The sequence below is a fragment of the Ovis canadensis genome, chromosome X (assembly GCF_042477335.2).
Source record: "Ovis canadensis isolate MfBH-ARS-UI-01 breed Bighorn chromosome X, ARS-UI_OviCan_v2, whole genome shotgun sequence".
Taxonomy (NCBI): domain Eukaryota; kingdom Metazoa; phylum Chordata; class Mammalia; order Artiodactyla; family Bovidae; genus Ovis; species Ovis canadensis.
The window spans coordinates 63255225-63399066 of record NC_091727.1 but is presented as its reverse complement, the minus strand read 5'-3'; the positions used below and the strand labels follow the sequence as shown (position 1 = coordinate 63399066).

General features: G+C 47.8%; 1 protein-coding gene and 1 long non-coding RNA gene across 6 annotated transcripts; both read left to right on the top strand.

Moving 5' to 3' along the window:
• Positions 1-7881: 7881 nt before the first annotated feature.
• On the top strand, positions 7882-12638 carry PJA1 (praja ring finger ubiquitin ligase 1). Of its 5 annotated transcripts, none has more exons than XM_070290284.1 (3): positions 7882-8019; positions 10407-10601; positions 11166-12638. In XM_070290284.1, exons 2-3 carry the CDS (start codon positions 10474-10476, stop codon positions 12193-12195), a joined length of 1158 nt encoding a protein of 385 aa, XP_070146385.1. In that variant the 5' UTR covers positions 7882-8019; positions 10407-10473; the 3' UTR covers positions 12196-12638. The 5 variants fall into 5 exon arrangements, with proteins under 5 accessions (XP_070146385.1, XP_070146382.1, XP_070146383.1 ...); XM_070290285.1 differs by having other exon boundaries at positions 7907-8019; positions 10413-10601; XM_070290281.1 differs by having other exon boundaries at positions 10407-12638.
• An 11732-nt stretch (positions 12639-24370) lies between these two features.
• LOC138930304 (uncharacterized) lies at positions 24371-94927 on the top strand. The gene is made up of 4 exons (XR_011446150.1): positions 24371-24511; positions 60437-60778; positions 93508-93577; positions 94095-94927. It is a non-coding gene; the product is annotated as an uncharacterized lncRNA (long non-coding RNA).
• Positions 94928-143842: the final 48915 nt, after the last annotated feature.

Genomic DNA, 143842 nt, shown 5'->3' with positions numbered 1-143842 from the left:
CAAAGTGATCAGCATATTTGTTACCACAGAGAAGCCTTAACTTTTGGGTTCCAGGCTCTAGATGAAATGTACCCACTAGCTCACCTGCCCCCTTGCAGTGAGGAGCACCCCTCAGAGAGATGCCAAGCAGAGTCAGTGAAGTCTGGGGCCAGGAATGGCCCTCTGTTTCTGACTGGGGTAAGAACTGAGTCTGTGGCCTGGGTCAGAACTGAATCTGTATCGGAGATCAAGGCTGAGTTTTGGACCAGATTTAGGAGTTTATAAGTTTCTGTTGGTTGTAAGCAACAGAACTCAACTGTGGCTAACTTGGACCGTATTTGAAAGATACTGGGGTGGTTTTCAGAGTTGATTGATGTGAACATGATTCCACTTCGATCTTCCCAGTCTCTGTGTGTCTCTTTTGAGTTTCATATCCATAGGAAGAAAGTTCAGTTGGCTCAGCATGGGTCAGGAATCTCTGGTTCACGATCAGTCAAGTTAGCCATGCTGCAGGTCACATTTTGCTGGTGGAAACAGGGAGGGCTACAGTCTTTGGGGAAAACAATCCAGTGCCATCTACTAAAATTTAAATATATATATATTTATATATTTATACTATATATATTATATTATATATATATATATATATATATATAAATATATATATAAAATTTGACCTAGCAATTCTACTTCTGGGACATCATTCTGTAGAAATAAAAACCCTGGCACATAAGGACTTATACGTCCATAGACGTTTGTTGCAGCATTAATCCAGCCTTGTTGCAGCATTAAAAAACCTTGGAAATAAAAATGACCTATTGATAGGTTGATGGCTGAATAGATTATAGTACATCCATATCATGAAATACCAGGCAGCCATTGAAGGTTAGTAATTAGAGTTATACCAATTGATTCAGGGAGTGTTATTGAGTGAGCGCAGCAAGAGGTGATGATATATATATATATATATATAATCTCATTTTAATAAAAAAGGACAAATAAAAACCCACACATGTATTGCACATGTATAAATATATATATCTGTATATGATTATACAGGTATGAAAAAGTGAAATAATGAATTATTGATATAGGTTATTGATATAGGTTGTGGGGAGTGGTGATATAGACAGAGAAGGGAAAGAAGTAAAATTAGAAAGAAGGCCATAATTTTACAAAACGTGCATATAGGATTTCCTTTATGAGTATATCTAAAATTGCATATATATTTATATAGAGTTATAAAGATATTACCTTAAAATATTTTAAAGAAAGGACGAGTAAAAATATACTGAAAAGTTATTATCAAAAGAAAACTGGGTAGCAGGATCATTGACAAGATTGACTGTAATACTGAAAATATTAGAATCAAGGAGGATCATTTCTTAGTGATAAAATAAACAGTTCTCTGAAAGAGCAATTCTTAACCTATGTGTCTCTATGTGTTTTAAAAACATATAAACGCTATTATATATGCTTCCCAGGTGGTGCTTGTGGTAAAGAACCCGCCTGACAATGCAGGAGACTCAAGAGATGCAGGTTCACTCCCTGGGTCAGGAAGATCCCCTGGAGTAGGAAATGGCAACCCACTCCAGTATTCTTGCCTGGAAAATTCCATAGACAGAGGAGCCTGGTGGGTTACAGGCCATGGGATCACAAGGAGTTGGACACAACTTAGCACACACAGTGCATTATACTGCGAATATCTTCTGACATCTTTTTTTTTCATTCAATATTGTTTATCAGATGTATCCATTGTGACACATGTAGATTCAGATTCTGCATCTTAGTTGCTCTACAGTAAGTATTCCATCAGAATAATTATTCATTTCTCTTTTGATAAAGATTTAGGTTCTTTCTGTTCTTTTCCTATTAAAAGCAATGGTGCAATGAATAGAATTGTACATATTTCATTTCAATCATGTGCAAGTATATTTGTAACTGAATTCCTAGAAGTAGACTTTCTGGGTTGAAAACTATACACATTAGTGATTTTGATAGATATTGCCAACTTGCCAACAAGGGCCCTACCAGTATACCTACCCCCACCCCAGCAATATTTGAAGGTGCCCGGGGCTCCACACCCTCCATCACACAGTGTTTTCAAGCTTTCTTATATTGGTCAGTCTCACAGGTGAAATGGTATCTCATTTTATTTTAATGAATGAACATCCTCTTAACTGTTGCAATGGCATTTGTATTTCCTTTCCAATAACATTTCTATTTGTTCATTTTGTTCATCTTAACAATGGTTTGTTGGTCATCTTATTGATTTATAGGAGCTCTTCACGTATTTGGGCACAATCAGCAGAATATATTTCTCCCATGTTTTCATTTATTTTTAAATTTCCTTAGAATTGTTTATATACTCTTTTTGCCTGTCAGAACATTTTGTTTTTGTGAAGTTGAAACTTTCCCTTTCTTGCTCTTATACATTTTGTCAACTTATAGAGCTCTTCTCTACTTCAGGCTTATAAAAAACATTCTCCTGTGGTTTAAGTACTTTTATAATTTCATATTTACATTTAAAGAAAACACCAGCTAGAAGAAGATATTTGCAACTGTACAAATATAACTGACATCTGGTATCCAGAACATATAAATTCCTAGAAATCAATAACAAGAAAAACAACCCCAGTAGAAAAATGGACAAAATATATGAACAAACAACTCTGAGAGGAAGAAATCTAAGTGGCTAACAAATGTGAAAAGATATTTAACCTCTCTGCTATTTCAGGGAAAAGCAATGTCAAACAACAATATTCTATACTCATAAGATTGACAACAATTTTAAATTGTGAAGATATCAAGAATGGTAGGATGTGGGAAAACACTGATGTGAATAAACTGCAGGTGGGACAAAAATTGGTAAAAACCACTTTGGAAGACAGACTGGCAACATCTATTGAAGCTGAAATGCTCCTTCACCCTTCTGCCCCAATGACCTCCACCTCCTATAACTCCTGCCCTTATATAATCCCCTCCCCTTGAGTGTGGGCTAGACTTAGTAATTCACTTTTAATCAATACAATATGGTGAAAGTGTTGGATATCACTTCTGAGATCTGCCTTGAAGAAATGTTCAAAGTTCTTAAGAGAGAAGAAAAATGATATGGGTCAGAAACTTGTATTTGCATTTTTAAAAAAAAGAAAGAAATTTTGAGAAGGAATAAATTAAGGTATAAATAAAAATCTTTTCCTTGTTCTAACTGATCCAATGAACAGCAGTTTCATTAAAAAATAATAACAACAAGGTATTAGATGATTATAGCTTATAGATAAGGGAAATAAATGATAGCAATGAAGGATAGGAGAAAGGAACTGGAAATATTCTGTCGCAAGGTGCCTGCACTACCTATGAAGAGGTACAGTGTCATTTGAAAGTGGGTTTGGATCAGTTGTAAATGTATACTACTAACTCTAGGCTAACCACTAAAAATGCAAATACAAGAATTATGGTTGAAATTCTAAGAGAAGAGAGAAAATAGAATCATATAGAATTCTCAATTAAAATCAGAAAAGGCATGAAAAGAATGGGAGACTGGATTTCCCTGGTGGCACAGTGGATAAGAATCCGCCTGCCAATGCAGGGGACACAGGTTTGATCCCTGGTCCGGAAAGATCCCACAAGCCGTGGACCAACAAAGCCTATGTGCCACAACTACTGAGCCTGTGCTCTAGAGCCCAGGAGCTGCAACTACTGAAACCTGTGTGCCTAGAGCCTGTGCTCCACAACGAGAGAAGCCACTGCAATAAGCAGCCCACACACCGCTACTAGAGAGTAGCCCCCACTAGCTGCAACTAGAGAAAGCCTTGGTGCAGCAATGAAGACCCAGAACAACCAAAAGTTAAAAAAGAATGAAAGACCCACACACACACAAAAGAGAGAAAAAACAGTGGCAATAAATAGGAAAGAGTCACAAATATGGTACATATTAATCCAACTACACCAACAATTACTTTAAATGTGAGTGGTCTAACTATACCAATTAAAAGGCAGAGACTACAGAATAGATATTTTTTTTAAGGTCAGAAAGCAATTTGAAATATAAAGACACAAATTAGAAGTAAATGAAAGAGAGATTTACATGCTTACATTAATAAGAAGACTGGAGTAGCTATGTTAATTCCAGACAGAGCAGATTTCTGGACAAGAAAAATTATCAGGGATAAATACGGACATTATATAATGATAAAGGGGGTCAATTCACCAAAGAGATGTTACGATCCTTAATGTGTATGCACCTGACAACAGCATCAAAATATGTGAGGCAAAAACTAGTAGGACCACTGCAAAAAATAGATGAATCCACTATTACAGTTGAAGACTTCAACACCCCTCTATCAGTAATTGACAGAACCAGCAGGCAGAAAATCAGTAAGGACATAGTTGAACTGAATTGCATCATCAATCACCTGGATCTAATTGACATTTATAGACTACTTCATTCAACAACAGCAGAATACACATTCTTCTCAAGCTCACATGGAACATTCACCAAGATAGACCACATCCTGGGTGATAAAACACATCTTAACAAATTTAAAACATTAGACATCATACACAATGTGTTCTCAGACCACAGCAGAATTAAATTACAAATCAAAAACAGAACGATAGCTGGAAAATCTCAAAATATTTGAAGATTAAACAACACACTTCTAAATAACACATGGGTTCAGAAGAAGTATCCACGGAAATTTTTTTAAGTTTGAAATAAAAATTAAACTAGAATTTACCAAAATTTGTGGGATACAGTAAAAGCAGTGCTTAGAGAGAAACTTATAATATTGAAAGCATACATTAGAAATGGAGAAAGATCTAAAATTGATAATGTAAGTTTCCACTGTTAAGAAACTACAAAAAGAGAGCATATTATACCCGAAGTAAGCAGAAGAAAAGAAATAATACAGTAGCAGAAATAAATGAAATTGGAAAAAAATAGAGCAATATAGAATATCAATTAAACCAAAAGCTGATTTTTTGAAAAGATCAACAATATTGGTAAGTCTCTAGCCAGGATGACCAAGAAAAAGGGAGAGAAGACAAAATTACTAATATTAGAAATGAAAGAGGAGCCATCACTACTGATCCTGTGGACACTAAAAGGATAATAAAGGCATTAATTATGAATAATTCCATGCCTACAAATTTGATATCTTAAGTGGACAAATTCTCTGACTTACTTTGAATAAATAGGATATGGCAAAAGTGTTGGGATGTCACTTTTGACTTTAAGTCATAAAAGAACTGTATCTTCCATCTTTAGTTGCTCTCTGGCTCTCTCTCACCAACTGCCAGGTTGTGAGGAGACTCAGGAAGCCTATGGCTAGGAATTGAAGCCAGACAGCAACCACATGAGTGAGCTTGGCAGTGGATCTTCTGAGGCCTTCCAACAGCCACGTAAAGAGCTTGGATGCGGACCTCCTACAACAATTTTGCCTGTGAATGCGACTGCAGCGCAGATGACAGCTTGAGTGCAACTTCATGAGAGACTTAGAGCCAGAGGCACCCAGCTAAGCCATGTATAGGTTTGTGACCTGTGAAACTATAATAACTGTCTATTGTCTTAAACTTCTAAGTTTTGAGGCAATTTGTTACACAGCATTAGTTAACTACTACATATCTTTTGACCCAGAAATTCTGCTTCAAAATACGTGCACTAGAGTAGCTTTTTCCAATCCTTTCCACATCAGAACATGTTAAAAATGCTACTATGTCTACCAGCTCACTGGAATGAAGAGACAGCCTACTCTTAGCCAGAGGGAACAGCCCCAGGGTAAAGCCAGGCCCATCTTTCTAGAGGGAATCAATATATCAGAACCCCCATTACCCCATTACCCAGTTGCGAAGCACTGCCTCAGAGAAACTCTTCAATAAGGACATGAGGAGACATAGCCAAGATGTTCATTAAATCTTCACTTATAATTGCACAAAACAGGAACAATCCAAGTCCATCAGCAGGCAAAAAGATAAAGAAATTAGATAATCCATGTAACAGAAGTCCATACAATGATATAGTAATAGCATATTGGAAAATTGATACAATCGTATTCATTAGTTAAAATGTATGACCTAGATCTAAATGAATCAAACTGCTAACTTCCAAAAAATATTAAATGAAAATAGTAATATTAAATTTGTTTCCAGAGGATGTATTTATATGCTATTCACATAATGTAAAATACATGAAATAACAATGTATATTGGTAAGAAATAAATACATACATATAAAAAAAGAAAAAGCATGCACAAGAAAGAGACTTCCAAATGGTTCTTTTTTGGGAAAAAGAGGTAAGATGAATAGGATAAAGTGAGAGATTCAACTGTAATATTTTGTTTAAAAAACAGAAGAATCTGAGGATCCAAACAAAATAAAATGTGTTTGGTCTGTGTAACAGGTACATGTGGGCAAATGTATATTTTATTCTCTGTACTTTATATTTGAAATATTTTAACAAAAATACATAATTTTTTGAGTACAAAAGTACATATACATTAGATGAGGCGTATTAATTGGGTTGTGGAATCCCTCTATATTCCTGTTTATTTTGCAGTCTATTCACTCTATCTATACCAAAACAAGTGTGGTTAAGTCTTCCACTATAATTGCAGACTTTCTGATTTCTATATTTCTAACAATATTAATGCATGTATTTTAAAATTACAATTACATTATTTGGTGTATAAATTTTACTGGCTATATCTTCTTGGTGAATGAAACAACATGATTTTTTTTTAATGCTTTTTACTTTGAGTTCTTAATTTTTCTGATATTAACATTGCTACATATCTCTTTCCTTCCTTCTTTCCTTTCTAAAATTTCTTCTTTCCCCTCCCTCCATCTTTCCTTCTCTACCTTTTTCTTTCCTTTCTTTCTGCTGGTATTTCACTGGAAAATATATTTTTCCATTCTTATTGCTGCCTTAGGTGAAACATATAAACAGCATATAATTGGATTTCTAAAAACTAAATGCTTAAATTGAGAGTCTGCTTTTACATTTTTTATGGGAGACGTTAATCCTTAGTACACACTGATATACCTGAATTTATTTCTGCCCCCCCTCCCTTTTTAACATACTTTCTTGTTGCCTCTCATCCCATTTCTGCGTTTTGCAAGAATGAATTTTTTCCTTTGTTCTACATGCTATTTCTTCAATGGTTTGAAAGTTATACATCCTATTTCTATTCTGTTATTACCCCTAAAACTCCTTGTTCTTCTATTATGTATTTTATTCCCAGTAAAGAACAAAGCTTTGCTATTGTCGTGAACAAAGGTAAGTCTTACATTTGATGCAAGTATTAGAGATACATGTAAAGCGCAATATATAAAAAAGACTTTGGAGTTCAGTAAAATTGTGTAAATCCAAAAGGCATAGCTATAATATTTTAAAGGGCAATTTAATTATAAGGATGTGAAGCTATGTTGTGCTGCAATGACTGATCATTTCTTCTGGATAGAGAAGCTCGATTAACAGCAATAAATTGTATGATAAACAGTTCAGTTTGCTTCAACCACCAGGTTAAAAATTTTTCTGCTGACCACAACCCTAAATACAGTGATACTTCCACTACAAGTCATAACATAGAACATAGGATAGGGTATATTAATATGATTCCTTTCATATCGGAATGAATCAGAAGGAATTTGCAGCTTTCACTTTATACCAGACAGCACGGACAGCAACCATGCAAACCCCAGAACAGAAGGGTATATGACTAAATGTTTAACATTTGTTACAGCTGGCTGTTGGTTACATTTTTCGCTGTCCTTTTCTGTATCCTTGACGATTTCATCATTTCAAACGAAATAATCCTTTCGGGCCCACCCTGATTTGTTGAGAGCAGCTGCCGCCCCCGCCACATCAAGGGGGCGGGCCGCCGCGACGCCACAATCACTTCCGCCGCCGCAGTCGCGCCTGCCTCACTGCTGTCTGGAGGGGGAGGAGCTGGAGCCCCAGGAGCAGCGGCTCTGGCGGTCGTGGAGGTTGGAGGTCCGAGAGATCTGTTCTTCCTGAGAGCGTGCGGGGTCGCGACTGGGTGAGTGAAAGACTTTATTTCCTCGATCTCTTCAGACGTGACGGTGGGGCCAGTGGCCGAGCATGAGGGCGAGTGGCCGGGCACCAGGGTAAGGATGTGGGGGTGGGGGGCTCTAGCGAGCAGATTTTCGGGCTCACCCCTTGGGAAGGGGTGGGGCGGACGCGGGACCTGACCAAAGAGGGAGGCCTGTGTCCTCCATTGGCCCGATTTAGGACTCATCCTCCATCCCTGGCTCCTTACGTATGGCCGGGCCCCCGCTCTGGTGGCTTGAGTCGCTGTTCAAGAGGGGAGTGGTGGTCGCGGCCCTCTATGCCTGTCCTCCCCTCTCCTCCTGCCTCCCTTCTTGGCTCCTCTGTGGAGCGACCCGCGGCCTTTCCCCATTTTGCAGTTGTTTTAATGAATGGTAAAGGATGAAGATTTTTAGGCAAATATATTGTGCCAGGAAAAGAAATGCTGTCAGAAAAACAAATCATTCCCAGGGAAAACTGTATCCCCACACTCCCTTTCCTTTCTCCCCCTTCTCTGCCACATTTTTTGGATCTACCATTTGAGCTGATACACGTTTCCCTCTCTCTCATTATGACATTGCGGACCCCCTCCCATCCTACTGTCTTGCGTGCAGGCACAGGGACACACACACGCACATGCCCACACATACACGGGTGTGTGTACCCGGGCGCACATGCACGTGTGCGTGCATGCGCACACACACACACACACACACACACACACACAAGCACTCACGCATGCCCAAAACCTTCCAATGCAGCTGTCTTACCGCTGCCCCCCATACTCAAGGTTCCTGAGTGTCCCCTCTCCCCTACATGCTTGGACACACATGTACAGACACCCTCTCAGACATTGTCACACTCCCCAGTGCCTTCCCCTGAGAGAGACACAGAATGACTGACAGACACACAGCCTCCCACCCTCCGGTGCCTTTCCTGCCTCTCACCACCTTCCACAAACATACCTCCCCTCCTCCCTGTGCCTCTGCATGCTCTGGTGAGCATACAACACACCACACACACACACACACACACACACACACACACACACTCACACCCTCTGTGAGGCCTTACCCCTTGCCTGCCACTGACACACATAAGGATATCCTTGGATTGTTGGCTCCTTTTCCCTGCACCACTTAACATGCATACTCACCCACACGCTCTTTCCATACCCCTCTCAGGTGCTCCCTGTCTGCTACATATGTCTAGACAGCCTCCTTCACTGGTCCCTGCCATGCACATACTCACACTCACATAAATCCCTATCTTGGAACATCCCCTCTTCCTGTCGCCACATCCATGAATACAGATGCTCTTTGATTGCTGGTGCCCACCCACCTGCCACATGCATGTCCCTCTCCAGTGATGTCTCCCCATTGATGCATTTGTTCACACTGACACTTCTCGATTGTTGCCTCCCATTTTGATGAACACACACACAAACCCGAGGACACTCCATTCAATGCCGCTATACTCCTCCTGGCCTGCCACAGACACATAAACGTAGGCATCCCTCCCTAGAGCTCCAGCCATCACACATCAGAACCACATGCGCATTCTCTTTCTGCCATATGTTCACATGCCCCTCTCCTCTGAAGCCACACCATGCCTGTCATTTTCATAGCCACATCCACAATGGGTCTCATTCTGCCCAACAGTCTTGCCTTTTCCCATGCTGCTGTCACCAGCTCTTTCCCTTTACAAACACAGGAGTCTTTCCTCTTCATGATTGCTGGTCCCCTTCCACCTGTCCCACTGCTCCTGACAGACACTAGGCACTCTCACATACATAGTGATGGTGATCTATATTTTCCACTCTATTCCAATTTGCATTTCTCCTGTATGTCTACAGGGCTCAGAAAAATGCAGGCACCCCATAAAAAAACCACAGCCATCTTTCCTCTTCCCATGTTGGCACAATTCCAGTGTTTTGCCCACCTTCTGAACGTCCAGTCACCCTCCATCTTCCATCAGATTCTCCCATAAGTCTGGCTTTCCTACAAACCCAGTTTTGTAATCATTTTGCCAACATTGCAAATGTGTTCCAGGTCTACACCTGATAGTCACTTGAATGCTATTCCAGGCCTTAGAAGAAAGTGAAACTAATTTTAAAGGCCCCTTATTCTTTTTTTTTTCTTTACCTGCCGAAGTGAAAATAAATCTCCCTGCTCCTTTATTTTGAACTGATTTGACCTTTCCATCTCCAAAGTGTGTGCAGGGAGCAGGAGCCTTCCCACTCAATCCCCAGCCATGTTGGAAACCCTCCTAAATAGAGCAAATGGGTCAGGAATCTAGCAAGCCTATCTGGCCCAAGCCAGCAGGAAGGTATCAGTCCAATACAGGCAGGAGGTATGGAAGAAGGCATGCTTATGTCAGTTTCAGGCCATCCACAAGCCAGCAAGAAAGGATTTCCAGGCAGAGAAAGACGCCATCTGAAGTCCCAATGCACAGATCAGCCCCCAGTCAAACCACCAAGAGGAGCCGATCACCGTTTTCCACCACTCGTCGTAGTTGGGATGACAGCGAGAGCTCAGGAACCAGCCTGAATGCTGATAATGAGGACTACTCCAGGTACCCGCCCAGAGAGTACAGGGCTTCGGGGAGCAGAAGAGGAATGGCTTATGGACATGTTGACTGTTTCGGGGCAGATGATAGTGAGGAGGAGGGGGCTGGGCCTGTTGAGCGAGTGTCAGTGAGAGGGAAAACTGGCAAGTTTAAAGATGAGAAGCTGTATGACCCGGAGAAGGGGGCAAGGTCTCTGGCTGGGGTGGCCTCACAGTTCTCTAGTTTTAACCATGACGTGAGAGAGGAGCTTGACAAGTTAGACCCAGCCCCTGCAGCACGGTCCTCTGCTAGCAGAGCTGAGTTCCTGCAGCCAAATAGCATGGCCTCTCAGCCGTCTTCTGCTGAAGGCAAGGTGGTCACAAACAGCAACAACCTGGAGAGGGAGAGACAGGAGCCGAATTTACCTGCATGTCCCAGCAGGGCTCCTGTGAGTATTTGTGGTGGGGAAAACACTCCAAAGAGCGCAGAGGAACCGGTGGTGAGGCCCAAAATCAGAAATCTGGCAAGTCCTAACTGCGTGAAACCAAAAATCTTTTTTGATACCGATGATGATGATGATATGCCACATAGCACTTCCAGGTGGAGGGAGACTGCCAGCGCTGATGAAGGCCGCTTGGATGGCCTGGCAAGAAGGAGCAGAGGTGAGGGTTCAAGTGGCTACCCTGAGCCGAAGTACCCTGAAGACAAGAGGGAAGCCAGGAGTGACCAAGTGAAGCCCGAAAAGGTGCCTAGACGGCGACGAACCATGGCCGACCCCGACTTCTGGACATACAGTGATGACTACTACAAATACTTTGAAGAAGACTCTGACAGTGACAAAGAGTGGACTGCGGCTCTGCGTCGCAAGTATCGTGGTCGGGAGCAAAATCTGTCATCCAGCGGCGAGAGCTGGGAGACTCTGCCAGGAAAAGAAGAGCTTGAAGCCGAGCAAGCCAGAGTGAATGCCAGTGCTGGCGCCAGTGCTGGCAGCAGTGGCAACAATGAACTTGAAGAGGTTCGAGGGCCCTCTCTCCAGGAAGAGGAAAGGGCGTCCCCCGAAGAAGGGGAAGTTCCTTGGCTCCAGTACAATGAAAACGAGAGCGGCAGCGAGGGGGATAACGATTCTGGCCAGGAGTTTCTGCAGCCTGGTGTCTTCATGCTGGATGGCAACAACAACCTTGAAGATGACTCCAGTGTCAGTGAAGACCTCGAAGTGGATTGGAGCCTCTTCGATGGGTTCGCGGATGGGTTGGGGGTAGCCGAAGCCATTTCATACGTGGATCCTCAGTTCCTCACATACATGGCACTTGAAGAACGCCTGGCCCAGGCAATGGAAACTGCCTTGGCACACTTGGAGTCTCTGGCGGTGGATGTGGAGGTGGCCAATCCACCAGCCAGCAAGGAGAGCATCGACACTCTTCCTGAGATCCTGATCACAGAAGATCACAGTGCGGTGGGGCAGGAGATGTGTTGCCCCATCTGTTGCAGTGAATATGCGAAGGGGGAGGTGGCGACGGAGCTGCCATGCCACCACTATTTCCACAAGCCTTGTGTGTCCATCTGGCTTCAGAAGTCAGGCACCTGCCCTGTGTGCCGCTGCATGTTCCCTCCCCCACTTTAAGACCAAGGTTCTTTATTCCTGGTCTGATGAGTTTCCCCATCTGAAATCCACAATACTGCAGGAGCCCTCTCCAAATTAACCATTGCAATGAAATCAGTCAGTCGATTAATCTCCACCTGTTGATTCCTTGTGATTATTTCCAGTGTGAAAATGATTGTGTATGATTGCATTACAAAAATCATACTGTGTTTTAGAGGTTAGAAAGGGAAAACCAAATTTTCTAACTGCTACTTGAGATTGCAGCAAGAAGATGCATTTTCTAACCTGAGCAGTGAAATGTTGCATTTTTTTTTTTCAGTAGAACATGTTGATGTTGATTGTAATGTCAAGTTTATCTGTTAACTTTGTCCAAGAGGCATCATCATTTCTGTTGCATGTTATGGGTTAATGTTCCTGTAATTGCAGTGCCGTAAAAGCTTATTAAAGTTCTCCTTTTGGTTTTACATGGTATAGTGGAATTGTTTGGTTTCGTCTAAAACCGTGGTACTAAGTGACTTTATAATTGATTTCTTGCATTTGCCTTCAAAATAGGGTTTTTGGTGTTCCCACTAGGAAAAAAAAAATTAGTTTCATTGGAAATACTGACTCCAACAACAACAAAAGTAAGGGTAATTATTTCTAAAAGTAGGAGTAAAGTGTGTGGCTGTTGAACTACTAAAGGGGCAAAGTTTGAGTAAAGAATGTTCTGTCAGTCTATGAGAAGGAAAGAAACAGTGAAAAAGCATAGTAAAAATAATGGTGGTAGGAACACATCCAAACAGACTGTAGAGGTGAAGGACTTAAAATTCTCTTTTAGAAAATAGCAAGTCTCAGAAAGTAAAGCAAGTCTCAGAGGGAATGGGTAAAAACTAAACCTGCATGCTGACTGTATACATTAACACAGTGACACAAAAGGAACAGAGACATGTGTGCCAGACAAATACTATGAAAAACCGAGGTGCCCGCCCACACAAAGTGAACAGGGTTGAACCTTTGGCCATATTGGCTTCAGATCTCTCTCTCCAATGACTATACATTTTCAGGTGCAGGTGAAGAACTTCACCTGTTCTTTTTACCTGCTTCCACAGACGTAAGCACTATCCAGGAAATGGTGTGATTACTTCTTGTCTGCCTTTTTTGAAGTGTGTGTGTGCATGTGTATTTGTGTACATATATATGTAGATGCCTGTATGTATCTCTATAACCAATATAGAGTTTTTTAAATGGACATAATTGCTAAAATGTATCATTTTGCAGCTTTATTTTTTTCACTCAACATTGTTTCTGAGATTTCCTCATTTTGATACATGCCTTTTAACTGCTGTATACTAAATATTCCATTGTACACTGACCACAAGTTATTTATCTATTCTCTCATTGGTGGACGTTTAGTTTCTTCCCAGTGTTTTGCAACAGTGAACATAATTAAAAGATGTTCCTCTGTACACATGTGTGAATTTCTTTAGGGGTTAAGTACATGGAGGTAAAATTTGGGCATCTTAGGGTTAGAACATCTTCATTCTAACTAGATATTGCCAAACTGCTCTCCTAAGTGACTGTACTAATTCAAACTCCTCCCAACAGTTGGAGAGCTGTTTTCAGCATCAACAGCTTGGCTACTGCTAACGATCAACCTCACTGGCAATCAGTGCTGTGTAAATTAACGCGACAATGAAACTGATTGTGTCCATCAGAAAGTGATAGTTTTTCTTCATGAGAATATCTAGTTTGGACTACAAAGAGAAGAAATGGCAGCACTCGTGCTGTGGGTGTGAATGTAACAATAGCAGCCTTTTCAGGGCAGTTTGGGGAGTAGCTTCGTTTCAAAATGTAAAGTGATGCATGTCCCTGAGAGCAAGTTAGATTTTTTAGTTGTATGGAGTTAATACTATGCAGCAGTTAAAAATGGTATGCACTGATATGGAAAGATCTCCAAGACATAATGTTAAGTCAAAAAAGCATATTGTGGAGCAATATGTATAATCTTGATGTATTGATAAAATAAAACCTTACAAAACCAAACTATATATGAAAATGCATAAAAGTGTCTGGAAGGCTGCAAACCTAACTGATGGCAGTGGTTGCCTCTGGGGAGGAAAAGGGGCTTGGAAGAAAGTAGTAAGGAATGGGGCTTTTTTAAGAAAAGTTAATCTGCTTGATAGTTTTTTCTGTGTCAGTGTTTTTCCATGACTGTTAACAAAATAAGTCAAATCAAGAAAGTTTCCAATTGATAAAAAATAAAGAATTTTTCTCTCACTGCAAGCACGGAAACCTGTGGTGGAAGCCACAGTCCTTTTTTCCTGCAGCTGGTCAAGCTGCTATTTATAACTTTGTCTCCCAGTCATTCTGTGTCCCCCCTGGCCTTCAGCCAGCACCTCAGCTGTCATGCTGTCTCAGAAGTCTGTGACCTTGGGGGCCCCCATTGGGTGGGGTTGTGGTAGTTGGCCTAACATTAACCTTCGTGGTGCCCTGACTGGCACCACACAAGGAGATGTTTTAAGAACCCCCTTAGGTCCTGATTGCCTTCCTCCCTGCTTGTGGAGCGGTAGCCCCAGTTTTCCTTAGTCAGCCTTGGTACATCCATGGAAAGGGACCTCTCCCCAGGGCCTGTCTGAGGAGCCTATCACTGTGGAGGGTCACGCCAGAGGTGAGGCTCTCCCAACTGGAAACACCAACAAGGCTCAAGACACACGCCCAGGGCCCACACAGTGTGAGCTGACACCTCAGTCTCAGCACAAAAGACCCTTATGCCTGTTTGCAGGGACGAAAGCAGAGGAGCCCAGGTCTTGGAGCATTTGCTCGTGTGTTGCTGTGGTGCTGAGGGTGGTGGTAGCCCAGGGGGCAGGATTCGCCCTGCCCTTGGCTGCCCATTTCCCTTGTTCCTGCCAATTTCTAACCCTCTACCCTCTCTGACAATTCCCTAAGCTTCCCCATAGCTTTCCAATAAAACCGTTCTGCTTAAGTTAACTAAAGTTGGTTTCTGTTGTTTGTAACTAAGAACCTCAAATGGCACATTTACCAACACCATAGCCCACTTTGGGGCCTGTTTTCCTAGTCATACAAGATATCCCAAATGACCAAGGGTCAGGTGATTTCAATTTACGGTGCTGCTGCTGCTGTTCTTGAGTCACTAATCATGTCTGAATCTTTGTGACCCCATGCACTGTAGCCCTCCAGGCTCCTCTGTCCTTGGGGTTCTCCAGGCAAGAATATTGGAGTGGGTTGTCATTTCCTTCTCCAGGAGATCTTCCCAACCCAGAGTCTGAATGCTCATCTCCTGCTTGGCAGGTGGATTCTTTACCACTGAGCCACCTGGGAAGCCCTTGTTTACAGGTCAGTGAACCCCTTATTGGCACTTCCTGCTGTGGTCCTAGAACAGTAGGCTTTGGGGACTACTACACACAAAGCGGTTATTTTTGAGGGTAAATTATTTGATGTATTCATCAAAGGTGCCACCCATCACACCGGACATCTTGATTTCCTGGATGTGAAATAAATAGCCTCCCATTTTGGTCACTGATTTGGAGCAGAAACCACTTCATCTTGCAAGAGAGCACCTCAGCTTCCTGAGGTGGTCCCCACAACTGGCGCTACTGCCGAGCCATCATAAGGCTTTTCCTTGCTCTAAGGCACAGCCTTCTCTCACCCTCTGTTCCAGCTAGATCCTTCTATTAATTCATTTGTGTCTGGATCTCTGACCTGAAATGTCCTTCCCAGCCCTATCCATCCCATCCACTCTCTAACAAGCCCTGTTCATGTGCCAGTTCCTGAAAAGATTATTTTTTGATAGCTCTAGCTCCTTTCCTCTCTGCATTCTATCCCTGTGAGTCCTTGTGGTCAGGAGCTCTCTGTGTCTGACTCATTTCCATAGTCCTGGCACTCAGTACCAAAAACCTTTGCTGACAGGATGAATGAGTCCCCCCACCAAGGTAGGCTCAGAGCAGGGGCTATGTTCAGAGAACCGGCGGGGTGTTTCAGGGAGCTGACCCCCAAATGCATGTGACCTGGCTTCAGCCCCATCCCCACCCACAGCCTCTTTAGGCCCTGCCCCCTCCTTCTCCCCTTCATCCCCATTGGCCACTCCTCCTTACACCCTGTGTCCCATTTTCTGTTTGTCCTAGTATGGAGCAAGCCAGCTTCTGGGACCATTGAGCAATACTTTCAGCCTGCCTTGGCATTGACATCTGCAGAATGAGACTTTGCTGCAGGTTTCTGCTGACCCCTGCATGCCTCTTATACTATTTCTGCCCTCTGGACCTCACTATCCCAAAGAGGGATGGAGAATGTTAGTGAGGCTTTATAATCCCTGCCATTTGGATACGATTTCTCCAGACCTCTTTACACTCAGTCATGTCCCTGGACCCTCCTGTCAACCCCAGGAGGTGAACCGTCAGGAGACCGAGGTTCAGAAAGGAGAGCAGGAGTACGTGTGCATGGCAGGGATGTCTTTTCTGTGCCTGGCCCAGTCTCAATGTGGTGAGGAGCAGGTAGGGGTCTTGTCCTCAGCATAAAAGTCCAGCCTGGTTCCAGTTTGGCCCCATTCAGGGATGCTGGCCACAGGCAATCCAGGCTGTCAGCCTCCCAACAGCTCAGTGAGGGATCAGGCAAGAGAAACCTGGGGGTGCCCAGACAGGAGGACACTAGGCTTTTTGGTGGGAGGAAGAGGAGAAACAAGACCCAGATTGTAGGGGAGTTCTTCCACAGCAGCTAAGGACTAGGAGACAGGAACCGCTTACAGAGATTTGGAGGAATATGGCCCAAGCAGGGTCTGGGAGCCAGCCTGGAGGAAGGTAGGGACTGAGCACCAAACACATGAAGACAAATGTCCAGGGACCTAGAGGAAGCAAGACCAAGGCTAAAGCCTAGCCTTTCCCTCAAAAAGCTCATAGTCTAGGCTGGGAAGCAGATATGTAAAGAGAGGCTTACAGTCTACCGTGCAAAGCACTGTGTGGAGGCAAACATGGGGTGACCGGCAAGAGTCATCCCATGGAGGCTAAGAGCTATGCTGGCTGTCCTGGGCAGGGGGCGCTGGTCCTTGTAGGCATCCTGGCTGAAACCACTCTGAAAGCATGAATAGGCATTAAGCAGGTGAAGAAAGGAGGGAAGGAGGGTAGGATAGACCCCTTCCAGTGTCGTCTGTTGGTGGGAGTGTCAATTGGTTTGTTTGAAAGCCCCTTTAGTGAAATATGGACTTCCTGGTGGCTCAGATGGTAAAGAATCTGCCTGCAATGCAGGAGACCTGAGTTTGATCCCTGGGTTGGGAAAATCTCCTGGAAAAGGGAATGGCAATCCACTCCAGTGTTCTTGCCTGGAGAATCCCATGGACAGAGGAGCCAGGGGGGCTACAGTCCATGGGGCCACAAAGAGTAGGACACGACTGAACACTTTCACCTTAGTGAAATATATTAACATTTAAAATGCTCATGCTTTCTGATCCAGCAGCTCTACTAGTAGAATTTCTCCTCCATGAGCAAAAGCACAAGGTTGTTTGTACAAGGATATTTATTGTTGCATTGCTTGTAGCAGCAAAAAACCAGAAAGCATGTCAATGTCCATCACTAGGGGCCTGCTTAAATAAATTATGGCACAGCTATCGGATGCTTTGCTAGACAGCAGGATGCAGACCTACAGCTGTTGCAGAGTGAGTATCCCCAAACCAAGAAGTTGAAAGTGAGTCATAGAAGTGGGCACAGTTACCAGGCATGTTTCACAGAGAATACATGCACGTCATGCTTTCCTGTACATAGACTGTCTCTGGAAAGATACACAAGAAACAGGCACTGAGGTCAGGGGGGAGGAGCCCCATCCTTTACTGTATGCCCTTTGTCCCTTTGGAGTTTTTGTTAATTTGATATTTTTAAACCCTTGTATATATGAACAATAGAAAAGAGGGAGGGAGGGAGGAGGGCAGAGACCTCTGGTGAAAGCAACTGAATGAACAAAGTCAGGGGCATGACATAGCAAGGTGTGTGTGCATGGCCCCCTCAGGAACCAGAAACTTCAACGTAAGCAAGCCTTATCAAGAGAAGAACCGCAAGTTCGGCTGAGGACACAGGGTGGGGCTGGAGGGTGGCCCAACTCTTAAACCATGTCCACTAACATCTCAGATATGTAAAAGAGATGTCCAGATTGTATATGTGCGTAACAGAGGAACTATCAGGAAATCTACCTCAGCCATCATGTTAGCTAACAGTGGTAAGATTACAGGTAATTTTAATTGTCTTTCCCTTTTGAGGGCATTTCTCAAATTCTCTTCAGCAAGCAGGTGATCAGAACAAAAAAGGGAAAAACGAAACTGGAATGTTCCTAGAACACTGACTCAAGCCTCTCAAAGCTGGCTCTTCCTGATGGAGGCCAGGCAGGCTTCGGGCAGTTCAGGCTAGCGAGAGACCAGGGCATTTGGAGTCAGGCTTTCGTCAGAAACAATTTTCATGCTAATTCACTGTGAGTGGTGAGCAGGGCACACACCCTTTCTCAGACTTGGTTTGCTTATTTATAAAATGGGACAAAAGAATCCCTATCTCATAGGGTGGCTGGAATGAGCAGAGGAAATAACAGATGGACAGAATACACTACACTATACAAGCATAAGGGGGTGGCTGTTATTGGTTGTTATCATTTCTCCTGGCTCTTTTTTTTTTTTTTGCTGGAGCTGCAGGAGCCTGGGGCTCAGAAGAAAAGCCACTACTCCCTGGGTAGAAAGAATGCCCCCACATACATCATTCTCTCTTCAGCAACTGAGCAAGGCTGACTCCGGATGCCTGGCCCTGGTCTGGAGAAAAATACTTAGCAGGAGTCCAACATTCCCTTTGGAAGCAGAGTGCGGCGAGATGGGGGAGGAGGAGGAAGCAAAATGTTTGCTATTTTTTTTCTGTGCAATTGACTCTGCTGGCCAAGGCCCTTTGCTAACCACTGTCTGTATGCACAGATGGCGGCTGAGCCCCTCTAGTGAAGGGCTTGGCTTCCTGTTGAGCGTGCCCACCCCATCCAGGCCCGCTGAGGAATGTGGGCTGGTCCCAGCTGGATGGGCTCTGTGTCTGCCCTGGCCCCTCCCTGAGCCCTGGCCTGACCCCTCCTCAGGCCTGGATGAAGGAGCTTCTGTGTCCTGGGGCCCTGCCTGATTAGGCACGGTTGCTGCACTGACTCCTCCCTCACAGGCTGGGCACCGGGAAAGAAAAGCCGGAGGCTTGCACAGAGTCCTCCTGGCTAAGAGTGAAGCTCTTCTGGGTCTGTGGGAGTCGGAAGTTCCCACTGGTCTCTTTGTCCCTAAGTGAAGGAGCCCCAGAGTGACAGGTTCAGGCTGGTGAGGGTGGGAGCTTCTTTGTTTGGGCTCTTAGTGAAAGCCTAGACCATATACCTGCATATCTGATGGACCCCTAATCCTGATCCTGTGTGGGTTCTGCAGAAGTAAAGCTTCTTTCATTGGCTGCAGGCAGGCAGAGGGGTAAGGCCGGTGGTCACCAAAGTGTATCATTAGAGTGTTAAAAAGTACCTTCGTTCACGGCCATGGGTGGGGGGCTGGGGCTTTGTCTTTTCTGTTTTTATTTTTTCTCTTCTCTCCATTTAAAACTACTTGTTAGGTCTGGTCCTTGAGTGAGTCACTTCACCACTCTGGGCCTCAGTTTTTTTCACTAGTAAAATGGGACAATAACCTCATGGGACCACTGTGAAGAGGACATGAGGGACTAGTGTGGTGGCCATATATAGGAGACCCTCTAGAAGTGACATTTCCTTCCTATATTTACTAAGCACTTAGAGACCAAGACCATCTCTGCCCTCAACAGTTTCAGTGGTTTGAGTCCCCTTGGCCTCTAGTCCAGGTTTAACCTTGAGCCCTGATTCTGCAGGGGATTCTAGCCCATCCACTAGACTCAGGTATTGCTCTGGTCCTATTAGATTTCAAAGCTCAGGCTTCCTCCTGCCTCAGCCCAGCAGCTGGAGCCCACAGCTTAGAGACAGTCCTCCCTGGGCAGCCTGCCAACCTGCTACCAAATACTTCCAGAAGTATTCAATATATTGCACACTTTTCACAACAGCTCTGCAAAGGAGGTGCACCGATCACTAGTCTCAAAGATACCTGCTTTCAGGTCCCAGGTGTGCATTTCACTTACTCTGTGATCTTGGGTAAGTACCTTAACCTGTCCATGCCTCAGTTTCCTCATCAGTGAAATGAGAGTTTCATAATAGTAGCTCCCTTTGAGGGGCAGTTGAAAGTGCTGAAAACAGTTTCTGATGCATATTAAGCTTTCAAAGCCTGTTAACTGCTATCCTTAGGAAACTAAGGCTCGATCAGGAAAATGACCTGCTCAAGGTCACGCAGCTAAGAAATGGCAGAGCTGGGGCTGGTGCCCAAACCTTACTGATAGTAACAAATCTCCCACCCTTTGCCTCCTACATTTTGGATTTCTGGATTCTTCACCTGGATTTATTATGCCAGGCCTCTGCTAGCTAATCAGGACTGTGTTAGATTTCTTATGCAGACTTCTTGGCAGGGTCTTTGCAAGCACCCACTGCCTCCCAGGCAGGCCTCCCTCTGGGCTCCGATAATTTGGTTTATCATCAGGCCCTGCTTCACTCCATACTTTAAATAATAAAATTAACCATGCTAATAGAACACTGTGCTTGCACTTTAAATATATATATAAATATTAAAATGCACAAAAAATGGGTATCAGTCCTCATAGTAGCCTTACGAGGTAGGTGCTATCATTACTCCCATTTTCCATGTGAGAAAACCAAAGCACAGACAGATTAAGTGATTTGCCTGAGGTCTCACAGCTATGAGTGGTAGAGCCAGAAATCAAACCCAGGCACTGCTCTTAACTGTTCTGCTCGGTGGAAAGAGTTTTGGAAACTGGTCCATCCAGGGAGCCCCATCCCACTGCAGTGAACTTAGACATGTCAGACACGAAACTCCATGGGAGCACGAGTCAGTCAGATTTGTTCACAGCTGCATAGTCAATGGATATAGCACAGCGCATGGCACATGGTAGACGCTTACGAAATCCTTGTTCAATGAATGAATGAGAGAGTGGTGGCTATGGGGAGTGAGAGTAGAGACAGATTCAAGAGATAAGAGGGAAAACTGACCAGATTAGGAAACTGATCCAATTGGGGGGTATGAGGAAGTCTTGGATGACTCCCAAGATTTAGGCTTTTGGGTGACTGGATGATGAGGTCATTGACTAAGATAAGAACCCTATAGGAGGGACAGAACGCAGGGGTGGGGAGAATGGCATTGATGAATTCAGTTTTAGGATGTCGAGTTTGAGGTGCCTTTGAGACATGCCAGGGGTGTCCAGGAGGCTGTTGGGTGCAAGGCTCCAAACTTAGAAGAGGGATTTGGGCCTTTGCCCAGCCCCCTCCCATTGCCCCACCCCCTTCAATCACACTCTAAACCTCTGGCCCAGCGGCCTTTACTCTTCCTACTGGGAAGGAAAGGAAGGAATCTTTGATGGTGGGAATGGCGTGTGTGGGGGGGTGCTTTTCTAAGCCAAACAAACGCATACACAGTGCCTGCTTGTTGAGGATCAGCTTGCCTGGCTCTGGGCACATGTCGGCCGGCTTCCAGGGTGGACCCCCCTCCCACCACCCGCCAGCCTCTGCCGCCTGTTCCCTGCCAAGGTGAGCTCTGACAGGGCGACTTGTCATCTTTTCAACACCTCATTTTTCCCTCCTTACTCACTGCCCGGGGAGAAGTCCTTCCTGTTTGCACACCTCGGGGGGCTAGGCCAGGAGGAGGAACAAAAACAGCCTTCATGGTGCAGGGGGAGGGGAGGGCAAAGGGAGAGGGGGAGGGGAGAGGAAGAGAGGGAAGACATGGAGGGGAGGAGGAGGGGAAGAACGAGAAGGCTACAGACTCAGCTCCTGCCTCCGCTCAGCCAGCCCATCACACACACACACACACACACACACACACACACACACTTCCCTCATAGAGTCCTGGCACTAGGGAGGCTCATCCCCAAGTCACCCAAGGAGGTCAGGATCCAAGCTGGCTGTAGAAACTAGCTATCCCATCTTCCCTACCTCCAGCCCAGGTTTGGGCCTGGAGTTGCACAACTCAGAGTCTCCTGGCTCCATCTCCACTCCCAGCCCCCTGCTCCCTCACCCTGTATCTCTGGGGGTCCAGCTCAGTGGGTCTGCACACCCAGCCCCGGCCCTGGGCTCCTATACCCCCATCCCCTCCCCTCTCCTGAGCGCCCCACCCCCATGGGCCGCCGACCTGCAGGTAATCCCCTTCCTTTTCCTCCCGTGGCAGCTCCAGCCCCTTCCAATTAGCCCAGTCTCCGATCTCCTCCGCTGGGAACAGCCGCCCCTCCACCCCTTCCCTCACTCTGCTCCCACGTGGGGAGCCCCACTCCCAGGCTGGGCCGCCCCATTCAAGGCGCCCTCCTCTATTGTCTCCGCCTGCTAGTAATGTGGGCCATTAGCATTTCTAAAGCCCACTTCTGGTCGCCGCTTTGGCTCAGCTTGGGCAGAGGAACTTAGCCCTACAGAACAACTAACAATTCCAACTAACCTTCAAGAGCACTTTGGAGTATATAATTCACGTTTCTATATAGCCATTTCATTGCTTCTCACAACAGCCCTTAGCGGTGGGACACTGACATCCCAAGAAGTTCGGTGATTTGCCCAAGGTCACAAATTAAGTTCTAAAGCCAAGATTTCAACTCAGGTTTGTCTCATGCCAGAGGCCACATTCTTTCCACTACACCTCCTTGCCTCTCTGTCAGAATGAACTTGTTTCTGCTCAGCTGGGCTTTCTTAAAAGGTGGGTATGGAGGCTAGATGCTCCTGGGTGATGGTTGCTGGATTCAGTCTGCAGGGGAGGTCCTGGGTGGTTTTTCTGTTGCCGCTAACTCAAGGATTCCTAGGTGGTGACACAGCCTGGCTTAAAACGCAGCATAGAGAAGTGGTTAAATGCTCTGGAGCCAGATGCTAGGTTCAGATACTGGCTCTGCAGGGTGGTTTTAGATAAGTGACTTTGTGCCTCAGTGTTCTCTTCTATACAATGAGGAGAATAATAAGGGTGCATACCTCATAAAGTCATAGTGAATATTAGTGAGTTAATATGAGTAAAAATTCTATTAGTTTTGCCCTGCTTCATTCTGTATTCCAAGGCCAAATTTGCCTGTTACTCCAGGTGTTCCTTGACTTCCTACTTTTGCATTCCAGTCCCCTATAATGAAAAGGACATATTTTTTGGGTGTTCATTCTAAAAGGTCTTTTAGGTCCTCATAGAACCATTCAACTTCAGCTTCTTCAGCGTTACTGGTTGGGGCATAGACCACCATCCGTCTAGTCAAGGCTATGATTTTCCCAGTGGTCATGTATGGATGCAAGAGTTGGACTGTGAAGAAAGCTGAGCACCAAAGAATTGATGCTTTTGAACTGTGGTGTTGGAGAAGACTCTTGAGAGTCCCTTGGACTGCAAGGAGATCCAACCAGTCCATTCTAAAGGGGATCAGCCCCGGGTGTTCCTTGGAAGGAACGATGCTAAAGCTGAAACTCCAGTACTTTGGCCACCTCATGCGAAGAGTTGACTCATTGGAAAAGACTCTGATGCTGGGAGGGATTGGGGGCAGGAGGAGAAGGGGACGACAGAGGATGAGATGGCTGGATGGCATCACTGACTTGATGGACGTGAGTTTGAGTGAACTCCGGGAAATGGTGATGGACAGGGAGGCCTGGCGTGCTGCAATTCATGGGGTCGCAAAGAGTCGGACACGACTGAGCGACTGAACTGAACTGTACTGACTGAATATGGGTAAAGTACACAGAATAGTACCTGGACATCACTATAGGAGCCTGGTAGCATTACGATGTGCTCATCTACAATTCTTCTGAAATCTGGAGCAACATGGTGTGAAGAGAGAATAGTGAGAATTGTTTTATTATCAGATAGCTTAGGATTCAAATCCTGGCTCTGCCATTTACTAGCTGTGTGACTTTGGCTAAATGACTTACCCTCTCTGGGCCTCAGCAATAGAATGGAGATAACCATGGTTCTCACTTTCCAGAGTTGTTATTGAGACAGATTTGCCAAGTGTTTTCCCCAAAGGAATAATGTCGTATACATTTTGTGTTTTAAAACTATGATTAATAATTCTGTTCAAGACCCTGTTTAAGATCTTTAAATCCTTTGCCTCTTCTTGCCTCACCTCTGACTCAGAATGCCTGTTATCCCTCCTAGGCTCCAGTTGTTTCCTAGTGTCTGGTCTACTCCACAACCATGGTAGACAAAGCATTTTCTGAGCTTCCACTCGGACGCTGAATGTGCTGAAGATAGCCAGAGGCCGCCAGGAATTTGCACATTTGCACTTCCGTTTTCTAGGTAAGCCCAACACTTGCAAGTTTATAGACTCTGTTTGCAGCTGTTGGTTATGGCATCAGGGCCTCCCTTACAACCATTCTGGGTCACAGTAGCACAGGGCAGGCTCCACTAAGTCCCACCTTGCAGATGGGGGAAGAAACTTGCCTATACCTCCAGTGGCCAAGAGCTGAGACCAAGTCCTGAAACAATGCTCTCAGGGGTAATGCAGAAACTAAACACCCTTTTCTTGTATTCTGGTACCCACTGCAAAATGTTACTCCTCTAAAAAACATATCCTGGCCTATTTCACCCCTATAAACAAAATCTTTAATCATCACTGAAAAATCATTTCTTGAACTGGAAGTAGAATACCTATTTTAATTCTACAGACATTTGACCTTGGTGATAAGAAGGTCTGATCACATGGACCATTGCCTTTTCTAACTCAATTAAACTATGAGCCATGCCATGTAGGGCCACCCAAAGATGGACAGGTCATGGTGGAAAGTTCTGACAGAATGTGGTCCACTGGAGAAGGGAATGGCAAGCCACTTCAGTATTCTTGCCTTGAGAACCCCATGAACAGTATGAAAAGGCAAAAAGATAGGACACTGAAAGAGGAACTCCCCAGGTCGGTAGATGCCCAATATGCTACTGGAGAAGAGTGGAGAAATAACTCCAGAAAGAATGAAGAGTTGGAGCCGAAGCAAAAACAACACCCAGTTGTGGATGTGACTGGTTATGAAAGTAAAGTCCAGTGCTGTAAAGAACAATATTGCATAGGAACCTGGAATGTTAGGTCTGTGAATCAAGGTAAGAGAAAAGAAGAGAAGCTAACAGCAAAGGAGGAAAGGAAAGGAAAAGATAAGCATCTGAATGCAGAGTTCCAAAGAATAGCAAGGAGAGATAAGAAAGACTTCCTCAGTGATCAATGCAAAGAAATAGAGGAAAACAATAGAATGGGAAAGACTAGAGATCCCTTTAAGAAAATTAGAGATACTAAGGGAACATTTCATGCAAAGATGGGCACAATAAAGGACAGAAATGGTAGGGACCTAACAGAAGCAGAAGATATTAAGAAGAGGTGGCAAGAATACACAGAAGAACTATACAAAAAAGATCTTCATGACCCAGATAACCATGATGGTGTGATCACTCACCTAGAGCCAAACATCCTAGAATGCGAAGTCAAGTGGGTCTTAGGAAGCATTGCTACAAACAAAGCTAGTGGAGGTGATGAAATTCCAGCTGAGCTATTTCAAATCCTAAAAGATGAAGCTATGAAAGTGCTGTGCTCAACATGCCAGCAAATTGGGAAAACTCAGCAGTGGCCACAGGACTGGAAAGGTCAGTTTTCATTCCAATCCCAAAGAAAGGCAATGCCAAAGAATGTTCAAACTACTGCACAATTGCACTCATCTCATATGCTAGCAAAGTAATGCTCAAAATTCTCCAAGTCAGGCTTTAGCAGTATGTGAACCGTGAACATGCAAATGTTCGAGCTGGATTTAGAAAAGCCAGAGGAACCAGAGATCAAATTGCCAACATTCGCTGATCATGGAAAAAGCAAGAGAGTTCCAGAAAAACATCTATTTCTGCTTTATTGACTATGCCAAAGCCTTTGACTGTGCAGATCACAACAAACTATGGAAAATTCTTCAAGAGATGGGAATACCAGACCACCTTACCGGCCTTCTGAGAAATCTATATGCAGGTCAAGAAGCAGCAGTTAGAACTGGTCATGGAACAATAGGCTGGTTCCAAATCAGGCAAGGAGTACGTCAAAGCTGTATATTGTCACCCTGCTTGTTTAACTTATATGCAGAGTACATCTTGAGAAATGCCGGGCTGGATAAAGCACAAGCTGGAATCAAGATTGCTGGGAGAAATATCAATAACTTCAGATACGCAGATGACACTACCCTTATGGCAGAAAGCAAAGAAGAACTAAAGAGCCTCTTGGTGAAAGTGAGAGAGGAGCGTGAAAAAGTTGGCTTAAAACTCAACATTCAGAAAACTAAGATCATGGCATCCGGTCCCATCACTTCATGGCAGATGGATGGGGAAACAATGGAAATGGTGAGAGACTTTATTTTCTTGGGCTCCAAAATGAATGCAGATGGTGACTGCAGCCATGAAATTAAAAGACGCTTGCTCTTTGGAAGAAAAGCCATGACCAACCTAGACAGCATATTAAAAAGCAGAGACATTGCTTTGCTGACAAGGGTCCATCTATTCAAAGCTATGGTTTTTCCAGGAGTCATGTATGGATGTGAGAGCTGGACTATAAAGAAAGCTGAGCACTGAAGAATTGATGTTTTTGACCTGTGGTGTTGGAGAAGACTCTTGAGAGTCCCTTGGACTGCAAGGAGATCAAACCAGTCAATCCTGAAAGAAATCAGTCCTGAATATTCACTGGAAGGACTGATGCTGAAGCTGAAACCCCAATACTTTGGCCATCTGATGTGAAGAACTGACTCATTGGAAAAGATCCTTATACTGGGAACGATTGAAGGCAGGAAGAGAAGGGGATTACAGAGGATGAGATGGTTGGATGGTATCACCGATTCAATGGACACTAGTTTGAGCAAGCTCTGGGAGTTGGTGATGAACAGGCAAGCCTGGAGTGCTGCAGTCCATGGGGTCACAGAGTCGGACACGACTGAGTGACTTAACTGAACTGAACTGAAAAGAAGGTCACTTTACTCCAATACTAATTTTAGACAGGTTGCATTTTCTTTAGAAGAATCTTTTTTTAATGCGCCAACACTGTTCCAGTCGGGTTGTTACCAGTCCAAACCATTTGGAAACGTCCTTGTCTGCTCAACTCTCAGGATCAGAACCATGCCTAAAAAACTTCTCTGGAGGCTCTACGGTTTCAGTTTCAGCCAGTGAGTCTAAATGGGGTGGGAAGGCAGGGGCATGGGGGCTGTGGATTACAGAATTCCCAAGAGTGTGTGTAGTTGGTAAAAGTACATTTCATATGCCTACTTTTCTCCCATGGTCTAAGATCCATACAGTAAAGCTTCTATCAAAGCCCTTTTGGTTGGTGTGGGATCATGGAAGGGGATGAATGCAAAAAAAAAAAAAAAAAAAAATGGAGCTGGCCAGGTTTTCTAGAAAGGCAAAGCCTGATTGCTCACTACATCACTGAGCTTGCCTCTGCTCAAACTGCTCTTGTGATTGGAAAGGTGACCAGTCTAGACCAATAGACCAATCTATTTGCACAGATTTAGGAGTTTGTCAGTGATAGTCCAAGGCCAAGTCCACTGTTTATGAGGAATAAAGGGCCAAGCTCCAGGTAACCAGGGATATTTCTAGAAAAGGCAGACGAAGCCACAGTTGTATATTCTTGAGAAAGGGGACTCATCACTCACTGGCTTTTGTTTTTACTGATAACTAGATACTATGGGTGGCGGGGGGGGACAGGAAGGGTGTGGGAATAGAATGTTCCAACTCGAAGTGTCTTTAGGAAACCTTCTCACTGAAGTCTCCAGAGAAGGTGAGGGGGTTTACTCAAGCTTACCAGTGACTTGGCATCAGCACCAAGAGGAGAGCCAGGGTCTCTGAACCCCCAAGTCGGCATCTTTTCTGCCCCCGCCCCTCACAGTGCACCATCTCCCCCCACCCTAGGTTACTTCAGTTACCTCCATCCCAGGGGTTCCTCAGATCCGCAGTCTGCCTCTAGATATATGCTGTTCAGTTTGGTGGTGCCCAGGTTGGATGTGCTGGAAATGTAAAAGACACACTGGATTTGGAAGACTGACTGTGAAAAGAGAAAGTAAAAGATCTCATTAATAATTCTTATATTGATTACTTGTTGAAATGATAATATTTTATATATAGTGAGTGAAATAGGACATTATTAAAATTCATTTAACTTTCTTGTTTTACTTTTTAAACCTAACTACTAGAACATTTCATACATGGCTTGCATTATATTTCTATTGGACATCAATGTGCTAAATCTCCAGCAGCAGTAACCATCCTGTCAGTTCTGAAGAAATCCTTGGATAGGGCAAGATAGGTAATGGAGGAATGTCCCAACAGATGCAAGGAGCCAGGGTCCAGACCAGCAGGCAGGAAGGTCAGCAAGTCCCGAGTCAGAATCTCGGCTAGAGTCAGGCAGGTGGGTGGTATCTGGGAAGGAGACTCTGATAGGTAGCTCGAGGAGGCAGAGTCACAGGGCATGAGGTTGGGAGGTCTGACTGCAATCCTGGGAAGACTGGGAGGATGGGCTGACAGTAGCAGTCCTGGAGGGCAGTGATTATATTCTTATGGATCTGATCTCTACACTGGGCTGAATCCCGGTTCTGCCAATTACGAGTTATGTTACCTTAGCCAAGTAACTTAACCTCTCTGTGCATCAGGTTTCTCTCCTGTAAAATGAGAGTAATGCTTAGAGTTCCTATGTCACAGGATCCATGTAAAGCCCTTGGAACAGTGCCTGGCACATAGCAGCTATACATTATGATCATTACTCATTGGGAAAGTAGGGCTTTCCCAAGTGGTGCTGTGGTAAAGAATCCACCTGCTAATGCTGGAGACACAAGAGATGTGGATTCAATCTTCCTGGGTCAGGAAGATTCCCTGCAGTAGGAAATGGCAACTCACTCCAATATTCTTGCCTGGAAAATTCCATGGACAGAGGAGCCTGGTGTGCCACAGTTCATGGGGTGTTGCCAAGAGCTGGACACAACTGAGCAACTGAGCACACACTCATTAGGGAAGCAAGCCAGGATTGTATTCTTCTGGTGTCCTTCTGCAGTCCTAGGATGGGCCCAGTCTGATGGGTTAAGGGGCTAGCTGTTAGATATGGGGTACAAGACAGGCACACACTGGTGTGAGACGGGCTGTGGATGATGCTGACCCCCCAAACCAGGAGTCCAGCTGAGGAAGTGTCAGCTGAAGTTTCAGCTGAGACTGGGGTCATGGCCACAGCTGTGTGTATAAGAGGCAGCAGGCCAGAAAGCAAGGCGGCTCAGCCCAACTCAGGTCCCCACTGCTTTTTCTGGGACCATCGCTAGATGTGAGAAGCTTTGTCCCATCTCTGCCATGCATAGGGATTCTGGGCCTTGGCTCTCTAAAGGAAAAATCACACAGAGACATATAAATCCATCTGTAGCTCAAATAACAAGACCCAGCTCTTGCTGCAAAGCAAGAAGCGGCACTTGACTGCTCCAAAAGCTGCCGTTTCTGTCTGTGCTCGTCTCTGGGCTTAGAGAGCACGTCCAGGCAGACACAACACTCCATTGATATTCTCGGTCATGCCCAGGAGTTGAGCTCTTCTTTCCCCTGATAATGGGGCTGCAGCCTGGGTCTGGCCCTACAGATAGCCGAATCCTTGAAAGTGGGTCCTGCTCCCCTCCCTTCTCCTCTCATTCCCCCCCCACCGTCCTGTTTGAGGCCCTGCTGAGAGGGAAGCACAAGTGTCAATAGTAGACTCGGAACAAAAAGGATTTAAGAAATACTTTTTAATATCTGGTCTAATCCGGCGAGGCATGAGGCACTGGAATAGGAGACCCGGTGAGGCTGGGATGATCCAGGCTGAGGAAGGGAGTGATTTCTTGCTCCCCCATGGCTGATGTTCCCCCTCAACTTCAGAAGTGGGAAAGAAGGCTTGCCCATCTGGTTGGAATTTACTGTAAGAAAAAAGAGAGATGGAGAGGGAGGGAGGAAAGGAGAGAGAGAGAGAGAGGGAGGAGGTGTGGGTACAAGAGCATGGAAAAAGAATCTAATCTCCGTAGCCATTATCTCCCCAAACCTGTTACTTAGTATTGATCTTTGACAACACCGGCCTGGACACCAACACAGTCAGGAGTTTTCAAAAGGCCCTTGGGGCCAGGGCTTTGAGTGGACAGTGGATTGTGGGTGATGGCTGGGCTGCTAGTTTTAATGGTAGGTAAGGCTAAACCAGCTCCAGAGGCCCAAATAGTGGAACAGCCATCACCAGAAACTTACGGAAACAGGGTATGTATATGTACATCAAGCGCACGTGCACACGAGTGGGCACATATGTGTGGTTGGGGGGATTTATGGCCAAGCCCTGCCAGCAACACAGAGGGCATCCAGTAACAGCCTGACCTCAGGTGGGCATGGATGGAGATAAGGGCTAGGGTGGACCGGGCCAGGAGGCAGGCGGGTCTTAGAGGAGGGGGAGCTAGACAGACACAGTAACAGGGCTGGACACGAGACTCTCCTGCTCAGGGGAAGGCCTAGCCAGTGGCAGGCTGGAAGCTATGTTGCCAAAGACAAGGTCACTGGCCCTGTCGCCTGAGCTGGGTGCTCACCATTGGATCACACTGCCCACAGCCAACTCTGGATGTTTGAGGCTGGCCTGGGCAATGGGTGGAGGGCAGGTACTAGTAAAAACTTTCCTCATGGAGGAATCTGGCTACCAAGCAAATCCAGAGAGAACTTTCAGACTTCACAGAGAGCCTACGAGAGTCAGCCCAGACCCTCGGTTGGAGTTGGGGCCAGACAGACTGAGAGGGCTGGAGTGTCTGCCTAGAAAATCAGAGAACATCAAGCAAGGGGAGCAGCGTGAAATGAAGGGAGAACTGGACGGGGAGTCAGGAGGCCTCCAATCTAGACATTCCAGAGTCTGGTCTGCTGCGCCACTGAACAATGTCTTCCCCACTCTGGGCCGCACAGCCTCTATCTCTGAGAGGGCCAGACTCCATGATGGCAAATGCCAGCCCTGATTAAGTCAGGACTCAGCGAATCAAGATATAGAGATTCTATTCATGTCTGCAGACATCTTTGAATCCTTTCCATCTGAAACTCAGTGGGACCTCCCAGAGCAATCATCCTTCCAGGCACACCCCCTCCCCCCAAACAACTGCCCAACCCGGGATAGGAATCTTCACAAACCTGTCTTTAGGAGAGGGTTGAGCTGCTTCCACCTCTCCCATCTTACCTGCATCTCTGGAAATCCTTCCTGTATCTCCCTTTCATCCCTATTTTATACTAGGGTACTCCCGAAAGTAGTGTCTCTAGGGTCCCATTTTTAATTTCTTTTGTTTCCCCCAACCAAGGAGAGGAAGAATCTGACTGCACATCTGTTTGGAATTTGGGGGTGGGGGTAGGGAAACGAGGCAGTGGCAGCTTGCTTCTCCTGCACTCCATGAGTTCCAGGGTGGGGAGAATGGTGAGAGCCAGGGCCTCCCCCTTCCACCCCCCATGGTCCTTGTCAGCTGCCTTCTTGGTCTTTCTCATCACTGAGACAAACAAACAATCAGGAGGCAGACCTGAAACCTGTGTGGAGACGGCAAACAGCGTGGCCGGGCTCCGGCCTTAATGGGCCCCAGCCCCGGCCTGTCTGCTCCCGCCCTGCCTGCCTCCAATGTGTTTCTGATTTGTACTGAGCTAGCGGCTCTGCCACGCTGAATGTGGCAGCTGCCTCAGCCCCTCCTCTAAGGGATCCAGGGCTGGGAAGGTTGGGAGAAGCCAGCTTGGTATAGAGGCCATGGCAGGAACTTCTGAGACATATACACAGACATGGCTGGGGGAAGGGGTGGGAGGAGGGATGGATTTCATCTGGCTATAAACAAACATGCTTCTCATTTAGGGACCCAGGGGTGCCAGTCACCAGATTCCATTTACCCATTTTCCGGGGGCAGGCAGAGCTAGGATTGGAGTGGGGATGCTTAGTGACTAGAGTGGACTGTTTTCAAGGAGTCCCACCCCCAAAAGGTGGTAGGGATTTTCTGAGGCTAGGAAAGGCAGAGGTGAGTGTGAAGAAAATGAAATTCTAGGAAGTCTTGAATCCAGAAAAGACACAGGGTCTGGAGACAGGAACTTTGGTGTCTTCAAAATAAGTGAGCAGAAGGAGCCAGAGAAGGCAATGTTTCTGATGCTTCCCCACTCCAAATCACCGATGCAATGGACATGAACTTGGGCAAACTCTGGGAGATGTTGAGGGACAAAGAAGCCTGGTGTGCTGCAGTCCATGAGGTAGCAAAGAGTCGGACATGACTTGGCAACTGAACAACACCCCAAATCCTAGAACAGTGGAATTTTGGATGTCATGGGGTCATTTACTGTATACCCTACTTGCTCTGGAACAAGTATTTATCAAAATGTGGTCCTTGACCTGGATGGTTTGGCCTGGGCCACCAAGGGGAGCAGGTATCCTGTCAGTTTGCTTGCTTGCTTTGCACACCTACCCTTACATTGAGATGGGTGACTTCTTGAGCACCTGGGTAAAGCATCCTGGCACATTTTCCTTTGAGTTTTCATCCTAGCTCTCTGCTTTAAGATAACACCTATACATTCTTCAATGCCAGGGGACTAGCTAAGGAGATAAAGAAGTTGGCCACTTTCGGGGCAAAGTAGTTCTCTTAAATCTGCTAAAATCAGCTTCCTTTTTCACCACACCCCCCCACATCTTTCCCAGGCCTTGAAGCCATTGCTTCCCATCTCAGGGCTGGCGTTATCACTGAAATTCAGGCTAAGATTGGGGCAAGGTCAGAGCTGAATTGAAACAACTGGCTTCATTCTGTATATGGAACCAGGGTGTGTAAAGATATCCCTTTGGCCCCAGCCCTGACAGCTGTTCAACCAGTGTTCTCCAGCCTGGACATAGCCTAGAGACAGAACTGATGAGGTGTTAGGCCTGGAGGGCAGTGGAGTGCTTAGCCAGCTGGGCAAGAAGATGAGAGGCTACAGAGAACCTCAGGTTCTGCCCACAGAGGAGAGCCCTGTGGGCTGACAGGGCCAGTCTGGGCCACTGAGATGAGGGCTTGTCCCATCTTTGCAGCCTCCCTTCCATTCATGTGAGTGTGGGAGGGTGGGGGAGCAGAATGTCCTTAGGAAAGCAGCCCATGGGACCCTGCGGCTTTGTGGCTATTTATTCCTCCTGCTTTTTCTCAAGCCCTAAACATTTCTCACACTGTCTAGCCAGTTCCAGTTATGCAAGCAGTATTGTGTGTTAACAAGAAAAATATCCACCAGGCGTGTGGACTCCGAGGGCCTTTGTCCCCCAAGCCACCCAATACTTCCTTCTAGCTGTAATGCCAGGCCCTGCTGTGAGGTGGGGGGATGGAGACTGTCTCCATAACCATCGCCTCTGTCACACGGTGGGACACGTACCCTGGGCTTGTGTGTGTCCATGCCTGTGTATCATGTGGCGTGTGGGGAACACACGCCTTGGCCCGTGGACCTTTGGGAGTGAGGGGCACCTGGCTTAGCCTCACCAGTGTCAGGATGGGCAGAAGGGGCTGCAGCAGATTTCTCTCTCCAAGGGGCATGGTCTCTATTCACAGCCAGGGGGCCCCACCTCTGCTGCCCCAGTTCATCTCTCATCTTTCTTATTTTTCCTCCACCCTTCCTGGTTTCCCCATGGGTCTCCCAGGTCCAGAAACCATTAAGTCTGAGGCTGAGGGCACTGCTGTAGAGGCAACAGAGACAGGTGGCAGCCAGGAGAAACAGCAGATGCTGACACCTGGTAAAAAAAAAAAAAAAAAAAGCAAGTTCCAGGCTGAGCTATGCCACTAGTGGGCTATGGGATCTTGGCAACTTCATGCTCCAATCTGAATCTAGGTTTCTCCATCTGAAACAGAAGGGAAGGTAGGTAAGGTGACACGGCCATGAGAGCCTCTGCTGCCCATGCAGATGAGGAACCAGGGCCCCATCTACTGCACATATAAGGAAGAGGCTCAGGTTCTTTCCTGAGGCACCACTTTCTTTAATCTCTCTGCATGTAGCCAGCCCTGTCTGTGAGGTGGGCTTGGGCTGGGCTCCTTCATGGTGATAAAGGGAGACAGAGCCCATTCATTCCTTCATGTACTCATTCATTCATCCATCTAGTAATCATGGATTGGCACCCATGGTGTATCAGGCACAGTCCAACAGCATCCAGCCCAAGAGACTTATCATCCTCATATCTCTGTAGTTAGAGGCCTCTGCCTGGCCCCTCCACAGCTCAGCACTTCTCCTCCAGGCTCTAGAGAGGCTGCCCCCACTTCCACCACACCCCACCCCAGCCCAGGCTAATGTCTAGTGGCCCGTGAGCTCACACTTTCTGGAAAGCTGCCTGGCTGCTTCCCCAGGACGCTCCCGGTCTCTGCCAGAATAGGCCTCCACTCCTGGGCTTATCTTTTGCAGGCTTTTTAACCCTGTCTCTTTTCCCCTCCTGTTCTTTTTCTAAACAATAAAGATTCCTCCTCTTGCTCTGCTTTATCTAAGGTATGGCTGGGCCCCAAGCCTCCCAGGGGAGACTTCTGAATCCAGCCTATAGTCATACAAATACCACACACACACACACACACACACACACGCACACACACACACACGCACGCACACACACAAACACATGTACACACACACATGCGCGCATACACACATCCCAGCTCTGTTGCACTGCGCTCCCCTGTGCTGCCCCCCTCCCCCGTCTCCCCGCCCCAGGTGCACCTCTGAGCCCAGCTCTTCTCTGCGTAGCCGTGGACAGTCATATTGACAAAGAGAGACAGACCCAGGGCCACTGGCAGGGAGGAGCATGTGATTCAATGTGGGACTGGCTGCGTGCTTGGGCAGGGGTGGTGGAGGGGATGCAGGGTAGAGGGGATGGGAGGTGGGTAGGTGGTGGTGAATGGAGACGGAGGAATATGTATCAGGGGACAGCCAGCTGGGGTATGTGTCAGAGTGAATGGGCCGGTGTGTGGCTCCATGTGTGACCCTCCCAGAAGCCATCAGCCTGCATTAGCGCACACATGGTTGAGCCTGCACGTGGGCGCAAGAAGCAGCAGGGTATGGGCTAGGGTAGAAAAAAAGCACTGGCTGCAGGGGCAGAAGAGGTTTCTGGTCCTGGCTCTACTGCAGGGTTTCTAAGTCCCTTCTTCATCTTTGGGCCTCAGTTTCTCCATCTGTAACTTGAGAGGGTAGAATCAGAAGTTCTCTAAGGGCTATTGCACCTCTAACCTAGAGGTGTGAGTTCCTCAACTTTCTGTGCACTAGGACAGGCTCAGAAATTCTTACCTTGATGCAGAAGGAGGACACCAGGGGACAACATGCACAGTCACCTCTGAAATATGAATGCGGCTCTCTTTACTGTCTTGTAAATCTCAGACTCCCCTTGCACTTGTGTGTTCCTAGAGCCAATGTCAGGGCAGAAGTGGAGGAGAGTGGGGCTGTGTCTAAGAAACCTCTCCTAGTTAAAGAGAACTGTGGGTGAGAGACCCAGGGCCCTTAGCCCTGGGCTGAAGGGAGGGATCCAGGGATGCTATGTGTTCACAGACGCATAGAGGAGACTTCTGGGGGAGAGTGCAAGGAGCCCATGGCTGCTGTGTCCCCACCAGGAGGGCTTTCAGGAAGGCAGCCATCCAGTGGAAGGCAGGGCATTTCTGGAGGCCAGCAAACACTGTGATTCTTTAGAGGATGGGTGTTACAGATAAAGAAAAATTGCAAAGCTTTCTGAAAATGCTTTTACTCACACTACATAGGACTCGAAATGTGCATTTAGTAGTGGTAGCATTTTATTGGGAATGGCTTAGTGGGGCTGGGGGGAGATGAAAATCTCCCATAACCTTAGCACTAGCATCCCTGGATGACCTTGGGCAAGTCACTCCCCTTTCCTGCACCTCAGTTTGCTCATCTGTACAGTTCTGGAGTGGCAGGGGGCAACTTTCATTGGCCTCAAGGGCCTACATAGCCAGCTGTCGCATGCAATAATTCCAGGTTTTCCCAAGACCTTGAGATGTGGAGGAGCTATGGGAGGGGAGGTCAGTTCCATTCATATTCCAATGAAAGCAAGAGGCCAGGCTTTGGAACTCAGGCAGGGAAGCATACTTTCTAAGTCTTGACTGGAGGTTAGAGAGGTGAAGGGACTTGCCCAAGACCACAGAGCAAGTGGGTAGGGCCAGGTCTTCTGGGTCCCAATTCATTGCTACTCCATACATTGTCCCCCACCCATACATGGCTGATTTGCCGCAGGGGGGGTGTCTAAGAAAATGGGTGAGAACTTAGAGGGCTTGCAAGAGCCACAGCTGGGTCTGAGAAGGTTAAATTCCCAGCTGGAAGCATTCATCGAGGCCTCCAGAAACCGGGCAGTCCTTACAGCTTGCAAATAAGTACTTCAGGCCACAGGAAATGATCCCAGACCACAAGGCCCAGGGATTGCACCAGAGCAGTCCTGCCTGCGTGTCAGCCAGCTTGTGGAGGAGGCAGCCTGGGGTGGGGAGAGGAAGAAGGCACCCTCCAGACCCTGGCTTTAGACTCAGCTCTATTATTCTGCTAACTAAAAAACCTTAGGCAAGTCATGACCCCAGCCCCATTCTGTGAACCAGTAACATTAGACAGTATCTACTCAAGGTGTTGCTATGAGGTATAATTGGATCTCAGGAGTGCCAAGGCATGGCAAACTGTAAAATGCTGTTTAGGTGGGAGGGAATGTTCTGTTCTTGTACACATGACCTCTGGGTAACTTCAGAGGAGGTTACCCTGGAGGTACCATGTTCCAGGGCCACTGCTTTGCCTTTGGGGAGAGTGGGGAAAGCAGGTGATTATCTTTTCTGTGTGGGGGAGGTGAACGGATGTGCCCTTGGGGTAGGGGGGAGTAGGAGCTGGGGGCCTGTGGAGCAGCCTTTCATGTGGAAGCTGAACCGAGGTGTCCTGAGGCAGAGCTGGGGCCTGTGGGCAGGAAAGCCTTTCCACAAAGCCGCCCCACATCGCTGAGTCCCGCCTTCCTTGACCACAGCAGCGTATGGGGACCTGGGGGAGGAGGGGCGGGGATTCTGGCCTTTTCTCTGAGAAGAGTCTCCTTCTAAGAGGGTCTGGGCCAGAACACAGGATTTCCATTTCAATGCTCCCTGGCAAACTGCCCTCCCCTGAAATCTGCTAAAGGCTCACGGAAAAGCCTTTAAAAACACACTAATTACAAACAATTCCTTGGCTTCTCCTGATTTCCCTCCACGCGGCACTGGGGGTGGGGCCAGGCAGGGCTGGGATGGGGAGGGGGCCGAGGCGGGGAGGGGTCACTTACTCGCGACTGCAGCTTTGTACCGTTAGAGGCTTGCGGAGCCCAGCCCCAGCCAGATCAGTGACGCAAGGGGGCCAGGACTGGGTCTCCCGCTTCCTTTTGGGTATCCAAAGGCCTAGCTGGGCCTGGCCTGGGCTCAGAGAAGCTATGAAAGCCTAGAGCAGTGGAGGGGAAAATGCAGTGGGTCTCCGGGAAGCCTGTTGTAAATGGAGTCAGAACTGGAGTTTCAGGGGGGACTGCCTGCTCTCGGCCAGCTAGGCCTGGATCCCAGGCACCAGCAGTCAGTCCTGCCCTGCCCCCTGCTGCCTCTGGGCCCATTAAACCCAAACCCCTGTAGCCAGTGTAGCCATAAGCTCCAGAGTCAGGTGTGAGAATGATGGCATCATTCCTGAATTCCCACCTCTGGTCCCCCAGGGAGGGAGTTGGGATGTCAGGTAACAGGTTTCTGAGCTCTCCAAGCCCAACAAAGCCTTTGCAATGGTTCTCAACAGCTCTGGCCTAATCTGGGAGAGAGCCTGGGGCATCTTGGCTAAACTTTGGTTTGCTCACAGCAACCCCTACAAGCAGGGCCCCAGCCCCTGAGGGATCGTTCTGCGCCTTTAGGAAGCTGAATGAAAGGAACCCCATTAATCTGTTCTGACTGGCTTCAACTAATGTCTTTGTTCATGAAGAGGTGGGGGGGTGGTGGTGGTTATTTCATTCCTCTCAGGCCTTTGTCTGATAATAACAATAATCACCAACACATACTCTATGCCAGAAGCAGTTTGAAACATTTACATGTATTCCCTCATTTAATCTTTGCAACTATCTCTGTGAGGAAGAAACCAAGGCACAGAGAAGTTTAGTGACATGTCGAGGGTCACACAGCTGGTAGATAACGCAGCTGGGCTTGAAATCCAGGCAGCATGACTCCAGAGTCTTAATCACTGTGTCTACCATTATGAATGCCTGCCCCCTGTGCCAGGATTCCACATGTATACTCTCTATACAGCAATTTCTTAAGACAGATGTGAATGAGGCAAGAAAGACTCCTGGGGTTACATGCCTTCCTCAAGGCCGTACCATTGGTAAGGGTCAGAGGTGGTATTTCAAAACCCGGCCTTGCCTGGCTCTTGACACACTAACTTTCCTGCAACACCTTTGTCACTGTTTCAAATATTGTAAGAATTCAGATGCAATGTTGTATCTGTTAAGTGCCTACAGACGCATAGGCATTTGTCTGATTGTTTTATATACATCTCCTTGTTTTAGACTTACATCTACCAGATGAGGTTGGGGATATCATTTCCATTTACAGATGAGAATACTGAGTCTCAAAGACCTTCTCTTTTGTCTTTCAATCCTCTGGGCGGGCCATCCCCAAACCACTGCAGCATTGACATGTCCATTTCTTAAGGGAAGAACCCACCCCAGCCAAGGTCTCATTCTCCTCAGACTCCAACTGGAACAAAATGGAGCTTGTTGAAACTGTTACGTATTGATTAGATGTTGGAGTCCTGGCTCTGCCACTTTGGAGCTGGGTGACTTGGGGTAAGTCACTGCCCTGTGTGAGACATGACTACCTCATTCCAGGTGTGTGAGGCTGATCAAAGGACAAAATGGGATGGGCAAGCATTTTGTAAACTCTTGAGGACTTTACAAAAGTAAGTGGGGTCTCTGAGATGGAGGTCTTCATCTCTTGGTTTCTTTCCCTAGCATTCTGGCATGACCTCATTGCACACATGTCCAACACATGCGTTGGCACCACTATTGAAACACACATGCAAGCACCGGTAAGCTTCAAACAGATGGGTGGGAGATGATTGCCCTTGCCCTTGAGTTATCTCTCCTCCAGGCATCCACTAGTTCCTTTAATCCTTCCTTCCAGGACAAGATTTTAAGGCTCCCTCCTGCAAGGCAGTTAGATAAAGTATAATGATCAGGGAGTTCGGCATAATACAGACCTAGGTTTAAATCCATGTTCTGTCAATTTCAGGCTGTGTGATCTTGGGAAATTTCCTTTTTCCACCCTGAGCCTCAGTTGCTTCATCTGCAAAATGGAGATAATATTAGTACTATCAGGCTGGTCTGAGGCTCAAATGCAAACTCCTCAGCTAGGCGCTAGAGACACAAAGATAAACAGACCTCAGTGCTTGATATCATGTTGCAGAGAAGGAAGGTCAAGCAGTAGGCAGATGATCTCAAGTGCCACAGTGGAATTTAGCAAGGGCTCTAGGGACCCAGAAGAGGGCCACTTATCTTAGTCTCAGAGGAGGAGGTAGCTTCGCAAGGATGGTAATGTGTGAGCTGGTCCTTGAAGGGGGAATAATAGCTAATAACAACTAACACTTATACAGCACTTAATATGTGCCAGTCAGTGTTCTAAGTGCTTTACAAGCATGATCTAATTTACTTCCTTATGAGAGGAATACAACCTTATGAGAAAAACTTTTGTTATCCCCATTTTACAGATTAGGGAAACTAAGGCACCGAGAAAGTAAGTGACTCGCCTGGTCAGGCGGTCAGGCTCCCTAACCCACAGTCTTATCCAGTCCACCAAGCTGCCCATGTGAGTTGGAGTTTGTCACCTGAAGAGGAGGCTGACAGTACCAGTGTGACATGCAAAGGCACAGTACATGCCAAGGCTCAGAGGTGAGATAGGTGAGTAGGGCCAGATCCGACAGGGCATTGTGTGCCAGGCTGAGGAACTTAGAATCTACTCTGGACATGATGGGGGAATCACTGGTGGATTTTAATTGGGGAACTACATGCTCAGATATGTCTGCAGAAAAGGGCTCTCTGGCTGCAGTGTGGAGGCTGGTCAGAGGAGGTCGCACTCTGGTGGCAGAGAAATGATAAAGGCCTGAATTAGGGCAGTGTTTGTAGGGATGGAATGCTTGGGATGGATTCCAGAGCTATTAAGGAGGTAAAATTGGCAGGTCGTGGTAATTAATTAGATGTGAGGGGTTAGGGAGAGGGAGTAGAGAAGGTTTCCAGCTTGAGAGCCTGAATGGATTGATATATGAGACTAGCAGGAGTGTGGCCTGGGAGCATGATGAGTTCGATCTGGGGCAAGGGGACTCTGCAGTGTCTTCAGAGATGACCACTGGGTAAATGTCTATACCAGCTGTAGCTTGGGGGAGTGGTCCAGGTTGAGGTGATTTTTGGAATTCACTTGCCCAGAGGAGGTACTGGAAACCACAGGAGGGCCTGAGCGTGCCTAGGGAGCATCTATGGGGGAGATGAGCTTGCAAGCAGCACTTTGGGGAACACAACATTTAAAGAGGGGGCTGCTGAAGAAGAGGGGCCTGGGAAAGGGACTGAGGAAAAAAAAAAAAAAACAACAGGTAAGAGAAGCAGGAGGATGAACCAGGGAAGATGCATCTAAATAGAGAGGATAGAATTAGGACATAGAGATTTTCAGAAAGCAGGAGGGGGTCACAGATATCAGATTTGGCTGAGAGGTACACTGGAGTTAAGGAGAGAAAAGCATCCACTGACTTTTGTAATTCAATCTCTTGGGACAGGGTAAGAGCTGAAGTGGGGATGGGAGCCTGACAGCAGTGGTCTGAGGTGACAGGGGCAGGTAGGGAGGTGGGAAAGGTGAGTGAGGATCCTGGGAAAAGGAGACACAGGGTCAAGGGGCAACCAAGAGGACAGGATGGGAAAGTGAGGCCTTCCCTTGGGTTTCGTTGCTCCCCGTCCACCTCCTGCCCCAATCCTGGCAACTTGGGTTTCTGCCCTGGGCATGCTGGGGTTTGTCAGGGCCTTTCAACTTGCAGGGCCCTCCACCTCTCCTCAGGCTCCCTCAAGTCTCCCGGCAGAAACCTCCCTTTGCTTGGCTCTGGAATCAGCCCCTGGGAGAGCAGATGAGACAGCAATTAGACCAGTTGCAACGGCTATCTGCTCACATCTCTGTGCCAGGGCACGCCCACTGGCATCCTGCCAAACTCTTCTGGGCCAGCCTAACTGCCCAGTCTCCCTCCCATGTGTCCCCCATGACTGCCCTCCATGGAGGGGCCTCTGAGGGACTGGAGGCCTGGAGATGGCCTTGCCAATCTCTCCTCTGCCTGAGCTAGATGTCTGTGCATTTGGGAGCCAGGGGCAACTCTGGTAATCCCCAGACTGTGTCAGGGCCCATCAGCTGAAGGGCGAGGAAGGTGGAGTGAAAGGCAGAATGTGGTAGCAGGACTCTCTTCCACACCTCTGCTCTTCACTTCTCTTGCAACTCAAGATTCCTATGTCTCCTTGCCACAAAGCTTCTGAGGATTCCAGTTCCTAGAAGGGGATCTGCCTTTGTGTCTGGGGTTGGCCCTTGGGAGCCTGCAGCATCTGCCTACTGTGCTCCATTGCTGCCAGGACCTGATTTTCCCAGAGGCTTTTCAGCATTGGTAGGAAGACTTCATCCACCTGGGAGTTATCCATTTCCTATCACCAGCCCCAGCCATAGCACACTCTTCTCTCTTCCTATTTCAAGCTTTCCCTTGATGGCAGCCCCCTGCCTTTGACTTCACCCTTTCAAAGCTGATACATCATAGAACTATCATAAAATCTTCATCTATTTCAACATTTTTTTGGGGGAAATGGAAGGCTATGAACACCTCAGTCTACTCTGCCTTGAAAAGACTCTCCCTCCTCCCCATTCTTTCCTCAAGCATCTCAGTGTCTGGCTCTGTGTTGGGTCCTGGAGAAATAGCAATACTTCAGAGATCACCCCTGCCTTTATGGACCTTACCACCTGGTGGGAGACCGAGACATGACATGTCCACCCGTCGTCAAATGTCTTGTTGAGGTGTCGTGCTGAGAGTCCAGGGAATGAGTGTAAGGCGGGTGGTGATGGAGTTCTCACTAGACACCCAGGAGACTTACAGGGTCAGTAGGGATGTGGGAGGCCCACAAGGAAGCAAAGGAAGCAGTGTGGGAAGAGACCCAAAGACACACAATGGCCTGGTGGTTTTCAGGGTTGTGGCTTGTGTTCTGAGTACCTCTCATGGTACAGATAGGGACACTGAACTACAGAAAGGATGTCCTTGTGAGGTGGTGGCGAAGGAGCAGAAGAAGGCTGCATGAGGACCAGCTTAAGGACTGTGGGCATCATGTTGGCTGTGGATGCCAAGGGCCACTGGGCCTGGCAGAGAAGTACTGTGGAGAGTGGGCTGGGGCCAGTCCATGGTTATCGAGTTGATTGGTACTTGTTGTTCAGTCACTCAGTCATGTCTGACTCTTTGTGACCCCATCGACTACAGAATGCCAGACCTCTCTGTCCTTCACCATCTCCTGGAACTTGCTCAAACTCATGTCCATTGAGTCCGTGATGCCATCCAACCAACCCGTCCCTTCTTCTGCCTTCTATTTTTCCCAGCATCAGCATCTTGACTCATACTAGAGGCTCGAAATCCTCAGTGTTTTCATCTCTAAAATGGGGATAATAGCACATACTTTTTAGGATGTGTGGGAGAAATGACATAATACCTTTAAAAGGGCATTGGAAATACAAAGCTCTGTGTCCATGGGGAAGATTGTTTGTTGTTGGGGCCCCACTTTCTAGTCCCCAGGCTAAAAGTTACCACCTTCAAGCAGCCTTCCCCAGTTCTTGATAGCTGGGAGTCATAGCCCCTCTTCTAAGTGGTCCTTGCCCAGCATCTAGGAGTGCCCAAAGGCAGAGCTCCTCTGATTTCTCTCTGCATGCACAGGGCTTAGCCCCGGGTGGGTTCCCCACAGATCAAGACTCCTATGCACCTGTGTTCCACTAGGCACACACACAGCTACATAGGAGCCCACACTTGGAGATGCCTTTTGGTGTAGGCGCTCACATCTACTCCTCTCCTGGGTGCCACAGCCCCCCCCACCACCACACACACATGTGTGCCCCCTTCCACTTTCCCTTTATTAGCCTCCTGGACTCAGTACCACTCACTGCAGTTTACAGATGAGGAAAGTGAAGCTTGAGGAGGTATCCTGAAGCTGGAAAATCCTCACACAGGAACCCTGGCAGGCACATGTTTTCCCAGGCCATGCCCTCTGCTCTGTTTGTGCACAGGGACCCCCCTGGGCTGACCAATTCCTGCTTCACATCAGACCACAGGAGCCATCAGTTTAACCTTGGGAAGGGCTTTACAGAACTGGTCACTTGCAGGGAAGGCAGTGCTGTTGGTGAGAATGGGGAGGGCTGAGTGGAAAGGGTGCTGGGTTGTGTTGGAGTTGAGGAGGGAGGAGAAAACCTGATCAAAACCATGTCAGAAAGGAGGGGGAGGAAGGGAGAGAGAGAGAGAGAGAGAGAGAGAGAGAGAGAGAGAGAGAGAGAGAGAGAGAGAGGGAGAGGGGTTTTCATTCACAAAGAAATCATTATGGTTAATTTAATTCATTGTAGCGTTTAATACAGAAAAGCTTTTCTACAGAGACTGGGCATCAAGCCAACATTTATATATAAATGGGTTTTATTTTAAAAGCGAATGCAGTGAGGGGGATAGACTGGGGTTAGCCCTCTCACTCCCTCTCTGCTTCCTCCCCTCTTTCTTTAGCTACCTTTCTGAGCTTGTGTGGATGAGGAACTGGGTATTCTACAAAGCAGGAACTCTCTGCTCCCTACTCCTGTGGCCCACAATTTGTCTTCCTAAGGCTCTGCTTCCTCCCCTTCTTCAGGACCACAGGGAATCCTTAGGCAGGACCCAGCTCAGAGTTGCTGGGTCTGAGAAATTGAAAGAAATTCAGATCCTTGAATGCTCTTCTTAAGATACCACTTAGAAATCATTCCACCTGCCTTGTCCCCATCCAGGGCAGTCTCTACCTAGTACATAGATGGGAACTCGAAGCTCAGGAAAAGGCGCATGACCGACCATGGTCACACAATTTGATCAGTGGCAATATCAAAACTCAAACCTAGGTCTTCTGTTTCCCAGTCCAGTGCCTCAGGAAGTGCAGTCTCCCTATCCTATCAGCTCTTCAACCTGTGCCCAGCATTTTGGGGGCTTGGCACTACTTTCCCCTGTACCTGAGTCAGGCCCAGATGTACCCTTCCAGGCAGGTCTGCAAGCCTCTGACAGGATCTCTCCAACGCCCCCCTCCTCCACATCCATCCCAGCTCTCCAGTCAGCTAATCAACTAATTCACACTGTGGTGTCAATGACAAATAATAACTTACTGTAAAGTGCTCATGGTGCAATTTCAGGCTCTCTGGGATCATTGAAGGCTGGAAAAGAGCCGTGGGGATAGGGAGAGCTTTTAAGAGCCCATCACATTCTATTACAAACCGTTTATCCAGCACTCTGTGTTGCCACATATTCATGGAGTCTGGGATCAAAGCAGACTGATGAACGCACTGCCTTGGGTTGAGTGGCAGCAGCTCTTAAAGGAATAAGTCTGAGAAGGCCCCTAGACTTACCTGTACTCATTTTCTTCCCCACCCTCTAGCTCCAGCAGCAGGGTCCCAGGCACCTTTTCCATTCGCTTAGCGCGGTCTGGCCTTGAGGGTGAAAGAAGCATGTAAAAGGGCCATGGCACCTACCAGAGCTCTCTGGGGAGTTGTATTCCTTTCCCTCTGTGCCCCTAGTTGCCAGATTCAGCTTTCAGGGCCAGGGTCTGTGTTTCCTTACATGGTAGAACTGCCTGCACATGGTCCTATTGTAGGGATAGGATAAATGACCTCAGAAAATTGACATGCCTGAGGCCATGATACTAGGATACAGTGGAGTTGGAGTTGGCATTCAGGTCTTGTGCCCGCTGAGCCTGATGGCTGACCAAAATCCCTTTTCCCCCCCCTCCCCCCCCCCCCCCCGACAAAGAGGACCAGCTCAGGGGTGGCTATTCAGCTGGCTGGTATGAGAGAATGGGGCTTCTGATTGGAAGAGGAGCACAGGACCTTGCAAATGCCTTCTTGAGCTACCCACTGGGCTCTCCAACTCCCATGGGTGGGGGTGGGACTGAGGGTCAAGATGAAGCACAAAATGAAAGGAAGGAGCAGAGGTCCCAGTCTAGGTTCCGGGCCCAACCCCTACACCCCTAGAGAATGACTCGAGGGGATGGAGGCTGGGTAGGCCCTCTGGGAGGCCAGGAGTTCCCAGCAGCCTTCCTGTGTGTCCCCAGGTCTCCCAGCTGCTGGGATGGTATTTGGGGTTCAAGCCCAATGCAGTCCCACATCTGGATCCTGTTAGCTTGCTGCATTCCTTCTTGGCCAGGAAGAATGTATGCAATGCCCGAGGAGCTGCCTGGCCAGGGACTTGCTACTTGGACCTGGCTATCAAAGCTGAGTGGCGGGCAATTGCCCATCGGGGAGGGGCTTCTCGGGCCCTCCATCAGCGTCCTGCTGCCACCAGTAGCTCTGGTTGGAGCAGCGCCTTTTCATCAGGTGCTGGCTGCTGCTGAGGCGTGAGCCAAGGGGTCGGGCTGCGCCCAGCAGGCCCCCTGCTTCTGATTAGCAGCTCACCCACTGCTCCGGCCCCGCCACTCTTCCCCCAGATGGGAGCTGCCCAGATGCTCCTCCAAGTCCAAGACTGTGGCCAAGGAAGGGATCTTTGCCAATAGTCAGGGCAAGGGGCGGAGCCAACCTCTGCAGCCTTCAGTAAGGCCTCCACCAGCTTTGAGAAAGCAGGTACATTGTTTCTCCCTTCTGAACCTACCTTCCAGTCCCCTCGCTGAAGAGCTCCAGCTGCAACCTGCCCGAGTTAGAGGCAGCTATTAAAAAATAATAGTGAGGCCAGGGCAGTCTTTTATAGTCTATGACACAGTGATATAGACTTCCCAGGTGGCACAGTGGTAAAGAACTCCCCCACCAATGCAGGAGACGCCAGAGACATGGGTTTGATCCCTGGGTCGGAAAGATCCCCTGAAATAAGAAATGGCAACCCACTCCAGTATTCTTTCTTGGAAAATCCCACAGGTGAAGGAGCCTGGCAGACTATAGTCCATGGGGTTGCCAAGAGTCAGACATGACTGAGCACACACACACACAGTGATATAGAGTGAAGGTTCTGGAGCTAGGCCACCTGGGTTTAACTCCTGGCTTAGCTGGCTCAGCTGGTAAAATATCCGCCTGCAATGCAGGAGACCTGGGTTTGATCCCTGGGTTGGGAAGATCCCCTGGAGAATGGAAAGGCTACCCACTCCAGTATTCTGGCCTGGAGAATTCCATGGACTGTATAGTCCATGGGGTCCCAAAGAGTCAGACACGACTAAGCAACTTTTCTCTTTCTTTCTTTAGTTCCTTCTTAGCCCTGTGACCTGGGGCAAGTTACTTAGTCTCTCTGTCCCTTATATCTCCCTCAAAATCTCTATAAATTTGCAAGAACAATAGGTCCCCAGGTCATAGTGTGGCTGTGGAACTTCAATGAGTTAATATCCAAAATGGGCTTAGAATAGTGCCTGGCACGTAGTGAGCATCCAGTAAATTATTATTGTTACACAGTTTATTTACATCCATTGACTCACTGGAACCTCCATCAACCGTGTGACCTGTGGGGTTGCAATGGAAAGCCAGGGAGGGGAGGGCCTTATTCCAAGTCACAGCCAGTAGGGGCAGGGTTGGGATGCATCAGTCTCTCTGTCCTATTCCCTGCCACCAGCATGCCAGCCACCGTGTAGCTCCTAGAAGCTCAGTGAAGCAACAGTGGGAGGGGACTTTCACCCAGGCTGAAATTCTCACTTTTGCCACATGGCTGATGGGCCAAGGGGAACAGGTCAAGGATTTCTAAGCCTTGAGTCCAGAGAAAGGTTAATCCCTCAGGCCATGGCCACAGAGAGATAGTGTAGACCTATCAGGTGTCCTACACCTGTCTAGGGCCCCCAAAAGACCCACTAAGAGTCCCCCAAGACCCATCTCCATAAGGGGGCAATTGAGCTAACTGGTGTGAGAAGCCAGGAGTTGGTGATGAAACCAAGTAACTGGCAGGGACTCCTGTCCTGATCTTGGTTGCTGTGGTCTGGAAGTTGTGGTGGGAGTGGGGATGAAGGGTGGGAATAGGCATGCTACTTTCGATAGTCAGTTCAGAGGAGGGGTGAGGTAACAAGAGAACCTGGGAGTTCTCTTTCTAGCCAAAATAATACTCTTTTGCAGCCATCTTCTACTCTCCTTGCTTTCCAGGCAGCCCTTGGCCTGCTTTGGTACTGCCTAATGGGGTAGGATGCAGGGAAGAAATGGAAATCAGAGGAGCTCCTGGCTTTCTCCCCTCAACCCCCACCCCACAACACCCCAGGGCTGAGGCTCCTTCCCAGTCCTTCCCACAGCCAAGGGATCCCAGCCAGCCCTTCAGGGACCACAGTTCATCAAAGGCCTCAAGCACCCTTTCTAAACTGAGCTCAGAGATTTGCTGGGGATTGAGTTCTGGAGGTGAGAGAGGGAAAGGAGGGAGAGGGGAGCTCGAGAGGATGCTGCTGATACATGGTTCTTGAGGCAGATCCCGAGGGACTGCTCAAACAGCAGGGGACTGCTCCCCCGAACACCATGGGATGGCGAGGGAGGAGAGTAGGACCTGAATCTTGGGTTTAAGTCCACAGCCAGCCAGCTGGTGGTAGATGACCCTGCCTCCGAGCCTGCAGATCTTCATCTGTATACAGAGGTAATACTGCTGGAGTCTCGGGGCTTGGATAAGCACGGAGGGGGTCTGCTTCTGCAGCTCCTATGAGTTCTGAGAGCGTCCCTCCAGAAGTCTCTACAAATTTCCTTTCTGTTCAGCGTGACCCAGTTCAGTGTCTGGGTGCCATCTGAACCCTCCCTTCTTCAATTGCCACCAGATTGTGGGGGCCGATTCCTTACCTCTGGCCTCCCAGATTCCCTCTCGGGGGCCTGATGCACTCCCTTGTAGACTCCTGGCCCTTGACTGGGGAAGGGAGCTATGTTTACCAGAGGCTGGGTAGATGCTGTCAGCTCTGGGAAGATCCTGCTTGACAGGCGCTGGAGGAAGCCATCTGCCATGGAGGCGGGGGTCTGGACGGATGGCTTCCGGAGGTACTAGGCAGCCTCAGCTGGGGAGAACTTAGCCACATGTGTTTGGTCCTTGTAAAGCGCTGGCTCAGGGCACTAGCTTTCTTCTTGTTCTTGCCTTGTACTTCTGCTACTGTTGGGCTAAGACAAAAGTTAATGAAGAAGCATCAAGCCTACCTTCAGGCCAGGAGCAATACCCCAGAGGCAGGGGGAGCTGGAAATTTGCTCTATGCCATATGCACACAGACATAAGTAAATACGGAGGTGTAGAACTGGTTTCATTTTTCACAAAGAGGGTCTTACTCTACATGCACACATGTTTTACAACTTACTTTTTAACCTTAACAGTAGGTGTGGGGCATCTTTCCATTCTGCCTGTGTTGGTCTATCTTATTTTTTTTTACAACAGCCTCATTGGATTCCATAGTATGGAATAGTTTATTAAACCAGCCCCCTAATCATGGCCACTTAGATTGTATACAATTTGCCCCTCTTAAACTACACTACAGTTTTGTGTATTAGTGTATCATTGTGCTTGTGTGAGAACTTCTGTAAGATAATTGCTATGAAGAGGAATGCTGGATTAAATACTTATATTTTATCTTATTACAACTCTGCCCCTCCCCCAGCTAGACTATAAGTTTGAGGACAGAGTCAGGGGTCGTGGAGTACTGGGAGAGAGGAACGGAGGTAAGGAAGAGAGCAAGGAGGTGATGATGGAAACCTTCTGACTTGCAGGTGAGAGGATGCCTATTTATACCTGGCTTTCTGGGGAAAAACACCTCCAACACTAGTTCTGGTCTTCTGAGGACACAGGGCACTGAATCAAGAGCCGTCTTTCTGGACCTGTGGATCTGGTCCGCATAAGGGCAGACTGTAGAGGAATCCTGGCTTGGGGGAGCCAAGGTAGGAACCCACAGCCCCCTTGCTTACATCGAGCTGGGACAGGCTCACAGGCTGGATGTTTAGGTAGTGCCTCCATCCTCCCCTCTGCATGGCCCCTGGGACCTGCATTGCCTCTAGTCTGGGGTCCCTCCTCTCCCTCCCCTACTTGTCTGCCAGAGACCAGGGTCCTGCCCCCTCCTCCACCAGGGCTTCACACCTCCAGAGAGCACGCCCAGGCATGGTAGGGCATGGAATCTGGAGAGCTTGCTAAGCGAGGAGCCCACTGGCAGCACCTGGAAGCGGGTGGAGTGGAGGCCAGAAGCTGGGGATTTTTCCTTAATAACAACTTGGCGGCCCAATTCATTGGTGGCTCTGCAAGCCTGTTCAACTCTGCTCTGCCCCGCCAAGAGGAGCCTTCATCTTCAAAGCGTTTTGGGAAACAGTTAATTAACCCCCACAGCCCTCCTGCCTACCCAGGAGGCTGCTTGTTCCCTGATCTCCTTGAGGTGGTGCAAGGGGAGGGCAGTGAAACTAAAGCTTAGAGAAAGGGTGTGGGGCTGGATCCAAGTGCTCCCAGCATCCTGGGCGTGGAAGCTGCCTTTCCTTCCAGGCCTTCCCAGGCCTGCCCCTCAGGTAGCTAGTGGGACCTCCAGAGGCCAAGCCATATAGTGAGGGGGCTATGGGTTGAAGAGTTATCTTGCAACACAGTTTATTTTAGTTTAGTCCTACCATCTCCCTGTGCCTTAGTTTCCACCTCCTTAAAACAAGGGACATTAACAGTACCTAGTTGTCAGCACCATGGTGGCGATCTAATGGGATGTGGGAGGAACAAAAGCTCTGGGAACTGTGTCCAAATAAAGATCAGAAGAAATCAGGAGTAACTGGAAGCTGTGTCATGGATGGAGAGGGGCGACTGAGTGGATGGAAAGGGGACCCTTAAGCAGGAGAGGGTGAGGAGGTAGGCCCCTTGTGCTCTGTGAGCAGGGACTGCTGCCCAACACTGGGCAGAGGGAGAGAATTGCTGGCAGAGAAGAGGGAGCAGGAACCTTACTCCCTGGCAGCATCTTCTCTTTCCTTGTCTTCATCCACTTTTTTTTATCCTCCTTCAAGTTTTACACAGACACACACACACACACACACACACACACACACACACAGGCACTCAAATAAGAAAGAGCAGCCCCCAGGGGATATCTCATACCAGCATCTAGCCACATGAAGATGCTCCACCCAGGTGTCCAGGTGTCCTAAATGAAGCCAGGGAGGGGTGAAGGTTGTGAGCTGAGTGCCAAATGAAACAGCTGCCTTAAAGAAGCATTCCTTTTCTGTTCTCATTTTTCTGACCACCCTCAATATTTTATGTGTCCCTGGTGGCTCAAATGGTAAAGAATCTGCCTGCAGTGCAGGAGACCTGGGTTCGATCCCTGGGTTGGGAAGAATCCCTGGAGAAGGAAAAGGCTACCCACTCCAGTATTCTGATCTGGAGAATCCTATGGACTGTATAGTCCATGGGGTCACAAAGAGTCAGACACGACTGAGTGACTTTCACTTCTTAGGGCAAGTACCATACTTCTCCTTCTGTTCTGGTTATTTCTCCCTATATCCTATGAGACTGGAAGCTCCTCGAAGGGAGCAATAGGGTCTTGTTTCTCAGTGGCCACTGCCCCTGGCATATGGGGAGTTAGCACGTCCTGGGTGGCCCCCAGCGTCATAGCAAGGATTTAGTCTCTGCACCCAAGTGTGAGGGTCAGCCTCAGCTTCCACATTTTACACCAAAGGACACTGAGGCTTTGAGTGGGAAAGTGACTTGCTCATGGTCATACTGCCAAGGTGAAGCAGAACCAGTACAGCAACTAACACCAGTGCTCAGCCTCCTCTTACAGCACACTGTTTTCTCCCTGGGAGTTTCCAGGGGGCTCTCTCTCCCTGGAATCTGGAGGGGGGCAGAGTGCCTCATCTGGGGGTTCAGAGAAACTGGCAGCAGCCTGACTTGAAGATTGGCTTGGCCCTCAGATACCTGCACCCACAGTACCCTTTCCATGCAATAAACTGAGAGGCAGCAGCCGCCTGCCCCGCCTACCACGTGCCTGGGGAGGAGGCAGCCTATTGGCAGCAGAGCCCAGGACAAGACCAGAACTGAGCCAGGCTTCTGGGGGTGGCTAAGCTGGGGCCTGCTGCTGCTTTAGCCTCCTCCTCAGACATGGGCCCTCGGGTCAGGACAAAGTGTTTGGGGCACCACTGAGAAACTGTGCACCACCCCCCTCATGAAGCCAAGCCTGGGCTTGGGCTACTGTGGCCAGGCCCTGTGGGCAGATGAGGGGGCAACCTGGTGCCTGGTAGGAGGAGTGGCCAGGTGAGCTGCCCTAACTCCAGAGGAGGAGGGGCCTGGGTCCAGAACAGGAGACTTGTTTCTCTGGAAGGGAAACCTTCAAACACTAATTGGTAGTTGCAAGTAATTAAAGTAATTTACTCAGATTATAAAGAAATTTCTTAAGAGTGATTAAGCAACTCCAGCTGTGTATGGTTGTTGGTAATGACTTCCCCAGGGGGATTAGTGCACTTGGCAGGGTGTAAGAGGGATGCTCACACCCGATGCGTCCTGATTCCTGGGCATGGAGGCAGGGCACGAGCACTGGGGGTGCCAGGGACTGCTGAGCCTCACTGCTGGAGACTGACATCCTGCCTGGGTGTGCCCGGAGCTCCACATGTACCAGGTACTCTCAGCTGCAGATCCATGTGCAGACACACTCGTGTGCACAGCATACATATGTCCTTACACAGAGCCCCAGACTTGGACACAGGTGTGTTGACTTTTCCCTAGCTGCACAAAGAGACCCTGGCAATCATGTGCCTGTGCACACAGTGACTATAGAAATCACACGCACAGTATTCTGCCCACCTGGGTATCCACACGAATCAGTGTCAGCAGGCACAGATACTGGCATAGGCACCACAGCCATGTCCGGACACTGCACAGATTTCCAAACCTGCTTACAATCAGGTACACACATGGTTGCGGGTGCATGAAGGACAGACACATGTTTACGCACAGAAATGCACATCCGCAAATGCAGTGACACGTGGCCAGGGGCATGTACAGAATCACACACAGTTCCAGACGTCTCTTTCAACCCAGACAAATGGAACCCCACATGCATAGACGCAGGCACTTGTACAGAACCTTGTGCACAACTACAGACCAACCTAGAAAGTGATAGTGCTGGTCACTCAGTCGTGTCTGACTCTTTGCGACCCCATGGACTGTAGCGTGCCAGGCTCTTCGTCCATGGGATTCTTGGGGCAAGACTACTGGAGTGGGTTGCCATGCGCTTCTCCAGGGGATCTTCCCAACCCAGGGATCGAACCCAGGTCTCCTGCATTGCAGGTGGATTCTTTACCATCTGAGCCACCAGGGAAGCCTTGCGAGACTCAGGCACTTGTACAGAGCCTCACACACAACCACAAACTGACCTAGACGTGCAGCTTATCTCTCACACACACACACACACACACACGCACGCACGCACACACGATGTTGGTTCTGCAGTGTGCTGAAGGTACTCAAAGGTGGCTGAGTCAGGACCTAGTTGTTCTCAGGAGCACTGCTTTGTGGATTCCTCACCAGCCACTCCTCCCCAGGCCACACCCGGAGAGTGGGAGGTGGGTCAGAAGTGGAAGGGGAAAAGAGCGTGGGCTACAGCAGCGACATGGCTGAGGTGAGCTCTGAGCAGCCATCTGTGGCAGTGGGATGGAGGTCACAGGGCACAGACTCCAGGCCCCGAACGTCACTTTCTAGCTATGTGACCTATTCACATATGTCTCCCTTCACGTTTCTGACACTTCCTTTCTTCACCTGCAAAATGAGGATAATAATGCTGCCAGTTGGTCCTGAGGGTGAATGAAAAGAACGCACATGGGAGCACTTAGCACGCAGTAGGCTAGCAGTAGATGGAAATTTCCTTCCTCTGAGACGTGAGGGACTGCCTAAGGCACCCCTCAGCTAGAGGAAAACCTCCTCTGAAATTCCCCACAGAAAGTAGGCGGGACTTGACTCTGCTGCACCCTCCAAGGCTCCCCAGGGTTCAGACTACTGGTTTCCAGAGTTGGAAAGTCTGATCGAAAGCAGCAAGAGTCCAGGGCCTTTGAAGCCCTCAGGAGCCCTGGTCTCCGGTGGCACAGTCTCTCACTCACTGTACAATCCTGGGGAGTTCTCTTCCCTTTTCTGGTCCTCAGATCCCTTCTCTATTCCCTGATAGCATAAGGACATGGAGAAAGGATGACCTCAGTGATCTGTAAGCTTCCTCCCAGTGCTGCCATTCCAGGGTTCATGTAAATGACTCACTTGAGTTTGGGTGAATGTGAATGATGGAATGACTATGCTCCTTATTTTGCCTCTAGAGGATCTTTGCTATCCGTGGGGCCTACTGATGTCAAGGAGGGATGGGAATGGGTGCTGAGTGTAGGAGCACCTTCCTGGGGAATATGGAATCCCCAAGCTCAGGCATAAAAGAGGGAAAGAATGGAGTTACAACCAGTGTGTGTGGGCCCATGGAAGAAAATGAGTCTGGGAAACGCCTCTGAGGATGGCTGCCCCTGCTCCATTTCAACTTCAGTGAATGCCAAGGGCAACTGAAGCTCTACTTTCTTGACCCTTTGAGGGTTCCCCAGAGTTGTTATTTTGGTGACCTCCTCCCACACAGACACAACTTGTTTCTCCGTCCAGAGTAGGGAAGTCCTTAAAACAGAAAAGGGACTGTGGATTTGTTGCAGAGACAGGAAGGAGGAGAGATGTCTTCCCTGGTAGGCAGGGAGGAGCAGGTGCAATGGTTGAAACATAGAAAAAGAGCTGAATCTGCTGCTTGTGGCTTGTGGCAGAAAGCAGAAGCCCTTTTGAAGGAGAGGAAGTGGGCTCCGAGTTGCCAGGGCCCAGGTCCTGTGGATTTCCAGCTCCCCCTCTTGCCACTTCCAAAGGACCCAGGTCTCCTCACCACATAGTCTTTCATTTGGCCATGTAGATTCCGACACTTAATGAGTACCCAGGTGCATGCCACCGTCTCTAGGCACTAGTACATACTTTCTCTTGTCTAACCTCTCGGTAGATTTGTGACAGTGGGGACCAGCCATCTTATCTCAGACAGTACTACCTCAGCATTGGCAGAAGCTCCGGATGCCCTGCTAGAGCTTTGCCTTAAGTGGGGCCAGGTCCATTCGCAGTCACTCCTGAGCTTGGGGCCCTGACAGCTGCTTTCCTCAGAGTCAGAAAGGGCTCTAGTATAGAGGCTGGCCCCTGCCAGCCCTGGCACCAAACCTGGTACATCAAGGGCCAAGGGTGCATGCGTCCTGAGGAGCTTCATCTGTGAAGCCTGGCCTGAGGCACAGCTTTGCTCCTGGCAAGCACCAGTGGGTAGATGTCACCCCCTTCCCTCCTTATTAGCAGTAGTGGTCCAGCTTGTCACTGTTCTCTTAGACACTAAAGTCTGTGTGGCAATGGAGAGAGCACTGACATTGGAGTTAGACCTAGGCTCAAATCTCAGCCCTGTCATTTGCTGTCTGTATGTGGAAGTCACTTTGGACAAATCACTTCGCTTATCCAAATGAGCCTTGGCTTCCTCATCACTAAAATGGGCACGATAACCCCTTTATCTCAAAGCTTTGACTTAAGGGTTAAATGAGATGAATAGATTTAAGAGTACTCAACACTGTTGGCCTTCAGTGAGAAATAGTTCCCCCATATGGCCACTAGCTAGGGCTTCCCAGATGGTGCTAGTGGTAAAGAACCTGCCTGCCAATGTAGGAGACACAAAAAGATACGGGTTCGATCCCTGGGTCAGGAACATCCCTTGGAGAAGGGAATGGTAACCTACTCCAGTATTCTTGCCCAGAGAATCCCATGGACAGAGGAGCCTGGCTGGCTACAGTCCACGGGGTTGCAAAGAGTTGGACACAACTGAAGCGACTGAGCATGTGGCCACTTGCAGTTTCTTAGAAGGTGTTCTTGATCCAAGGTGTCCCAAATCTCTGCCCCAGGACTGCATATGGCCCTGTTATTTACAGCTTCCGGTTCATGCCTTGTCCATTGCTGCTTATCCTGTGTCTTCTTATTCCCTGGGCTTTCCAAAGAGAAGAAACTTTCAGCCAGATGGAGCTGGAGGAGAAGATGACTGGCCCTGGGAGCTTCTAGAGAGAATGCTGTTGTAACTCTAGGTCAGAAACTTCAGTTTCTCCAACTGCAGTTCTGGTCCTCTCCTTATCATGCTGCCAGGGAGAGAGAGAACAGCTGGTTCCCATCCTCCAAATAATAAGCCTGCCGTGCAAATTGTTTTCCGAAATCATTAGGCCACAAAGATTCTATTCAGTTGCAATGTTTGCATTGGCCCCGCCCTCATTTCCCAGAAACTGGAAGATGTTCACTCACAAGAGACACTTGCACAGACACACACTGGAAAGACCAAGAGATCTCAGGTCAGAGGCCTGTACAGATTTTCCCAGAAAAAGAAAGAACCCGGGTGATGATCTCAGTGGAGCCAGGAAGGCCCCTCAGCCCAGAGACCCAGAGCTTGGGAGGGATTTGAAATCTTCACACTTTTTGGAAGGACTCTGAGCAGCTGCTCAACCACAGAGGCAAGAAGTGAGCTGAACCAAGCCTACCAGGTGCTTAGCCCTGTGCTAAGAGCAGAAAGAAGGAACAACGTAGTGTCCCCTGCTCTTGGGAGACTTGTGGTTTACTTTGAAGAGACAGCGTACACCCAGACACACACGCATATATACATGCCAAGGTAAATGGTAGAAAGTTTCCTACCAACAATGCATGAGGCATTGCCTGATAAGATATGCTTTGATCTGGATGGAGGGGCTTTAGAGGAGGTGCCAGAGAACCATAGAGCAAGAAGAAAGCACACAGTGTCCTTTCCTTGGCTGGCCCTCAGGAAAGAGCCACTCTTCTCTCTCCCAGTCACAAAGACTTCATCACCCTTTGGCATTCTGGGAGACTTCACTATTGGCCAATGTTTAACCTGGAGTTTTCCCAGTGAATTAGGCCAGATGGTGACAACTCAAGGCTCTTGGCCACCTAGCTTCCTACTCGAGGATGTTTGGATGCACAGAGTAGGTAGTGGAAGTGGGGGAAGAGGATTTGTTTCAAGTGATTACAAAGTATTTTATTGCCATGATGGTGCAGGGATGTTCATTGAACTGCTCAGCTGCAGCCCCCCTCCTCCCCACTCTCCATGGGCTTTTACACAGGTATGTAACAGAGACCTTTTAATTGCAAAGAGTTTTTCTGAGTCTCTCTTGGGCAAAACCAGGGGCTTTCCTGGACCCTTAGTCCTGAGCACTGGCACTAATTTCTCAGTGAAGTTCAGAATGAGGAAAAGGAACTCCTTCTAGTCACAGAACACCCACTGTGTGCTGGAAACTGTGACAGGCACAGTGTAAAAATATGTCATAGATGTCTCTGAAACAAACAAACAAACAAAAAAAATCCAGATTATGAGCCCATTTTCCAGATGAGGAAAACTAAGTCACAACAAAGTGGAAGGACTTGAGCAAGGGCACAAATTTAGGAAGTAATTGAGCTTGGACTCCAACCTAGATCTGTCTGCCTTGAAAACCCTCTTTTTCTCACTCCCCACCCCAGAATGAGTGGGGTGGGATGAGGTGGGGTGGGATGGGGTGGGGTGGGATGGGGAGGGCCCTCCCCAGGAGGACCAACTTGGCATCAGTGATCCTGGGGTAGCTACTGCAAGGGTGAAACCCTCCTCATGGCCTCCAAAATCAGGTTTTCTGTTTAAAGGGCCTCAGGCTGTCAATTCAGAAGGCCTAACTCTTGGGGATTCAGAGGCCAACCTATCTTGCTCCCAGACAGGCTTCTAGCCCAGGATGATGGAGTATATCTTCCTGGGGGCAGAAAACAGCTTCCTCGTCTCCGTCGGTGATCCAGTCTCTTGTTCCTCAGCCACTATAGAGCCTTCAGCTGCAAAAGAAGCCCAGAGTCTGGCACCCCTGACTGAGTCTTTGTGTAGCCACACCAAGGGGTAGATGAGATGGATAAAAGGTGCTCTTTTGCCTGAGACCAGTCTGAGTCTGAACCTACTCTCTGGTCTGCCACAGAATCTTGGCCCAGAATCCCAGAGAAGTCATATATATGGTCTACTCTCCTGCCTGCAGTGAGACCTAACTGAGCAGATGCCATCATGACAAACCTCTAGAACTTGAATATTCAGGTCAACTCTTGGCCAGGGGACTGCTTGCAGGATAGGCTCTGAGCATGCAGAAAGTGCCTTGGTTCTTAGAATTGCTGTGGGAAGCATTTTCCATATCACCAAAGACAGCTGCCTGGAGCCCAAACCTTCAGTCATTGCCACCACCATAACTAGCACCACCATGATTTCTTCCACCTTCATCGCCACCATTGCTGCTTTCATCACTATTATCACCAACTTAATAAGATCTAACATCACTGTCCTAACCTGCCTTAACTTTAACATTTGTGCCCCTGCTGTTATCACCAACAACCACCAATATTGCCAATCATGTGATTTCTATCCACTGCTATCTCATCCACTTCCTTCTCTAGAAATATTTTTATATATTTAAAAAGTTAATTGCCATTACTCTTCATTCAGAGAGATCCCTGGGAGCCCAATCCCTCTAGTCAAAGATCAATGAACTAACATAGTCATATGAGTGGGAAATCCGTCAAAACCAACCCGTATCCCTGTTTTGCTTTTGACATGGAAATGTCCATTCAGGTCAGGGGCCAGAGTCCTGTCAAAGTCGAGGGAATTCTGGATCTTGACTGGGTCAAGTGCTGTTACCTTGGTTGATTTGGCACTGAATGGTGGGGTGAGGTGGGGAGTGGCTACTGAAGGCTGAGAGAGGAGCTGATGAAGAAATGCCATGCTTAAAGGGCCTTGGGAGGGGGCAGGCAGGGCCCAGAGGAGCCACCTGTTAGAAGTGAAGGCTAGGCCATGGGGTGGAGGCCCCTGAAGCCTTGAAGTTTGCTTGCTCCCACGGCTGGCTCCCATGAAGATCTATGCCCACGTGTCCATGGAGAGGTGGTGACTCATGCCAGGCTCCAGGGCAAGGTGTGAGAGGTGGCCTAGGACATGCCTTCCAAAGACTCTAATAGGGTATGTGAGTATGTAAGTGTGTGTGTGTGTGTTGGGGGTAGAGAAATACATGCCCCTTTCTTTCTGAGCAGACCCTGAGTACTAAGAGTAGGGCAGGACCAGCTCTAGGCTGGAGAGGGTAAGGGGCTCCCTAGCTTATGCCCCTAGAGGAAGGCTTTGCAAGCCCAATGCCCCTGGGTAGCCTCCTTTGCCCAGATGGCAGCATCAGCTTCTGCTCCTTGACCTGCCTCCATCAATCAGTTATGTTCGCTAAACAGGGAGCTGGCTGTGGCTTATCTCTGTATGTATGAATGGAGAATGCCCTCAGAGATACTTTTATCCCTCTAGTGACAACATGCTCAATACGCTCCTTCCCTCTCTTTCCCAGATGCCAGTTCTATCTCAAGATAGATCTGACTGTTCAAATTCCTGTTTACACACTGATAGGATGTCCACAATCTGCTTCAAAATAACCCTTGGATAGGAAGTGGGTAGAGATTGGAGTGGAACAAGATTGGCCACAAGTTGATAATTATTGAAGGTGGGTCACTAGTAATTACATGAGAACTCATGAAGCTATTTTTGTCTACCTTTACCTATATCTGAAATTTTTCATGATAATAAGTGAAAGCAAAACAGATCAAAGAAAAAAAAGCAAAGCTCCAAAACCAGGTGTGTATTGAGTTGAAATCATACTTTCTAGTAGTTTGCATCCACAGATCCCAGATATGCCTACTTGGGCCATATAGACTACCCTTGTTCCCTCTGCCCTGTTTTGGCCTTTAGCTATTTGTACAAAAGCATACTCTTTGGAGCCAAGCTAGTCACTCAGTCATGTCTGACTCTTTGCAACCCCATCTGGGGACCCACCAGGCTCCTCCATCCATGGGATTTTCCAGGCAAAAATACTGGAGTGGGTTGCCATTCCCTTCTCCAGTGGACCTTCCCAACCCAGGGGTTGGACCCAGGTCTCCAATACTACAAGCAGACTCTTTACCATCTGAGCCACTAGGGAAGATCTTTAGAGCCAAGCAGGGCTTCCTTAGTAGCTCAGCTGGTAAAGAATCTGCCTGCAATGCAGGTGACCCTGGTTCTCAAGAAGATACTCTGGAGAAGGGATAGGCTACCCTCTCCAGTATTCTTGGGCTTCCCTGGTGATTCAGCTGGTAAAGAATCTGCCTGCAATGTGGGAGACCTGGGTTCCATCCCTGGGTTGGGAAGATCCCCTGGAGCAGGAAACAGCTACCCACTCCAGTATTCTGGCTTGGAGAACTCCATGGACTGTATAGTCCATGGGGTCCCAAAGAGTCAGACATGACTGAATGACTTTCACTTCACTTGGAGCCAAGCAGATTTGGACTAGGCTGGATGTGTGACCTCCAGTAAGTTACTCCATTTCTCTGAGTCAGAGGATGGTGGCTCCACTGAGGGGGGGTTCAACATCCATTATGTCCTCTACATGGTGCCTAGCCCAAAGTGAGTGCTCAATATGATTGAACCCATGCACAACATTGCTATTTAAGACCAAGGTTCAGGGGCCCCATTGCACAGGATCAACAGCCCCAGTTCCTCTGTCTATTTCTCACACTTTGCAGCTTGCCAGCCTGGGTGATTTGCCCTGGTTGTTTATTAGTGCGCCTTGGCAAATGGGGGACCTAGAGTCAGGCCCCGTACTCCACGTGGTCTGGATAGGCAAGGTACAGTAGAGCTATTACCTCCCTCCATCTGGGAACTGTATTTCTATTTATACAGCCTAAGATTTCATAAGCTTTTTTCATCATCAGGTCACACTGATGGCTTCTGTGAAGTTTGTGGTCAACTTGAACCCCTTGGACTTTTTCACATGTGTGGCTGTTAAGCCCTGTCTCCCCAGCCTATATTTGTGCAGTTGGGCTTTGAGTCTCAAAGCAAGATTTCACATTGAATTCTGTTCAACTTTATCCGATGGGTTTTGGCCCCTGTTCCCAGTCTGTTGAGAATATTTTTTGTTTCCATTTTTCAATTCAGCATATAAATTGAACCTCACAGCTTTGAATCTTGGGAAATCTGGTGGTGACCAGGCCTTCTGCATCCTCCTCTAGGTCACTGATACCCTTGATGCACAGGATGGGATGGAAACACAGGACCCTAATTCCTTCCTGAGTGACATCAGTGAGGGCACTTCAAGTTCCATTATTCAGCTACAAAATACTACAAATACAAATACATGGAGACTTCTCCAGTTCTCCAACTTGTTCACAAGGACAGTGTGAGTTTCCTTGTCAGAGTTTTGCTGAACTCCAGAGACCAACATAGTCAGAAAACGGAGTGAGGCCCAGGTGACCCTGGCACGGCTTCCTCACTTCCCAGCTTCATTTGGAAGTTTCCTGACAAGCAGCAACTTGATGGTTCACCCGAGAATTTCGTCAAAGTTCCAGACTAAGGTAAGTGGCTCGATATCACCAAAGTCTACCTTTCCCCCATTTAGGAAAATTGATGCTATATTTGCAAATCTTTCAGTCTCCAGGAGTTAGTTCTTAGAGTCATATCTGCAATTGTCTTCAGGAATCTGGACTTGAAGATGAAGTCATTTAAAAAACAGTCCATTCAGCGTCACTGGGCTGGGCACTGCAGTGAGTCAGAGCATTGCTTCCTCCACTCAGTGAGCTGCCCGTCCAGTGGGAGAGGTGAGGCATACCAACAATCCTAATAAAAGGTAGAAGATGACGAGTGCCAGAAAAGAGGCACAGATACCATGCTGAGAGCTTTGGAGGAAAAGAAGCTGGACAGCTGAGAGGCAATCAGGGATAGTTTTGTGGAAGAGGTCATTTTGGAGCAGGGCCATGAAGCGTGGACAGGATTTGAACCTGTGGTGATGAGGTGAGGGAGTTTCTAGGCAGGTGGAAGAGCCTAAGTAAAGGTGGGGACCTTGCTTGAGGTAGGTAGTGTGAATGGTGAGTGACAATCATAATTACTGCCATTTATGAAGCACTTCTCATGCACCAGGATTGTAATAAGCATTTTACATATACTACCATGGAATCACAATACCCACTGTGAGACAGGCAGGAGGTATGCTCATCTTCATTTTACAGGTGAGCTAACAGAGGCTCAGCAAGAGTAAGTGACTTGCTGAGAGTCACACAACTAGCCTGTGGCCAAGCCAGGACTTTGAGCCAGAGCTGTCTGATTCCAAAACCTTTATTCTTACCTAATGAGTCACACAGGTCTCTATCTCTTGGCCTCTTTTGCACTTTGGTGCACCCTTGCCTCCGTTTGTTCTTCCCTCCTGGTCACAGCTGCTTCTGGGTGCCAGGTTATGGCCTTCTTCCCTGTCATCCCAGAGCACCAGGCCTGGCCATTCCTTTGGATCTTGTGGTCTCCAAGACTAGGTCTCTGGGTGGCTCTGAAGGGGCTGCACAGCTAGCCCTCCCAGGTGGGAGCCTAACTGGGCAGACAGAAGTTACTTATCCTGCCTGCTGGAATGAGGGCAACTGCACCCCTCCCCATTGCCAGTGCGCCTGGGCCTATCTGCTGGTTTCACTGCCTTCTGACTTTCCCTCTCCATGACTCCATTTTCCTATGGTTTTGTTATCTGCCCCAGTTTGTAGCTTTGGTGTATGACCTTTCCATTTTGAGTTCCACTGGAAAATCCTCTTGGTAGTTCTTTTACTTCTGATACCTTTCTTTTGTCTGGACTCCAGGCAGTTTGGTGCTCCCATCCTTCCTGTGCCTTTAAGCCATCATCCTTTGGAGCATGTTGGAGTGTGAGACCATAGTTCTCCAGTCCTCCACCCTCAGCCTTTTCCCTGGCTTCTCTGAACTCTGCATTCACGGTGCCCAGGGGCCATGGTGGGACTGAGCCCTTCCTCACTAGGGGAGCCAGTCCTGCTCACCTCCTCCTAGGGTGACCAGGCACTACCCCCTCCCCAGATGGGTCCCTCTGGTGAGACAGGATTGGACCAAAGATGTCACTTGTCTCTGCCTTTTGAGAGACCCAGGTCACCAAGGGCCACTGTGGATGGGGCAGCTGTACCCCTTCTAACAGCAGGGGCCCAAGACCTACTACAGATTGGAGAGGGAACGTCAAACCCCAACCTCCCACTGCAGTGAGGGGGCTACAATGGAAATTTTCTGGTGTGTGTGTGGGGGTACAGGCATGCACGCGCATGTGTGAGGGCCACACCTCTCACAGGATGACTCCACCTCCCTTTCTAACAGATTCCTTCCTTTCTGTCACGGGCCCTATCCTATTAGGCATCAGTATTAGCATGCTGGTTCTACATACCTTCAGGGACCGACATTTTGAGTTTCCTCTGGCTTTAACCTTTGCTCAAAGGAGCAGGAAGCCCTAACCGGGAGGTCTCACTCTGGCCCCATAAGCCACAGCACCCCCAGTTCAACCTTCCACCATCACACCATCTCCTAGTTTGAATAAGCCCTGTCTGTTTTCTTCTCTCTTTCAAAATGAGGCAGCACAGCACAACCCAAGAGCCTGCTCTGACTTTGGACGAAGCAGGACTGAGTCTGTGACGTGTCACCACCACCCCTCCCCACCCCACTCCAAGCAGTCTTTTGCAAACAGATTAGCAAGTCCTATAATCCATTCCATGAACCTTGACTAGGATTTTAAAAATGTGAAATAGAGTACATCTATGCAATAAGGATCAGTATTGTTTCATGAAACTTTTGTTTCCATTTAACATATACCTGTGTTTATATACACACACATATGCATATACAAATACATATGTTTGTTTGCTTTATCATGGATTGCAATGTAAAAAGAAAAATCCCTCTATAGTCTAGCTGTGTGACCTTAAACAAGTCACTTCCCCTTTCTGTTCTTCATTTTTCTTGTGGAAAATAAGGATAATAATCCCTCTCTCTCTCTCCTTCCTTCTTGTTCCTCCTCTAGTTGAGGTCTGTGTGGCACTTTGAAGACAGGAGTTATTGTAACAGGTGACGGATGCCCATTATGCCTGCCTCCCCGCCCCTGCTGTCTTTCTGTTTCCTCTCTGGGTCTTCTCAGCCACCCAATAGCCAGTGTGGCCTATGCCAGGGCATCTCCAGGGTAAAGATCCTGGGTTGACCAGAAAATGCTCCTGCTCTGTAGGGCACGGGCTCTGGATACAGACTCAGTTTGAGGCCACGTTCTACTACTGTGTAGCTGTGAGGGCATCCGTGAGTCACCTCATCATGCTAAGCTTCAGTTTCCTCTTCTGTGAAATGGAATCACAAGCTTTACTTTGCAAAGCCATGGCAGCAATGAACTATCACACAGAAAGAAGCATATCAGGCCTTTCTGGTCCCCTCTGAACCCTGCCAGTTTCCTCCATTTTACTCCAGTGGGGAGCACAGAGGAAATGCCTGCATATGTGTATGTGTGTGTGTGTGTGTGTATTTGTGTGTATGTGTGTGTGTGTGTGAGGTTTATGTATGCTTGGGTTGGTGGTGAGGTGGAACAATATTTCTAATCCGTGGAGAAAAGAAACTTCCGTCACGTTCCCTCTATTTTCTCCAGGTGTCATTTTCATCTCAAACTCAGGAACCTCATTTACTTCTCTGAGCTTCAGTTTCCACAACTGTCGGAAGCAGGATCAGTGCCCTGGACCTCTCATCAGACAGTGGGCAGAGCATAGGAAGGGGTATGAGTGTAAGGCTCAGGCACTGGCCTCTGCCCTCTGTGGGTGGCATCACCATGTGGCCTCTTCTCTAAGTTGAAGAAGTGGGGCTCAGACTGCCCAGGCCTCCTGGCACCTGGGCCCCAGGTAGGCAGGGGGGAACGAGTATAGAAAGGTGGGCTTCTGCTCTGCACAGTTCCCACCCTTCGGCCACCAACAGCCCTGAGGCAGTGCAAGCAGATGGACAGTCAGGCCCAGGACAAAGAGCAGGCATTGCTTGCTCAGAGTTGGTCCTATTAGAGATGGAAGAAACTCAAGCTGGCTCAGGGCCCAACTTTGGGGTTGGGGGCAGAAAATGGGGCTATTCCACCGGAGGGGCAAGAGTGGAGTCAGCATGCCCCTTGGGATGGAGGGGCTCCTACTCTGTCCCCTGTGTTCTCCAGGGCTGCTCTCCAGGGCCCTGTCCCTGTCCAGCCTGCCTCTTGCAGTGTAGTTCGTAGTTCCCAAGACGAGAGTCCCCATGCTGACTGGCCGTGCACTCCATTTCCCATCCCTCCTCTCCTCTTCCTACTCCTCCTTGAAGCCGACTTGGCTGTTGACACCTCAGAGATATTTGTAGATCACTATCTCAGGAGGCCGTTGGCCTGACTCATCCCACAGCCAAGCCCTGTCTGCTGGCTCCTTTCATCTCCCCCTTGCAGCCAATCCCTCTGCTCCCTTAATCATTTTCTCTCTCCTTCTAAATGCCCTCCAGCGAGTCTGGCTCCCTGCTTCTCTACCTTATCTGTTCTTCACTTGAGAATTCTTCAGGGGAACTCCACGCCACTCTCTCCCAGAGTAGACCACGGGAAAAGTGGCAAAGGCCACCAGAAGCTTGGTTGACGCCTTGGGTTGGACTCTGCTCCCTACACCAGAGTTTGGACAAATGGCTTTGCTCTGCTGGGCCTCAGTTTCCTCTTCTGGCAAATGGGCAAAAATTATCCCAGCCCGCCCACATCACAGGCCTATTGCGAGGAGTGAAATGAGATCATGTGTGGGAACAGCTCCCTGGAGACTGTCAGAGGCAGTGCCTTGGGCAGGACTGGGTCTGCTTTGCCCTGAGAAGCAGGGAAGAATGCAGGAGCTCCTTCCAGGCCCACACAGGCCCTGTTCACCTGCTCCCACCTGCTGCCTCTCCTTCTTTGCCTCTATTTCCCTCTATCCCTTCTCTTTATTGATCTTTTTCTCTCATTTCGTCTCTCTCTTTCTCTCTTGTCTCTGTCTCAGTAGAACACTTCTCTTCCCAACAAGCTGCACAGCAAGCCTGGGCTGGTGCCCACTGAACCCCACCAGGGAAGGAACAGGCAAGTCCAAGGCCACAGATCCTGTCACCCCAGCAAGCCCCAGAGACAGGAACGGACTGGACACAGGGACTCGGCTGGACTTTTCCACAAGTGCTTTCTCCATAGCTGTGCTGCAGATGGCTTGGTGGGGATGTATTTGCTTGCATAGAATTTTCACATTATTGATGCTAAACTAATAATTCCCTTCTTCAAATGTTGTCCCTCTTCCCCTGAGGGCATGTTTTGATATGGCTTGGGCTCACTCCTCTTCTTGGAGCCTCAATGTCCCTCTCTGTGCCATGAAAGGGGCTGGATTAGGACAAGGACAAGGGTTCTCCCAGCTTGGACTCTGTGTCATCCGACAAGTGACATCTTGTCAGCCACATCTCCCCAGAGGCCCTGGGGGTTTCTGTCTTGGAGGCTAGCTCAGGATGTCTTCAACCGGGATACCTCAAACCTCAGCAGGACTCCTTTCCAGTAGGTCTTCAAATGGGTCCCTTTCTAGGAAAGCCCAAGACCAGCATCCCAGAGAAGAACCGTCAACAGAAGCAGGCATGGGCTTCAGAGGTGGCCTTCAGTCAGTTCACTCGCTCAGTTGTGTCTGACTCTTTGTGACCCCATGGACTGCAGCACAACAGGCTGTCCATCACCAACTCCTGGAGCTTGCTCAAACTCATGTCCATCGAGTCGGATATGCCATCCAACCATCTCATCATCTGTTGTCCCCTTTTCCTCCCTCCTTCAATCTTCCACTGCATCAGGGTCTTTTCCAGTGAGTCAGTTCTTCGCATCAGGTGGCCAAAGTATTGGAGTTTCAGTTTCAGCATCAGTCCTTCCAATGAATATTCAGGACTGATTTCCTTTAGAATAGACTGGTTGGATCTCCTTGCAATCCAAGGGACTCTCAAGAGTCTTCTCTAACACCATAGTTCAAAAGCATCAATTCTTCTGTACTCAGCTTTCTTTATAGTCCAACTCTCACATCCATACATGACTACTGGAAAAACCATAGCTTTAACTAGATGGACCTTTGTCAGCAAAGTAATGTCTCTGCTCTTCAATATGCTGCCTTGGGTGGTCATAGCTTTTCTTCCAAGGAGCAAGCGTCTTTTAATTTCATGGCTGCAGTCACCATCTGCAGTGATTTTGGAGCCCCCCCAAAATAAAGTCTCTCACAGTTTCCACTGTCCCCCATCTATTTGCCATGAAATGATGGGACCAGGTGCCATGATCTTAGCTTTCTGAATGCTGAGTTTTAAGCTAACTTTTTCACTCTTCTCTTTAACTGTCATCAAGAGGCTCTTTAGTTCCTCTTCACTTTCTGCCATAAGGGTGGTGTCATCTGCATATCTGAGGTTATTGAAATTTCTCCAGGCAGTCTTGATTCCAGCTTGTGCTTCATCCAGCATTTCTCATGATGTACCCTGAATAGAAGTTAAGTAAGCAGTGTGACAATATATAGCCTTGACATGCTTCTTTCCCTATTCAGAGCCAGTCTGTTGTTCCATGTCCAGTTCTAACTGTTGCTTCTTGACCTGCATACGAATTTCTCAAGAGGAAGGTCAGGTGCTCTGGTATTCCCATCTCTTGAAGAATTTTCCACAGTTTGTTGTGATCCACACAGTCAAAGGCTTTGGCATAGTCAATAATGCAGAAGTAGATGTTTTCCTGGAACTCTCTTGCTTTTTCAATGATCCAACAGATGATGGCAATTTGATCTCTGGTTCCTCTGCCTTTTCTATATCCAGCTTGAACATCTGAAAGTTCATGGTTCTCATACTGTTGAAGCCAGGCTTGGAGAATTTTGAGCATTACTCTATTAACATGTGAGATGAGTGCAATTACGCAGTAATTTGAGCATTCTTTGGCATTGCCTTCTTAGGGATTGGAATGAAAACTGACCTTTTCCAGTCCTGTGGCCACTACTGAGTTTTCCAAATTTGCTGGCATACTGAGTACAGCACTTTCACAGCATCATCTTTTAGGATTTGAAATAGCTCGACTGGAATTCCATCACCTCCACTAGCTTTATTGTTGGTGATACTTCCTAAGGCCCACTAGACTTTGCATTCCAGGATGTGTGGCTCTAGGTGAGTGATCACATCATCCTGATTATCTGGGTCATGAAGATCTTTTTTGTATAGTTCTTTTGTGTATTCTTGGCACCTCTTCTTAATGTTTTCTGCTTCTGTTAGGTCCATACCATCTCTGTCCTTTATTGTGCCCATCTTTGCATGAAATGTTCCCTTGGTGTCTGTAATTTTCTTGAAGAGATCTCTAGTTTTTCCCGTTCTGTTATTTTCATCTATTTCTTGGCATCGATCACTGAGGAAGGCTTTCTTATCTCTCTTTGCTATTCTTTGGAACTCTGCATTCAAATGGGTATATCTTTCCTTTTCTCCTTTGCCTTTCAGTTCTCTTCTTTTCTTAGCTATTTGTAAAGCCTCCTCAGACTACCATTTTGCCTTTTTGCATTTCTTTTTCTTGAGGATGGTCTTGATCACTGCCTCCTGTACAATGTCATGAACCTCTGTCCATAGTTCTTCAGGCACTCTATCAGATCTAATCCCTTGAATCTATTTCTTACTTCCACTGTATAATCATAAGGGGTTTGATTTAGGTCATACCTGAATGGTCTAGTGGTTTTCCCCACTTTCTTCAATTGAAGTCTGAATTTGCCAATAAGGAGTTCATGGTCTGAGCCACAGTCAGCTCTTGGTCTTGTTTTTGCTGACTGTATAGAGCTTCTCCATCTTTGGCTGCAAAGAATATAATCAATCTGGTTTTGGTATTGACCATCTGGTGATGTCCATGTATAGAGTCATCTCTTGTGTTGTTGCAAGAAGGTGTTTTCTATGACCAGTGCATTCTCTTGGCAAAACTCTGTTGGCCTTTGCCCTTGTTTTGTACTCCAAGGCCAAATTTGCCTGTTACTCCGGTTGTCTCTTGACTTCCTACTTTTGCATTCCAGTCTCCTACAATGATGGAGAAGGCACTGGCGACCCACTCCCATACTCTTGCCTGGAAAATCCCATGGACAGAGGAGCCTAGTGGGCTGCAGTCCATGGGGTCACTAAGAGTTGGACATGACTGAGCGACTTCACTTTCACTTTTCACTTTCATGCATTAGAGAAGGAAACGGCAACCCACTCCAGTGTTCTTGCCTGGAGAATCCCAGGGACAGGGGAGCCTGGTGGGCTGCCGTCTATGGGATTGCACAGAGTCAGACACGACTGAAGTGACTTAGCAGCAACAGCAGGTCCTACAATGAAAAGACATCTTTTTTGGGTGCTATTTCTAGAAGGTCTTGTAGGTCTTCATAGAACCATTCAACTTAAGCTTCTTCAACATTACCAGTCGGGGCATAGACTTGGATAACTGTGATATTGAGTGGTTTGCCTTGGAACAGAGATCATTCTGTCATTTTTGAGATTGCATTCAAGTACTGCATTTTGGACTCTTTTATTGAACATGAAAGCTACTCCATTTTTTCTAAGTGATTCTTGCCCACAGTAGTAAATATAATGATCATCTGAGTTAAAGTCACACATTCTAGTCCATTTTATTTCGCTGATTCCTATAATGTTGATGTTCAGTCTTGCCATCTCCTGTTTGACCACTTCCAATTCATGGACCTAACATTGCAGATTCCTATGCAATATTGCTCTTTACAGCATCAGACTTCACTTCCATCACCAGTCACATCTACAACTGGGTGTTGTTTTTGCTTTGGCTCCATCTCTTCATTCTTTCTGGAATTATTTTCCCACCCATCTCCAGTAGCATATTGGGTACATACCGACCTGGGGAGTTCATCTTTCAGTGTCCTATCTTTTTGCCTTTTCTTTCTGTTCATGGGGCTCTCAAGGCAAGAATACTGAAGTTCTTTGCCATTCCCTTCTCCAGGAGGTGGCCTTGGAACAGCGAAAGAACAGGTCATCTCCCTGTAGGCAATGGAGACAGAAAGTCCTGTGTTCTAATACCAGTGACTCTGCCTGTGTGATCTGGGGGGAGTCACTTCTCCCTCTGAATCTAAGTGTCCTCACCTTGAAAAATGGGGATAAAAGAGTCCTGGGATAAAGTAAAGGACTTGCGAAAGCACTAGGTACCATGCCTGGCTCATCAGATACCCAAAAGGTTATTTTCCTTCTTCCCCCAGTCTTTCCTGGGCAAACATTCCCAGGTGACCTTCTTCTGCCCTCTTTCCTTCTTTCTTTGGGCTCGAAAAGGCAACTCCAGGCCGGCCACTCTCCAGAGAGGAGCTGACCAGTGAGGGGACGGGGTTCACCCTTGATGCTTCAGAAGCTGTTGAAAGCCTCTTGAGAGAGAGAAGGACAGTTGGCAGAGGAGGAGGCAAAGCAGAGACCAAAGGAGATAGAAAGCAGTAGGCAAGGAGAGAGACAGGAGCAGAGAGACAAAGAGACGGAGACAAAGAAATGAGATACAGGAAGACACACACAGGGACACAGAGCGATGGCCGAAGCTAGAGGAAGAGCCAGGATGGGAGAAAGGCAAACAGAGAGAGAAAGGCACAAGCAGAGAAGTGGAGAGCACGCCCAGAGAAGGAAAGGGGCCTGGAGAGGCAGACCGAGTGAGCTGGAAAGAGGAACAGAGACCACTCGAAAGAGTGGGAAACAAGGACAGAAAGAAAGGGCGATGGAGACCTGACTGTGAGGGAAGGGAGAACCGAGAGAAGGGGGAGGGGCGGCGGGGAGGAGGAGGGAGTTGTTAGTTCAGGGCAGAGCACAAGGCTGACACAGCACATTCTCTGTACTCCCCTTCTCTCGCTCCCACAGCCGGCCTCCAGCTGCCCCCTCCCCTTTCTTTATCACTGGGCCCTTGGCGGGAAAAGGGGCCCTGTTGCCTGCTCGTTCTGCGCATTGTTCTGCGCATTATTCTACGCCAAGGTTAGCTAGTGCTCCCTAGCCCCTTCCCCACCCTCCACCTCCTCCTTAGCAGCCCAGGGCCCAGGTGGGGAGGAAGCAGGTGACCACCCCAGGGAGAGAAGGCAACATTCCGACTCTTCAGCAGTCTGCAGGGGAGGAGGAAGGCAGCCAGGGAGGAGGCTTCTCTACGTCATTTCCTTGCAAACTGCCTCTGATTCTGTCATCTCCTGAAGGGTTTGCCAGGGTACCCAGTCTCCTCTGAGGTTCTGGGCCAGACCTCAGTCTTTGGCCCAGGATTGCCGCTGAGTCCAGCCCCATGTCTGATGTTGCAATGGCCCCTAAGAGTTCTAGGTGGCCAGCTTGCCTTCCTGAGCGGAGGCAGATCCCATTTTCCCTCAAACCAGCATCTGTCAGATCCGTGGGCCTGACTGGTCTCTGAAGAAGCTGAGGGAGCTCCAGAAAGCAAGCCAGGCAAAGGAAAGGGAAGTCATCAGGCCTTCTTGTTCACTGAGCTGCGTTCTTCAGGAATGAACAAGGTCATGGTGCTGGGGGTGGGCTTGTTTCCTGTGGAGCTCCACAAAGTTTAGGCCCTGCAAGAAGGGAAAGGAAGGCCCTGCAGGGGGGGCACAAAGACTTGGCAGCAGTGTCGGGTGGCTGCTTGGGGTCCTGCTGCTTTGGGGGTATTAGGATTAGGGACAGCTGGACAACCACAATGTCAAGGGCAAGACTGGACAGAGAGAGAGAAGTTGAGAATGCAACATGGCCTCCCTTCTCTTTCCTCTAAGTAGACATTTCTGGGCCTCTGAGAAAGCTCCCTCTTGATTTTTGCCCCTCCCTCCCCACTTTGGGGAAGTAGTTGTCTAGGGAGGGAACAGGAACATGAGTTCCTAGCTGTAGGAGGATCATTTGAAGGAACTGGAGTTGCTTATCCTGGAAAAGAGAAAACTGGGGAAGGATGAAAGCCACAGTGTCCATCTTAAGAAATCTGAAGAGCTACCATGTATCAGAAAATTTACAGAAAATCTTTGATCTGGATAAAACTCCTCAGGTCCAACCTTAAGGGAAAGGGACTACCTAAAGGCCAGGAAAAACCTGAGGTGGGAGTATAGATCATATAGTCCTCTTTCTAACTACAACCCCTACCCCCCTCCCCACCCTGCAAGTCATCTCTTAGAGTTTATAAAGCAGAATGAACTAAAGAGAGAAGGGACAGGGAGGAGAATTCTGGCTATTAATAGGGAATCACCTTCCAACAGCCAGAGCACTCTAAGAAGGGAAAGGTGCCAAATTCCCTGGGGCTGCAGATATGCAAAGAGAAGTTCTAGGCAGGATGTGAGATGGGTATGGAATGAGATGGCCTTCAAAGTTCCTGCCAGCCTTCATTCACACTCAGGCTGAAGTGAGACAGGAATGGAGCAAGAACCACAGCTGTTCCCTAGGTTGCAGAGCTGTGTGCCCTGGGAACCTCCCTCCCATCTCTGGGCTACTCTTTCCTCATTGCCTTCATGCCCCAACTCCGCCTCCTGTAGCCCTGGGTTCGGCTTCCCCAGGGTCTGCTGGAGCCTAGAGGAGTCCCAGGATCACTGCCTAGTCTTCTATGGAGCTCACATCCCAATTTCCTCTGGGTTGTGTCTGGGGATTTCACTGAAGGAGGCAGAAACTGAGGTAAAGAAAATCAGCTCAGGGTAGGGCAGGGGTACTGGGTGTGACAAAGCCAGCCCATAAGCCGCCTAGAAAGATGGTAAGCAACTGTCCCTGGAAGTCTTTTGAGAAAATGCTGCTTGACCACTGGGTAAAGCACTGTGGAGGGGGGATCGTGCTGGACTAAGAGCCTGCAAGGGGAAGACTCATGGATCTGTCTGGGCTAAGCCAAGCAGGTGTCTCCTGGGCCAGGGCCAACCGGGAAAAGTACCTACTGGGCCCAGTACGGGCATCTGATCTCATGGCTGGCAGTTCCAGGAGGCCCCCGCCCCAATTCACCTGCCCAGGCAGACTCTTGTCTGAGCTTGGCCCCACCTTCTGTCTGGCCAGGTGCGACAGGGTGGAGTGGCTATTCGCAGACCTGAAATGAAGACCACATGGCACTCTGAGCCCCACCCATGGGAGAGGGGCCTAGCTGGGGTCTAGACTGAGTCCAGATGAGTCTCTCTCACCTTCAGGGCCTCCCCCTGAGTGGAAGAGGAAGCGGCCCGGCCGCCATTCCTTTAGGGGCTCTGCAGGCTCTTTTTCTAGCTCACTTTTTCTCTTTCTTCCTTGGAGCCCCGGCTTGGTGGCCCAGGCCCTTTCTGCCTGGTTGGACTGATCCTCTCTTATCTCCGCCCCCATCAACATTCCTCACTCCAGCTTCCCCATCCCAAGCTGGGACACATACCTGAAGGGCAGATCAAAGGCCCACAGCTGCTCTTGTCAGCTCCCATTAGACCTCAGCTGAGAAGGGGAGCCCACCCTGGCAGGCTGCCCTGTCCCCTTAACCCTGCTTTCCCCAGCCTGGGCTTTCAGAGGCGAGCTTACCCCAAGGTGGTGCCTCCAGATGCTGAAGGGGCCTGGCCCCTGCAGCCCATCCCCCTCCTCTCTTCTCTGAGGAGGAGAGAATGCCTCAGGTGCCTAAGTGGGAAGCAGACCTAGAGCCCGGGCCCTGGGCAGACAGCCACCTGGGCAGTGCTAACTCTGGTCCCTGAGGAAGGCCAATCCCTGTCACAGCTGCCCCACTGGGGGTACTGCCAGAGGAGATGAGGGCTGAGAAGGCTGCTCTCCAAAGGTTGGCCATGCTCACAGGAGCCTCGAGGAGTACTGGGCTTCCTTCCCAGTCATATCATGTCAAGATTGCCTTCCAGGCCCTTGTGACCAGTCCTCATTCACATCACCTGCTGCACTGGTCTGCTCTTAACTTCCCCAAACACACATTCCATATTTTCCCTGCCTCCATGCCTTTGCACTCATTTTCCAGCCTACTTAAGATGCCCTTCTCCACCTGACAAAATCCTACCACGCAGGAAGAAATAGGATACCAAGTTATATATACAGTTCATTTCTTTTTTGTTTGTTTTGGGTTTGTTTTTGTTGTTGTTGTTGTTGTTTGCTTTTGTGTGTGTGTGTGTGTGTGTGTGTGTGTGTGTGTGTGTAAAAGGAAGATAATAATGACTTATTCTTACTAAGCACTTACTATGTTCCAGGCTCTTTCAGTTCAGTTCAGTCGCTCAGTCGTGTCTGACTCTTTGCAACCCCAAGCACTACAGCATGCCAGGCTTCCCTGTCCATCACCAACTCCCGGAGCTTACTCAAACTCATGTCCATAGAGTTGGTGATGCCATCTAATCATCTCATCCTCTGTTCTCCCTTTCTCCTCCTGCCTTCAATCTTTCACAGCATCAGGGTCTTTGCAAATGAGTCAGTTCTTCGCATCAGGTGGCCAAAGTATTGAAGTACCAGCTTCAGCATCAGTCCTCCCAATGAATATTCAGGACTGATTTCCTTTAGGAGGCACTGGTTGGATCTCCTTGCAGTCAAGGGACTCTCAAGAGTCTTCTCCACAGTTCGAAAGCATCAATTCTTCAGTGCTCAGCTTTCTTTATGGTCCAACTCTCACATCCATACATGACTACTGGAAAAACCATAGCTTTGACTAGATGGACCTTTGTTGGCAAAGTAATGTGTCTGCTTTTTAATATGCTGTTTAGGTTGATCACAGCTTTTCTTGCAAGGAGCAAGCATCTTTTAATGTCATTCTAAGAGTTTTATAATTTATTTAATCTTCATGACAACTCTAGGGATTAGGTACTGTTATTCTCATCACCATATTCCGGATGCACAAACTGAGGTCCTGAGAGGCATGACATCTTCCTCAGTGACACAGAGCTAGTGAGTGGCAGAGCTGGCTCAGAGTCCAGGCTTTGAATCCTCACACTCTACAGCCTCTCATTTGTGGAACTGCAGCAAGAGAAGAAGACTGGGCACTTACATGCCTACCTTAACAGTGATACTCTCCAGGGGAGTGATGGAGCGTACATTTAGGAGAGTGCATGTTTGTTATGTTCTACAGTGTGTGGATTTGGAAGCAAGAGAATGTGGTGTTAAGCATGGAATCTCTGGGGTCAGAGAAATCTGAAACCAAGTCACAATTTTCCTACTCTTTGCATGAATCACCTGAAGCACCTCTCTGTGTCCTTTGGGTTTCTGCTTGGTCATTGGTCAAGGGATGATTACCTATTTTTAGGATTTTGGGGCTTCCCTGATAACTCAGTTGGTAAAGAATCTGCTTGCAATGCAGGAGAGCCCGGTTCGATTCCTGAGTTGGGAAGATCCGCTGGAGAACGCATAGGCTACCCACTCCAGTATTCTTGGGCTTCCCTTGTGGCTCAGCTGGTAAAGAATTTGCCTGCAATGCCGGAGACCTGGGTTTGATCCCTGGGTTGGGAAGATCCCCTGGAGAAGGGAAAGGCTACCCACTCCAGTATTCTGGCCTGGAGAATTTCATGGATTATATAGTCTATGGGATCACAAAGAGTCAGAAAGACTGAGTGACTTTCACTTCACTTTAGGATTTTTATCTTGATGAACTGAGGTATTGAATGAGTAGTAGCACTTAACTTTAATAGACCAAAAAGTCTTAATTTTTAAAATCGAGGGAAAAGACTCTAACACCACGTTCAACAAGGCTCTGTCCAAAGCTACCTCCCTGTGCTCTACAGTAGGTCTTTATTAGTTATCTGTTTTATAAATAGTAGTGTGTATATATTAATCATAATCACCTAGTTTATCCCTTCCCTCCATGTTTTCCCTTTGATAAGCATAAATTCAATTTTGAGATCTGTGAGTCTGGTTCTGTTTTGTAAATAAGTTCATTTGCGTCATTTCAAAATTAGATTCCACATATAAGTGATATCATATGATATTTGTCTTTCTCTGTCTGACTTACTTCACTCTAGGTTCATCCATGTTGCTGCAAATGGCATTATTCCATTCTTTGTTATGGCCACATTGTATTCCATTTTACCACATCTTCTTTAGAATGTACCCAATTTTGCAATCATATATAAATATTGAAATTTCTTAAAAAAAAAAAAAGACTGCCTCCTCAGGAAGGCTTTACTTCTACCCTCTCCTCCTCATCCCATTCCAAAGTGCAAACCATCACTCATTCTTCTATCCCTGACACACCAGGTGACATGTCCAGTGTCTCAGCAGCATGGGTCATTTCTAATCATTGCTGCTTCTCCAGGACACAGTGCACAGATGGGCCTTGGTAAGCTTATTCACCAAACTTTTGTGAATCACCTCCTGGTGTGCATAGGACTCCAGAGCTGCATAAGGAGAGAAAGTGCTGCCCCTGCTCTTGGTCAGTTTATGTTCTAGTGTGGGAGATGACTTGACATTTTCGATCATAGTATACTAACAGGGAAAATTAGACAAATACATTCCCTCAATCATTAACAAAGATTTATTGCCAGGTGTTATTCTTAGAGACTTATCTGTGATCATTATCCCATTCATAACCCAAACTGGAAGGGTAGGGAGAGGCTTCCTAGAGGAGGAAGTACCTGGAAGACAAGTAAGTTTGGGCTTGGTGTTCCAACAGTGACGTTGCTGGGGAACAGTGCTGGGAGATGTATTTGTACCCTTGGTCCACACAGGCTTGCTAGTGGCAGTGACTGGAGTCTCAGCAGCAGCCCCACAGACTAGTGCTTGAAGGCAGAGGTCCCCTTCTGCTCCCCCTTCACCATGCATCTGTGTCCCAGGAAGTAGGTGTCACCTATACAGGGGCCAGAGGTGAGGGGCACTGGGTACATTTACAGAACTGTGAGTCATGCAATCGATCTGGAGCAGGGAAGCCAGGGGCTAGTGGTCAAGGAGAAGAGTAAGGAGAGAGCAGGCTGGAGAGGCAAACGGGGGCAGGGCTCTGAGTTAGGGTTGGACTTGAGTTAAGAGTGTGGACTTGATCTTGTAGGCCAAGGAGAATTACTGGACGGTTTTGAAGTGATGTAATCAGATACATACTTCAGAAACTTCACTGGGTGTGTGAAGAAGATGAGCTCAGTATGGGTCCTGTTGAATTCAAGGGGTCTGTCTTCGGGATGCTCCAGCTGGGATGGGGCCGAAACTCAGGGGATAGGGCTGGAATGGAGGCCTGGGGTGGGGATTATCAGCACACAAATAGGAACTGGAACTGAGAGGAGATGAGCTCATGTGAGAAGACTGGGTGGTGTAGAAAAATAGGAGGAAGAAATTGAGCCCTGGGCCTTCCAGCAGCCAAGGAATGGGAGAGAGAACGAAGCCAGCAAAGGAAACAGAAGAATAGCCAAAGAGTTAGGAGGGGAACCAAGCAAGAGTTGGGGGTGGTCAGTGAACACTTGTTAAATGAACTTGGAATAGGTGTGACCGAGGTCAGTTATTAAAAGGAACCCTTGCCAGCGAAGAGTTAAAGGCAAAGAAAGAATCACGCAGCATATTTACAGATGAAATACTAGTCATAATATAGATTCCTGGGCTGTCCCCCAGAGATTCTGATTCAGTCGGTCTGGGTGGGGCCCAGGAATCTTCATTTCCAAGCAGGATCAAGAGATCCTGGGGCAGTTGTCTGTGGCATTGACTTTGAGAATTGCTGTGTTTCAGCATCAGGTAGAGAAAGGCAGAGGGTAGGGAAGATGCTCTGGTGGCCTGCCCCTGTGGAGAGAAAGGCAGGATGACCAACAGCATCCCCCACTACACAGCTCGCTTGCCCACCCAGCCCCCTACCCTGGGACCTTTTTCTTAGAACCCAGGTGCAGGCCCGGAGCCCAGCCAGGAGTAAACTGAGCCTCAGCGTGGAAAATATGGAACCAAGATATCCGGGTAGGGGGTGGGCGGGAAGGAGAATAATGCAAACCAGGCAGATCTGCCCGAGAAAGAGTAAGGGAAGGCGGGCCAGGGACTCTTGAACAGCAAATGAGAGATAGGAGCTTGCAATGTGATATGGTAGCCCGATAAAGCCCTCCCCCCACCACCCCCGCTCTTGCTCTCGCGCTCTCTCTCTCTCAAGGACTGCATGGGGCTGAGCTGCTGCAGCACAGAGCCAAAGCAGAGTATCCCCCACCTCCAGCCTCAGCCTTGCCAGGACATCACCTCGAGTATCTTCATCCTCATTGAGGCATCCTGTGGAGAAGGGGCAGGTTACTGAAAGGCACCAGGCCTTGCCGCTGGGGAACCAGTCAAGGCTGTGAGAGAGCCGAATTCTAGTGTTCTGTAATGTGAGACCCTGGGTTCCAGTCCCAGCTCTACTGCTGATGGGCTGTGTGATCTCGGATAAGACACTTAACCTCTCTGGGCCTCTACTTCTACTAATATATCAGCAGGATGGGGGTGGTAGGGGCTACAGCATGTGGACTTTACTATGCAGAAGCTTCATGGACTGATGGATTTTCACCTGTTTTGTTCTGACCCCAGTGTAGGGACGAAAAGGGAATCAGCTGGCTTAGCACTTACTGGGTGCATGCTTTGTACTTGGGACTGTGCTGAGAGTTGTATCTTCAGTCTCTTGTTTTAGCTTCACAACAGCCCTATGAGGAAGGAATTATACCCATTTTACAGATGAGGACACGGAGTTTTTGGAGAACTGCCTGTTGAGTATGGAGACTGGGGGAAGAAGAGGCATGGTCTCAGCCTCTGGACATGATACCCTAGGGCAAGGATTCCTGGATCCAGTATTTCCAAGCCCAGAGTTTAACACTCCTAGCAGTCTTTGTCTGACTAATGGCCCATTGCTCTGAGTAGCAGCCCCTCCCCCTCCAAGCCCATAGACCCATACTTCCCCAGGGGAGTTGGACACATGGCCTTCCATATGGCAGCAAGGAGAACACATGACTTGATAAGGGGCCAGCCAGGTCTTTGAAATGTCTTTTTGACACACCCAGGGAAGCCGGCAGCCCTGGGCAGCCCTCAGTGTGAGGTCTGGGCACAGAGATCCTCTCTGCCAGCCTCCCTTTCACCTTGATCCATCCCAGAAGTCTAGCTCTCTTGACAGGGATCCTCCAAGCCAACCTAATGATTGCCAGGTGGGAGTGGAGGATCAAGGGCAGAAGCCCACCTCACCCCAGCTCTAATTGGCTTCCCAGCAAGCGGGGATGGTGCCCGCTCTGAGCTGGGCCTGGATTCTCTCAAACCAGGACACCTATCTGGCCAGCCAGACCCAGCCAGCCCTTCCATTCCCCTGACAAAACTCTCCCCTTTGGCTTTCCACCATGGCTTGTCTCTGGGGTCTTTCCTGGGACATGGGTCTGGGCCCAGAATTCTGGAATCCAGGCTGCCCTTATAGAGAACCACCTACTCGAAGCCACACCTGATAGTCTGTGTGGGTGTAGAGATGGGATGTGGGGCTGCCCAAACTCAGGCCCCTTTCCTCCCTTGTCCCTGGGGGCCTTGCTCCAGGCCTTTCTTCCCTCCTCTCTACTTGTACAAATCCACGAGTCTTCTGAGACCCAAATTATGGCCTGATTCCTATTGACTCACAGTTTGCCTTGACCACGTCACTGGCCCCTGTTGACATCTCAATGTCTTTTCTAGCTGGGACAAACCATAATTCTGTAGGTCTACTCTTCTTGAATGACTTTATTGGTGTGACATCTCTCTGCAACCAAAAGGTAAAATGAAGTCCCAGTTCCTTAGCTTGATGTTCAAATCCTTTGGCCATTTCACCTTGCTTCCCTTCCAGAAAGAAAGTCTTATAGTCACTTTGGACCCCTCTGTCTTCCCAGAACACGACAGGTTTTTCTCACAGCAGTGCTTTTGTTCAGGCAATTGCTCTGTTTGGGAGGCTTCTCCACTCACTCCTACCCCTCCAGCAATTTACCCCCTCCCAGGTCCAGTTTAAGTGGGAAAATGAAGGGCTCCTTCTTTGGTCTGCAGGACCATTGTCAGTTCCCACAGTACCTCTGTTCCTCCAAATATTAGTGGAATATTTGAATGCCTCCTGGATGCAAAGATAAGTGTTGAATTGTAAACATAAGAAATACCTATGATTGACTTCCTTCACATAGGGCCTTCCCCCTTCTGCCTAGACAATGCCACTAAGGGTTCATTTCCACATCATTCACTTTTCAACAGAAAATTAACAGGTTGTAGAAACTGCTAATGAGCTGAGTTAGAAGATATAGGCAATGTCACTAACTCACTGTATGTGTAACCTTGGGCAAGTCACTTTCTTTTACAGCCTCAGTATTTTGTCTGGCAGGTAGTGCAACAAAATGATTAAACTCACAGATTTTAGAGCTGGGATTGGGCTTCCCTGGTGGCTCAGTGGTAAAGAACCTGGCTGCTAAGGCCAGAAATGCAGGTTTGATCCCTGTGTTGAAAAGATCCCCTAGAGAAGGAAATGGCAACCCATTCCAATGTTCTTGCATGGGAAATCCCATGTACAGAGTAGCCTGGTGGGCTATAGTCCATGAGGTCACAGAGAGTCAGACACAACTTAGCAAAAAATAAAAACCAGCATCAAGCCACACCTTTGCTGTGCACTAGTTCTCTTACCTTGGGCAAGTTACTTTACCTCTTTGATTTTCAGTTTTCCCATCTTAAGAATGGGGGAAATAACAATACCTATTACTGTTGTGAGAATTAAGTGAGTTAATAAATGCAAGACGCTCAGAGTTATAGTAAGTTCTTGCCAAGTGCTGGCTACTGTTATGATTAATCATATTACCTGCCAAAAGGGGCTCAGGATCCCTGGCAGTTGAGGTGGGAGCAGGGATTAAAGGAATGAGAGGGCAGAAAAAGTCCTCTCGATGTTGTGGTCTAGGAGATGCATGGCAGATGTGAGTTGTCCTGTGAAAACAGGCAAGTTGCGTTTCTGTGCAATGGAACTGTCTCGCAGGCAGAGCATGAGTGTGTGCAGCTGATCTGTCTGCATGTTCCTCGGGGTTTGCAGTCCCCTCTTGAAAATGATCTCAAAGGAACTCCCAGGACAGGCAGATCTTCAGCTGCTGGCCCAGCAGTTCATGAGGTCTCACGAACTTTTCCCACCTTTCTCTCATTGGATCTCTATGACAGCCCTTGCCAAGACCAGAGAATGAATCGGAAGCCCCATTTTTTTTTCTGGTGATAAAAATGGGGCTCATGGGAAAGGGAAGTGATTTGCTTAAGGTCACACAGCTAAACATGGTCAAGGACTCGAGCCCCAACCTTCTGATTCCATCACTGAGGGCTGGAAGGAGAAATTCCAGAAGACAGACTCTTATTTCTCTCCCACTCTGCCTGTGATGCGTTCTCTCCAGTTCAGCAAATACACCTGTCTCAAGTCCAGTGCCGGGTACCAAAGACCCAGAGGTGAAACCGTACGGCCTCTGCCTTTGGTGTCTAAGGTCTACAGATGCCAGAGCTCAGAATTGTTAGTCAGAGGAGCCAAGAGCTGCTAAGAACTGCAGTGGAGCCACATACAAAATGTGGCAAGAACACAAAGGAGGGAGGGCTAATGGCATTTGGGGGACAGGATCCAGGGGGGCCCAAGGGAGAGAGGATGGGGACAGAGGAGAGACAGCACTCAAAAGAGTGGGCAAAGATCCTGAGCTGGCAGCAAGGTGTTTGGCCTGGAAAGGGGTTGGGCCATTTGCAGTTGGTGGTGGTGCTTTGTGGTTTAGTTGCTAAGTCGTGTCCAACTCTTGCAACCCCATGAGCTGTAGACTGCCAGGCTCCTCTGTCCACAGGATTTTCCAGGCAAGATTCCTGGAGTGGGTTGCCATTTTGTTCTCCAGGGGATCTTTCCCATCCTGGAATCAAACCTGGCTCTCCTGCATTTCAGGCAGATTCTTTACTGACTGAGCTATGAGGGAGTCACTAAAGGGATGAATGCTGGTCTGCCATTGATGAGCTGGTGTGATGCCACCAGCCTCTTTCTTGGGTTTGTTCATCTCTGCATTAGTCACAGTGATAAGTAGGACAGAGAGCTCTTAGAAGAACCATATCCTCATAGGGTTTCTGCACCGAAGAGGTGAGGAAGAGTAGGCAGAAACCAGGCCAGGATAGCTAGCTAGAGCAGGGACAACATCTGGAGTACACGAGGTTGAATCATCTAAGCTTCGGGGGAGCTGGGGTCATGGTGGAGTCTCTGCTACCAGCCTCTGGCCTCCTTGGTGATTCCTGGACATGCAGATTTGACAAAGGAGAGCCTTGACCTAGTCAGGTTGCTGGAACATGTTGGGCACAGAGCCCAGGTGTCTGAGACCATGCAGAGCAAGCAGGCATCCTGGGGTAGGGGGTCTGAGTCATCAACTGTCAGCCATCTAGAGCAAACCCACTCCTGATCCCAAGTTCTCAGCAGCACGGAGGCCTGTTCTATCCACTTGACATTCATTATCTCAATGCATCCTCATGCTAACCCTGTGACTTATACCGCCGGTATTGCACAGAAGGCTCAGCAGGAAGGGACCTGCCTCAGGTCACGTAGAAGTAAGCGGTGGCCTACCTCCCACTCGCGGCCTCCCATGGTGAGGCTGCCTGAAGCAGAGCACTCCACTGCTCTGGGTATCACAGGGGAGGAAACTGACAGGCCCTCTAGGGACCCCGAGTTGATGCTGGTGCTAAACTGGGAGAGAAATGCCTCATGTGGGCCCTTGCCTGGGGGCACTGAGCAGCCCAGTGGACAATGTCCTGAGCAACAGCTTGACAAGCCAAAAGACACCGTTTACACATGGCTGTTTTCTTCTCGCTTTTCGTCAGATAATGTTTATTTCTCTTCTTGATTATGAAAGGCACACAGGCATGCCTGTTTCTTGAAAGGGCCTTTGATAAGAGCCGAGGGCAGTACATGAAAGTGCTGCTCCATGAGGGCCATTCTGCCAGCACCTACACGCATGTGGCCTGGGCGGGTTTTTGTTTTGTTTTGTTTTGTTTGAGATGAGGGGAACAACCCAAGGAGTGGGTGCCCACCATGGCCCATTGACTCTTTCCCCCAAATAGCAATTCTCACAGAAGTGCTTTTATCCCTCACGTGGGGGCCCTTGCTCCTCTTCCACTCCAGGGCAGGGCCTCTCTAGACCTCCGAAGGCCCTAGGCACTCTCACTTTTAGTGGTTTTACCCCACAGCATATCAAATATATGAAAATGTACCCACATCCCATATTAAATGTAATTTTTGCTATAAAATATTTCAAAGGATTTTTATAATTCCGCTTTTGAAATGATTTGCCTATGAGTAACTTGTTTCATTCCCAATTGGCTATGATTTCTTGGTAATCGTCATGCATACTCAGGAATTCTTGCAAAGTGAAGAAATCTAACCAACAAATTGTTTTCAAATGTAATGAAATTTTTAGGAATACTAAGTTTAACAATCAATGAGGTCAATGTTATATTACGTTTTGTAGACACGTAATAGAACATTTATTAATTACAATTCTGCTGTTTTCTTTTCATATTTTAGAACCAATAAATTTTCCTGGGGCTCACACATTTGCACAGGCCCCTGGAAAACTTGGAGGCCCTGGGTAGTGCACCGACAGTGCCGTGTGGAGAAAACGGCCCAGACCCAGACCTTCTAGGCTCTCCATCCAGCTGTTGGAAAGAATGAGGCCAAGAAGTCCTCAGGTGTCTTTAGCAAGTGGGAAGAGGGCAATGCTGACTCATCTGTGCCGAATCTGCTCTCACACCTCATCTCCCAGAATCTTCACGCCACTTTGAGAGTCACCTGCTATTATTACTTGTTTCACAGATGAGGACGCAAGCTCAAAAAGGAGAAGATACTTGCTCAGAGTTGCACAGCCAGTGAGTGGGCAAACCAAGGATTTAATCCTTTATCCCTTTACCTTGGAGGCCCTTTCAGCTGCCCCAGTGGGCTATAGTAAAAGCCAGTTTTGAAGTGTTCCGGGAGGCCCACTGCACATGAAGATGAGTAAATAGCTCTCATTCTTAACTGTTGCCAGAAGTTTTCTCTTCCTGAAGGAATCTGCAATTAAATGGATAAGCAACATCCCCATTCTACAACTTACTAGCTGTGTAACTTTGAGTAATTGACTTCAGTTGTCTGTGCCTCACGCACGACAGGGATAGTAGTAGATACCTCAGATGGCAACCCACTCCAGTATTCTTGCCTAGAGAATCCTGTGGACAGAAAAGCCTGGAGGGCTGCTGTCCATAGGTTCGCACAGAGTCTGACATGACTGAAGCGACTTAGCATGCATGCATGCATTGGAGAAGGAAATGGCAACCCATTCCAGTATTCTTGCCTAGAGAATCCCAGGGACGGAGGAGCCTGGTGGGCTGCCATCTATGGGGTCGCACAGAGTCGGACACGACTGAAGTGACTTAGCAGCAGCAGAGAGTTCTTGTAAGGGAGCAGACTAGACAAACAAAGTCTTTTGCTGAGGCTTTGTGAACACACAGTAAATGTTCTGTAAGTGTTAACTATTATTATTATAATTACTATTTTCTGAACACCAGGACCCAAGTCATCCACTGTGTGAACCTCTAAAGAGGATTCCCTGGGATACTGGGGAAAGAAGAAGGTGGTGCTTGGGGAACCTGAGATTTGGGCTGGAACTGGAGCTTGCACTTAAAAAGGAGAATCTGATCTTATAGGCTTGGAGGGGCCATAGACACCAACTGCCATCTGCCAGGCCTCTGGGATTGCAAGTAAGAGGGGTTCCTTCACACCCAAAGCTGGCTGAGCTATTTTTAGTGATGACAGCAGCTGGCCCCAAGGCCCTCCCAGTAAGCCTGGAGGAGGAAGGTGAAAAGAATGGAAGGAAAGGGCCAGAGGGAATATGAGGGATTATGTTTGTGGCTTACTGGGCCCTGCCTGGCTGTCCAGCCCTCTCCTCTGGGGCCTGCTTTAGTCCTTGGGAGCCCACAGCACACTGACTAGGCCAAAGTGTGAAGATTTGCCCTTGGGGCAACCTGGGGCTGGAGCCAGGAGAGCCAGAGACATTCACATCCCTCTCCGCCCAGCTCTGCTTCTTGAAGGCACCCCACTGATCTCTTTCCTTTGCTTGCTTCCAGCTGCTCTGAGCCAAAGGCTCTGGGTCAGATTGGAAGGACCCCCAAGATCTCCCTCTAGGCTCCAGAGTCCCTATGAAAGGGTGGACTATGGGCCCCAGCTAGGCAGTGACTGACCTGGGACTTGAACTCAGGAATGCTGTCTCCTCATCCAGCATCTTGGACATCATGTCACCTCCTAGGCTATGTGGCCTTGAGCAAGTCCTAAGTCCTCCAGGCCTCAAGTGTGTATGTGTGTGTGTGTATAGTGGTGTGTAGTGCTGTGGCCCTGGGCCTGGTGAAGGGTCTAGCCTGAAGGCAAGTGACTGCAGGGGCAAAGTGGGAGGGGGCACCTCACTTTGGCTTCCCCAGGGCCCAGTGCCATGTAGTCAAGTGCATTTTGTATAGCCTTCACAGGCGCCCATGCGTGCCTGCACACACATGCACGCGCGCACACACACATGCTTTTCTGACATTATCTAGGCTAAGGATCACCATGCTGCATGTGCAACCAGTTTGCCTATCCTTTTCGAATCTAGAGACGGTTGAAGCGATTCTAATTACAGCCTGCATTCCTGCTCTGTCTGAAGGCTTTCCCTTTTTCAAAAGGTCTAGATTTTTTTCCTTAGCACTTGGCTCCTTTGCTCCCCTCTGCCTGTCTCCCCTAACACACACCTCATTCTCACACCCCTTCGTCTCCCCATCCCCCCTTTACTGGGTTGGATTGTTCGACTTCAGCTTGATTTTCTACTGTCTGTGGTTTGGCAAGACTTAAGAAAGTCCAGGCGTCGTTGTGTGTGTGTGTGTGTGTGTGTGTGTGTGTGTGTGTGTGCTTGTGTGCATGTGTGAGTACATACACAGTGGGATGGGGAAATGTGGGCATGTATGGTGTGTTGGGTCTGTGCATTTTGTGCACATGGCGTGTGTATGTGGGCCCATTTAAAAGTGTACGTGCCTGCCCGTGCCCAGGTTTGCATATGTGGAATATTTTGTTCACATGTTCATGCTGTGTGTAGGGGTTAGGATTTCTGTGTAAGTGCAAATGTGTGCCTGAGGGTATGTAGTCATACATGCCAGGTTGGACATGCACTTACCTGCTTGGCTTGTTTTGTGTTCTACCTCTTCTCCTTCAGCAGAGACGCTACCCGCTGCATGTTGTGTGGGAGGCCGACAGAACTTCTCCTGGTTGCAAGGCCTAGATTGTTCTTGGCCTCCTCACCTCCAGCCAGTAGCAGGAAGTCCCTCACTCAGGCTCCTTGGGTCTTTTGGCTTGAACTGATGACCACACTTTCTGTGAGAAATTTGCATCTGTTCCACCAGGATTCACATCCCTGTTTACCTCAATCACCACAGAAGCCTAGGCCTCCGTGGCCTTCCACCATCTCTAATACTTATATTGCTGTATATATTGCCTAATTTGGGCCTCATCTTACATTCCTTCCATGCTCCTGAAACCCTTACACTCTGCCTTCTTCTACGCATGGTCCACTCTCAACCACTGTTCCCCTCCCCACCACTGTTCCCCTCCCCATACCTTCAGTCTCTTAAGAGCTTGTCTTTCATTCTGGTGCCCTGAGGACTCACCTCTCCTGCACCTCCCTCAGGTAGGGGCTCCACTGTTCTCCCACATCTCACATACCTCTGGAGACAGAGATAGGGGTGATATCTTTTCCCCTGTTTCCCAAGGCCGTTTTCAGACCATTTGTCTTCTTTCCTCTTTCCAAAACAATGGAGCTTCCTATCCCTCCCTGAGGTTGTCATCTTTTGACCCCCTTTATCAGCGCCCTCTCTTCACTGAGATAACAGTATGTGGCTCAATGCCTATTCTCCACTACCTAACCCTGGCAATATTCTTGGCAAATTCTTCATCAACATGGGTGACCACTCTGGCTTCTCTACTCCTGGAGTAACTCACCTCCAACAATCTGGTCCTGCACCCCAGCTCAGTCTCCCATTCCGACAGTCATACACTAGACCTTGCCATTTTTATTAACTCCAGCACTTTCAAAATCTTAATTTTAGTCAATCCACCCTTTGACCCTACTCCTTACCTTCCCTCTTATTCCCTGAGTCCAACAACGCTCTGTCCTTACTTAGGCCTCCGATTCATTGACTCTACTACTTCCTCCTTATCCACACACTCCTCCAGCTTCTGCCCCATCACTTCTACTCCTTCACCACAAAACCTCCCCCAGAGGACTTCTACATACAAAGTCTCTACTTCCTCACAACCCATTCTCACCTCTCACTATCCCAATGGACTTCTATCTCCACTGAAATTGATCTTGTCAAGGTCGCCAGTGATTTCACATTGCTAAACCCAATGATCTGTCTTGCTTTTCTGGATCTCTCTCTCAGAAGCATCTGCTTACTCCCTCCTGGAGCCAAACTCTCTCGGTTGCTGGTTTTCCTCTCATCTTGCTGTTTTCTCTGGTTCTTCTCTGGTTCTTCACAGGCTCTAACTGTTGGAGTACAGATGATTGCATTAATGCCAGGGATTTGGAATGAATCTTAGAGCACTCTTTTTCTCTACCTGTACTTTCTTAGCAGATGGCCTCATTGAGCCCTGAGTTTAAATACCATCTATATGACAACAACTCCCCCCAGTTTGCATCTCCATTCCTGATCTCTTCCTCAAATCCCAGGCTTATGCATCTAACATCCAGGTTTGGTGGTAGAAATAAAGGATTATTTTGTAGCCATGCTGTATTTGAGATGCCTGTCTAGACATCCAAGCAGAGATAAGAAGGAACCCTCCATCTGAGATTATCAGGAAGAGCCTGGCCTCTCCACTGAAGTCCAGACTGCCATAACTAACTACTAATACTTCCTTGATATCTACTTCTCTGTGTGGTCACCCAGCCCAGCTTAGGCCAGCACCATCTCTCATCTGCTCTAGTACAATTGGGCTCCCTGCTTCTACCCATGCCCTTCAATGATCCATCCTCCTTGTAGCTGTCAGAGCAATCGTTCTTAAACACAAATTCAGTAATGTTTTTTAAATATGCTTACAATCTTCTAATGGCTTCTCACCACGCTTAGAATAAAACTCAAACTTTTGACCGTGACTTAGAAGGCCTTACATGATATGATTCCTTCTGACTGTCCAGCTTCAGCAGAGAGCCCTTTTCTTCACCACATTCAATCCTACTTCAGTGCTTTTATGCTTTCTGTTCTCTCTCCCTCAAAGGGTTCCCCTAACTCCTCACAGGACTGCTGCTTGTTAATCAGGCCTCAGTCCAAGTATTACTGCCTCATCGAGGCGCTCCCTGACTACCCAAACTAAAACAGCCCCCCTGATGTCACAATGATACTAGCCTGCCTTATTTACTTCACAGTTCCTGCCCTAGTCTGGGATTCTCTTGTTCATGTGTACTGTACTTGGTCATGAGCTTCTCCCTTTCTCGCTGGACATTAAGGCTCATGAAAGCAAGCTTCTGTGTTGTTCACTGCTGTGCATTAAGCAGTGCCTGGCACCTACTTGATGCTCCATACATGCTCACCAGAAGAATGCATATGCATGAGCATGCTTTATTCAATTGTGTTATCGGAGGGCCTCTTTTGTGGGTAAGAACCTGCTGCCTTTTGACAGGCACATGTGTGAATGGTGTGGGGGGACATCCATGCACCAGGTGGAGGGGCACTCGGGTGACACAGCACCAGGAAGCCAGTGCTGGTGGCGCAGGGTGAGACGGGCAGCCAGCTGAAGGGAGCAGGCTTCAGGGGGCTGGCTTCCTCTCTATTGGCTACATTAATGCCAGGGATTTGGAATGAGGCAGGTTGGGTAATGGGTGGTCCTGTAATTCAGTACAGGTTTCACACAAATTCAGTGCTGAGAAGCAGAGTGGGGAAGGATGAAAAAGACATGAGGAGACAGGCTGTCTCCCAGAGTCAGATCAAGGGTTAGCTCCAGGAGGCCAGGGTTAGGGCCAGCTTTGGAGGAGAGGGTCATAGCCCTGCCGCGGTCATATGGGGTCTCTGTGCACCTGCCACTCTTGTCTGAGCCCTGCAGCCAGGGGACAGGGAATCTCTTGCTATAAGATGTCACTCCTCTTCCCTTAGGATAAGCTAGGCTGAGATATGTGAGTAGGACTGGGAGAAACACTGTGCCACCTTCTCATTGTGTGCTGAGTCGCTTTAGTCATGTCTGAGTCTGTGCGACCCCATGGACTGTAGCCCACCAGGTTTCTCGGTCCATAGGATTCTCCAGGCAAGAATACTGGAGTGGGTTGCCACACCCTCCTCCAGGGTCTCATTGTGTAGTCTTTGACAATTTACTTCCCCTGTCTGTGCTTCAGATTCCCCATCTATAAAAAGACCAAGCTAATTGCTAGGCCAAAGGGGTGTTGAGAGTATTTAAACAACAGAAGGCATGTGAAAATGCCCACCAGGCATGGACATATAGTAGATTCTTGGTTGAATTGGGTGACTTGAGGCTTGAAAGGCAGTCCTTCCTTCTCCTAGCTGCTCTGTCTTTAGGGTACTTTTTTTTTTTTTTTTCATTCTGACTTCAGCTTTAGAATAATATAACTTTAAGGAAACAGAATTGAGTTGGTGACTCAAGTCTGAGTTGGTTACAAGCTGCATGTATATTAGCATGAACCTCATTGTTTGAAGACTGACCAGGCTCTGAAGCTCTGTGAATAACTACTACAAAGCAAATCTGGATTAACAAATTAGTCACTTGTTTCTGAGCCTCAGTTTCCTTAGCCTGTAGCCTGGAGATATTAATGCCAAAAGGAGGTAGAAAGCGTGAAATACCTTTTCATAGTAGGTGCTCGGTGGATGGTCACTGCCTGCCTTTTCTTTAGCTTCAGAGGGACCTGTGGGATCAGGAATTAATTTGCGGCAGAACATGAAAGCCTATTGGACTCCAGGAAGAAGGCCACAGAAACCTGGAGTTGACCATTTGGGGAAGCAGAGGACAAACTCTAGTTGAGAAAACAAAAATAGGTCAGGGTTGGGTAAGAAGGAACTCTGAGGCAGTCACAGGCCAGAGGAGGGACTAGATTTGCCCAAGGTCATGGATTCTAGCTGTGAGAGGACTAAATGCCAGACTGTCCACCTTCCCAGCTATGTCTGAAAGGTGGTCAGGCACTGTCATGCATCCCCACCAACAGCAGGAGTCAGGGCCAAAAGGACTAGAGATGTGATCTGGCGGGGAATGCTTGGTGCCTTTAGAGGCCCAAGGGAGGCAACCTCTGTTCCTAGCTGGTTGGGAAAAAGGGGAGCAGCCCTTTGTGTCTTGGCTGGAGCGTAGGACTCTTCTAGTGAGCAAGTCCTCAGATCTCTGCCTTAGTCCTGGCTGCTGCTGGTTCCTGGGCCCCTGGTACCTCCTCCAGGTGCCCCCTGCTTGGCCTCAGAGGCCTGGGGAGGGGGAGAGCAGGGTGACAGCTGCCGGGCCATGGGCTGGCAGACGCCAGGGTTGAGTGGGAGTGAGGGGGGTCAGCCTAAAAGAGGGCCAGCGGGCAGGAGCATGAAGAGGAAGTTCACAGTCTGCGGCAAATGGATTTCAAGGCCCTGTTAAGTGGAAAAGCCTCCAGGAACGTGGCAGAGAAAGGCCCCTGTCTTTGGAGAGGGGCTGTGGGGCTGGGTGGGGGTGTCTTGGCAGGGGGAAGCTGAGCCTCACGCTTTATGTGCAATGGGAGGGAGTGGGGGCTGGACAGGGGCAGCTGAGGAGGCTGGGGCCTTGGGATTGACGTCTGGTTGGGGGTGGGCTCCAGTCACAGCTCCAGCTCCAGAATTCAGGAACCTCGGGACTCAACCTTGGTTCTCCGAGGGCGCAGGAACTCAGGCTGACTAGAGATAGAGCTGACTTGTGCTGCTTTGTCCCAGGCCCATGTCTCTTGCCATCCCCCACAATGAGCTGACGACATGGCAATACAGAGGGAGCTGAGATACGGTGCACACCTTCACAGAGCATAAAGTCTGAGGGAATGATTCTCATGGACACAGAACTCTACCGTTTATAAGACAGTTGCTTGTTTATGCCCATATCAGAGTCTGCAAAGTCTGGGCAGGATGGAGAAACTGAGGCTCAGAGGAGAACGTTTGGCTTCCTGCTTTTGCCTTTCTGTGAAAGTCATTCAGTCCTGTCTGACTCTTTGCAACTCCATAGACTTCCATGGAATTCTCCAGGCCAGAATATTGGAGTGGGTATCTTTTCCCTTCTCCAGATCTTCCCAACCCAGGGATCAAACCCAGGTCTCCCACACTGCGGGCAGATTCTTTACCAGATGAGCCACAAGGGGAGCCCAAGAGTACCGGAGTGGGTAGCCTATCCCTTCTCCAGAGGATCAGCCCAAGCCAGGAATCGGACCAGGGTCTCCTGCATTGCAGGGTCCCAGCCTTTGCCTTTCTAGGCAATCCATAAATTCTCAACTTTCCCTGGGCCCTAGGTTTTCCATTCATATAGGTATCCCTTCTCAGAGGGAGAGGCTATATAGGTGGGCTCAGGCCCAGAAACTCCCTTAGCCCAGCGGGGCAAGGTATTCTCTTGCTCAAAGAGCATGTAGAGTTGCCCTGTTCTTGGGCTGGACAGCCAGATGTATAAATTTCTCCAACACCTGGCTCAGCCCTCGAAGGAGTCACCGGGAAGAGGGGCCACGGAGCCAGAGAGGCAGTGACCAGGACTGTGCAGGCAGCTCAGCACAGGAGGAGGAGCCTCAGGCCCCTTTCCCAGCCAGGCCCCCTGCCCTTTGCCTGCCCTGGCCTCAGGCACAGGGCCCAGCCAGCTGTCCCAAGACGGGCAGGCTAGCTGCATTAGCAAATGTGTTTGCGGTTATGGGCTGCTCCCGAAAGCAGAGAAGTGTTGCATGAGGGGGCTGGGTGGGAGGGGGTGGCGGATTGAAGACAGACCAGGCTCTGGTTCCCGGCTCTAGCCAGGGAAATCAGAACCAGGCTGGACTTCTGGCCCCGATCTCCCCCAACCCCAACATCCCTCACTGCCCCCTCCTAGTATCCCTGGCCTGGAGAGAGGCTGGGAGGGGCCAGGCCTCAGCAGTGCAGGAAGCCCTGAGAGGGTTAACCCCATGCTTCTCAGGATTGGATTTTGGGCGTTAGTGTATAGGTCTAGGTGGGCTATGGGGGAGTAGGGCAGTATTCCTGAATACACCCTCTCTTTCTAAATAGCCTTCTCTCCCCTCTTTCCTGCCTCTGATGTGGACAAAGCAGATTAAGGAGACAGCTATCAGTCTAGATCATATAATCTGTATGGCAGAAGCCATCCACACTAGAACAAGAGAGAAAATCTTTCTGCTCTGTCTTTCTTTCCCTGATCACCCTCCGTTCTCCAAACCTCAGACTCAAAATGGTATGGATGGACAGGAAGAGTGCTAGTTGCCCTGAAGTTTGCCAGGAGCCTGCTAGGGGTTGGACTTGTGGATTTCATCTAGAGCCAAACCTGTCTGTCACAAAAGGGTGGCAGGAGGTAGAACTGGGGCAAAGTAAGATTAGGTTGGAAACTTAGAGGAAAGGGCAGGCAGAACGGGGAGGGGATGGGGCAGGAACCACTTGGGGTGAAGCACCCTGCAGCCTAGTATATTTTGAGATGATAATGTTAGTGAAGATAATGATAACAATAATACTAGTAGCTACTTGGCATCCCACTCCGACTAGTTACCCAGCACTCAGATCAAGGGACTGAGGCTCAGAGAGGTTCAGTTCTTATCTAAGGCCTCATATCCAGTAAAGAGCAAAGCAGAGATAGGAACTCAGGCTTTTCAAATTGCTTCTTCCTGGTAGTAGGGGCCCGGGGTGGGGGAGGCTGAGGGTCTGCTGGCACTAGGTCTGGAGCTTACTCAAGATGTGTCCTTCAACCTGGGATGCCATTTCCTTCCTTGTCAGCATGGCCAACTCTTAGGTAGCCTCCAAGAGCCAGTTTAAAAGTTCCGACCCAGCAAGTCTTTCAAAGCCCCACAGATAGGGCCTGCTCTGCTCTGTTCTGACAGCTCCATCCCTGTCTGCCATATTGTGGAAGCACTTTCTTACTCCCCTAGATTATCAGCTTCTACAGGGCTAGGATTGGCCTGAAGAAGTCTCTCAGTCACTGTCAGCCTCCTCTTTTGTCCTATGACTAGAATGGTTTTGATTTTCTTTATCTGAAATATGGAACATCTTAATGTATTTGTTATAAGCACAGGCATTGGTATCTGACAGACCAGGGTTCAAAACCTCCTTCTGCCACCATCTAGACTGTAGGCTGCATGTGGCTGGGAAGCCTGTCACTCCTGTTCACTGCTACTGAGTCCACAAGCACCTGGTACAGTGTAGACACTCAGGCAAGTCTTTTTGGCTCTGAGCCTCAGTTTTCCCATTTTGAAAGTGGGAAAATTCTGGCTTCATGGGGCTGTTAGGAAAATCCCAAGGCCTATCAAACTGTGTCCTACCCCCCTCCCCTGAGGCAAAGGTGGCCAAACAGAAGGGCTGTCTTCTCAAGAAAGAATCTATGAGATTAAGTGAAAAGAAGCTTCCAGAAACTTGGCTATCCCTGTGAACTTTGGGCCAGAAGACCCCTTCACATACCACTCAGGGCCCCTGTCTACCATCTCCATTGCTGGCAGCAGTTTGGGGATCGGGGCACTGGCAGCAGGTGGGGCGTGGGACTGTGCCCAGCATACTAAGGAGTTCTAGGGCCAGGGGAGCAGGGTCTAACTGAAGAGACAAGCAGATCAGGCCTAAGGGAGCACTGACTCAGGACACCTGCCCTTCCTCAAAATGAAAAGAGTGACTAATACATGTCCAGCCCTTTGCAAAGCACTTGCTTTCTCATGCGGGGCTCTGCCAGATGCTCTGTTTCACAAATGAGGCAGACTGAGGCCTAGAGAGCTGGAGGGATGGCCCTAGGGCTACTGAGCAAGTAAGTGGTAGGGCTGATATTCCAGCCCCCAAGTGCTTCTGTTCTCCTTGGCTGTCTCCACAGAGCCAAAGGTAAAGGGAGCCAGCCCCACTGGGCATGGGGGCTCACCCTCTTACCTGGGGATGTAAATGTGGTGGCCTCAGCAGGCCATGTGGGGGGCTCCTCTGTAGCCAGAGGATTAGAAGCGGATGATAAGTGGAAGAAGGTGCAGGAGCAGTGAGATAGATTGGAGTGGGTTCAGAGGCAGGCAATGAAAATGATTAAGGGAAGAAAGGGATTAATTTATAAAACGAGATTAAGAGAGCAATACTGCCCTGCTTGGCTAAGGGACAGCTTGCAGGCGGGTGGTGGTGAAGGTGAGGCCCACTGGCTCAGAGGGGCCCACCAGTCCTGGAGCCTGGGCTGTGGCCCCCACTAGGCTGGACCACCACCTTCCAGAATGACTGAAAGGGTCCCCAAGGGACTAGCGGCCTCTGCTCCCAGGCAGCCCCAGAAACCTACTCTGGCTTTTTGCCCTGCTGCTGCAGAATGATACAGTCATTGTTCCAGGCAGCCAGCAGGAGCTCGTGAAGATACCTCGCAACAGCTCTGAGAGGAAGGAAATTGCTTCTGTTGACAGGTGAGTAATTGAAGGCCAAAGAGGCTAGTGACCACAGCCAGGTCTCTGTCCCATCGGAGTCCAGGGTCCCTCCACTGTACCATACCTTCCAGGGCAGAACTCTGGGCATCTTTAGATTCCAGGGTAGGCAACTCTCTTCTTTCTTCTGCTAGAAGGTGAATCTATAGACTTCAGGGGATATTTCTCTCAGGTCCTAATCATCGCACTTGCAGGAAGTTCTTTCTTATGTCTGAGCACAGTCTTTCATGCTGTCCTTCCACCCCTATAATCTGGTTGGGAGATGAAGTCAGGGTGGGGGGAAGAAGAAGGGGGGCTAGGGTGGGGGAGGAGGGAGGAGGAGACAAAGAGAAAGAGAAATAGAAGTAGAAGGAGGAGGAGGAGATTTATTCACATCTACAATGTTCCAGATATTCTACTAGTTATTTTCACCAATTTCAGGAAGACAAAATTAAATTTAAGTGTCATGTAAACCTCAGGACAATTTTATAATGTAGATCTTGCTATTCCTGTCTTACAGATAAGAAACTGAGTTTCAGTGAGGAGAAATGATTATTAGCCCAAGCCCCAGTGTAAGTGATAAAGCTACAATTTCAACCTCAGATGGGCCTCTCAGGCTGCTGTCCCATACCCTTGGATCTGTGAAGAAAGAAGCGAGGGCTTCAGTGATTTGGTCAGCACCTGGGGAGGGGACGCAGTGGTACAGCTGGCAAGTGGTACAACCATTAAGGAATGTCTATGGGAGTGAGCAGTGGACAGAGAAGGAAAGGGAGGTTTGGGTGGGTTAGGGTCTGGGACCTGGGTGCTGGATGCGAATCGGTGCCAGAAGCCTGGCCAAGCCCAGCAGGACCTGCCTTGTTTATTTACCCCTCAGGAACACAGGCTTGTCCGTTCTAGATTGCCCCCCGCTCCAGCCTCCTACCCTGCACCCATACACTAGGCAGAGGGCCTGTGACTAAAAACCAGTGGGGCCATCTGCCCCTCAGAACTGATTGCCGGCATGATATGGGGGCAATGGCACCCCAAGCCCTGACTTAGAAGTGATGTCTCTGTGGGCCTGCCGGTTCACTCATGAGCAGAGGTGGGTGAGGCTAGGAAGAGAGGAGAAGGAGGTGGGGGAGGGGAGGAGTGTTTTCCTTTTTATTTTTTTCTCAGGCAGAAATGAGCTCATGTTTTGTCTAATCTAAATTCTGTCAAGCAAGCGAAAAGGAGAGAGACAGAGACAGAGAGAGAGAGAGAGAGAGAGAGAGAGAGAGAGAGAGAGGAGAAAGAGAGAGAGCTACAGAGTTAATAAAAAATCTGCCAAGCACATGTTCTTTCCAGCTCAGAGACAAACCAAAAGAAAAAAAAAAATACCAGGAGAGCTGAAAGGACAGACCAGACGGGGAATGTGTTTTCAGCTCACACTACTTCCTCTTTACTTCAACCAGAGAAAATTCTACCTCAAGTCAAACTCCCTACTCACCCAGCAGGCCAGCGCCCTGCTCTGTGGGAGTCAGGAAGGGCCTGGCCTTCAGGAGAGTCCACTGGGCCTCCCAGCCCTTTTGACTTTTTAGTGATTGAGGTTGAGAGGCAGGTCAGGAGCATAGAGCAGAAAGGCCTGTCCTTGCTAGCCCTGGAGCCATGCTGGTTAGTAGCCAGTGGCTAGGAGACACCTTCCCAGCTCCCCAAGGAAAGCCTAGGCAGCTGTCCTGGAACAAGCCCTGCCCCCCCAACCTCCCCACCCTGGGAAGCAGAGGAACCAGGAGGTCAGAGATGATGATGCTCTGACTTCCATGCAGCCGTCTTTGCTCCGTAAGCCAGCAAGGCCCGGGGAAGGTGAGGTCTCCCTCGGCAGCCCTCTTACCTCCTTCAAGCCCTCCCTGTCCTGCTTCCCATGGTTGAGAAAGGCTGGCTGTGCAGGGCTGGAATGTGGAGCCAGTCCTAGGGGGAGACAGGGAAGCGAGGGGAGCTGAATTGGCCATGCTAAGCAAGACATTTAGCAACCCGAGCAATAATAGGGCTTTCATGGAGATGGCCAACCTTGGGTTCTGAAGCTATTTTCCACCCGCAACCCTCCTTCCTCCCGCCCTGAGCCGCCCAGGCTGAGAATCCTCCTTTGTTGGGCTGTGGGGCCTGGGGAAACAGGGGCTGGGCTTTGTGGAGGGGCCCCCAGGCCAGGCTGACTGGGCTCCCTGTTGTCTGAGTGGAGTGCATCTGGGCAGTGGAAGGGACCCAGGGCCAAGGCCAGGGCCAAGAGAGCTAGCCCTTCCTTCCCAGAAACCCTCAGGGCATGGGTTTTGCCTCTGCTCCTGGGTGCTGAGTGGTGTTTGTGGACTGGCATTTCCCACGTTCCTCAGTGGGAAGGTACTTGAGAGGACACATAGACAAACGGTCACTTTTTGGCAAGCACTCTTTGGCCAGAGAAGCCTGCCCCAGGGCCACCTTTCACAACAGAGCCATAGGCAGACAGACATGGGGGAAGGCCGAGAAGGATCCCAGGCCCTGACTTTGAGGGTCTGAGTCTAGGGGTGCACAAAGGCTGTGTGAGCAGGAGCCGGCAGTGGGGGTGGGTGGTGAGGCTGGGTTGGGGCTTGGCCTGGCCGGGCAGGGTAATGAGATCCAGCTGGACGGCAGAGGGAGGAGGAGAAGGAGGAGGAGGAGGAGGAGGAGGAGGAGGAGGAGGTCTCCTTTATCTCTCGCTCCTTGTTCTCAGGGCCCACGTTTTTTAATTTGTGTTGGATAAACAATATGGGATTGTGTACGCAAAGAAGCTCTAATTATCCCCTGAGGTTGTGTTTCCTTAGAGGAAATGAACTGGGCATGGCATTCGCGTTGGATCGCAGAAACACACGAGCCCAATAGCTTCCAGATTGCTGCTCAGGCGTGCCATGCTGAGAGCCCCCCTCCAGTGAAGCTGCTCTCTCCATACCCCCATCTGGGTCTGGAGCCCAGCCTGAGCCCCGCCTGACCTTGCCCCGGGAGGGCAGACAAAGGGCTGCTTGCTCTGCAGCCTCACTTCTTCCTGGTCCATGAAGTCATTCCCAACCCCCACCAGCCTTACATCTGTCCCTCTAGTGGGGACAGTCAAGCGCTTGGGACATAGACCTCTGAAACAAGGGCTAGAGATGGGGGTGACCTCTACTGCTTCTGTCCTTTGCCACGGTCCTCACTGAATTGTGTCACTAAGCAGAACTCTTGGAGAGCCTAGGGTTCCTGGCCTGTATTTCCCTGAGCATCATTCCCCCAAACCACTACTGTAAGGAACAATTTTCCACAGAAGCTGACTCTGAGGTGGGTGGGTGCAGGAGGAATTATGCTAGGAGAGGGAGAAAGTTCTGGTGGTCGGGGGAGCTGGCCTCCTAGGAGCAGCCTTGCAAGCTTCTCCAGCATGCTGGGATATAGGAAGCAGCCTGGTCATAACCAGGCATCTCTCCATTTACCACCTACAGAGACCAGCTTCACCTGCTCTTGAGGTTCATGGAGAGGCTGAGGTCCAGGGATGTGAAATGTGTGGTCCCAAGCTGGTGGCAGGGCTGCGCTGAGAACCAGTTAAGAGATGATCCACTGGTTGAGTGGGACTTGTGAAGGAAAAGGTGTTCCATGGAGTGATTGCTGGCCAAAGGGGAGACCTGAAGTTGAGGTAAATCAAATCACTCCCAAGTATATTCCCTCATTTCCCCATGAAAGAATCCAAGGAATTTCCAGAGACTATACGGGCACACGGTCAAGGGCGGAGAACTGAGTTTTGCTGCTGTTTGCTGAGTGCCTGGCTCCAGCCAGCCCCTGCCTTCAAGGAGCTGGTCGACGAGATGGAAGGCAGAGCAAGCAGGGCCCTCGGAGGCTTCCCTGGGGAAGTTTCAGGGACAACCAGGCTGGGCTGGGGCCCAGAAAACAGCCCCTGCTCAGACTCCAGAGACGGGCAAGGATGGTAAGGGTGGAGGCGGGGAGGTGGCTGGCAGCCCTGGAACTGGACTACTCCCACTCCAGTAGAAGTTTCGCCCCCATGTCTCCCTTTTATCTTTTCATTACATACAAATTAGGAGTGCGATTAACTTTATTAAAAGCAAACAAAGCTGGTCAGAGAATGGGGCCTCCAGACAGAGCTGTGGGGGTTTGGGGAGGAGGAACGCGGGAGAGCAGGGGAGGGTTGTGGTTGCAGCAGTTAAAAAGGGCAGGAGGTGGAGGGCCAGGGGAGGGGGCTTCCCTGCAGGATTCTCCATCTCCAGGGATCCCATCACTTTTATAGCCATCTACATCCTTCTGAAGTAATGCCAGCACAGCCCAGCCTCCAGACAAAATTCCAGACTTTAAGAGCTGGAAGGAACTGTAGAGACCAGAGGGTCTCCCACCATCCCCCAACCCCCAGTTACAGATGGGGAAACTGAGGCCCAAAGAGGTGAAAGGATTAGCTCCAGGCCCCACTGGCTGTGAGTGGTTGAGGACAATGTGATGAGAGTGGTGGCTTTCTGTTTTTCGAGATGTTCAGGGAAGGACATCCACTCTGCTTCACTTCCGCACAGTGTATGGAAGCTCTGATATAAATCCTTCTTGCAGCAGATAAACCATATTTTCTTTTTTATCACCATCAGTAGAGCTACTCGCACATACTTCATTTATTTATTTACTTTTTTGACTCTGAAGTGGCTTCGTCCTGCCCCTTTGGCCTCTTCTTCCTTGGCTCTTATCATTCTGAGACTTCAGGCTCTGACTGCTTTGAGGAGACTTGACCACAAGCCTGGACAACACCCATGACGTCCTCAGGCATCTGTGTAGCACTTCAAGTTCTTGGAAAGGATTTTCATAGAACCTCATTGTTTCTTCCTGGAAACTATGATTGCTAGGCAAGACAGAACCCATGGGCTTCATTTGTTTATTAATTCATTCCTTCAGAAAGCATTTACCAAGGGCTCACTCTGTGTCCAGAGATGGGTGAAGTGCTGAGGATTCAGTGATGACAAGACAAATGTGTTCCTTAATGTCATGGAACTAATAGAGGAGAAACTGAGGTTCAGTGGGACCGTAGCATGCCATGGGCACCAGTAGAAAGAGAATCAAGGTAGAGGTGAAAGAAGAGGATGCCTGCCCTGCATGCACACATGCTTTCTCCTTGAGCCATTTTCCTTAAATCTGGGGGCCATCAAAGAGCAGAGATGCCAGGAACCCTGCCGTCTTCCATTCTATTCAGTTTCCACAAGGCTTGGCGGTCTCCCAGGGTGGCAGACACCATGTCCAGTGACCCCTGCCTTCCAGCACCTCCAGCAATACCATGAATATCCTTGATTACTCACCACTCGTCTTCAGACATCTAAAAATAAAGGTTCCTCCCCCCCTCGCAAAATCCCTCTTGGCTCTAAATATCAAGGACTCTAATAGGGCAAAATTGGTTCCAGGAGGAATGTTTCAACTTCTCAAGGAAGCCCAGTTTTAAAGTATTTTGGAAGCACCTACCAGAAACCAACTGTTTACTCCTTATAGAAATGGGTCACATATGCTTAGCAACCTTCCTCAGCTGAAGAGGTAAGAAATGAGTGGGGACCAAAGCAACCCTCACCCACCACAAAATGAACTCTGCTGTTAGGTTAAACCATATGAAATTGCCATTTTTCTAGGTCAAAGGTGGTCAAGCATTGGCAATTTCCTACGGTTCGACCTGATCATTTCTAACTGTTGCGAGTGAATTGGTAAAGTAGATTTTGCAAGGACTGCCCTGAGCAATAGCTCTTCATATTGAATCATTAGAGCAGGCACCCTAAGTTCTGCTACTGGGCAACCCCAGTCCTTGTTGAATCATTACAAGGGATCCCCTGAGGCATCCTGCTGGGCAATTTTTCTTGTTGGTGATGCAGGAGTTCTTGGTAGTACTAAATGTTGATGAGAGCTAACATCTACATAGTACTTCCCAGGGGCCAGACCTTGTTCTAAGTATTTTGCAAGTATAAACCCACATAATCCTCATAACTTTCCTATGGGGTGAGTGCTATGATCACGCCAATTTTATAAGATGAGAAAAGAATAGACAGGGGAATTAAGCAACCGGCTTGAGGTCTTACCACCAATACATCGACAAGCTAGGATTAATGTCTGAACTGGGCCGTCTGAACCACTAGGCTGAGTCTGCACTTTGAACTCGCTCCTGGGTCTGAGTCAAAGGCTTGTTTCTTCCTGGGCCAAGGGGCTAAGGACAGACTGAGGTATGCCCTCACCTGCCCCTACGTCCAGCAAGAGGAAGAGTGTATGTTTCCTAGGGATTGAGATGAGGTCAGCCAATGAGCAGACAGGGTAGCGACTGAGAGACCAGGCATGGCCTGAGGTCCCCAGAACTGATCCATGATCCATGAGAAAAAAAAAAAAAAAAAAGGATCCTTCATTGTTTCTTGTTTCTCATCAACTCCCTTTCAAAGACAGTTGACAGATGCCGTGGGGTGTGGAGAAGCAGGTCCAAGAGACACGAGTTCCGGTTGGGCTCTACCATTTCATAGCTGTATGGCCTTTGGCATGTCACCCAACCTCTCTGAGCTGCAGTTTCCTCATCTGGAACATGGGGTTGATCATCCCAACTGCAGAGTGGTGCTGTGGGGTTTCTGCAAGAGAAGTGAGGCAATATGCTTGGTGAAGTTCCTGGCCTATAGGCAGTGTCTGGTGAGTGCTGTCCCCTGCCCCCACACCTAGAGCAGAATCCCAGCTGTGGCTTCCAGGCCCCCATCACTCCTTGTCCCATTGGCCTTGACATGGAGCCTCTGGGAGGACCCAGGGCCCAGTGACAGTGGCTGGGAATGGACTCCAGGAACAAAGTGAGATCTGGTCAGTTTCATTAAAGTTCCCATTTAGTTTAGTTTTACTCTCCGCTGATGTCTTGAATGACCATTTCCTCTTTTACTTTCTTCTCTTCTGGTCTATCCAACTTCAAGGGCTTAAGGAAGGTACCCCACTCCTGCCATACCCTTTTCAAGCTTGCAGAGAGTTCATGTTGGCTCAGTGGAGAATGTGATGAGTTCAGTTTGTGTCCCTGGCACTCCACAGCAAGACAGGGGAATGAAAACTCTGAGGAAGAAATGAAAGGGGAAAGAAATGCCTGCCCCTGCCCCTGGTCATGGTGCGGTGGGTCTGGAGCTGACGCTAATCGGTGTGGTTTCTCTTCCAGCCCCAAGTTTATCCTTGTGTAATTTAGCGTAGGAAAAGCTAATACCGATGTGTCAGCTTGGGTTAATGGAGACTTTTTTTTTTTAGTTGAGCAAATCCCCTTTCCTCCCTCCACCTTGATCCCCAGGCTCCTCCCCCAAGGAGGCACTCCACCGGTGTGCCCCACAAAATGCAGCTGCCAAGGGACCAGGATCTTGAGGGGCTTTGGCAGGCTGTCCTCTTTCTGAGAGATCTCTAGGGAAGGAGAGGTCCTAGCCATGTTTGTTCAGCCATTTCCATTAGCCCACAGAGCCTGCTGGCAGGAAGTAATTTCTTGTCAAACACGAATCTTTCCTCTTCCTTCTATTGCTCACCCCACTGAAGCATTTCCAGGCCTGCCATGGGGCTTTGCGTCTCAGGGTCAAAGGCCTTCCTGGCACCATGCCTCTATTTCCCTCTCTGATTCAGAGAAGTGTGACTCACCTGATTGAGTCCTGTGGCCTTGGATAGCTGGTAGCTCTAGAATTCTAGACCAACAGAAGGAATTGGATGGGTATCAGTTCATCCTGAACTTTATTGGAGACAGGGCTCCAGGGGCTCCAAGTCCCTGCACTTCCTCCAGCACCCATGGTGTCAGGTCATCAATGCCCCCTGGAGTCTTGCTTTGGGTGTCTGGAATTCTACTTCTGGCTCTGTTACAGCGGTTTGATCATAGTCCTGTCTCCTATCTAGGCCTCAGTTTCCCCACCTAGAATAAAGGAAGAGTAAGGCTGGACAAGCTGCTCTCTAAGGTCACCTCTAGCTTGTGTCTCCCGCCCGCTCCCCCTGCCCACTGCCACCTCCCCAGAGAGAAGAAGTTTGGGTCTTTTTCTTTACTACGTGGGCAGCCCCTGCCTTCAGAGACTGGAGCAAGCTGGCCATGCTGGGCTGGCACGGGGAAAGAGGGGAGGAGGGTGGAGGGCAGCTTGCAGGAGGCAGATTCTAGAGAAGATAGAAGGTGGGCAGGAGGACAGGGAGGAGGCAGGAAGAAAGAAGGGAAGGAGGTGGGAGGGAGAGAGCAGAGGCAGGGAAGAGAAAGAATAAACACATAATCAGGGTTACTGAGTTTCCTGTGCAGCTGGAGTTATCTTTTGCTCTTAATAAACTCAGCTGTGGCTTCACCACCCACTCCGGATGGCTGGCTGTGGGTCCCGACACAGCTTGTCTGAGACCTGAACAGGGCAGGAGGTGGATATTCTGGCATGGGTGTCTGATGGATGCCCACTAGCTGCCCACCCACAAGGCTGAGCTCAGCTGGCCTGGGTGCCATGTCTTCCCTCAAGGCAAGATGGTGTGAAGAAGACAATAAGGGCCTTGGAGTGAAGTGGGGGAGTTCCATTCATGAGTTGGTGACTTCTGGGCTGAGGGGCCTTGTGCTCTCCCCCTCCTCCAGCCAGTTTTCTCATCTGCAAACGGGGCTAATGTCTCCTCCGACGGATACATGTAGTCTTATGTATGAGGTGAAGAAGACGAGGACTGTGCAGGCTCCAGCTGGTGCCTGAAGGGCTGTTCAACAGCTGGCATTCTTTGCTGTCTCCTAACTCCTGTTCTTCCTCCAACCCCCTGTCCAAGCTGGTCTAGATCTGGTAGCCTCTCTAGCCTCACCCACCCGGCCTCTGGTCTTTGGAGTGGGAGAGGGTCGAAGAGCCAGACAGGCTCAAGATGGCAAGGGACCCATCCCCTTATCCTGAATCTTCTCAGGCTTCCTTGAAGTTCTCTTTCCAAATGCCCCCTCCCAATGTGAAGGTCCTGGGGAGGGGTGAGCAGAGTAGTGAGCAAAGACTACCCTGTGCCCCAACATAACTCCTGTGACGGCACCTGGGGTCAGACTCTTCAACGTGGGGTCCAGTCTTTAAGGGTTCCCTAACCCCCTGATCTGATGTGGAAAATCGACAGCTTGGTGTATTATTTGGGGGAGACAGCCCAGAGTGTAGATTACGTTCTCAAAGGGGCTTCCCATGGACCCTCATAGCTTTAGCTCTCACGTCAAACTGTCAAATAGTCCTGGCAGGAAATGAGGGTATGTGTCTAGGATGATCACTCAGGTGGCAGTTGGTGAAACCAAGATTTGAACCCAGACCCTCCTGGCACAAAAGCCCGTGCTTGGCCGCTGTGCTGTACTGCTGCAGGGGCTCAACCCAAGGCATCACTCATTCTTTGTTCACTCACTCACTCATTCAACCTCCAGGTATTCGCTGAGTACCCTCCTTTGTTCCAGGAAAAAACATATGTCCTCCCTGTATTCCTCCAAACATCCCCAGCTGGGTTTGAGGAGAAGTCATTCAGCATAAGGGTGCCATGCAGGAGTGTCGAGGTGATCAGAGTCTGGAATACAAACAGGCCCGGTCCAGCCTTACAACAATGGGTGTCCTTCCTCTCAAGGGGACAAAGCCAAGCTCAAAAAAGATTAAGTGCCTACTGCCTTCCTGGAAGCACAGGAATTGTGGTGATGCTGCTATGGCACCCCTTTAAGACCATGAGTTCTCAAAGATAACGGGTATTTCAAGAAGCAGTATAGCATAGGGCTTAAGAGTGTGAACTGTCTGGGATCGAATCCTGGTTCTGTGACTTTACCAACTATGTGATGTTGGGAAAATGGTTTGCCATCTGTAAAATGGAGGAAAGAACCAGGCCTACCTAAGATGATGTTATGGGGATTAAATAAGTTAATATCCTGGAAAAGTACACCCAGCAGATGGCCACATGCTCACTGTTCCTTGCAGCCAAACCTCACCTCAAGTACGCCCTCCCTCAAAGGGAAATCAGTACTTCAGGATCCTGACTGCTGTAGGCTCAGGAGAAAAATGCACCTAGGATGGCTCAGTGGCTCAGCTTCTTCTGCACAGTCCCAGAGTCATCGTCCTAAACACAAATCCAAGGAAGTCACTACTTTGCTCCCTGTTGTTCTCAGGCTAAATTCCAACACCTTGGTCTCTGCATACCCGCTCCCACTATCTGGGTCCTGCCTAGGTCTTGTTTCTCTTCTTTCACCACTTCTGCTTTTAATGCCAAGGCTTTGGCCACACCAAATATCATTGGTAAAACAAGCCCTCTTCTTTCCTGCCCTCTTTTTCTCATGATGTTCCATCTCCCTGGAATACCTTTCCCTGCTTCCATGTCATCAAGTGCCATCGGGTGCCAAAGCTCTGATTTGAATCTAAGTTTAAGTGCTTAGCACTTAGCACCCAACCTAAAGCTGTGACTACAAGACCAAGGTCACAGCCCCTTCTCTGTCGTTCATACCACTGACCCTTCATAAGACATCTTTACTAGAACGGAAGCTTTTTTGGAGACAGGGCTCCAGGGGCTCCAAGTCCCTGGCACTCTCTCCAGCACCCATGGTATCAGGTCACCGATGCCCCCTGCAGTCTGCTTTGGGTGTTTGGAATTCTACTTCTGGCTCTGTTACAACTGTTTTATCATGGTCCTATCCCCTATCTGGGCCTCAGTTTCCCCACCTAGAATAAAGGAAGAGTAAGGCTGGAGAAGCTGCTCTCTAAGGTCACCTCTAGCTTGTGTCTCCTGCACTCCCAGCAGAGGGAGGAAGCTTGGGTCCCTTGAGAATGCAACCCTAACCCTCTTGGTCACTGCTGCATCTCCAACACCTGGAACTGTCCCTGGTACATAGTAGATGCTCAGTAAATAATCCCTGATTGTTGACTGACTACATGGATGATTCGCTTTAAAATGCTACCTCCTCTGTGAACCAGCCCAGCCAAAGGCCATTTCTGCTGCCAGCATAGTTTTACATTCCTGTCAGAGCTCACACACCATTGCCTTGTTTCTTTACTTATCTCCCCACTGCCCTGAGTGTATCTTGAGGCCAGGAGCCTCAGCCAAAAAATTTCAGAATCACCTGCTGTACCTTACACAGCGTCTGGTGCGGGAGCTCTCATTAGAATCAGATGAGAAGCTTCAACACAATGTCCATTCCCGGGACCCAGTCCTGATCAATAAAGTAGAGTCCGAGGTAAAGACCAGGCGTGGTCATTCTAACACTCCATAGGAGGGTTCCAGCATGCAGCCAGGCAGGAAAACCGCTGTGACAGGCATCCCGTGACGGTCTTTCTGTTAAATGGCTCCAACTCCACCTAGCCTATGAGCTGGCCTCTGAGGGGAACCACACTGGCTCAAAGGGACCCCAGGAATGACATTTAAGGCAGTTGGGTCTCCCACCAGGCTCATCCTAAAGAAGAACACAGAGAAAGCCATGCTCGTCCCCTCAGGCTGAGAGAATGGGCGATACCTTCACGCCGCCACCTGGCATCTCCTTTGTCCTTGGGCTCAAGTGCATCTAATCCAGCCAGGCCCCTGACAGGCCATTTCCAGTTTAAGCCAGTCAGGCTGCCTTCACAGCAGGCACAGAGGGTCTGAGACTAGAGAGGAGGAATAGGCCAGCCAAATGGGCACAGGGTCGGTCGGTGAGCCCCTGGGGTCGGCTTGGCCTGCTCAGTGAGCACCACCTGGTCACCAGCACCAGCAACCTGGTGCAGTGAAAGCCCTTGACTTGCAAATGACAACTACCATGTGTTCCTCTGTGCCAGGCCCCATATTGAGCATTTTACATGCATTATTCTAGTTAATTCTCTCAACATCCCTTTGAGGTAGATGTTATCATTCCCATTGTACAGCCCAGGAAACTGAGGCTCCCATGAATTAAATTCCTTGCTTGAGGTCACACAGCCATCAAGTACCATCAGGTGCCAAAGCCCAGATTTGAATCCAAGCTTGAGTGCTTAGCAACCAACCTAAGGCTGTGACTATAAGACCAAGGTCAAAACCCCTTTTCTATCATTCACTCCCTGCCTCCTCCCTGGGCCTAGTTTCCCATCCATTGAGAAGCGGGGAGTAGCTGACCTGGATGGTCTCTGAGGGTTTTTCCAGCTATGACATCTGTAGGTTCTATGGATCTCTGTCAGGGCAAAGAAACAGAGCAAAGTCTCAGCCTCCATACGCTAGGCAATAGGTTGCTTGGAGAGGTCAAAGGCAGGGCTCAGAACAACACACGCCTCCTACCTTAGGCCATGGGGAATAGCAAAAGCTATAAAGAGCTAATCTTTATTATTTAGTATCAAATGCTATTCTATCCATTTAGTCTTTGTAACTATCTGATGCTATAGGTACTAGCATTGCCAACTCTATTTTAAAGATGGGATAATAAAGCTTAGGATGGTTGGTTACTTGCCCAAGTCTACACAACTAGTAAATGGCACAACCAGGATTCAAACCCTGGTTGAATTATACTTTGCTGCTAAGCACTTTGCCTGAAGAATGGATGGATGTTTTTGAGTTTTAATACTTTTTTATTGAAGTAGAATTGATTTACAGTGTTGTGTTAATTTCTGCTTAGCAAAGTGATTCGTATATATATATATATATTTTTTAATGTTGTTTCCATTATGGTTTATCATAAGATATTGAGTATAGCTCTAGTGCTATACAGTAGGACCTGTTGTTTATCCATTTTATATATAAAAGCTTACATCTGTCAACCTGAACCTCTCACTCTATCGCTTGCCAGCCTCCACCTCCTTGATAACCACCAGTCTGCTCTGTATGCCCATGATTCTATTTCATTTGTGTCATATTTTAGATTCCACATATAAGTGATATATATAGGATTTGTCTTTCTCACTTAGTATGATAATCTCCAGTTGCATCTGTGTTGTTGCAAATGGCGTTATATTGTTCTTTTTATTGCTGAGTAGTATTCTATTGTGTACATGTACCACCTCTTTATCCATTCATCTGTTGATTAATATTCAGTTTCTTTCCAGGTCTTGGCTATTGTGATAATGCTGCTATGAACATAGAGGTGCATGTATGTTTTTGAATTATAGTTTTGTCTGGATATATATCCAGGAGTGGGATTGTTGGACCATATGATAATTCTATTTTTATTTTTCTGAGGAACCTCCATAGTGTTTTTCACAGTGGCTGTACCAACTTATATTCCCAACAGTGTAGGAAGATTCCTTACTAGGAACCTGTGTTGTTAACCACAGTTAAGAACTGACTGGGCACTCAGCTGCTCAGAGTGCCACTAGGGGCAGGACTCGGCAGAGGAGCAGGGCCAAGTCTTCCCCTGGTGGTGACTATAGGAGAAGGAAGAAGATGCAAAAGCTGATTCAGCTGGGCCCAGGCTGAGGGCCACCAGCCAGCAGATTCTGTCTCTCTAAAGTAACTTTAGGTGGATAGGAGCCCTGCCTGCCCTTCCCATTCCCATCCCCACCAACTGCAAGAGAGGAGGCAGGCCATGTTTTGAAGTCCCATGGCCCAAGGCTAGGCCAGGAATATCTGTCATATACCCTCTTAATAGCCCACATCTCCCCTTATGTCAACCATAGTTAAGCCACTGCTTGGTTGCTAGTCACTGAATGTTTGTCCCCCACTAGACTAAACCCTCCATAAGAGCAGGAAGCATATCTGTGTCCTCTGCCATAGTGTCACCAGAGTGCTTGTGATGTCACCAGCACTGTGCATGGCATATCATAGGTGTACAAAACAGTGTGTTGAAGGCAACGATGAATGAGTGTTTCCTGGCCCACTGGAATGGGAGTGGGTGGTGCTTACTTCTCAGGTTTGAGGCTTCCCTGGTGGCTCAGATGGTGAAGAATCCACCTGTAATGCAGGAGACCAGGGTTCAATCTCTGGGTAGGGAAGATTCCCTGGAGAAGGAAATGGCAACCCACTCCAGTGTTCTTGCCTGGAGAATTCCATGGACAGAGGAGCCTGGCGGGCTATAGTCCACAGGGCGGCAAAGAGTTGGACACAACTGAGCGACTAACACTTGCTTACTTACTTATCTAAGAGTTGCGGCTGATACAAGGCCATGTGCCTGATGGCTTATGAAACAGAAAGGAAATAAAGCACGAACAGTGATGCTCTATATTATAAGCTGAGTGGTGGTATCACAGATTCTTGTTTTATTACTATCCCTTAAGTTGGGCATGAACATTGTAAATATCCTTTTGTATATATATTTTATAATTTTAAAACTGTGAAAGCCGTCTGAAAAGTAGTGAAAGTGGAAGTATTAGTTGCTCAGTAGTGTCTGTCTCTTTGCGACCCATGGACTGTACTCCACCAGGCTCCTCTGTCCATGGAATTCTCCAGGCGAGAATATTGGAGTGGGTTGCTATGCCCTCCTCCAAGGGCTCTTCCTGACCCAGGAATCGAACCTGAGTCTCCTGCATTGCAGGCAGTTTCTTTACCATCTGAGCCACCAGGAAAGCGCCGAAAGCAGTCTAATACCATTATTAAACACATAGATTCTGAAAGTCAAGAGAATCTGGTTCATTTTCCAGCTCTTCCACTTACTAGAGGTATGACCTTGGGTTGGATATTCCTCAGAAGGAAAATGGAGTTAATAATAGCACCTACCTTTAAGGATTATTAGGAAGAACAATCCTGCTAATGCATGCAAAGAGCAGAGAACAGGGCTCAGCATAGAGTAGGCATATGATAAACATTAACTATTGTTATTATCCATGTTCTCACATATATGAAAATGTGCCTGTTTAGGTATTGGTGTAGCTAACCAGGGCTCTAGTGCGAGGCATAGAAAAGTGACAGCAGGGAATACACCCAACATATGAACAGAGATTATATCTGGGTAGGGGGTGGTGGGAAATATATTTTTGTCTTCTTAATACTTTTCTGTATCTCCCAAATTTCTTATAATGAATTGACTAACTTTTGCAAACAGAAAAAAAATATTTTGTCAACAATTTAAAATTGTGTGTAGTAGCTCCATCAGTGTTAAGCTATCAAAGTGTAAAAGCAAAAGCAAAACAAACACATTTAGCAGGAATAATAAGAACTGCCTCCAGACCACTAGCCTTCAGACATATCCATCAAAGGGAGACCCAGAGGGGTGCAGGGCCTCACGAAGAAACCCCTCTGCTGTGACCCTTCAGCCTTCCCCTAGTCTGAGGACACCCTCACCAGCTCTCTGCCCTCTAGGGGTATGCCACGCTCTACCAGGCCAAGTGCCACAGTGTCCTTGGCAGGGAGGGGCTGAGCTCTGGAGGGCCTCTGGGAAGCCAAGTCAATTTCATTCCTCCCTCTCTGCCGTCAGGTCATAGGAGATGGCATTAGTACCACTTCAGTGAAGCCGAGCTGCTTCTGAGCCACTGCCTTCTAGTTCATGGGCAGAGGACAGCAAGGGCCCAATTGTACCCAGAGTAGGAAATGGGAATGGGGAGGGGAGAACCCATATGGGGGGCCGGGCCTGAGGGGTTGCCCAGGCTGACTGTTGGAAGCCGGCTGGGAAGACTGGCAGGAGGGCAAACAGAGACGGCTTTTTGCCCAGTTCATGAATTGGAGCTGGAGAAGCAAGGGAGACTGAGATCTGGGTTGGATCAGGGCCAGGGCTCTGGGACAGAAATAGGCCAGGCCACTGGGTTTCCAGATCAGTGTCCTGCTCTGCTTTCCTGGCTGGGCCACTCACATGCAAGGAGCCACGTGGATTCCGGAGGGCAGGGAGATGGGGCTGACAGAGCCAGGGCCCCACTGCCCTCACTCCCTGCCCCCTCATTTGGCTTTATCTTTGTAGGGTTTGTCACCGCTTGATGTTATATGAGCTATTTGTCCTGTCTCTAGATAGGAGGCTGCTCAAAGGCAGAGAGTTTGTCTCCCATTTCACTATAGCACCGCTTGTTCCCAGAACAGTGTCTGGCACATGGGAGGTACCTGAAATATCCTTTTTTGAACAGACTGTGAATGACAGGCCCCCATCCTGGGGCTTGTGAGGTAGGGAAAACAGGCAGGCACTAGAGAGTACCCTCATTTAGGTTGAAGAGAAACTGGTGATTATAAGTTCAAGGACTTGTTTGATATCCCAAGGCTAGGAGATGGCAGATCTTAGGTTTAAACCTGGAACGACAAATTTGAATGTTCTTTTTTCAACATTATGCTACCTCTTTGAAAGAAAGTGGATCGAAGACACAGAAAACAAACTTATGGTTACCAAAGGGGAAAGGGAAAGGGGGTAAGGGAGGGAAAATTGAGGAGTTTGGAATTAGCCGACACACTATCATTAAAAAATTATAGAAATTAGATGGTGTATCTGAAATTAGTCCTTGGACAACAGCCTGGCTTCCTAGGCCCACCTGGATGGGAAGGGGGAGATTTGAACTTGGAGCCAATGGACAGGTGGTGGCCAGAAGGAGGTGGCCTGTTAGGATGGTGCTGGCCTCAGCTGAGCATGAAGAGAGCACAGGGAGGTGGGTCTAGGGGGAGAGGGAGGAAGGGTGTCCCACTGCACCTGGAGCAGATGGTGGATCCCTGGTTGGCCCGTGATGGCCTTGGGCCCTTTGCCCTGTGGCTCCTCGACCCAGCCAGTGGACCAGGCATGCTGAGCTTCTGAGACATCGAGACACTTGAGAAGCTGAGAAACCCACAGAGAAAGGGGAAGGGCAGAGCAGGGCTCTGGACTTCTGCTCCCAGCTCTGGAGCAGCTCTGGTGCCATGCTGGGATCCCAGCGCTGTACGGAGACAGAGCTTCTTAACTGTGCTATCACATGGGTTACAAGTCTTCTGAGATATTCACCCTCAGCCCCCAGGGAGGCACAGTGAAGCTTGAGGTGGCCTAAGCATCCCCACTCCAACCCCAATTTTCCACTGTTGTTGTTCAGCAACTCAGTCATGTCTGACTGTTTGTGACCCATGGACTGCAGGATGCCAGGCTTCCCTGTCCTTTACTATCCCCTGGAGTTTGCTCAAACTCATGTCTATTGAGTCAGTGATGCCATCCAACCATCTCATCCTCTGTTGGCCCCTTCTCCTCCTGCCTTCAATCTTTCCCAGCATCAGGATCTTTTCCAGTGAGTTGGTTCTTTGCATCAGGTGGCCAAAGTAGTGGAGCTTCAGCTTCAGCATCAGTCCTTTCAATGAATATTCAGGGTTGATTTCCTTTAGGATTGACTAGTTTGATCTCCTTCTGTCCAAGGGACTCTCAAGAGTCTTCTCATAGTCATTTTTTCCCCTCTGTGTACCCAACATGGAAAAGGACTGCTTGGGGCAGAGGAAAACAGAGGAAGGGAGGAGGGAACAGGGATCTGGGAGCTGCCCAGGCCATCCCCCTCCACTCACCGCCTCACTGGTTCCTCACTTCTCCCCACCAGTCTTCTTCACCCTGCTGCTGCTGCTGCTAAGTAGCGTCAGTCGTGTCCGACTCTGTGTGACCCCATAGACGGCAGCCCACCAGGCTCCCCCGTCCCTGGGATTCTCTAGACAAGAGCACTGGAGTGGGTTGCCATTTCTTTCTCCAATGCATGAAAGTGAAAAGTGAAAGTGAAGTCGCTCAGCCATGTCCGACTCTTCACGACCCCATGGACTGTAGACTACCAGGCTCCTCCATGCATGGGATTTCCCAGGCAAGAGTACTGGAGTGGGGTGCCATTGTCTTCTCCCTTCACCCTGCTGGACCCTGCCTTATGTTGCTTTTCTCTGAGTCTCTGTTCCTGTCTCCCTCCCTCCTTGTCTTTGTTTTTGTCTTCGTTTCTTTGTCTCCCTTCCTCTAGGCCTTTCCCTAGCCTCTCCCTCCACTTCTCACTGTCTCTCTGATTCTGTATTTGTCTCCAGTCTTTATCTCTGTCTTTCTGTATGTTTTACTGCCTCTGTGTCTCTCTCTGGCTGGTTCTCACAATCTCCCTGGCTCTAGTCTGTCTCTACTTTCCTCTGCCTCTGTCTTTCTGGGTCTGTCTTTCTGCCTCTTACAGTCTCTCTGCCTCCAAGTTAGTATCTACAAAACCTGCTCTCTCCAGGAAGCTGGGCAGTAACTCCCATTCGCCCCTCGCTGGATCAGATGCCAGATTCAAAGGTGGTAGGGATCCGAGGCCTTAATGGGGTCACTCAGGCCTGCCCTTAGTGACACTCAGCACCCCTCTTAGGGGCAAGGGAGGGGGCCCAGACCCAGTGAGGTACAAGCCCAATAATAGATCACCCCACACTTCCCCTAAGGCTTCCCTGGGCCACCTCCTTCAGTCTCACTCTCTCCACCTGTGAGCTGTTCAGGTCACAGCTGGAACCCCTGTCTCATGGCCAGGTCCGTGTGGGACAAGGGAACTGCTTATCAGAGCGACAAGGCCCAACTGTCAGGGAGGATCCATGCTGTGGCCACGATGGGACGCTTAGGCAGTGACACAAACCTTGGATCTGAATTCTAGATCTTACTTTTACCACCTATTAACGAGGTGACCTTGAACTAACAAAGGTGCCCCTCTGAGGGCTGGTTTCAAGTACCCTAAGGCCTACCCTGCAGGATGGTTCTGCAGATTAAGGGTTAGCGCTGGGCTGCCCTTCCCCCTCTCCCTTCACTTTCCCCAATCCGGGTAAGGATGCTAGTATTAGCATGAAGACTCCTGGGTGTCCCTGGATAAGTTAGCAAGGCTCTTGGGGCCTTGGTTTTATCAAGCTCAGTCCTTCCGGGAGGGTGAACAGGAAGCGGGTGCTGGCTGCAGCAGCAGAGGTGGTGGTGGCGGGGCCAGGAACCAGAGCCTCACTAAGGTCAAGCTGGGGGGGCAGCTGGGGTGGGGGAGGGGGTCAGTGCTGCCTCTGAGAACGTGTGATTTTTTTCCCCGAAGAGGCTTTGAGTCACAGACAAACATATTTATGACTCTGCCTCCCTCTTTTTCCCAGCTACAGACACACTTGGAATTTCCAAAGTTTGGTTTATACTATTTTTTATTACTCTGAGTTTCAGAAAAACCCACTGCCAGAGCCATCCTGGGAAGAGCAAGTTCTCTTTCACAGAACATGAAAGGGTTGGTGCTGGCAGGCCTCTGGAAGGGGCCTAAGCAGTCCTACCCCTGGCACCCACAGCCTGACAAGTGGGACCTAGAGACTTAAAGAGAGGGAGTGACTGGTCCTGTGGTCCATTGCAATTCAGTGACAGAACCAGGCCTGGCACCCAGACTTCTCGATGCCCATTGTCTCCCTTGCTCATCCTCTAGCTCACGTTCTTTCTATTCCCTGTACACTCTGTCTGCCTGCCACTGGCTTTCTCTCTCCATCCTTCAATAGGTAATGCCTTCTTCATTTCTTCCAAGAGTCTGAGCAGTTGGTCTTCTAAGGAATTGGAGTTTCGTTCAACACTCTCTGGCTTGCTCTTGCCGAAGAGGAGTAGCGTGCTGACTGGACTGTGCCTGGAGCTTCCATCTTTGGTGGAGTCTCCTCCATCTCACTCCCTCTGCTAGGAGGTATCAGCACTAGATCAGGCCACCAAGCAGGCAGCCCCAGCCCCGCATGGCTCTGGGGTCTGAGATAGCTCATGAACAGACCTCCCGTCTGCCCACCTGCTTCACTGAGCCAAGTCGAGGGCGGGAGTAGAGCTGACATTCCTTCTGGGGAGGGAGCAAGATTTGTGGATACCTCCTTCCCAGGGAAATCCTACTCAGGCTAGAGATGGGAATTGACCCAGTCAGGGCCTGGCCCCTGAGCACACTCCCCAGCCTCTGCCACCAACCCGAGCAGGCTGGAGGGTGGATTGACTGCAGAGCTGCTCTCAGAAGTCCTGCCATAGCTCTAAGTGGCAGGGTCAGTGGGTGAGACAAAAGTCCATCTGTCCTCTACTAAGAGACCAGGTGGGAGTTCCTGCCTGGAGTTACACAGGTGGTATTAACAGCACATGGCCAGATGTTCTGATGTCAACTTGACATAGACACCTTGTAGCAGAGAAGATGGGCAAGGCTCTGCCATCAGGTATCCAGAGTGAGAGTCTGGCAGGGGGAGCAATGGGCAAGGCACAAGCTTTGGAGTAGACAGATCTCAGTTTCAATCCAAGTTGGATTGTCCTTGTTGGTTGACCTTGGCCAAGTTACTTAACCTCTTCAAGCCTTGGCTTCCCCATCTGTAAAATGTCTACTCCCTCACTGTTCAAGGTTCCAAGAGGGCAGTGCTTACTAAATGTCCACAGTTGGAGGATGTGTCAGAGAAAGAGTGCCCACAGAGGCTGGTGTATCATAAGTTGGTGAGCAAGGGAGCAAGCAGCAACATCTGTGGGAGAAGCTGACCAGAAACTGGGTATGAGTCAGCAGCGGGACGTGGTAGCCTGGAGACATCCTGTTTTAACTGATGGCTGGGGTTCAGGAGGGTAAAGGCATTCCTTCTACCTTGGCATCCCTCTGGGAGTGGACTGGGTTGAATATGGCCAAAGGTACCTCTGTTTGGAAGAGAGCAGGCTAGAGCAGAGACTGACTCTTTGGCCCTCTGAGGTCCCCAGCATGCTTACCAGCCTGTACATTGTCTTAGTGAAAGTTAGCAAATAGCACTTTCTTTGAGTGTCTATAGCCCTGCACATGGGCACATGGCTCAGTGAGCATAGCCTGGGCCGGATTTTGGCTTCCATGGATCACCGCTGCTGAATACATCATGATAAAGTTCCCACTATCTGCTCAGCCAAACTTTTATTCCTTCAACAAATGCTGACTGAGCTCCTACTCTGTGCCCTATTTAGGCGCTGTCCTAAGTATTGAAGGGGGGCTTTGGAAGCTGGGCTGGTTGCTCTGGAGAAGAAAGTGTTACAGAATGACCATAGAGCTCTCTGACCAAAAGCTGTCTGCATGCTTGCTCAGAAGCAAGCTTCAAGCCAATGTATATTTACTGAGTATCCACAAAAAGCCTGTGCCAGGGTTACAGTTGACTGGCTGTGTGCCCTTCCATGAGTCACTTTCCCTCTCTGGTCCTTGGCACCAGGCTGGATGAGCTGTAAGGATTCCCTTGGACTTCCTGCAGGAAATCCTACAGGATGGCTGGGGGAAAGGGGAGTGGACATTAATCACACGGCCAAGGGCTGCTGTACAGGGGGTTTGAGCCAGGGGGAGAATCTGGACTAGAGAATCTTGGGTGTGTTTTTATTTTTCAGCTTGAGACTCAGCTGGCCTCCCACCTTCCCTCTCAACAGTCTTGCTCTGGCCGCAGAAGTCTCACCGCTCTACATCCGCCGTGGTCTCTCCAGCCCCCATGCCTCGACTATACACTTGGCCTGGAATCCTGATTCCTATTCTGCCTAGTGAAATGCCCCTCATCATGGATGTTGCACCTCTCCTAAGTGTAAAAGGAATGGAGGCAAGGCTTTGGACCTGATGTCTAACTCCCTTCTAGCCCAGGGTGTGTCTACTGCTTTCCGGTGGATGCTGGGGGCTAAGCTACACCAGCCCCAAGAGCACATATCTGGGCTCAGGGGATCTTTGTGCTGCCATCACCCAGGGCTGTTCTCTTTGCTTCTTTGGAGGATGTGCTTTGAGACAAGATGGACCAGTGCTCAGAGGCCGTATCTACCCATTTCCTAACTATGCAATTTTGGTTCTCTGAAGGCCTATTTTAGGGCCTCAGTTTCACTCCCTGTAAAATGGGACTGCTAGGTACCATCTCATTGAGGAAGAAAAGGTGGCAGGAAGGGAAGGGATAGCAGGGAGGGAAGGGAAGACAAGGAGACCATGTTTGTGAAAGTTGCCTGACAAAGGGTAGAGGCCTGGCCCTGCTGTCCGCTAGCCTTCTGCTGAGTGTGGCCCTGGTATCTCTCATTTCTTGTGTCCTCCATTCTACTTTTGACTCACAAAGCCAAAGGCTTCGTTCATTCTTTTGAAAACTTTTCTAGCGATTTCTTACCTAGAATTTTTCTAAGAGTACAAACATTTCTCTCTAATCCTGCCCTTTTACTCTCTCTTGGTCCTCTGTGCTGCAATCCACAGGCCCTGAGCCCATCAGCTCCATAGAAGGAGCACCAGCAGAACCCTCCCATGCTCTCAGGGCTGGGTTACTCTGCCCAGCAGGTCTTACCTCATCCAAACTCAGGGCTCCCAAGCCAAGATAGCCTGTAGTGGGTGTTGCAGGGAATCATCACCATCACCCCTCCACCAAGGCCCGTGTGCATCCAGGGAAGGAGCTGGGCCCTTGTTGGGCTCCCCTTCTCATCCTTGTTTGCCAGAGGGCCACTCCCCTTCGGAGAGATGACGCAGGGAGAACGTAGAATTTTCAGGGTTCTACTAGCTCTGCCACTTTCTATTTGAGAGACACTGAGCCCATAGCTTGGCTTTGCTGACCCAAAGGTGGTGTTCCTAGTACCCCTTCCAGAACTCTGTGAGAAATCACTGCTTGCCATAAAGCAACTGTTCAATTAATGGTGATTGTCTCTTTTAAAAAAATATTTTTTTCTGAATTGCCAGGCGTATAATGGACACTCAATAAATATTCATTGAATAGAAGCTTCGATCTGAACAAAAATCAAGACACAGCCTTTGGTCAGAGAACTGCATGGATACTCTGTGGGTACCAAAGTTTGCCTTCTCTGCTTATCTAATGGCAGCCTGCCCACCCTCCCACCATCACCTGCATCTTAACTGGAGGCCCAGCGGAGCATCTGAAAAGGCTTTGTGGATGGAGTAAAAGGAGCAGGCTCTGTCCAGTGCTAGGTCCCTGGGGTGATTGTGGCATCAGTGATATTAAATGCAGACTGGGAGGGCTGGAGCCCTGGGCCATCAAATATGGTCCAGGAGCACAGGCCCAGCCTAGTCTAAGGCAACTGGTAAGGTTTCAACATGAGGCTGACTTGGGCTCAAGTTCCAGTGATGCCATTTATTGGCTGGGTGGTTCCAAACCCATCTCCAGTCTGTGAAATGCTATAATGGGTAATAGTACCCTCCTTGCTCCCCACACAGATTGGGGGTGAAGATTCAAAGAGATACTAAAATTGTATGTAAACACTGGAGTGTGGAACCCACATGTCTGGGACAATTCAAATTGGAAACCTAAGCGCTTCTTTTTCTGATGATTAAAAATAAAAAAAAAAAAAAAGAAGTGCTTAGGGTTCCAATTTGAATTGTCCATCATCGAAAAAGCAAGAGAGTTCCAGAAAAACATCTATTTCTGCTTTATTGATTATGCCAAAGCCTTTGTGGATCACAATAAACTGTGGAAAATTCTGAAAGAGATGGGAATACCAGACCACCTGACCTGCCTCTTGAGAAACCTGTATGCAGGCCAGGAAGCAACAGTTAGAACTGGACATGGAACAACAGACTGGTTCCAAATAGGAAATAGGAGTACGTCAAGGCTGTATATTGTCACCCTGCTTATTGAACTTCTATGCAGAGTACATCATGAGAAACACTGGGCTGGAAGAAGCACAAACTGGAATCAAGACTGCCGGGAGAAATATCAATAACCTCAGATATGCAGATGACACCACCCTTATGGCAGAAAGTGAAGAGGAACTCAAAAGCCTCTTGATGAGAGTGAAAGAGGAGAGTGAACAGGTAGGCTTAAAGCTCAACATTCAGAAAATGAAGATCATGTAATCCGGTCCCATCATTTCATGGCAAATAGATGGGGAAACAGTGGAAACACTGACAGACGTTATTTTGGGGGGGGCTCAAAAATCACTGCAGATGGTGATTGCAGCCATGAAATTAAAAGACACTTACTCCTTGGAAGGAAAGTTATGATCAACCTAGATAGTATATTCAAAAGCAGAGACATTACTTTGCCAACAAAGGTCCATCTAGCCAAGGCTATGGTTTTTCCTGTGGTCATGTATGGATGTGAGAGTTGGACTGTGAAGAAAGCTGAGCACAGAAGAATTGATGCTTTTGAACTGTGGTGTTGGAGAAGACTCTTGAGAGTCCCTCGGGCTGCAAGGAGATCCAACCAGTCCATTCTAAAGGAGATCAGCCCCGGGTGTTCATTGGAAGGATTGATGCTAAAGCTGAAACTCCAATACTTTGGGCACCTGATGCGAAGAGTTGACTCACTGGAAAAGACTCTGATGCTGGGAGGGATTGGGGGCAGGAGGAGAAGGGGACGACAGAGGATGAGATGGCTGGATGGCATCACCGACTCAATGGACACGAGTTTGGGTGAACTCCGGGAGTTGGTGATGGACAGGGAGGCCCGGCGTGCTGCGATTCATGGGGTCGCAAAGAGTCGGAGACGACTGAGCGACTGAACTGAACTGAACTGAAGCACTTACAGAAGGCAACAGGGTTAAGAGGAGAGCACAGGTCTGGGTTCAAATCCTAGCTCTGTAATTTCCTGATTGTGTGACTCCAGGTAAGTCACTAAACCTTTCTTGAGTTTCTGTCACCTCATTTGTAGAGTAAGGATAATAATATAGTACCTACCCCATTGCTGTGAGGGTGCAAGGGGGTGATGCATAAAGCACAGTCAGCCTGTGGGAAATGGCAGGGCCCACTTAAGAAGGTATTGAGAAGTCACAGAAGTAAAGCTGAGAGGTTCCAAGACAGGTGCAAAATGCTGAATCATCAATTGTCTCCAACCAACAAATGCTGCCTGAGTCCCTTTGCCCTGCTGTGTCCTGAACTTGGTTCTGAGGATGCCTGAAGGAATCAAACCTGGTCCCTGCCCTCTGGGGCCTGTCACTAGGGTGGGCCGAATCAGAGTCTTTCACCCTGGTGGCCATCTCAGGCCTGTGTCCACTCCCTCGGGGCCTCAGTCTAGCCTTTCCCACCCTGCAGCCGAGCCCTCTCCACTCTTCTACAGCTCCAGGAGCAAATCCTCCTTCGTTAGGCACCTGCCGCTCCCAGGTAGAGACCCCTTGCTCCCTGGAGCCCAGAACCTCATTTGGGGCAAGTGGAATGATAGTGCCCAGTGCCGAGTCGACCCCGGGGACCACCTTGCCACTGCTGAGCCCAGGGTGCAACGGTGGTGATCAGAGCCTTGGCTGTAGAGACAGTATCCTAGTGGAGGTGACAGAGCATCTCAGAGGGTGATGCCTGCTGTGAAATAAATACAGGCAATAAAGAGCACAATAGGGTGAAGCAGGTGATTATCAGTAGGGTGCTAGGGGATTCATTCCATTTTGACAGAGAAACAGACTGTCCCAAGGTCTCCCAGCAGATGCTGGGAGAATCCCAGGGTCTCCAGGCCTGTGCCCTCTCGGCATCAAGCTGTCTCTGGGGACTCCTCACACCCATTCCCTTGTGTCATCCCGCTTTCCGTATACCAGCGTCTCTGCAGGAGCCCTGCAGTTCTTCCCCATTCCCTCTCCTGGGCAGCAGAGGCTGCTGGGAGGACCTCCACTCTGGCCAGACTGGGCTCTCTCAAGACCCCGTGCAGTTGTGGGGAGGAGACTTGGAGTCTTGGACAGTGGGAACGTATTGGGGGCCAGAAACTTGCATGGGCAGATGGTGTCTGGAAACACTGGCTGCTGACAGCTCCAGCTGCGGGGACCAACAATGCCCTCATGGTCCAGATGTTGGCCTCACCCACCTCCCTCCTGCAGTGGTAGATTTACAAAGAACCTCACAGCCCATCTCAGAAAAAACACAAGATTGTAGCTTTGGAAAGGGGCCGGGAGGGCCACCCAGTACAAGCAACGGGGAAGCTTGGCAGGCTCTGTCCTCGGCCTCCAAGGTTGTCTGGACAGCAGGGGTCACTCCTGGGCTGAGAGTGTACCGGGGAAGGTGGGGCCGTAGCCTCCTTGGTCAAGTGCCCCAGGTTTCCTGCCCAGAAACATGAACTAAATCCAGGGGTGGAACCAACAGGATGACTCTCAGGCTCTTCCACGAGGCAGCAAGCTCCTGGTTCCTGCAGGTGTGTGAGCAGGGGGCTGCACCCCCTGAGTGGGTGAGGGAATGTTGTCAGAAGAGGCACCAGAGGCCTTTGTTCCAATTCCTGCCCAGTCCTCAGCCTCTCCCTGCTCCAAGATGTGGGGCGCTCCAGGAAACCTCCATCTGCAGAGCCAGGAAGGCCTGGAACCTGCTTTCTCCAGCCCCTCCCCCACCCCCAACCGAGTGGACCCAGCCCAAAGTCTTGATGGGAACACTCTCCTACCACCGACACTTCTCCTAATGCATCTTTGCTGGCCGGCTGGGAACCGCAGACGGAGCTGTGACAAGAGGGGAGATAAGGGGGCTCTCACATTTCCCCCGGCTGGGCTCCTGGGCCGCCAGCATTCACGCTGGCTGATTCCAACATGAAAGGGCCCCTTGAGAAGGAGAGTCCCCTCCCTTTCCCCTTTCCCTCTACTAAACCCCATTCCGGAGCTAACCACTGTCTGAGCCGCCCTCTCTCTGGAGGCTGACTCTGCTGCTGACCAAGCCTTCCCCCAACTATGTCAGCCTTTCTTCGGCCACCCCGCCCTCCAGGGTGGAAATCCCAGGAAGACAGAGGGTGTGCATGGGACTGCCCCTCCCAGTACTAAATTGGAAAAAGAAAGGGGGTTTGTGGTTCCAACTCGTGAAATGGAGCCTAGAGTTTGCTCCAGAGACATAGCTCAGCTGACTCTAGGCCACTATGGTGAGCATATCTTTGGAAGGATGGCCCTGCAGAGAGGAGGTCTCCTAATCCCAGACCCTAAGGGGCCCAGAACATTCTCAGGATCACTGAGAACCGAATGGTGCAATTCCTAGGCCTCTTCCCTGGCTCTTTTCTTTAACTGTCTGAGACATGCACCCTTCAAAAATCCACGGAAACATCTCATGTTTCTGCCACTAGAGTCCTTCCAGGTATCTGCCCTCGATCTTTTATGCTCCAACTTTTAAAATCTTTTAGTTTGAACTAATTTTAGACTTAGAGAAAAGCTGAATAAAATAGAACAGAGAACTCCTGTATACCCCTCACCTAGCTTCCCCTGATATTAACGTCTTATATAACCTTAGAACAATGATCAAAACCAAGAAATGAACCTTGGTGTCATACTATTAAGGAAACTACACATCTTCTTTGAGTTTTACCAGTTTTCCCACTAATGTCCTCTTTTAAAAATTCTGTTTCAGGATCCTATCCAGAACCCTACATTGTTTTGGGTTGCTGTTTCTCCTTAATGTCCTCCAATCTGTGACAGTTTCTTAGTCTGTTCATCTTTCATGATCTTGACACTTGTGAAGGGTACTAGTCAGGTGTTTTATAGACCATCCCTCAGCTTCAGTTTGCCTGAAGTTTTCTCATGACTAGAGTGAGGTTATACACCACAGATACAAGTTGGGTCCTTCTTGGCACATCATTCCAAGAGGTTTGTGATGTCCATATGTCTCATTACTGGTGATATTTACTTTGATCATTTGATTAGGTTGTTGTCTGCTGGCTTTCCTTAAAGTTACTATATTTCCTTTTGATATGTAGTTGACAAATACCTTGGGAAGATTTGGAGACCCTGAAAATCTCATTTCTCCTCAAGCACTCCACATTTGTTTATTAATTGTAGCATCTGTTGGTGTATCAACATTTATTACTGTGATGCCATCCTATTAATAATTATAGTCATGTTCTATAGCCGTCTTTCTTTCTACATTTAATTGGAATTTTACTGTAATGAAAATCTGTCCCTTCTTCATTTATTTATTAGTGTTAATATGAACCAATGGATATTTCATTTGTTCTGTGGGTTAAAATCCAATATCATCTCCTCGTTCAAGAAGGTAGAGTATTACTCCCCTCTCCTTAATTATGTGTTGTGTGTAGTGACTTCTTTCCAGAGGGAACAGTGTGGAAATGGGGAAAAAGTAATATGGAGAAACCTGATAAACACTCCCTCAACCAGGTAGAGAGAGTACATCAATGATATGTGTTGAGAAGGGTTTTTCACCTCTGTGATAGTCCTCCTTACACCCATCCCCCACTTGAATCATGAGACAATCATCATGCTTTTTTCAAATCCAAATTGGGGGACATTCTACAAAATACTCAGCCAATGCTCCTCAAATCTGTCAAAGTCATCAATAGCAAGGGAAGTCTGAGAAATTGTCACAGACAAGAGAATCCTAAAGGGACATAAGAGCTAAATGTAATGTGGATCCTAGAAGGGGCAATGGAAACAGATAAAAGTCATTAAGTAAAAAACTATAGACCTTAGTTAATAATAATATATCCATGTTTCTCTATTAATTGTTACAAATGAACCACACTCATGTGAGATGTTAATAAGAGAAACTGGATGTGGGGTATATAGGAACTTTCTGCATTATCTTTGCACCTTTTCTGTAAATTTAGACCTACTCTAAAATTTAAATATATATAAATTCCAGCACCATCATTATTTATTTTCTGCTCAAGTTTTTCTCACTTTGGCTATTAGGACCTCCTTTAGCTTGGCTTTTGAGTTCTGTCTAGCCCACACTCTTTTCCAGATACTTCCTTATTTTCCGGCACCATAAAATGGTTCAGGCTTATCTTGAACTTTCCCCACTCCAGGTCTCATTCAGCCATTTCTCCAGGGAGGGCTGGCGCCTTTTATTGGATGATTAGTGTTAGAAAGATTTAGTTACTAGGTATTCTCATTGCTAATGTGATGTCATTGGTTTTAGGCTCTGTCAGTTGATAGAGCTAGGCAACATATAGATGTATATTAGTGCATTTTGCTGCAGTTTTTAAAATGTTATTTATTCTTGTTCTATCTTCAAGAGATCTATTTTTTTTTTATTATAACTGTCTCATGATATTCCTTAGTAGGGATGGGGATGAACAAATATATTATTTAACCAGTTCCCTATTGATGGCTATTCATAGTTTTATACATTTTATTTTATGCTGTTAAAATGCTGTTATCCCAGTGTCAAGTGTTTCTACGAGGCAGACACTGAGATCTAAAACTGCTGTGTCAAAAGGTCAGGTACCTGAAATGTTTATGGAAGCTGCAGACGGGCCTTCCAAGGTTGCTGTATTAATTAACTGCCTACCATTCAAATTTGCTCATGTGCCATTAAGAGCCAAACCTTCTCCAGCTTCCACCTCCAACTACTTTCTCCCACTTGTAGTCTACTAGTCAATCTCAATGAACTACTTGCTATTTTATCCCACGATTCCAGGTCTCTGCCTATGATGCTGCTCCTTCTACCTAGAATGTCTTTACATTCTTATCAGCATGATGAACTTCTACCCACTCTGCAATGCCCATTTCAAAGTGCACCTCCTTTGTAAAGTCTTTCCGAATTTGCCATCTAGGCAGGCAACTGGTAACTCCCTCCACAGTGACCTCTCTGATCACATCCTGGCAGTTTGGGGAAGTGGTTGTCTGTCTTACTCACTTCTATAATTTTTACAGACTGGTCCAACCTAGATTAGGCATTGAAGAGACCCCCTGGAAGTGTTTGTTGGATGAGTAGATGAGCTTCTCATTGGCTCCAGACAACTTGTTTTCCATGGGCTTCCTCTTTGGCCCTTAAGTAAGAGTATGGTCTGAAATAAACATTTTTTAAAAGTTTGCACTTAATGCTTCCATTCCTTCCCATCCTCCATTCCTGTGCATACACACACAGAGACAGTTACACACAAGCATTCAGATGTCTTCCGAAGGTTGTATATGTGAGTGTGTATAAGGAAGGATGTGAGGATATCTGTGTGTAAGAGAGAACAGAATGAGAAGTAGAGGAAGAGAAGAAGAGAGAAAAGAGAGAAAAATATGGAGAGAAAAAGAGGCAAGAAGAGACTTTCAGAGTGAGAATTTTCCAAGTTACCAAGGGGCCAATGAGCCCCTTTAAATGAAGGTGTGTTAGCAACTGGACCTGTCAACATACCATTACCTCTGTGGCTGAGCAGGACAGAACGGAGGGGTTGTAGCCCCACAAAACGAAAAATATTTGCCAATAATAGAGGCAAATACCAAGAAAGCTGCTTGGTCTTAAGGTTAAGACCACCGACATTTCTCTCACTCTTCTGTCCCAGGCCTCCACAGTGAGGCATCTGGAGTGATCCTCAGTTGTCCAAATCAGAAAATTAGGCTCCATATTGTACATCTCTCTCTTCCTCACCCACAGGTCCATTCAACGACCACCATGAAGTTTGTCTACCTCTTAAACACTTTGCGAATCATTTACTTGTCTCTACTTGCACTGCTGCTACCTGAGGCCGGTGGTCCATCTTCCCTCATGGATACTAGTACAGCTGTCTCCTCATTGTCTTCTCTGCTTTCAGTTCTGCACCTTGTGACTCAGTAGACACTGTGGATCAGAAAAGTCATTCTATAAAGCAAATACGATCTTGTCATACCCTTGCTTGAAACTGTGTGACCTACAGGCTAAAGTTCAAATTATATTCAAGAACCTTCATAGCATAGGAGCAGGTGAGAAAATAGTCAGAATTTACCTTATGTGAGGCGCTGGGATCAAGAAGGGGAGCCAACATAATTACAGTCCTTAAAAAGAGTGCATGCCACAACCCTCAGGTCAGCTTGCTTGCTTCCACCCAATAGGCAGCACTAGGTCCACACTCCTAGTGGTCACATGGGACTTGATAGAGACCTCAAATGCTATTTGAACCTTAGACTCCAATCTTTGTTAATATCCCACTTTCTTCTGGAGTTAATGGGCCTGGTATACAACAGCGGACTTCATCAGTATTGATGAATGGATTGATGGATGGGTGGATGAACAGAGGAACAAGTTAGATGGGTGAAGAAAACTCCAGCAGGATAGATTGAGATTAATGATCAATTCAGTTCAGTCACTCAGTCGTGTCTGACTCTTTGGCACCCCATGGACCACAGCATGCCAGGCCTCTCTGTCCATTACCAGGTCCTGGAGCTTACTCAAACTCATGTCCATTGAATCGGTGATGCCATCCAACCATCTCATCTTCCATTGTCCCCTTTTCCTCCCCACCTTCAATCTTTCCCAGCATCAGGGTCTTTTCAAATGAGTCAGTTCTTCACATCAGATGGCCAAAGTATTAGAAACTCAGCTTCAGCATCAGTCCTTCCAATGAATATTCAGGATTGATTTCCTTGAGGATGGGCTGGTTGGATCTCCTTGCAGTCCAAGGGACTCTCAAGAGTCTCCTCTAACACCACAGTTCAAAGGTATCAAATCATCGGCACTCAGCTTTCTTTATAGTCCAATTCTCACCTCCATACGTGACTACTGAAAAAAACATAGCTTTTACTAGATGGACCTTTATTGGCAAAGTAATGTCTTTGCTTTTAAATATGCTGTCTAGGTTGGACATAACTTTTCTTCCAAGGAGCAAGCGTCTTTTAATTTCATGGCTGCAGTCACCATCTGCAGTGATTTTGGAGCACCCCCCGCCCCCCCAAAAAAGTGTCTCACTGTTTCTACTGTTTCCCCATCTATTTGCCATGAAGTGATGGGGCCGGATGCCATGATCTTAGTTTTCTGAATGCTGAGTTTTAAGCCAACTTTTTCACTCTCCTCTTTCACTTTCATCAAGAGGCTTTTTAGTTCCCCTTCACTTTCTGCCATAAGGGTGGTGTCATCTGCATATCTGAGGTTACTAATATTTCTGCCAGCAATCTTGATTCCAGCTTGTGCTTCATCCAGCCCAGCATTTCTCATGATATACCCTGCATAGAAGTTAAATAAGCAGGGTGACGATATACAACCTTGACATAATCCTTTCCCGATTTGGAACCAGTCTGTTGTTCCATGTTCAGTTCTAACTGTTGCTTCCTGACCTGCATACAGATTTCTCAGGAGGTAGGTCAGGTGGTCTGGTATTCCCATCTCTTTAAAATTAATCATAGAATGTCACTAAATTCAAGAATACCAGAGGAAGAAACAGACTTAGAGTCTTGAACAAAGTCACACTTTTGACAGCAAATATGAGAATTAGGGGGTGACTATCATTCTCATTTTCAGTTCAGGTCAGTTCAGTCCCTCAGTCATGTCAGACTCTTTGCGACCCCATGAATCACAGCACGCCAGGCCTCCCTGTCCATCACCAACTCCCAGAGTTCACCCAAACTCATGTCCATCGAGTAGGTGATGCCATCCAGCCATCTCATCTTCTGTCGTCCTCTTCTCCTCCTGCCCCCAATCCCTTCCAGCATCAGAGTCTTTTCCAATGAGTCAATTCTTCACATGAGGTGGCCAAAGTATTGGAATTTCAGCTTTAGCATCAGTCCTTCCAAAGAACACCCAGGACTGATCTCCTTTAGAATGGACTGGTTGGATCTCCTTGTGGTCCAAGGGACTCTCAAGAGTCTTCTCCAACACCACAGTTCAAAAGCATCAATTCTTCAGCGCTCAGCCTTCTTCACAGTCCAGCTCTCACATCCATATATGACCACAGGAAAAACCATAGCCTTGGCTAGATGGACCTTTGTTGGCAAAGTAATGTCTCTGCTTTTGAAGCTGCTATCTAGCTTGGTCATAACTTTCCTTCCAAGAGTAAGCATCTTTTAATTTCATGGCTGCAGTCACCATCTGCAGTGATTTTGGAGCCCAGGGGGGAAAAAAACAAAAACAAAAACAAAAAACCATCTCTGACACTGTTTCCACTGTTTCCCCATCTATTTGCCATGAAGTGATGGGACCAGATGCCATGATCTTAGTTTTCTGAATGTTGAGCTTTAAGCCAACTTTTTCACTCTCCTCTTTCACTTTCATCAAGAGGCTCTTCAGTTCTTCTTCACTTTCTGCCATAAGGGTGGTGTCATCTGCATATCTGAGGTTATTGATATTTCTCCCAGCAATCTTTGATTCCAGCTTGTGCTTCATCCAGCCCAGCGTTTCTCATGATGTACTCTGCATAGAAGTTCAATAAGCGGGTGACAATATACAGCCTTGACGTACTCCTTTTCCTATTTGGAACCAGTCTGTTGTTCCATGTCCAGTTCTAACTGCTGCTTCCTGACCTGTATACAAGTTTCTCAAGAGGCAGGTCAGGTGGTCTGGTATTCCCATCTCTTTCAGAATTTTCCATAGTTTATTGTGATCCACACAGTCAAAGGCTTTGGCATAGTCAACAAAGCAGAAATAGAAGTTTTTTCTGGAACTGTCTTGCTTTTTCAATGATCCAGCAGATGTTGGCAATTTGATCTCTGGTTCCTCTGCCTTTTCTAAAACCAGCTTGAACATCTGAAAGTTCACGGTTCACATATTGCTGAAGCCTGGCTTGGAGAATTTTGAGCATTACTTTAGTAGCATGTGAGATGAGTGCAATTGTGCGGTAGTTTGAGCATTCTTTGGCATTGCCTTTCTTTGGAATTGGAATGAAAACTGACCTTTTCCAGTCCTGTGGCCACTGCTGAGTTTTCCAAATTTGCTGGCATATTGAGTGCAGCACTTTCACAGCATCATCTTTCAGGATTTGAAATAGCTCAACTGGAATTCCATCACCTCCACTAGCTTTGTTCGTAGTGATGCTTTCTAAGGCCCACTTGACTTCAAATTCCAGTATGTCTGGCTCTAGGTGAGTGATCACACCATTGAGATTATCTTGGTCTTGAAGATCTTTTTCGTACAGTTCTTCTGTGACCAAACAGTGGTTCACAGATCTGAAGTGACTTGCTTGAGGTCACATACTAACCAGTGGGACAGGGGTTTGAGACTAGATCTGCTCGGCTCCAGAGATACATTCTTTGAACAATCTCACATCAAAAATAATATGGGGCACTCTTATGTTGGTTTAAGAAGTGGAGGTCAAATGTAGATTTCACTTCTGAGGTACCTAAGTTTAAGCCTAACTTTTTAATATTTTTGATCCTTCATTAAAAAAAAAAAAAATTTCCAGACCGCACCCACTGTGTTTGTGATGAAGGGTACATACAGGTCAAACAGACATGAGTTTAAATCTTGGCTCTACCATTTGTAAACCTTGTGATATCTCTTGTGCCTCAGTTTCCTCACCTATAAAATGGGATAATAGCAATACCTATTTCACAGACTTATTGTAGGTATTAAATGAGTGTGCAGGCATGCTCAGTTGCTTCAGTTGTGTATGACTCTTTGCGGCCCTGTGGACTGTAGCCCACCAGGCTTCTCTGTCTGTAGGATAGTCCAGGCAAGAACACTGGAGTGGGTTGCCATGCCCTTCTCCAGGGGACCTTCCCAACCCAGGGATCAAACTCACATCTTCTGTGTCTCCTGCATTGCAGGAGTTTCTTTACCCACTGAGTCACCTGGGAAGCCCCCATTAAATGAACATATGCCTGTAAATCACTTAATGCCTTGCTACACACATGCACATACACACACACACATACACACACACACACACACACTCACTAATGCTGTGTGCCTGTCTTAGAACCAAGCATCGAGATACAAGGGTGACCAAGTCTGCATGGTCCTGCCCTTGCTCCCGGGGAACTGACAGTCTAGCGAAGGAGACAAAAGTCTTGCAAATCAATGTATCATCCATGGAATGTGCTAGGAAGGGAGTTTTTTTTTTTTTTTTTTTTAAAGAAAGGGGCTATGAGAGAGAAAACCCAGAATGGCAAATCTAATTTAGATAAAGTGATGGTGCAGGGTGTGATCTTTCCTAGGAGGTGACATCTCAGCTGAGATTTGAAGAATGAGAGGAGAAAGAACATTCCAGGCAGTGAAAACAGCAAATGCAAAGGTCCCAAGGTGGGAATGAGCTTGGGAGTTTATGGAAGAGCAGAGCAGGTTGGAGCAGAGCAGGGCCTAGGGATAGAGGCAGGAAAGATCAGTAATTATTGGAAAAGCAGACAGAAGCCAGCTCATCTGGGCCTTGGACTTTTTTCTAAGTATCTTGGGAAACCGCAGGAGGGTTTTAAGGAGGAAAGTGACATGGCCTGATTTACATTTTAAAAGGATCCTTCTGGCTGCTGGATGGGGAGTAGCTTGTAGGGGGCAGGACTGGGAGAAGGAGCCCCAGTGAGGAAGCCATTGCCAAGGTCCCAGCAAGAGGTGCTGGAGCCTCAGACCAAAGTGGTGACAGCAGAGGTGGAGACATGTGGGCTTCATGCCATGTGAGCTACCCCCTGACTCCTTGTTTTCTTCAGTCTCCTACATCCCATCTGTCAGCAAAGCCTCTTGTCCATATCTTTAGAATATATCCCAAATCCAACCACTTTCCACCATTTCTACCATCTCCACCCTCTAGATCACCCTAAAGGTCCTTGTCCTCACAGCCCATTCTCTGCACCTGAAGGATCTAAGCCTGAGGGAGCCAGTGAAGCCCGAATCAGGCCCCAAGTCTCCCCACCTCTCTACAAGTAAAGCCAAAGTCATCATCGTAGCCAAAATTGCTCTGCAATCTGGTCCTTCCTTATCTTTCTGCCTTCATATGCTGCCCTTTGCTTATTCAAGTCTAGCTGCACTGGCTTCTTTGCATTTCCTCAAAGCTTTCTGACACACGACCGACTCAGATCCTTTGTATGGACTATTCTGTCTGCCTAGAATCGTCTGTCCACAGACATCTGTGTGATTCACTTCCTTATTTCCTTCAGAGCTTTCTCAAATGTTGCTTTCTGAGTGTGACTTTTTTGGCCATGGTGGCTAAATTTGCAACCTCACCCTCAGATACCCTGACCTTCTTTCCTCCTGCTTTACTTTTTTTTTTTTACTTTATTTTACTTTACAATACTGTATTGGTTTTGCCATACATTGACATCCACAGCACTTATCACCATCAACCATATGATATATTTTATCTTTACCTTTTGCCCTTCTCATTAGATTATAGGATCCTTAAGGAGAGAGATCTTCACATACCTATTTTGTTCACTGATGTATCTCAAGCACCTAGAACAGTGTTTGGCACATAGTAGGTGCTCAATAAATATTTGTTGAATGAATACATTGTCGGAGGAAATGAGGTAATACACTTGAGAAAACTCTTCTGCGTATGTTGTAAAGCTATACACAAACAAGGACTGATTATAGCTAGCTTTATTATTGCACTCACGTGTGTGTGTGTGTGTGTGTGTGTGTAAGAAGCTGTCAGAACACTCAGGGTGTGGTGGGCTCATTTATTGTTTCCATTACCATTCTTCTCATCAAATATCAACTTGCCAACCTCCTTCTCTGGTAGCTCAGCTGGTAAAGAGTCTGCCTGCAATGCAGGAGACCCTGGTATGATTCCTGGGTCAGGAAGATCCCCCGGAGAAGGGATGAGCTACCCTTTCCAGCATTCTTGGGCTTCCCTGGTAGCTCAGATGGTATACAATCTGCTTGCAATGCAGGAGACCTGGGTTCGATACCTGGGTTGGGAAGATCCAACCCACTGGAGTGGCATGGCAACCCACTCCAGTATTCTTGCCTGGAGAATCCCCATGGGCAGAGGAGCCTGGTGAGTTACAGTTCATGAGGTCACAAAGAGTCAGACACGACTGAGTGACTTTCACTTTCAACTTCCTTCCATGGTGGTTGTTGTGGAGCATCTGTTTTAACTTTGCTGGCAGTAATTATGTGATAATTGTCATCGACTTCCACCCTACTCTCTGTATGTGTATGTGTGTATGTGTGTCTGATCTCTGACTGTCTGGCCCTTAAATTTCCAAGTCACCTTCAATGGGCATTTACACCCATATTGAAGTGGCTCAATGTCAATGTAGGCCTTGCCCAGTGGAGCAGAACTTCCCCTGCTCTTGCCAGGTTAAGATAGTAATGATACATTCTGAGCCCTGGAGTCAGATAGCCCTGGGTTCAAATCTCAGCACTACCAATTCTGAAGTGGGTGACTGGGGGGCAAATGTCTGACTCTTTCTGAGTTCCATCTTCATCCCCTATAAGGTGGAGATTATAATTCCTCTCTCATGGTCTTGCTGGGAAGGCCATACAAGAGAGCAGAAGAGGACATGCCTCGTGAACTAGAAAGAACCAAATGCAGAAGGCACATTTTCCACTCCCTGAGTGCCGAGTCTTGGAAATGAGAGCAGAGCAGTTTGCCCTGGGTTCCTCTGAGGGAGCTAGGAGCTGGGCTTCCCCTGGGGCATCAGGTCATCACAATTCATGGAACACTCCTTGGAGCAGGACTCTGAGCTTAATAAATGAAATGTGAGCCAAGTACTGTTACTATCCCTATTTTAGAAATGAGAAAGCTGAGGCTTAGGGAGGTGAAATGATTTGTTTGAGGCTCTAAAGCTCCTCATGGTGAAGCAAGGCCTTCACCCTAAGCTTCTTGTGATTCCAGAGCCTGCACTGTTTCTCTGCCACATGGAGTCAGCCAGCCCAGGGAGGGGGTAGGGGGTCAGGGGGAGAGGAGGCGGAGGGGTGTGGACAGGCAGACTCCTACCACAGGAGCGGCATCCCAGGAGGAATGCAGACAGTGCCGGAAACCCCAAAGCAATTTTCTAACCCTGGGAAAATGGCCTATAGTTTGGGCTGGCATGCTCACTGTGAGGGCTGTGGGAGAGGAGCCATCAGGGCTACTGCCTCCCCTCAACCCAAGACACCCTGTGTTGGTCATGGAATCTCAGCAGAAGTCAGGTAGAGGAGCCCTTGGAGATCCCCTCCAGCACACTGCTCATTTGAATCTCTAGGCGAATTAAACCTGCCACTCAAGCCTAAGGCCCACCCCTGAGATTGTGAATTCATGAGTTTGGGGAAGGGCCTGGGCATGGGGATTTGCCCCAGCTCTACAGCTAATTTAAATGCTGTGACTCAACCAGTCCTTTCCTGCCCCACACTCTACACTTACTCTTTGAAAGTTGGTGAAGCAGAAGCCCAGAGAGAGAACACACAGCTTGGAACTCAGGTCTCTGACCCTCTTTAAGGCTCAGTGATGTCTTCTGCAGGGAGCTGGTGAGGTAAGTGAGACCGGGGTCTCAGAACACCAGGGTGGTGGGAAGACAGCACTTCTGGTGGCATGGGGGGTGAAAGCATCCCGGTACACTGCTTGGGGTCCTCCCTCTCATACCCTCCACCACTGAAGCTTTCGGGCCCACTGCCACTCCCTCTGCAGCTGTGGGGCATGGAAAGAGCTCTGGTCAAGGGATCAGGAGCCCTGGGTTTGGGTCCCACCCCTGCCACTAACACCTTTTGAATCTTGGGCAAGTCTCTTTCTCTCTCTGGGCCTCAGTGTTACTTACCTATGAAATGGGATTAAGCTCAAATGTTCCCTAAAGTAGTATCTGTTCCAGCTCTGACCTACTTTGGTTCCCGAAAGGACAACATTTAGGAAGTCTGGGTTGTGATCTTCACTCTGCATTTGATGTTTCTGAGACACAGCTTCTGACTCTATAGAATGGTAATCATTGCTATGTTGCCTTGTCCACATTCCTTATTATTTCTAGCTCTGTGAGTCCTCTCCCCTGAATTAAATTGTGTGGGGACAGGGAGTGGTCTCTGTTTAGGCCCGTGAATCTCTGATTGTCTTTCTAACTGGCCGCTTCAGCTCCACTGAGCCCCAGAACGGGGTTAGATGGAGAAGAGGCTTTGAGGCAAGTAGTCCCTGCCAGACTAGATGGAGATCTTCTGCAACAAGGCCCTATCTTTCCACTTCCTATGGCCACCGGCGGGGGACTGGGGCCTCCAGGGGCATGGCCCTCAAAGCTCCCTTAGCCCCCAGTCCTAGGAGGAGAAAGGAAGTTGTCAAGTCAGCAAGTTGCCCTGAGGGCAGGAGCAAAGATGCTGCAGGGCCTGAAACTTGAAGGGTTGGGGCTCTCGCCTAGCTGTGGTACCCAGCCTGAAGGGTGTGGGGCAGAAACCCAGAGAATGACCCACAGCAGTTATAAGAGCCACCTTTTCTCCAAGGCCTTTGGTGAGCCTGGTGATCTGTCCAAGTCAAAGCACCAAATTCCCCAACAATCCTGGAAATGAGAGTCTCTTACCAGTTCCATATTACACATATTGCGAACAAGGCTGTTGACACACACAGAAAGAAGAAATTTGCCTAAAGCCACACAGTCCATGGGGGCAGTCCGGAAAGGAATACAGGCAGGCTGACTCTTGAGCCCTGTACTTTCTACCCCATGCAAGGGCCTCCAGTAATAGCAATAGCACTTATGTATGCTTCTGATGTGCTAGACACACTTCTAAGTGTTATATATATATATATATATATATATATATACTTATTTTATCTGTATGCAACACTAAGAGGTAGTTACTACAAATGAAGAAACTGAGGCCCAGAACTTTCTAGTAACTTGCTTCTAGAATCACAAGTTAACACACGGAGGAGTCAGGCTTCATAATTTGTGCTGTCTCTACCACAGTATAGAAGGAAGCTCAACACATACACACACACACACATACACCCTACTTGCCCCACCCGTCAGTCTGGGCCCTTGCTCTCCTCCAGGTGGTTGTTTAGGGTTATGTGTGGCCTTGGATAAATAAATCACTTCATCCGCATTTCTCTGGGCCTTGGTTTCCTCCTAAACAGTGGGGTGAATGGACCAAGTGATCTGTAAGGACCATCTGTTCTCTGCCATATCTTCAAGGCTAGACTTGATCCCTGTACCTCTGGCTGTGGCTAGGGTGTCAGGGCATCTCTCTTTTCTCCTCCACTCTCTCCTCTTTCCTAGGAGCTAGTAGTGGCTTAGGTTTGGGCTTTGCAGAAATGAAGGAAATTTAGTCCAGCCAGCCCTAGCCTAGAAGGGTGGCACTGTGACCTACCAGAGTCCAGATCTTCTAGCCCCCAACCACCTTCCTACCTGTTACCCCGTCTCCTGGTCCATGTGGGCATCTGCCAAGCCACCTTCCAGTGTCACAGTCTCAGGGGGCAGTTTCTGTAGTCCTTTTCTTCCAGCTGCCCAGCAGCCTAGCTCCCCAGCTCTATCTTCAGCTTTGATTCATTGCTGCACCTGGAACCTGGGATCAGCAGCTGTCCTGCCCAATGTGCCACTCCTTTTCCCTGAGCTGCTAACAATGGTGGCAGTCACTAACACATAGGGATATGCTTGTTGCCCTGAGAGGAACATTCTGGGCACAGCAGCACAAAGAACACCGTCTCTGGCTGCAGAATGGCAACATATCACCCTGGGGCCCCGCTTGATCACATCCTAGATGTTTAGCCTGGTCAAGTTTCTCAGCTTCTCTGAAATTCCACATGTTCATCTCTATAGTGAGAAACAAGATGATTCTCACTGAGCTATTGGAAAGATTCAGTGCTGCAGCAGATGACCATCCCAGGGCACAGTGCTTAGACTGCAGTAGTAAGAGGTCAACAAATAAGATTTAGCTTTGAATCCCACATCTGTATGATTTTAGGCAAGTCAATGAATCTCAGTTTTTTGATCCCAGAGGCAAGTATAAAAATTGTTGTCGAGTAAGATTTTTATAAGGAAATAATGAGATAATGAATGTAAAATTCCAGCATGGTATCTGACACATGGTAAAGGATCAAAAATATGTTACCATGCTCCACCTAGCTCCATGCATAGAGATGAAACTATTTGCCCCTAAACATACATAAGTGCACAAAATTCTGTGTCCAGTAAAATCAATATTACACAAATCCTTCCAGAGAACACAAAAAGCAGGAAAGCTTCCCAACTCTTTTTATGAGGCTATCAAAAAAAAAAAAAAAACCTAGACAAATCTTGATACCAAAACTAGGTAAAAACATAGTAAGAAAAGAACATTTCAACTTAGTCTTTCTTATAAACATGGATGAAAAAAAATCTAAAACCAATATATTATGAAATGGTATAAAAATGTATTAAAAGAATAATGCATCATGACCAAGTGACATATATGTACCAGGACAGCAAGGGTGAAAAATCAATGAAACAAAGACATAGTTCTTTGAAAAATTCAATTAAATTGACAAATATCTGGCAAGACTGACAAAGAAAAGAGAGAGAAGATACACATTACCAATATCAGGAATGAAACAAAGGATATCAATACAGACCTTGCAGACATCAAGAGGACAATAATGGAACACTATGAACAACTCTGGAGAAGGCAATGGCACCCTACTCCAGTATTCTTGCCTGGAGAATCCCAGGGACTGGGGAGCCTGGTGGGCTGCAGTCTATGGGGTCGCACAGAGTCGGACATGACTGAAGTGACTTAGCAGCAGCAGCATGAACAACTCTACACATACAGACTTCACAGCTTAGATGAAATGGATTAATTCCTCAGGAAGTACAAACCACCACAACTCATCCAGTATAAAGCAGATAATTTGGATATTTATCAAAGAAATTGAATTTGTAATTAAAAACATCCCTCCAAAGAAATATTGAAGGCCATATGTTTCCACTGGAAAATTCTACCAAAAGTTTAAAGAATAATAAACACAAATTCTAATCTCTTCCAGAAAAAGAAAGAGGAGCAGAGACTTTCCAATTCATTCTATGAATCCAGCATTGCCTTGACACAAAAACTGGATGAAGAGAGTACACAAAAAGGAAACTGAGACCAACATTCTTCATAAAAATAGAAAAATTCTCAACAAAATATCAAAAAATAAATTTCACTAATACATAAAAAGAAGCATACCCCATGACCAAGTAGGGTTTATTTCAGGAATGCAAGGCTGGTTCAATGCTTGGAAATCAGTGAATTTAATCCACTATGTCAATAGGCTAAAAAAGAAAGGAAAATCAATGATTTATTGGTATAGAAAAAACATTCTACCAAATCTAACATCCTTTCATTTAAAAAAAAAAACACTCAAATATTGAGAAGAGAGTAAACTTCTTCAGCTTGGTAAAGACCATCTACAAAATTCTACAGCTGACATATTTAATGGTGAAAGATCATTAAAGAATGTTTTTAAGCCTAGATTGAGAACAAGGCAAGGATGTCTACTCTTACTCAAAATAGTGATGGAGTTCTAGTCAGTGTAATAAGGAAAGAAGTAAATAGAGAATAGAAAGTAAAAGAAAAAAGAAAAGGCATACATATTGGAAGGGAAGAAACAAAATGGCTCTCATTTGCAGATGATATGATTGTCTACATAGAAAATCCCAAGGACTCTAGAACTAATAAGTAAGTTCATCAAACTCACAGGATGCAAGATAAACATACAAAAAATCAATTATATTTCTATATACTGGCAATGAACATGTGAACACTCAAATTTTAAATGCAATCCATCTATAGTCTCTCCAAAAATAAAAAAGAAATAATTAGGTGTAAATGTAACAAAACAGGTGCAGGAGTTGTACGTTGAAAATTTTTAAATGCTGATAAAAGAAATCAAAGAAGATATAAACAAATAAAGAGATACACTGGTATTCATGGATTGGAAGACTGAACATAAAGATGCCAATTTTCTCCAAATTGATATATGGATTTAATGTTATTCTTATCAAAATTCCAGCAAGCTATTTTAATAGATACAGACAAGATTATTCTAAAACTTATATGGAAGGGCAAAAGAAGTAGATATAGTGTGAGGAATAACTCTACCTGATTTTCAAGCTTATCGTATAGCTACTATAATCAAGACTATGTGATATTGGCAGAAGAAGAGATATACAGAACAGTGGAAGAAAAACAGAGAACTCAGAAACAGATCTGCACCAAATATACCCAACTAATTTTTTCAACAAAGGTGCAGAAGTATCTCAGTAAAGGAAAGATCACCTTTTCAACAGATGATGCTGGAACAATCAGACATTCACAGGCAAAATGATAAACCTTAGACTAAACTTCACATGTTATGCAAAAACTGACCAAATTTTTGTCTATAGAATCATAGATTTAAATATAAAACAACACTACAGATTGTTGGGAAGAAAACATGGGAGAAAGTCCTCAGAACTTAATTATTGATGAAGAATTCTTAAATACAAACCATCCATAAAAGAAAAAAAAATGGATGTTTGATTTCATCAAATCAAGTACTTGTGTTCTATAAAGAAATTAATGAAAGGACAAGCTACAAACTGAGAGAAAATATTTGTAAGCCATGCATTTGACATAAGCCTTGCATGTAGAATATGTAAAGAACTCTTAAGACTCAACAGTAAAACAAAACAAGACAAAACAAAAGAAACAATCCAATTAGAAAACGGACAAAAGACATGAAGAGATATTTCACCAAAGAAGATATACAGATGGCAAATGAACACATGAAAAGTTAGTCAACATCATTAATGCAAATTAATGCAAATTAAAACCACAATGAGCTATCGCTACATAGCTATCCAATGCTGAAAAAAAAGTGACAATACCAAATACTAAAGAGGGTATAGAGAAACCAGATCATTTATACATTGCTGGTGGGGCTATAAAGTGGCTCAGCCACTCTTCAAAACAGTTTGGCAATTTTTATAAAACTAAACATACAAGTACCATATGACCTAGTAATTGCATACTTAGACATTTATATAAGAGAATTTAAAATTAAGGTTTACACAAAAATGTGTACATGAATATTTATAGCAGCTTTCTTTCTAATAGCTCCAAATTGGAAATGGCACAGAGGTCCTTCAATGGGTGAGTGGATAAACAAACTGTGGTACATCCACATCATGGAACACTACTCAGCACCAAAAGGAACACACAACTGACACACACAACAACTTGGATAAATCTCCACAGGATTTTGCTGAGTGAAAAAGCCAATCTCATGGTTGCATACTTTATGACTCCATTACCGTAATGGATATGAATGGTTGGCAGGGGTCAAAGAGGAGATGGATTGGGAAAGAGGTGGGCATAGCTATGAAAGGGCAACAAGAGGGATCCCTGTGATGATGGAAATCTTTTCTGTCTTGACTGTATCAATGTCACTATCCTGCTGGTGATATTGTACCATAGTTTTGTAAGATATTTTCATTGGGAGAAACTGAGTAATGGGTACATTTTTGTTGTTGTTTAGTCACTACATAGAACCTCCCTATATTAGTTCTTACAGCTGCATGTAAATCTACAATGGTCATGAAATTTAAAAAGTTTACTTTAAGAAATTAGCAAATGAAATTCAGTAATATATTAAAAAAATAATTCATTGTGACCAAAATGAGGTTTTTTGTGTGTTTGTTTGTTTTGTTTTGTTTTTGCTTTACAGTATCGTGTTGGTTACCAAATGAGTTTTATTCTGGGAATTTAAGAGTGGTTTACCAATCAAAAATGAATCCTTATAGTTTACCTAAAGAGGAAAAGGGAGTAGAATTATGATAGAGGCATAAAGTGTTTTATAGAATTCAACGCCCCATTCATGATAAAACTCTTGGCACACTAAGAATAAAAGGGAGATTCCTTGACCTGATAAAGGGCATCTATCAAAACCTTCAGCAAACGACATACTTAATGGTGAAATATTGCAAGCTTTCATACACTGAGAATAGATGTGAGACAAGAATCTCACTCTCACTGTTAGTATTCCATGTTGTACTGGAAATCCTAGTCAGTGCAGTCAGGCAAGCAAAAAAAAAAATTGGATTTAAAAGGAAGAAGGAAAATTGCCATTATTTGCATTTGATATGGCTGTGTATATAGAAGGTCCAGAAGAATCTATAGACAAATGATTAGAATTCGTAAGTTAATATAGAAGCATTACTGGTTATAAAGTCAATATCAAAAAGATCAATTTTATTTCTAAGTGTGTCAGTCACTCAGTTTAGTTCAGTCAGTTCAGTTGCTCAGTAGTGTACAACTCTTTGAGACCCCATGAATCACAGCACACCAGGCCTCCCTGTCCATCACCAATTCCCAGAGTTCACTCAAACTCATGTCCATCGAGTCAGTGATGCCATCCAGCCATCTCATCCTCTGTCATCCCCTTCTCCTCCTGACCCCAATCCCTCCCAGCATCAGAGACTTTTCCAATGAGTCAATTCTTCACATGAGGTGGCCAAAGTATTGGAGTTTCAGCTTTAGCATCAGTCCTTCCAATGAACACCCAGGACTGATCTCCTTTAGGATGGACTGGTTGGACCTCCCTGCAGTCCAAGGGACTCTCAAGAGTCTTCTCCAACACCACAGTTCAAAAGCATCAATTCTTCAGCACTCAGCTTTCTTCACAGTCCAACTCTCACATCCATACATGACCACGAGAAAAACCATAGCCTTGACTAGACAGACCTTTGTTGGCAAGGTAATATATCTGCTTTTCAATATGCTATCTAGGTTGGTCATAACTTTCCTTCCAAGGAGTAAGCATCTTTTAATTTCATGGCTGCAATCACCATCTGCAGTGATTTTGGAGCCCCCCCAAGATAAAATCTGACACTGTTTCCACTGTTTCCCCATCTATTTGCCATGAAGTGATGGGACCAGATGCCATGATCTTCGTTTTCTGAATGTTGAGCTTTAAGCCAATGTTTTCACTCTCCTCTTTCATTTTCATCAAGAGACTTTTTAGTTCCCCTTCACTTTCTGCCATAAGGGTGGTGTCATTTGCATATCTGAGGTTATTGATATTTCTCCCAGCAATCTTGATTCCAGCTTGTGTTTCTTCCAGTCCAGCGTTTCTCAGGATGTACTCTGCATATACGTTAAATAAGCAGGGTGACAATATGCAGCCTTGACGTACTCCTTTTCCCATTTGGAACCAGTCTGTTGTTCCATGTCCAGTTCTAACTGTTGCTTCCTGACCTGCATACAGATTTCTCAAGAGGCAGGTCAGGTGGTCTGGTATTCCCATCTCTTTCAGAATTTTCCATAGTTTATTGTGATCCACACAGTCAAAGGCTTTGGCATAGTCAATAAGGCAGAAAGAGATGTTTTACTGGAACTCTCTTGCTTTTTTGATGATCCAGCAGATGTTGGCAATTTGATCTCTGGTTCTTCTGCCTCTTCTAAAACCAGCTTGAACATCTGGAAGTTCACGGCTCACACTCAGTCACTCAGTCATGACCAACTCTGAGACCCTACGAACTGTAGCTGACCAGACTTCTCTGTTCATGGAATTCTCCAGGCAAGAATACTGGAGTGGGTTGCCATTTCATTCTCCAAGGGATCTTCCTGACCCAGGGATTGAACCCAGATCTCTTGCATTACCAGCCATCTGAACCACCAGGGAAGCCCATTTATTTCTATATGTCAGCAGAAAATAGAAAGAGAAAGTTTTAAAAACCTTACCATTTGTAAAAATATAAACATAAAATATTTAGCAATAAATCTAATAAATGATGTAGAAAAGCCTGTACACAGAAAACTAAAAATATATTGTGTAAAGAAATTAAAGAAGACTTAAATATTGATAAATTAAGGGATAAACTATATTCACAAATTAGAAAACTCAATATTATAAATAAGTCAATTCTCCCCAAATTAATTATAGAGTCAATGTGATCTCATTTAAAATCCAAACAAACATTTTTTGGGGGGGAGGGTGATGGAAACTGACAGATTAGTCCTAAATTTCAGATGTGAATGCAAAGGGCCAAGAATAACCTAGGTAATCCTGAAGGAGGAGAACATAGCTGGAGGATTCTACAGGTATCAAGACCTAGAAATTTATAGTAAGTAAGACACTGTGATATTGGCATAAGGACATAGAAACTGACAAATGGGAAGAATAGAAAATTCCCAACCAGACCCACACATACACAATCACCTAATTTATGAGCAGAATGACACTGTAGTACATTGGAAACAAATAAACAAACAAACGAAAAAATCATGGTACCAGATCAGTTCAATAGTCGCGTGGAAAAAAATTTATCTTGACCCCTACCTCACATCACATACAGAAATCAGTTCCAGATGGATTGTAGATAGAAATGTGAAATGCAAAACAATAAAGCTTTAAGATGAAAATGTAGGGTAACAACTTGGTACACTTGGAGTAGACAAAGATTTCTTAAATAAGATGGAAAAATCCTATCCATGAAGGAAAGAACTGATAATTTGGTCTATATAAGAATAAAGAATTTCCATCCATCCAAAGATTGTGTTAAGAGGGTGAAAAGAATATTCACAGAAAGAGAGAAAGTATTTCCAACAAGTATATCTGATAAAGGACTCAATACGAATAGATTAAGCAACTCAATAGAAAAATGTGGCAGGGAGTTTGACAGACACTTCACAAAGTAAGACTTTCAAGGTGGTCAATAAACATGAAAAGGTGTTCAATTTAATGAGTCAAAAGGAAAGTACAAAATAAGATCATAATGAGATGCTACTGTACACCAACCAGAATGGATAAAATGAAAGAAAATGGAAATGGCCAACCCTTGGTGAAGATGAGGGACAGCCAAAACTATCCTGCATCGCTGGAGGGGAGCATAAATTGATATAAACACCCTGGAAAACTGAGGCAGCATCTACCAAACATAGGCTTATCCTATGACCCAGCAATTCATTTACCAAAGTGCATGTACATGAATGTTTATAACAGTCTTTTTGCTAATAGCCAAAATCTTGAAGTTATCTCGAGGTCTAAACATTGGGGTCACTGGGAAGCTGTGTGGAGGCTGAGTTGGAGGTGGAGAGACAGAAGACCGAGAGAGTAGAAGGAAGCTGTGGCGGGGGTCTGGGCAGGAAAGGGTGGTAACAGCACCAAGTGGCAGTGGAGAGGGCAGGAGCGCCACACAGAGACAAAGCCCGCATGACCTGGAGGGGGGTGGGCTCTGGGGCATGCTGGGGAAGCAAGACCTCAGACCAAGGCCCTCAAAGCAAGGCTTCTGGGAAGACAGCCATCCATTCACTGCCCAAAGGAACCCCAGAGAAGGAGGAGGTGTGGGGTCGTGTGGAGGAGAAGTTTGGTTTCGTCAGTATGAAGGCAAAGGTGCTCGTGGGAACAGAGGAGGCAATGCAGAGATGTGTGGCACTCCTTAGCTCCAACTCCTTTACTCTTAATTCACTAGAAGGTATTGTACAAATGTCCTGATGAGAAGAGAAGCAGGCTCAAAGATGAGGGCCAACAAGACTTTGGCCTGATCTAGGGCCATGTGGAAAGCAGATGGCAGGCTGAGAAGGAAGACTAGGTACTCTGTTCTTTAGTCCTGTGGTCTGCCATCGTCGGAGCAGCGCCTCTTTGTTTCCAGACCCCAGGCCCCAGCTCTGTTCCTTAGATTCTTTGGATTCAGTTTTGGCACCAGTGATGGGTGTCTCCTATATCTCTGCCCTTTCCCATAATCCCTCACTCTTCAAGGAGATGCTACACTGACCACCAGTCCAGACTGTTTTGAGCTCCTGCTCACTGAAGAAAGAATTTGACCCATCCACTTCCTCCTACTCCCCCACACAAAGTAAATACTCACCAAATTTTCTAGCTTAGTTCTTGGAGGGCACATAAGTTACAGTCTTCATTCTGCAGATGGAGAAACTGAGGCCCAGGGATAGGAAAGGACTTGCTAAAGTTCACTCAGAGAGAACGAATGGGAGAAAGTTGGGCCAGAACTCAGACCTCCTAATGCCCAAGACTTAATTTCCTTCTCTTTCTGAGAAAGAGGAAAGAGGAGAAATAGAGAAAAAAGGAGAATGGTGGCAAGACAGAAAGAATTACTGAATTAAAGAGGCACAGAGAGGCAGAAAAGGGACAGGGACAAACTCCAAGAGCCAGATAAGAGGAAGGGAGAAGGAAAGAGGGGAGGAAGGAAATAGAGACATACAGAAAGAGAAAGAACAAAAGTAAAAATGAAAGAAAGAGAGAGAAATGGAGAAAATGGAAAGAATGAGGCTGGCAAGCAAGTAGTGGCTGGACTTCCTACTTCTGCAGGGGCTGGGGAAGCTGAGCCCACAGCCCTGTGGAAGGCAGAGATGGGTGGCCCCAGAAATCCTTACCTGCCAAACCCCATCAGCCCTCAAAGGCCCAAACCAGAACTGAGCAGTTGATCTAAACAGAAAACAAACAGAGCAAAATGAAAACACGCTGGCTGTCTCCCACTCCCATCCCCCTGCCCTGGCTATGGCTCTGTGCATTTGTTGGCCCCCAGGAGGCCACTGGGAAAGCAAGGCACAGCTTTTGTAACCCTCCTCTCTCTGTGCCTCCCATCCCACAGCCACCCCCCACCAAGAGCCATAGACTCAGCTCTGTTCAAGATGCCGTGGTGGTGAGGGGGCAGGGCTCATGGGCCCTGGGGAGCTGGGAGGAGCCTTGCATTCCCTGCCCTTGGCCTGGCGAGAAACAGCAAGACGCATTGGTGGCTGACAGGGAGGGGAAGAGTGGGGGACAGAGCTTCACCCCCTTTCTGACACAAGGATTGGGTTTCTTAACCAGCCCAACGCCTGTCCTGCGTGTGTCGGGGCTGAGAAGGCAGGCGAGAGGGGAAGGGTGGCAGACAAGTGTTGGGAAGCGGGGCAGACTGAACACCCACGGTTAGTCCCACGTGTTACTTTCCTTCTCCAGTCCCCACTGGGCTCCAGGAGCTCGAATCCATGAAAAGAGTTTCAGTTTATATTGTAACTGCTTATTAATAACAGTACAAGTGATAACTAGTATGAGTCTTATGCTTGGCAGTTATCAAACACACACAGACAAACTCAATGAATGCTCAGTGCTACCCTGTAGTATGGTAACTAATTCTATTTTACAGAAGGAAAAACAGAGGCCTGAGTAGATTAGAGTGGGTGGGGGAACTCTAAGACAGAATGATCAGAATGAGTGATTCAGAGTAAAAAAGTGCTGCTTGAAACTCAGAGGCATTGCCCAGCCCTAGAACCTTCTCATGTCATCCAAGGGAGCAGACAGATGCTAGTGGTGGCGATTGGGATATTAGGAAAGGGGATGCAGGCCAGGAGTGACTATAGGCAGGTGGCAGGAGTCCTGGGGGAGGCCCAGAGCCCACCCCAAGATCCAGGGAAGTGCTCAGGGACTGGCATCTCCCCATACTGTTGGAGTGGGAGAGACAAACAAAAGTTGGTAGTGAACAAATATTTATAAGTAAGTAGTTATAGTGAGAGCAGTTAAGGATACAGGCTACCTGGGTTCAAATTCTCTGTGCTACTTACTGTGTGAACTTGGTCTAGTTTTTTAACTTCTCTGTGCCCCCACTTTCCTCATCTGTATAATGGGGATAATGATAGTAACTACCTCACAGAGTTTGTGAAGATTAAATGTGCTGCTCCAAGTAAAGCAGTTGGAAGACTGCCTGGCACATGGTAAGCCTCAAGTATTAGTTCCTGATGTCCTTGTCACGTGGTTATTTGTCAGGCTTATGCTGAGCACTAGGGCAGCCTCGGTGAGCAAAAGCAGCTGTGGTCCCTGTCCTCATGGAGTATGGTGAGGAAGTGGCATTTAATCACAAAGAACACAACAAAAGTAAAATGGCAATAGTGAGAAGTGCTGTGGAAGATAGGTTCCCAGTGCCTGGAGAGTGAAACATTGGGAAACATGTGAGTTTTCCCTGAGGAAGAGACACTTGAGCTGTGTGCTGAAGTAGAAGTGGGAAGGAAACAGACAAGGGGAAAGACAATTATCCCAATCAGAGGGCACAGCATGTGCAAAGGCCCAGTGGCAGGAGAGAACTTGGTAAAGGATGTGGGTGGAGGGGTATGCAGGGATTTTCCCAGAGCAGACCCTACAATCCATTTCCAAGGGTCTTGTGTTTATTGTAAGAACAAAAGGAAACCAGGCGAGGATTATAAGGATGGAGTAACATGATAAGAAAAAGATAGGGCTTAATTCTAGGTTAAGAAGTTTCTCCAACTGGGAGATAGGGAGAGAGGC

Excerpts from the sequence above, each read along its gene's own strand:
- PJA1 (XM_070290281.1), top strand. The coding sequence starts at position 10,474 with ATGCACAGATCAGCCCCCAGTCAAACCACCAAGAGGAGCCGATCACCG.